General features: G+C 44.7%; 1 protein-coding gene across 4 annotated transcripts; it reads right to left on the reverse strand.

Moving 5' to 3' along the window:
* Positions 1 to 33,530: 33,530 nt before the first annotated feature.
* On the reverse strand, positions 33,531 to 79,893 carry PDGFRA (platelet derived growth factor receptor alpha). Of its 4 annotated transcripts, none has more exons than XM_026016512.2 (23): positions 79,243 to 79,893; positions 69,647 to 69,707; positions 67,705 to 68,022; positions 64,256 to 64,516; positions 62,922 to 63,052; positions 61,339 to 61,510; positions 61,057 to 61,246; positions 57,659 to 57,774; positions 56,580 to 56,706; positions 55,338 to 55,531; positions 54,552 to 54,646; positions 54,205 to 54,337; positions 51,935 to 52,039; positions 51,333 to 51,443; positions 50,917 to 51,070; positions 49,856 to 50,022; positions 47,436 to 47,551; positions 46,815 to 46,937; positions 45,299 to 45,410; positions 43,869 to 43,968; positions 43,648 to 43,753; positions 42,116 to 42,357; positions 33,531 to 36,639 (listed from the first exon to the last, which is right to left on the reverse strand). In XM_026016512.2, exons 2-23 carry the CDS (start codon positions 69,693 to 69,695, stop codon positions 36,492 to 36,494), a joined length of 3,270 nt encoding a protein of 1,089 aa, XP_025872297.2. In that variant the 5' UTR covers positions 69,696 to 69,707; positions 79,243 to 79,893; the 3' UTR covers positions 33,531 to 36,491. The 4 variants fall into 4 exon arrangements, with proteins under 4 accessions (XP_025872297.2, XP_025872298.2, XP_025872296.2 ...); XM_026016513.2 differs by lacking the exon at positions 79,243 to 79,893 and adding an exon at positions 77,939 to 78,276; XM_026016511.2 differs by lacking the exon at positions 79,243 to 79,893 and adding an exon at positions 76,230 to 76,623.
* Positions 79,894 to 144,179: the final 64,286 nt, after the last annotated feature.

The raw sequence follows: 144,179 nt of genomic DNA on the forward strand, positions 1-144,179 counted from the left end.
TTCAGACCCTGGGAAGCGTTCTCAGGCGTCTGGGAGACAGAACCAGTAGTGTGAGGCTTTCCCGGGCACTTGGTTCGCATCAAGCAGATGCCCACAAACCTTTCATTCATAAAGCACCCGAGCCCGGGCTTGGGTGGCAGAGCAGACTGGAAATAACCAGGTCTTTCATGCACTTACGCACTGAAGAGAATTTTTTTCCCCTCTGGGAAGGCTGCTCTTGACTTTGCCGGAATAAATAGATTTTTTTTTAATGTGGCTATCGATTTAGAAAATACATGGATAACCAGTTTTCATCAACGGATATCAAAATGGGCTTCCCTGTCTCTATAATCTAGAAATAACACTACTCTTGAGGCATCTGGGCACAGGAACCAGAAGGCCAGATTTTCTCAGATGGGCATCTTCATTTCACTCTATCCCATGGGCACTCTATCCCATTAGACTCCCCCCCCCCCCTCTCCATTTCAAACATCCTGTCAGGCTCTGTATCAGGCTATGTGTCCTGGTTTGGAGTTTTGAAAATAATGATCACTAGCTAGAGAGAGAGGAGAAAGTAGGACATTCTTTTCTTCTCAAACTTAAAAGGAAATTATTTATTACAAAAACAACATCATAGCAAGCAACATGACCAGAAATTGTACTGAAAGAAAAATTCACCCCTGAACCAAGCATACCAAGAAGTCAAAACGTTTTCTTTTTCCGTTGTGCCCTTTGCCACTCCTAATTTGTGAAATATTTCTGATCATAGCATTAAAAAAAAAAAAAAAAAACAGCAATGCCAAGGTTGTGTGAGCTCCCAGACCTGCCCTCTCCCACCCTCCAGCCCCACGCAGTACCAGATCTAAGGAAGCAGATCCTTGAGACCACCTTCTCCTCACCACCCCCTCCGAGCCCACCTGCAGATGGGGGCAAATGAAACCCCAAACTCTCAATCCATCAGTGTTTCAAAACATCACCTACTGCGGGATCCACGCTGGTGGAGAAGCAAAGAGGTTGGGGAGGTGGGGTGTAGGGAAGAAATAGAAGGCCTGGTCCTAGCTCTCCAGGGCGTTGCCATGGCAGCCGGAAGGGGGCTGTAGAGGGGTGTAGGGGGGAGGGGGAGGGCACGGTTACAGTGAGAGGCCTGGGGCCCAACTGGGGTCCTCGCCCCGGTTCGTGTGTGCAGGATGCAGCTGGCTTCTTTGTCGCTTGTGAATGAAGACCCTGATTGTAGTTTCTGGGGCAAGTTTCCCAAAAGTGTGTCATGAGAAAGAGGCAACATGTTAATGGGCTAAGCAGAAAAAAACAACTCCACCAGCCAGATGAGTTGGGATGCGAGGGTTGAAGAAAAACAAACAGGTTCGTTTCTGTGGGGACCTCAGAGCAGGAGCAGGGGGCCCTGCGAACATAGCAAGGATGCTGAGGCTCCCTGTGTTTCCCAAGCATCGCAGGAATACCCGGGAGGAAGGGGTGTTGAAGGAACACACCTGGGAAAATGGGGCTCCAGAATATCCACTCTCAGGCCTGCTGGTGGACCCTACGCCAGATGATTCTGGATTTGCCCAAAGCCTCCCCCTCTCTCCCCTTCCTCTGCAGATCTGGAAACTGTAGATCTGAGGGGTTCCCCAGGGGCCCAGAGGGGAGTGAAACAGAAAAGGATCCCACAGGAGATGCCACAGACCAGCACGGACTCTGCTCCCTGCATGGTCTGCCAGGCAGGGACTGAGTCACAACCACTACTGTAACCAAGACCAATGGCAGCCTCCAACTGGAAGGTTCCACCACCCAGTTCCACTGCCACCTTCCTGCAGTGCTAGAGAAATCCCAGCCTCCCCCCCTCCCACCAACCCATCCCCACCCATTTCCTTTTCTTTCCCAATCCTTTCTTCGCAATGTTTATGGGAGTCTGGCACATGGGGTCACAGAGGCCCCATAGTTCAAACTTCTGGAATGACTTAGCTTGTCCCAAGGTCTTCCTGTTCCCTCCAAGTTTCCTCCTGCAATTTCCCAGATCACTCCATTCTTCCACCGTCTAATCCAATGGTTCCCAACCTTGGCTGCACATTCAAAGTTTAAAAAAAAAAAAAAAATGTCCCGTTGGCCAGGGCTCACCCCAAACCAATGAAATCAGAATTCTAGGGATGAGACTCAGGCACCAGTTAATTTTAACACCTTTCAGACAATTCCACTTGGCAACCAACATCAAGAGCCAAAGATGGAATCTTCTCCTTTAGGAAGCCTGATACCTCAGGAAGTGTGTCCCTTTTTATGTAGAACCCAAACCATCTTTTATTTTGAGCCCAAAGTGCACTCTCTAGGGTACCCAGATCCTAATTTACTCCCTCTGCCTCTCCAATTATGACCAAAGAATTTTCTGAAACAGTAATGTGCCCTGCTCTGGGGATCAAGCTTCACTTTGATTTCTCTAAGCATCACCACAATCCAGTCTCTACATGAGGGAGCATGATAACAGATTCCAGTGCCTGTTTCCAAAAGGCTAACCACTGGCAATCTTTGGGTCTCAATGATTTTTGCCAATTCCTAAGTTCTACTACGAACCCCAATTTCACCATCCTGGTGCCATTTATTCTCATTCCTGCTAGGAGTTGACACCCTCTGACACTCCTCTCTCACCATTTCTCTTATCTGAGAAGCCTAAGTGCAGAACATGAGCTCCTCTGCAAGATGTTCGTCTGTGTTTAGAAGGTTGCCCCCAGAATTTTGGGAAATAAATGGAAAATGCCACCTTAGCTAAAATGAAAAGTAATAGAATCAATAAAAAAAAAAATACATGAAGTCGGCTTTCTGATCTCTTCTAAATAACCTACTTTAAACGGTGCTTTTGTAAGGACGGTACAATTGAGAATAAACTCAGCTAAAAGAACAGATGATTGAAGTGTAACTTTAGATCTGGGGTGGATTTAATGCAAAAATGCAAAAACAAAAACAGCATCCTTTAAAGGAGGAGGACAGCACAATTCAGGATAGGGAAAAAAATTAACATTTCAATTTAGATTCCATTTAACTTATATAAATAAAGAAAACCCTTCATTTAACATACAAATTGATAGGCCTTGGGGTGCCTGGGTGGTACAATCTGTTGAGTGTCCTACCATTGATTTTGTCTCAGCTCATGATCTCAGGGTCATAAGATTGAGCCCCGAGTCAGGCTCTACACTCAGCACCCAGTCTGCTTGAGATTTTCTCTCCTTCAACCTCTGTCCCTCCCATCCCACTCTAAAATAAATAAATAAGTATTTTTTTTTAAACATTGATAGTAGTATTGTGATAATAGAAAGAAAGAAAGAAGAAAGAAGAAAGAAAGAAAGAAAGAAAGAAAGAAAGAAAGAAAGAAAGAAAAAGAAAGAAATGGTTTTAAATAAATAAGTGCTCAAAAGTTTTAATCATAAGGATGCAAAATAAGAAAAATTTGGATACTGCTCTTCTAAGCAAATTATAAAATCTCAGTGTACATAGAAATCCACTGTTCAACTTGGAACAACAAAAAGGTGGTGAAGATAGCAAAAGTCAGTCAGTGTTTACCCAGCACTACTGAGAAACAGGGTACCTGGGCCAGGAGAATGTTCATCAGACACATACCAAAGTGTCCAGTCATTATGGCTTAAATGTCAATTCTTTCAAGTTATCCAGTTCTTTATGCCTTCAGTGTACTTACAACCTTCTGATGGTAATTCGACTTCTCACGCTGACTCCCCTACAGGGACATTGTGTATACACCGGCCAATTCCTCACGCCAGGTCTGTTTGGAGACACTGAAAATTCACAAATGGGCTTCTTGGCTTATCAGGCAGTTTGGCAGTGGGTTAGAGTTTCTAGTAAGTGGGGTAAATGTGAGTCAGGTCTCTTGAGGTCTCTTGATCATCTCTGAATGGATGTAAGACCTTGGTCCTCTCTGAGACTCTGTCCTGGATGCCGTCTTGACATACCCACTACAAGGTCCTCTCTAAGCCACTGGCCCTTTTTTTGGCATCACTTTAACACATAGAGTCTGAATCCTGGATAGAACAGAATTTCTTAGTCTACCTATGTTTTCAGGAAAGGGAAGTAGGCCTCCTTGTCAGGCCCCTAGTAGTCTACTACAAACACTACAGGACACACAAAATGAAATATAGTTAGAAACCAACCCAATGTCCATCATCTGACAAGTGTATAAAAAGACATGGCATGCCCATATAATGGAATATTACTTGGTTTTAAGAAAAAATAAGGGGATCCCTGGGTGGCTCCGTGGTTTAGTGCCTGCCTTTGACCCACGGCATGATCCTGGAGTCCCGGGATGGAGTCCCGGGATGGAGTCCCACATCCGGCTCCCTGCATGAAGCCTGCTTCTCCCTCTGCCTGTGTCTCTGCCTCTCTCTTTCTCTCTCTGTGTCTCTCGTGAATAAATAAATAAAATCTTAAAAAAAAAAAGAAAGTTCTGGTACATGCTACAACATGGATGACCCTTTAAAAGGTGATAAATGAAAAAGGCAGTCACAAAAGGCCACGTATTACATGATTCCATAAATATAGATGCTCAGAATAGGGAAATTTATAGTGCCAAAAAGCAGATTAGTGGTTGCCAGGGCTGAGGGAGAATGGTTCTGGTGGGGAGGGCAGATGAAAGCTAAGGTTATATGGGGCTTCTTTTTAGGATGACAAAAATGCTCAAAAATGGACTGTGGTAATCACTGCACCTATCTGTGAGTAGACTAACAACCACTGAATCATACACTGTAAATGGCTGAATTTTATGGTATGTAAGCTCTACCTCAATAAAGCTCTTTTTAAAAATGAAGATAAGGAGTGATCAAGACTTCCTGTGGGGCTTCTCATCAGGATTTATTTCCATGGGTCACTGTTTTACTTCCCATAATTACTCTCTAAGTGCGAAGAAGAAAATACAAAGGCTCATGAGACTCAGAGTTCTCATAGAGGTCCAGGGAGGTCATCTTCTGAAGCTGACAATCTACACATCAATTCATGATAAAAAAAAAAAAAAAAGGAGTTGTGAGCAGTACTATCTTGATCCCCACCACATACCTCTCTGTAGTTTTAATAACCTCCAATATGACAAACCTTTCACAATCAGAAGAACCTCAGAAAATTCCAGCAAGGATGATAATATGAATGTCTAAAATATCTACCAAATCTGTATAGGAAAATTTAGATTCATAGAATTTCAGACCTGGAGTATCTCACAGAATTTAGAGATTGAATTCTATCATTGTATAGGCACAGGATGTTTGATAAGCTTCCTTCCCACAGGATCTGAGGTCAAAATTTCTTCTGCCTCTCAACCCCAAACCTACCTACAGAGTGTCCATTGATCACCATCTCCCGGGGTCCTTTGTCTTACTCTCTTCTCTCCTTTTCTCCCAATTCCTCCTTCTAGATCAAGAAGTTCGAAATTGCCTTTCTGTATAGTAAGAAATTGAACTTGTCATATCCTACATTCTTCTCTAACTCTAGTTTATAAGAAAAAAATCTATGCTTGGTCTTCAAGTTCTGGTACTGAATATTTAAAGAAAAGCTTTTGGAATTTGGAAAAATAGGTTCTTTTTTCTCTTAAGTACCTGGCTTTTACAATCAATATATGGCTTTCCCAACCAGCCAGTATTGCTGAAATGGGCATCAAGAGTCTATTTGGGGGATGCTTGGGTGGCTCAGCAGTTGAGCATCTGCCTTTGACTCAGGGCATGATCGCAATCTGGGGATCGAGTTCCATATCGGGCTCTCTGGAGCAGCCTGCTTCTCCCTCTGTCTATGTATCTGCCTCTCTCTCTCTGTGTCTCTCATGAATAAATAAATAAAATCTTTAAAATAAAAAAAAACATCTATTTGAGGCATCAATAGCTCAACTTTGACTCTTTATTTCTTTTTGCACTCCAAAATATAAAAATCCTGATTCTCCCTGAGGATGTGCCTCTGGTTGGATATTTGGAAATAACGTCCAGAAAAAAAAAAAGCATAGTGCCATTTATATATCTATAAACTAGCTGACAACTAAAGCTTTCTATTCAAACATCCTATAGTTCTATGACTTGAACACAACCAACTGTGGGTTGACAATAGAGCACACCACTACCAATCTTTCATTCTTCCCATAAACTCCTGAGTAACACCTCCTCCACTCTCTCCCTCCCTTTTCCTTTTTCCCCACATGGTTGGGCAGTGGTCTTCTAAAATCCTCGCCCAATAGTTGTCAATAGTGGAAAAGAATGGCCACAGGACCTATGAGTTCTGCATCACAGCTTAGAACAAGCCTATGAATTTTTTGAAATCTTGAAAATTTGTTTTTATCTTAAAGATTCATGTGTATGTTCCATTGTCCTCCAAAATCAATGAATGTTTCTTTCAAATATTTCAAATAAGTTGTAAATGACCTATCAAAAGTACTTAACTTGATTTTCCAATCTCTGAATAAAACTGCCCCTCCAAGAATCTGTTGGTTCTGTGACTACTAAGAGATTCTAACACATTGTTGAGTACCCCCTGATAATGGGCACACATTTCAAAAATATAGGTAAGTAACTTGCCAATACTAAATCTGTGGTGGTATTTCAGGCCCCAATGACCATATCAAGGAGCACTGACCATATCAAGGAGTTGAGACGATATTTGTGAAACAAATTACCTTCGAAGAGAAAAGAAAGAACCAGCCACTTTGAGCAGGATTGAAGATCTATTCAGAAAATCATGTGTAAAAACTGTTTTGTTCATTGTTCAGAAAAACCACCAGATCTCCAGCATTTGCTGTAGTCATATATAACATCTACCACTCTGGAGCATATAACAAGGATAATATTTGAGGAATGGTGAACCACCAGATTCATCCTTGGCTGTCTTTGATTCCAGATTGTTTTCAAATATCCATAGAAAAAGCCATTTCCTGTCTAAAGGTTTGGGATCATTGGTCCTTTCCACATACAGTAGGCTACAGGGCTGGCTGCTGTAGGGGAGGAAAGCCTGCCTCTTCCAATCAGAAGAACCATAGAGGAGGAAAAGGGATAAAATGGTTGAGAAGGAAGGAAGACACAAGGGTGCTTCTCCTTCCTATCTTGGGGCCCTAACCCTAAGAGGAACATTGTCTTGGTTTTCCATCCAATGTAACAAATTAGCACAAATCTAGTGGCTTACAACAACACAAATTTATTCCCCCACATTTTCCATGGGCCAGAAGTCTAGCATATCTTAGCCAGGTCATCAACACAGGATCCGTCAGGGCAAAACTCAAGGTTGGCTGTATTTCCACTGGGAGGGTCAACTGAAGAAAGATCTGCTTCCAAGCTAATTCCAGTTGTTAGCAGAATTCCCATTCTCGTAACTGTATGACCGGGTCCATGTCTTGCTATCTATCACCCAGGGGTGGCCCTCAGCTCCTTGCCAGGTGTCCTCCTCCATAGGCCGTCTCACACTTCCAATGCCTCTGACTCCTTGTCTCTGACCTCCAGACCTGATTCAAGGGTTCATGTGATTGGGTCTGGCCCAAGAGAGGGGCTCCCTCTCTTAAGATCAACTAATCTGCAAAATCCTTTCATAGCAGCATCTAGACTAGTGTTTACGGAATACTAGGCTGTGCTGTGGGCACAGCAAGAACTGGGAATCTGGGGACATCTTAGCATTCTGCTTACCACAGGCAGTCACAAACACCCAGATATGAATGAGACAGAAAACATCGAGGCTAATGTACCCTTTCCCTCACATCCTGGGGGTGGGTTTTAAGCCTCTGGAAAGAGCCTACAGCTGATGCTGCCATTCCTAATATGACAAGGGCAATGATGGACATCATGGTAGAGGTAGATAATCAAATGAGCCCGAGATAGCACTTCTGGTTCCCCCAAGTCCTCCCCGTGGTATGCAGATGACTCAGAATTCTAAAGAGACAAGCCTAAAGAGACATTCTGCAAGGCCACTGAGGGGTGGTGATGTGTCCTGATGGCACAGCTAAGAGGATGAAGTAGGAGATCAAAGGCCTCTAACAAGAGACAGAGACTCCAGCAGTGGGCCCCAGAGCAAGATCCCAACCAAACAGTCCAAACCTGCCCAGTCCTCCTTGTTCATTCTCCAAGGCTACCCCCAAGATGGGCATACAGGATCCAGGGAATTTCACAGGGATCCAAAGACCTGGACTCCCCTTCACTGCTGCAAGTCAGGTGAACCACAACTTTCCCAGTTACACCAGTGCCTTCTTGGAGAAGAGAGGGGAACAGGGGAAATTGAAAAGCCTAAGCAATGGTCCCAAAGGGACTTGGGGGGGGGGGTGATTCATGGGCATAGAATTTTGCATTTTAAAACTGAGGAAGTCCTGTTGAATGAAGGTGTCAGCACCCTAGTCTGAAGAGGTGATGGTTTCAATAATTAAATTGAGCTAAGATTTTAAACTAAGCTGCACCAAATTGAGACACACACCACACCACACACACACACACACACACACACACACACACACACTACCTACCTCAGTAAGATGGAATCAGTATAAAGGAATAATAAGCTATGTTTTCTTTGCTCACCTAATTTGCAGTGCTGTAAATTTCTAGTTCTGCTTTACCATTTTCCTAAGCATTTTCACCCATATTCTCTCCCCTCATCCTCACACAGCCCTGTAACCTAGACAGAAAGAGACCTACAGGGAACACGTGAAAGGTAAGACCAGGAGACTTGCCTAAAAGCACAAGAGAGGGAGTACCTTGCAGGCCAGCAATAAAGCCAGATTTTCTGATTCCCAGTTTTCAGTATATGACGAATCTTTGGAATCTAAGAATTTGCCATCTCTGCTTTGTGTCGGTGATTTGCTTAATCTCATTAATAAATTAAAATCCTGAATATTCATCCATGTCAATTACTATTCATTGAGTGTCTACTGGCTGCATGGCTGTGTTCAAGACCACAGGAGGACGCGGTCACAGCTGAGCAACAGCCCCTGGCAGCGGGCCTCACCTGCCTTCCCTTTGTGGATGACAATAGTGAAGCCAGAACAAAGAGCAGGTCCAGTCAGAACACTATCTCTGTATGATGCTTCCCCCTTGTGGCCAACTTACTGCTTTGGACAGGAAGTAATGAATTCTCCAAAGGTCTCCTTGCTAGGGATTACTCACCTACTCAGGTAAGAAGCTTGGGTCTCAATCTGAGGGTCTGGAGGGGATCCCCACAGCCTCCCTGCCTACAACTTTTACATAAAATCCTTACCTTGTGGGTAAGAGAAGTGGAGGTTTGCTAACAATAGACCTGAGGGTCCAAAGATTTAGGCACATGAATGGAGTCTCCAAATTTCAGCCAGGAACTTCATGGTCGCTCACGGGCTGACTCAAGACACAACAGTGTTTGCCTGTCAGCAAAGATTCAAAACCTCTTGAGGATGTCAGTAAGTTGTAAGCAATGGCTGATGTCAGAGGATGGCCAGGGGAGGAGAGTTGATGGGTAGTTAACCACCCCATAAAATCTCCGTCAGATACCCCCAAGCCCTCCTCGGTCTCCTTATTCTTTCATTGGGCATATAGTCCTTCAATGTTATATGCGTTTGAATAAAAGCACCTTTTCGAAATTTCTATTTTTATTTCTTTATTTAAAAAGGACCCAGGGCCCCCTTCCAGCTTCCTTGCCATCTCTAAGCCCCTCTGGTTCACCATCCTGGGGCCATCACAGGCTGCAAGAATATAAAGGCCACAACCTCACTTATCCATGGTGCCCAATTCAGGACCCTACCGGATGGTGAACAGGGGACATGTTTAGCTTAGTATATGGAGCCTCATGCTACACAGTTTGCAACAAGAGCAGAACCAGTCTAAGATGACAGAGTCTGAGGGTAGGAAAGTGGGCAGGAAAATGGTGGAGGGAGCAGCCCAGCAATCGGCAGCAAATTCCTGTATTAGTTTTTTCAAATCAGAAACTCTAAGAAGACAGCATTAAGGTAACCAAGGGGTTAAAAGAGGTTTCAACTGAACTCATTTCACACTGGGATTGTATCTGTTGGTCCAGTGTAAGGCTAGGGTGCCGATGCAGAGGACGAGTAGAGTTGAGATGGCAAAAACGTTCCTATTTATGTCCTCTCCCACCCCCGCACTGCTAATGAGGACAGGGATCCCAACAAAGGCTTTTGAGTTAATGAGTAAATGAATGAAGGATTGTGTCATCGAATAAATAGGTGCTAAGAGCTGTGCCAGAGATACAGAAAGGAACAAGACAGAGGAGAGATCTGCCTTCGAGGAACTTACAGCTGAGCAAGTGATTAGAAAGTGGATAAATTTGAAGGACAGGTACAGTGAGCTTTGGGAGTCAACAGCAATCTGGCATGGTTTAGGGATGTGTGAATCCGATACCTCGAAGAATGCATGGAAATGCACTAAACAACGAGGTAGGCCTCCAGGGAAAGAGCATTCCAGGCTGGTGGGAACTGAGTATGCCAAGGTCTGAGAAGGGGAAGAACCTAGCTCATTAGCAAGACCATCGTGAGAACCAGAGCAAAGGAGAGCGTGATACAAAATGATGTGGGCAGGAGCCAGATCACTCAGTGGCTTTTAGTCCTTGTTATGGAGTTGGACTTCTCCCTAAGGGCAAGAAGAAAGCATTGATTGGTAAGAAGCTGTGGAGTGACATAATGGGGATTGTGTTTTTTACAAAAAAAAATCATCTGTCTGGCTGCTGGGTGGGGAGCATGGATTGGCGGAAGGGAAGAGTTGGCAAGGCTAGACTAGATAAGAGGCGGCCATGGCTGAGCAGATGAGAGGTGATATGGGGCTGACCATGGTGGTGATCCTACAGGTAGAGTAGTGGGAAGATTCGCTAGTGACTCAGAAAGCAGAACTTGGCGAGGGTAAGGAGCCAGGAGAAGATGTCCAGGGGGACTTCCAGCTCTGGGGCTTGAGCAGCTGGTGCAAGGACTTTAGAAGAGGAGCAGGTCTCTGGGCTCTTTGGGGCACTTCTTGAATTTGAGAATCTTATGTGTCCTCCATGAAGAGCTAACAAGTCAGTAATTGGCTATGTGAGTCTGGAGCCCAAGAGTTCTCAGCGGAAATAGAGAACATATCGATGGTAAATAGAGGCACATGAGTTCAAGGTAAGAGAGGCCAAGCGACTCCACCTAACAGCCACGGGATGGATAGGCATTCGGTGAGTGTATTAAGACAGTGTGGCAATTCTCTATGTGGCGATTCCTCTTGCGTTTTATTTTCTAATCTCTGTCTACTTCTGGGCATCAGGGAATTGAATTCTCATATGTAGTAGAGGCAGCTAGTTCCCTGCTCCACGTCGGTTCTCCCTTTGGCCTTAATAACAAACTCCAGCATTGTCAAAAGGCTCCGTGTGCCCAACTAGAAAACTGTATTTCCCAGTATTTTTTGCAGTAGGGATGGCTAATGGGATACAAATGGAAGCTGCTGAATGAGACTTCTTTAAAAGCCCTCCAAAGGGGGCTGACTCAGCAAGAAGGCAATGTGTCCTTTTGCTCTTCTACCTTCCTTTATTTTCTCCCCGGAACGTGGGCCTGATGGCTGGGGCTCCAGCGGCCATCTTAGACCATGAGGTAATCTTGAAGATAGAAGCCACACACATAAAGGGTGGAGAGATGGACAGAAAAAATAGTTCCTGGGTCTCTGATGACTATGGAGCTACCACGCCAGCCTAGGTGATTTCCAGGCTTCTTTGATATGAAATTAAAAAAATGAACCTCTATATTGTATAAGCTACGGATACTCAGATTTTGTGGTTTATGCAGTCAAATGTAATCTAACTGGTAGATCATGCATGTGATAATCAGACAAGACAGTGAATTCAAGACCGGGTAGGAATGCACCGGAAAGAATAAAGCAGGTTAGGCTGGTGCATGAAGGAACAAAATGATCTTTCGTATGTCATCAGGGAAATTTTCCACATTTCTTGCAACGTCTTGAACTGGCAGTGCAAGAGCCAAAGTAGATCATCGCAAATACCTCCCCTTGGGAGTCTATTAGCAATTGAGCATCTTGGAATCACACGGGAATGTTAATTCTGCATACTGAAAAGAAATACAAAAATAGTACTCATTGTGATTAAGATCTAACAACTATAATTGAATAATTGCGAAGTTTAGAATATTTCAGGCAATTTAGAAAGTGCAATGTCTCAGCTGCACAGGATGCACACTCATTCTGTATGAAGTACCCTCACAAAATTTCTGGAAAAGAATTGTTTTAAATATATATTTAAAGCTCATGCTATTTTCAGTTCTCTTTGGTTTTTCAAGTCTTCTAGAATTCTGTCCCCAGGTTCCCTGGCCAAAGGAGTGAGTGAGGGCTGAAATCCAGCTTGAATTTAAATCCTAAAGACTGCCCTGGGATCAGGCCGGGTCAGCCTAGAAGCAATGGCACTTTTTCCCATTTGTTCACCCATAAGAGGCTTCCTTTAGAAATCGACACAAAGATGTTTGATGCACTAATTGGTTCCCTGGTGGATACATGGGCCACCTTATTCCTTCCCTCTGAACGCTGCATTGATTTAGATGGCATTCAAGAAGTTGAGGAACAGGAAAGCATCTTAGCAGTCCCTCTAAATAGCAGAGAAGACAGATGAAGCACTTGGATGGATTGAAATAAAGAAAACTGGTATTACAAGCAGATAAATATGGGTAATCCAGACAGAGTCATATCCGCTAAATAAATATAATCCTAAATGGAAAAAAAAAATATCTCACTTCCTACCAAGACTAAGGAAATGAGGATGTGGCCAAAAGGGGAAATTTAGGTTTCTTTAGAGCTTCCATTGCTCTCTAGCAACCCCTTGTGGTACTTGAAACAATCTACAGTTCAGCGCCTGTGTTCCAGGCCCCTTGCCCAACTCTTGACCTTGAAGGCCTTAGGATCCTTGTCCTAGGCACAGGAATCTTATAGACCTTGCAAGAAAAACTTAACAGTAACCAAAATAAAACTAGAAGTGAGTCTATTTCCTACAGACCAGTGAAACTCAATTCTGTAAGAGAACCAGTTCTGTTAAGAATCTCTCTCCTCATCTTCATCTCTAGCTCTCCAGCTCTTTTGCTCTATCTCTTCATTCTCCAAACATTTAAGAAGCTCCTACTGTGTACCAACCCTATGACTGTGGCTTACGTAAATAGATGCACACAACAATATCATCCTTTTGTAGGGCAGAGAGCTAGCAGATAGGCAAGGGTCAAACCATGAAAGACTCTATTCTGCTGAGAAATTTGAAGGAGACAGGGAGGCATGCAGTTTGTCAGCAAGGATGTGATGTCCTCAAATCCGTCATTTACCAATGCTCATTCTGGAAACAAGGTGAAGCTGGGTTGGACGTGGGTATAGGGGAGAATGATGGATTAGGAGAAAGCAAAGCCAAGAGAGTCTGACCCAAGGAAACGATAGTAGACAAAAAAGAGAAGAGGACACACTGAAGAGATACTTAGGAGTAGAAATGAAGAACTTAGCAGATGGCTTAGCTTTTAACTAAAGCAAACAAGCACTGGTGGCACCAGTACCTGATGTTACAAACATAGGAGGTTTGGAGAAGAGAAGGGGGTGTAGAAATTGCAAGAGGGAGATTTTTTTTTTTACATTTGTTTTTATTTAAGTTTGATTTGCCAACACATAGCTTAACACCCAGTGCTCATCCCATCAAGGGCCCTCCTCAGTGCACGTCACCCAGTTACCCCATTCCCTTGCCCACCTCCCCTTCTGCAACACTTTGTTTCCCATAGTTAGGAGTCTCTCATGATTGGTCTACCTCTCTAATTTTTCCCACTCAGCCCCCCAAGAGGGAGAATTTGATGAGGACTTTAAATTGTTTACATGGAAAGAGCTTTGCATCTGGTGTCAGGCTCCTTCTAGGTTGTAACTATATGTTCTAAGACTGTATTCATCTATTTGACATCCATTAATCACAAACTAATGGCCAAAGTCATCTATATTTTCCCTGCAATCCAAATTTCACAAAAATCACATTACAAACCCTCCAACCAGTCCCAAGTCCATACCTCAGTCCTTTATCCAACTCACACACACCATGTGAATTCCCCCCATTGTAAAGCAACCCAAACAACCAGAGACAACCCCTAAGCCCCAAAGCCTGTGGGAATTATTCAAATTAGTGAGTCCTATGACATCTATCCTGCCCTGCCTTGCCTTTCTGGCAGAAATCCCAATAAGGCTACACCTATTCTACTTGTATTTTCTCCTTTTTATCCGCCTCCTGACTGACTCTGGTACTTCCCACGTGGCCTTGCATAGCGTGTGTCCCCTCCTCTTGGGAAATGGAAGAAATAAGAATCTTCTTTCAATGGCATTGACTTCTCCATGTTATCACTCAGCCCCCTTCTTATTTATAAATGAAAGGGAAAAAAATAATCACACCTCTTCCTTTGTAAGTCTAGACATGCTACTTTCTTTGAACTTTCTTTTGCTTATCTAAAATATAGGAATAACAATAATGAGTTAGTTCGTATGATTGTCAGGAGACTTACTTCAAATATGTGATAACAGTCTTTGCACTTTATGAACATGTTCGTTATTATAATTAGCCCTCAAAAAACTGATCTGCTAGTGCCTTTTCCCAGAAAAATCAGCTTCTCACTATCTTTCCTGACAATATAGTCAACAAATCATATTCATGAAACTTCATCCCTGTCCAGGTGAAATATCTTATCAGAACCAGGTAAATTCAAGCAACAGGTACAGAACTATGAGGAGTCGAATTGTTTGGACTTACCTGATGCAGTATTTCATGCAAAACTCTGCATTTAAAAAGGGAAAATCAAGGGCAGCCCGGGTGGCTCAGTGGTTTAGCGCCCCTTTCAGCCCAGGGCGTGATCCTGGAGACCCGCATAGGGATCCCTGCATGGAGCCTGTTTCTCCCTCTGCCTGTGTCTCTACCTCTCTCTCTCTCTCTCTCTCTCTCTCTCTCTCTCTCTCGTGAATAAATAAATAAAATATTTTTTAAAAAGGTGGGGGGAGGGAAATCAGGGGCACCTGGGTGGCTCAGTCAGTTAAGCATCTGCCTTCTGCCTAGGTAATGATCCCAGGGTCCTGGGATTGAGCCCCACCCACATTGGTCTCCCTGCTTAGTAAGGAGCCTGCTTCTCCCTCCTTCTGCCCCTCCCCTTGCTTATTCTCTCTCTCTCTCTCTCTCTCTCAAATAAATAAATAAAATCTTTTAAAACGGGAGGAAATCAGTAAAAAGTGCTCCCCTAATATGGTCATTAAGCCTTCATTAAACCCAATTGCTAGTTTATAAATACTTCCCATCAGATTCTTAATTATTGTTGTTCTAAACTCAGTAAATGGAATAAATGATGTTTCAGGGAGAAAGGGATGACAATATATAGGGGGAATGGGAGTAAATAGAAAGAAAATGGTCTTTTCCATAAGCAAAATGGCATTATTGTTATTCCAAGAAATATCAAATGTTCCACAGAGAGCCCTCCATAGCTTCAAGATGCTAACAGAGAAGGGCTTGTCCAAGACTAGTCAGGGTATCACAATCAAGATGGCGACTCTATTCAAGGGAACACAGCATGAGGAAATTCTAGATTTCCCAGAGCATTTAATGCTAATTCCACTTGGTTCAGAATAAGAACAGATCATAGCAGGACCAATGACCAGGGTGAGATAAGTGAGATGCCAAGGGTGCAAAGTTTAAGGAGGCACTTGAGATTTCTGACTGTGAGTGCCCCCCATCCCCACCCTACAGTACAGCTACAAGGATAAAGAATTTCCTTTCTAGCATCTAATTAACATAGAGAAGTTCTATCAAGTGGCTAGCCCTCAGCTGTAGCATAATCATAATGCAGACTATTGTGTGCTATACTCCACACTGAAGCATGCCTCTATGGATAGACTGGGTTCTTTGCCAAGTAGCTTCCATCAAAATCTAACGAGAGTCCTGAATTTGAAGAGGAATTGAGACTAAACAATGTTTGCTTATTCATACCAGAAGTGGAACAAATTCTCAATCTTAGTGAGGTAAATGTCAATGTTTCTGAGAAATTCACCTCAACTTCTACAAATACAAATGTGTGCTTCTTATGAAAGTAGCCACCACCCAACCCCACCCACATACTTAATTCCAATAGTGTCAGGATTTTGCCTCAGTTTTTTTTTTTCCTTTTGCTCCACTCCAAGCTTGAACAGATTGCCAGCATTTTTTTTTAATTTAACCCATGCATATATGGTCAATTAATTTACAACAAAGGCAGCAAGAATATACAATGGGAAAAGGACAATCTCTTCAATACATGGTGCTGGGAAAACTGGACAGATATGCAAAAGAATAAAACTGAACCACTAGCTTACACCTTACACAAAAATTAACTCAAAATGGATTTAAAACTTGAATACAAGACCTAAAACTAGAAAACTAGAGAAAACATAGGCAGTAAGCCCTTTGACTTAGGTCTTAGTGATTTTTTTTAATCTGACTTGAAAGGCAAGGGAAAAAAAACAAAAATAAATGAGACTACAAACTAAAAAGTTTCTGCACATGAACAGAAACCATCAACAAAATGAAAAAGAAATCTACTGAATGGGCGAAGTCATTTACAAATCATATATCTGGTAAAGAGTTTATATACAAAATATACAAAGAACTCATACAACTCAATAACAACAACAAAATCTGATTTAAAAATAAATAGAGTATCTGTATAGACATCTAAGAAGACATCCAGATGGCCAACAAGCACACGAAAAGATGCTCAATATCAGTAATCATCAAGAACACAAAAATCAATATCACTATGAGATCTCCTTCATACCTGTTAGAATACTATTACCAACAAACAAATAAGAAATAACAAATGTTGGTAAAGATAAAAAGGAAACTCTCTATGCACCATTGGTGGAAATGTGAAGGCGCAGCCAGCATGGAAAACAGTATGGAGGTTCCATAAAAAATTAAAAATAGAAATACCACATGATACAACAATTCCATTTCTGGGTATCTATCCAAAGAAAACAAAACACTAACTCAAAAGGATATATGCACCCTTAGGTTCATTATAGCATTATTTATGATAGCTGAGATAAGAAACACCTAAGTATCCATTGATGGATGAATAGATTAAGATGTGGTATATATATATATATATATACACACACACACGACATTTTATATATATATAAAATATGTTCTAAACTCAGTAAATGGAAAATATATTATATATATATATATATATATATATATATACACACACACGCACACACATTCAGCCATAAAATGAATGAAATCTTGCTGTTTGTGACAGCATGGATGGACCTTGAAGGTATTATGCTAAGTGAAATAAGTGAGACAGACAAAGACAAATGCCACATGATTTCAAAATTAACAAACTCTGATTCACAGATCCAGAGAATAGATTGGTGGTTACCAGAAGGAAGGGGAGTTGGGAGGGAGTAAAATGAGCAAAGGGGATACAACTGAAATGAGCAAAGAAATATAAACCTTCAGTTCTAAAATAAGTAAGTTATGTGAATGTGATGTATAGCACGGGGGATGTAGTCAGTAATATTGCAGTAACTTTGTATGGAGATGGATAGAAACTAGATTTATTGAGGTGATCATTTTATAATGAATACAAAGACTGAGTCACTGTTGTACATCTGAAACTAATATAACATTGTCAATTATATTTCAATTATTTAAAAAATTGGGGGTTTCAGTCAAAATAAGGAATGTAATTCTTCCTATAAGTCTAAATGGGATGTTGTGATGGTTAAATGAGGGCATTCGACAGAAGGTTTGATTTTTTTGGGGATTTAAGAGATGCTCTATTTAAACACTTTTCAGTACTTTGCAAATGTGTCCTACTAAAAACCTCCCGTGCAATCACTATCATGATTATTTTTCCTTTTTTCACTGGAGAAAAGCACAATCACTATGTAACAGGCATTTTAGATTGGTTCATGGGCAGGAGCTTTGGGATTGACATTGAATTTGACCTCCAGAATCACTAGAGACTAAAGTATTGCTTTCTCAATTATTCTGCTGCCCTGAAGCCTCCTTTAACTCCTCCCTCTGTGGATAGCTGATTCATTCAATCCTGCAATAAATATTTACTAGGCACTTACTCTGAACCAGGCACTGTTTAGGTACCAAGGATATGTTAGTAAAGAAAACAGATATAAAGCCTATAATCATGTAGCTTACATTCTAGTGGAGAAAATAACCATGAACACATCAATGAGTTAGACAGTACATTAACAGTAAGTTAGATGCTCACAAGTGGAGGAAAAAAGAAAAAATAGAGCAGGGTAAGTGGAAAAGGAAGTGCTGGAAGTAAGGACTAGTGTGGGGTAAGGTGGTGTATGGGACCAATGTCAATATTTAATAGGAGGTCAGGTCTGGCCTCATTGGAAAAGTGAAATTCAGCAGACACATGAAGGAAAGGAGGGAATTATCCAAGTTGGCTGGGGAAGAGGATTCCAATTTAAAGACTATATATACCATGAGTGTGTACTTGTGTTCCAGCAACAGCAATGGGGCCAGTGAGGTTGGAAAGGAGTGAACAAAGGGGAGAAGAGAAGTTGGAAAGCTGACAGAGGCCAGACCTTGAAGGGCCTTGACACCTAATTTCAACACTTTACATTCTACTCTGAGTAAAATAGAGAACCATTGCAGGGTATTCAGCCAAGGGAGGTAATGGTGATCTGACTTCATTTAAAAAGGATCCCTCTGGCTGTGATATCAAAAATAGTCTACTGTGGGAAGGAAGAGAGCAAAGCAAGGTAGACCTAAGATTAATCCAAGCAAAAGGTGATGGTGACTTGGTCCATGGTGATAGCAATAGAGGTAGTGAGAAGTGGCCAGTTTCTGAATACATTTGGATAAGCTTAAGGTAGAACCAAAGTCTTCACAGATTAATTGCAGAGTGCAATAGAAAAGAAAGAGAATTGTCAAGAATGACTCCATGATTTGGAGCAAAAGCAATTGGAAGATTAGAGTTGCCATCAACTGAGATGAGGGAGATTAAAGATAGGTCAAGCTTGAGGGAAGAAGTGAGAGTCAAGTTTTGAAGTTAAGAGGTCAACTATTTGACATCCAAAGGAAGATGCTGAGGACATAGTTGGACACCTGAATCTGTAGCTCAGGAGAGAGGACTGGGTTGGAAATATGGATTTAGAAATTGCCAGCACATGGATGGTATTTGAAGCCATGAGCTTGAATCAGACCAGAAAAAAATGGTGTTCAGAATTTGCCTGGGGCACTCCAATATAAATAGAGGCTCAGAGAAGAGAAGGATCAGCAAAGAGACAGATTAAAATCAACCAGTAGTGCAGGATTGAAACCAAGAGAGGTCGATGTCTTGGAAACCCAGTTAAGAAAGTTATGTTAAAGATTGGAATTACAAACATCCTCATACAACGTTTTAAATTGTCACAAGTTGTATCACTTATGAATGCATTTATTGCAAATGATGGAAAGCATGAAAATAGTCATTTAAATATGTGATTTTTTAATGCAAAAAAAGAATGTAGAATTAGATAGGTCAGAGCTAATGCACCTGTGCAAGAATGTCATCAGGAAGCCTGTCGCAGTCTCCTAGACTGCCATCTTTCAGATGTGATTTTTAATGTCATGGTCAAAAGATGGCTGCAACTCTAGGAAGTGTCTTCAAGTTGCAGAAAGGAAATAAATGGGAAGGACAATGTGAGAAAGACAAAACCTTTTTTTCATCTTTGCCTTTTTAATGCAATCAAAAGTGTTCCCAAGAAATCATACCCACATCTTATTGGCCAGAATCATATCACATGGCCAAATTCTAGCTGCAAGAGAATTTGGGTATTTTGCTTTCCAACATTTGTATTTTTAAAAAGCAGTAAAAACATACAGAAGGACGTTGAGTGAGCCCATGTATAGTATCTGCTGCAAAGAGTAAGAAATCATGCAGAGATAAAGATCTTATGGATGTAGAAGTAGATGAAAAGTTGGGAGTTTCCAAGGCAGTATCTCTCTGATAAATGAATGTTTCCTGATGAGCCATATCTAAGAGATATAACCAGACACTGATCTATTGCTTCCATTTGCATCTCATATTGCCTTTGTTCTGTTCACTACCTAAGAATTTCACACGATAGGGGGAGGGGCAGGATGGCGGAGGAGTAGGGTCTCCAGGTCACCTGTCCTCAACAAATTACCTAGAAAACCATCCAATCATCCTGAAAATCTACGAATTCGGCCTGAGATTTAAAGAGAGACCAGCTGGAACGCTACAGTGAGAAGAGTTCGCGCTTCTATCAAGGTAGGAAGACGGGGAAAAAGACATAAAGACACAAAAGGCCTCCAAGGGGGAGGGGCCCGCGAGGAGCCAGGCTGAGGCCGGGGCGAGTGTCCCCAGGACAGGAGAGCCCCGTCCCGGAGGAGCAGGAGCTGCACCGACCTTCCCCGAGGAAAGGCCTCCCGGGGAATTGGAGCAGGATCCCCAGAAAGGCGGGGATGCCCTCGGGCTCCCTGGGTCAGTAACAGAGGAACTGCGCCCCGGGAGAGTGCCCCGAGCTCCCTAAGGGCTGCAGCGCTCGGCGGGACCCGGAGCAGCTCGGAGGGGCTCGGGGGCGGCTCCGCGGAGGGGGCTGCGCGGCTCCGGGAACAGCTCAGCGGCGGCGGCTCGGGCGGAGGAAGAAGCTCCGCGGAGGGGGTGGGGCGGCTCCGGGAACAGCTCGGAGGGGCTCGGGCGGCGGCTCCGCGGAGGGGGCTGCGGGGCGGGAGCGCAAATCCAACAGCGCAGGCCCCGGAGCACAGGGCGCCGGGACACAGCCCAGGATCCGGCCTCCCCCGGGACAGGCAGAGGCCGGGAGGGCCCAGGACAGCGAGGACGCTCCTGCCCCGAGCTGAGCAGATCAGCGGCCCCGCCCGGGAGCCCCCAGGCCCTGCAGACGGAGAGCCCCGGAGCTACTGCGGGAGCTGACTCCAGGGTCCCAGAGCTGCCCCCGCCACTGTGGCTTCCTCCCGGGGCCTCACGGGGTGAACAACCCCCACTGAGCCCTGCACCAGGCAGGGGCAGAGCAGCTCCCCCAAGTGTTAACACCTGAGAATCAGCACAGCAGGCCCCTCCCCCAGAAGACCAGCGAGACGGACCAGTTCCAGGGGAAGTCAAGGGACTTAAAGTATACAGAATCGGAAGATACTCCCCCGTGGTTTTTTTGTTTTTTTTTTTTTTTTTTGTTTTTTTGTTTTTGTTTTTGTTTTGTTTTGTGCTTTTTTTTTTCTTTCTTTCTTCTTGATTTCTGATTGCTTCCCCCACCCAAGCCCCCCCTTTTTTTTCTTTTTTCTCCTTTCTTTTTCTTTCTCTTTTTCTTCTCTTTTTCCCCTTTTTTTTTCTTCTTTCTCTTTTTTCTTTTTCTCTTTTCTTTCCTTCTCTCTCTTTTTCTCCGTTTCCCAATACAACTTGTTTTTGGCCACTCTGCACTGAGCAAAATGACTAGAAGGAAAACCTCACCTCAAAAAAAAGAATCAGGAACAGCCCTCTCTCCCACAGAGTTACAAAATCTGGATTACAATTCAATGTCAGAAAGCCAATTCAGAAGCACTATTATACAGCTACTGGTGGCTCTAGAAAAAACCATAAAGGACTCAAGAGACTTCATGACTGCAGAATTTAGATCCAATCAGGCAGAAATTAAAAACCAATTAAATGAGATGCAATCCAAGCTAGAAGTCCTAACGACGAGGCTTGACGAGGTGGAAGAACGAGTGAGTGACATAGAAGACAAGTTGATGGCAAAGAGGGAAACTGAGGAAAAAAGAGACAGGCAATTAAAAGACCATAAGGATAGATTAAGGGAAATAAACAACAGCCTGAGGAAGAAAAACCTACATTTAATTGGGGTTCCCGAGGGCGCGGAAAGGGACAGAGGGCCAGAATATGTATTTGAACAAATCCTAGCTGAAAACTTTCCGAATCTGGGAAGGGAAACAGGCATTCAGATCCAGGAAATAGAGAGATCCCCCCCTAAAATCAACAAAAACCGTTCAACACCTCGACATTTAATAGTGAAGCTTGCAAATTCCAAAGATAAGGAGAAGATCCTTAAAGCAGCAAGAGAAAAAAAGTCCCTGACTTTTATGGGGAGGAATATTAGGGTAACAGCAGACCTCTCCACAGAGACCTGACAGGCCAGAAAGGGCTGGCAGGATATATTCAGGGTCCTAAATGAAAAGAACATGCAACCAAGAATACTTTATCCAGCAAGGCTCTCATTCAAAATGGAAGGAGAGATAAAGAGCTTCCAAGACAGGCAGGAACTGAAAGAATATGTAACCTCCAAACCAGCTCTGCAAGAAATTTTAAGGGGGACTCTTAAAATTCCCCTTTAAGAAGAAATTCAGTGGAACAATCCACAAAAACAAGGACTGAATAGATATGATGACACTAAACTCATATCTCTCAATAGTAACTCTGAACGTGAACAGGCTTAATGACCCCATCAAAAGGCGCAGGGTTTCAGACTGGATAAAAAAGCAGGACCCATCTATTTGCTGTCTACAAGAGACTCATTTTATTTTATTTTATTTTTTTTAATTTATTTATTTTTTTTTTAATTTATGATAGTCATAGAGAGAGAGAGAGGCAGAGACACAGGCGGAGGGAGAAGCAGGCTCCATGTACCGGGAGCCTGATGTGGGATTCGATCCGGGTCTCCAGGATCGCGCCCTGGGCCAAAGGCAGGCGCCAAACCGCTGCGCCACCCAGGGATCCCAAGAGACTCATTTTAGACAGAAGGACACCTACAACCTGAAAATAAAAGGTTGGAGAACCATTTACCATTCAAATGGTCCTCAAAAGAAAGCAGGGGTTGCCATCCTTATATCAGATAAATTAAAATTTACCCCGAAGACTATAGTGAGAGATGAAGAGGGACACTATCTCATACTCAAAGGATCTATCCAACAAGAGGACTTAACAATCCTCAATATATATGCCCCGAATGTGGGAGCTGCCAAATATTTAAACCAATTAATAACCAAACTGAAGAAATACTTTGATAATAATACACTTATACTTGGTGACTTCAATCTAGCTCTCTCTATACTAGATAGTCTTCTAAGCACAACATATCCAAAGAAACGAGAGCTTTAATGATACACTGGACCAGATGGATCTCACAGATATCTACAGAACTTTACATCCAAACTCAACTGAATACACATTCTTCTCAAGTGCACATGGAACTTTCTCCAGAATAGACCACATACTGGGTCACAAATTGGGTCTGAACCGATACCAAAAGATCGGGATAGTCCCCTGTATATTCTCAGACCATAATGCCTTGAAATTAGAACTTAATCACAACAAGAAGTTTGGAAGGACCACAAACACGTGGAGGTTAAGGACCATCCTGCTAAAAGATGAAAAGGTCAACCAGGAAATTAAGGAAGAATTAAAAAGATTCATGGAAACTAATGAGAATGAAGATACAACCGTTCAAAATCTTTGGGATGCAGCAAAAGCAGTCCTGAGGGGGAAATACATTGCAATACAAGCATCCATTCAAAAACTGGAAAGAACTCAAATTCAAAAGCTCACCTTACGCATAAAGGAACTAGAGAAAAAGCAACAAATAGACCCCACCCCCAGCAGAAGAAGACAGTTAATTAAAATTCGAGCAGAACTAAATGATATCGAGACCAAAAGAACTGTGGAACAGATCAACAGAACCAGGAGTTGGTTCTTTGAAAGAATTAATAAGATAGATAAACCATCAGCCAACCTTATTAAAAGAAGAGAGAGAAGACTCAAATTAATAAAATCATGAATGAGAAAGGAGAGATCACTACCAACACCAAGGAAATACAAACGATTTTAAAAACATATTATGAACAGCTGTATGCCAATAAATTAGGCAATCTAGAAGAAATGGACGCATTCCTGGAAAGCCACAAACTACCAAAACTGGAGCAGGAAGAAATAGAAAACCTGAACAGGCCAATAACCAGGGAGGAAATTGAAGCAGTCATCAAAAACCTCCCAAGACACAAGAGTCCAGGGCCAGATGGCTTCCCAGGGGAATTCTATCAAACGTTTAAAGAAGAAATCATACCTATTCTACTAAAGCTGTTTGGAAAGATAGAAAGAGATGGAGTACTTCCAAATTCATTCTATGAGGCCAGCATCACCTTAATTCCAAAACCAGACAAAGACCCCACCAAAAAGGAGAATTACAGACCAATATCCCTGATGAACATGGATGCAAAAATTCTCAACAAGATACTAGCCAATAGGATCCAACAACACATTAAGAAAATTATTCACCATGACCAAGTAGGATTTATCCCTGGGACACAAGGCTGGTTCAACACTCGTAAAACCATCAATGTGATTCACCATATCAGCAAGAGAAAAACCAAGAACCATATGATACTCTCATTAGATGCAGAGAAAGCATTTGACAAAATACAGCATCCATTCCTGATCAAAACTCTTCAGAGTGTTGGGATAGAGGGAACTTTCCTCGACATCTTAAAAGCCATTTACAAAAAGCCCACAGCAAATATCATTTTCAATGGGGAAGCACTGGGAGCCTTTCCCCTAAGATCAGGAACAAGACAGGGATATCCACTCTCACCACTGCTGTTCAACATAGTTCTGGAAGTCCTCGCCTCAGCAATCAGACAACAAAAAGACATTAAAGACATTCAAATTGGCAAAGAAGAAGTCAAACTCTCCCTCTTCGCCGATGACATGATACTCTACATAGAAAACCCAAAAGCCTCCACCCCAAGATTGCTAGAACTCATACAGCAATTTGGTAGCGTGGCAGGATACAAAATCAATGCCCAGAAATCAATGGCATTTCTATACACTAAAAATGAGAGTGAAGAAAGAGAAATTAAGGAGTCAATCCCATTTACAATTGCACCCAAAAGCATAAGATACCTAGGAATAAACCTAACCAAAGAGGTAAAAGATCTATACCCTAAAAACTATAGAACACTTCTGAAAGAAATTGAGGAAGACACAAAGAGATGGAAAAATATTCCATGCTCATGGATTGGCAGAATTAATATTGTAAAAATGTCAATGTTACCCAGGGCAATTTATACGTTTAATGCAATCCCTATCAAAATACCATGGACTTTCTTCAGAGAGCTAGAACAAATTATTTTAAGATTTGTGTGGAATCAGAAAAGACCCCGAATAGCCAGGGGAATTTTAAAAAATAAAACCATATCTGGGGGCATCACAATGCCAGATTTCAGGTTGTACTACAAAGCTGTGGTCATTAAGACAGTGTGGTACTGGCACAAAAACAGACACATAGATCAATGGAACAGAATAGAGAACCCAGAAGTGGACCCTGAAATGTATGGTCATCTAATATTTGATAAAGGAGGAAAGACTATCCATTGGAAGAAAGACAGTCTCTTCAATAAATGGTGCTGGGAAAATTGGACATCCACATGCAGAAGAATGAAACTGGACCACTCTCTTTCACCATACACAAAGATAAACTCAAATGGATGAGAGATCTAAATGTGAGACAAGAGTCCATCAAAATCATAGAAGAGAACACAGGCAACACCCTTTTTGAGCTTGGCCACAGTAACTTCTTGCAAGATACATCCACAAAGGCAAAAGAAACAAAAGCAAAAATGAACTATTGGGACTTCATCAAGATAAGAAGCTTTTGCACAGCAAAGGATACAGTCAACAAAACTAAAAGACAACCTACAGAATGGGAGAAGATATTTGCAAATGACATATCAGATAAAGGGCTAGTTTCCAAAATCTATAAAGAACTTATTAAACTCAACACCAAAGAAACAAACAATCCAATCATGAAATGGGCAAAGGACATGAAGAGAAATCTCACAGAGGAAGACATGGACATGGCCAACATGCACATGAGAAAATGCTCTGCATCACTTGCCATCAGGGAAATACAAATCAAAACCACAATGAGATCCCACCTCACACCAGTGAGAATGGGGAAAATTAACAAGGCAGGAAACAACAAATGTTGGAGAGGATGCGGAGAAAGGGGAACCCTCTTACACTGTTGGTGGGTATGTGAACTGGTGCAGCCACTCTGGAAAACTGTGTGGAGGTTCCTCAAAGAGTTAAAAATAGACCTGCCCTATGACCCAGCAATTGCACTGTTGGGGATTTACCCCAAAGATTCAGATGCAATGAAACGTCGGGACACCTGCACCCAATGTTTCTATCAGCCATGGCCACAATAGCCAAACTGTGGAAGGAGCCTCGGTGTCCATCAAAAGATGAATGGATAAAGAAGATGTGGTTTATGTATACAATGGAATATTACTCAGCAATTAGAAACGACAAATACCCACCATATGCTTCAACGTGGATGGAACTGGAGGGTATTATGCTGAGTGAAATAAGTCAATCGGAGAAGGACAAACAGTGTATGTTCTCATTCATTTGGGGAATATAAATAATAGTGAAAGGGAATATAAAGGAAGGGAAAAGAAATGTTGGGAAATATCAGGAAGGGAGACAGAACATAAAGACTCCTAACTCGGGGAAACGAACTAGGGGTGGTGGAAGGGGAGGAGGGCGGGTGTTGGAGGGGAATGGGTGACGGGCACTGAGGTGGACACTTGATGGGATGAGCACTGGGTGTTTTTCTGTATGTTGGTAAATTGAACACCAATAAAAATTAATAAAAAAAAAAAGAATTTCACACGATAGTATTTTTTTTTCACTCTGTTAGACCAATACTATTCTCATTTGAAATAGTATCAGCTAAAAGGATGACTTCAAGACCCAAAACCAACTTTCAGCCTTAACATCACTTTTGGTTTATGGGAATGACTGGCTCTGTCCCTGCTCTTCAAAGATGTTCTATCTATGGACCATGGTTATTAAATATTCATGAGCTCACTTTATCAGGGAAATGTCAATTCATGAATCCTAGTTTATTGTCATTTTGGTTTAGAACACTCTTACCTTCCCTCTGTCTGGAAAAAACGTCTTTCAAAGGCCAGCTTATACACTTCTCTGCAACATCTCCTTCATTGAGTAAAGGCTTTTTTCTCTGCACCCTGATAACATTTTGAATTATATATCATACTGCACTTAACCAAAATTTGTAGGATACACCTAAAATAACTCTTAGAAAGAAGTTTATAGCATTAAATCCATATATTAGGAAGTATTAAGATCTCACATGAATTATCTAAGCTTATATCTTAAAAACTAGAAAGAACAAATTTAACCTAAAGTAAACAGAAGGAAAGAAGTAATAAGGAGCAGAAATCAATAAAATAGAAATAGGACATATGATAGAGAATAGATAAACAATGAAACAAAGCTGATATTTTGAGATTATTCCTAAAATTTATAAATATAAATATCCTCAAAAGAAAAAAAAGACACAAATTATCAATATCATGAATGAACAAGGAGACAGCACTACGGATCTTATAATTTTAAAGAATAATAAGGAATGTTATCAACAACTTCATGCTAATAAAGTAAAAAACTTTCTACTAATACGTTCATAATTGATATGGACAAATTCCTTCAAAAACACAAACTACCCAACTTACTCAAAAAGAATTAGATAGCGTGAAGAGATGAGAAAATTGAATCCATAATTTGTAAACTTCCAACAAAGAAACTTCCAGGCCCAGGTGGCTTCAACAGTGAATTATATCAAACATTTAAGGGAAAAATAATACCAATTCTACACAAACTCTTCCAGAATATAGAAGAGGAGAAAACATGTCCAACCCATTATATAAGGCCATTTATTATGTTTATACAAACCAGGGCAAAGGCATGACTAGAAGAGAAAACAGACCCCAGCCACTAAGCATCTGAGGAGGAAAAATTTTGATAAAGATACCTTAGGATACTGTAAACAACAAGGACATTAGATTAATAACTTTACTGTGCTGGCTAAGAATCTTGTGGAGTAAAATAAAGTTGGTAATCAATAAAGCTGCTCCAAAAAGAAAAACACATCCTTAACAAAGTATTAGCACATTGAATCCAGCAATATATAGAAAGGATAATAAATCATAACTAAGGGTATTTTAACCCAGGAATGCAAGAATGCTTAGCTTTAGAAATTGGTCAAAATAACTCACCACACTAACGAATGAAGAAAGAAAAACTATATATGATCATCTCAATAGATGCAGAAAAAAGCCTTCCTAATCAACCATTTCCATTCATCTTTATAGTAGAATTCCTAGCCAGTGCAATAAAACAAGTATAACAAATAAAAGGCATTCAAATTGGGAAGGAAGAAGTAAAATTTTCTTTACTTACAGATAACATTATTTTCTATGTTAAATGAAATCTTTAGGAACCTACAGAGCTGCAGAATGTAAGGTCAATCACATTTCTAACACTAGCTAGAAATAGAAATAGAAAAAAAATGCTGTTTATGGCATCAAAGAAAGAAATATTTTTTAAAAATAGCAAAATGTAGATAAATACATAAAACTATAAAATGTTTTTGAGATATTATTATTAACAAAGACGACCTAACTAACTAGAGAGGTATATCATGTTCACAGGTTGGAAGACTCAATATTGCTAAGATGTCAAGAGCGTAAGTCCTTAATACAACAAATTTCAAGCATCCACTGTAACAGTTTTGTAACATCCCATTAGTCAAAGAGAGTTACATGGTCAAGTCTAACATCAATGAAGTGAGAATATCTACTCCTCCTATGAAGATGAGGGGGAAGGACACAGTTCTGAAGCCACTGAACATTAGTGATATCAGTATCCCTAGGACTTAACGTAATAGATGAGAAATGGTTGTTGAATAATGACTAAATAAACGCCCTTTTAGAAGAGTGTGCCAAAATATCACTTTATGCTTCAATTTGAAAGGATTTGTTTCCCATATCATACTAGAGTGTTACGACCTTACCCTCACCATGGACAACTCTTAGACCCTACCACCACTAGAGCCTCACTCTGGTTGCAAAAAGGGTTATGATAGGAGCTGAATGGCTGCACCAAAACACATCGTTCTTGCAAGAAGCAGGGAAATTGCTATTTGTTTCCTGTTTTCTTTAGAGTTGAGGTGTAGTGGTTGGGTTGAACATGCATAAGAATAGAAAGTAACCGTAATTAATTACTATCCCATACTTTCCCCGACATACCTATTCTGCAGAGTTCATTCTTTCTGTTGCTTTGGATGAAATGTAGAATCAACCCATTGGCATTATCTTGTCATGCTTGATAACGAAATGTTCTCTACGACCTCCAGCATAGTAACTATAAACTCTGAACTTCATGTGAAGTTTTAATTTCTATTTCCCCATCTTGGACCTACTGAAGAAGGCAAAGGAAAGGCTACAGAGGCAAAAAAGATGAATATGGCCAGTTTTTTCTCTATTTTCCCCAACTAGAGCTTTTTAACTTCTTTGCACAGTCCAGTCCCTTCAAAGTTAAGGGGGGGGTATCATTTGGGGGAAGAAGTGAGAAGATAGAGTCTTACTTGGCTGGTACTGTGCTGAGTTAGTGTCAAGAACTATGAAAGGTCTGAGATTTTACCCTACTTGCAAGCTTACGAGTTAGCCTACCAGTTTCTTGGATGCTGCCAGAAAACACAAGAGACTTCTGGGTCAGAAACAAAGGACTTTACTACTCACAATCCAGGAAACAGCATGAACTTGATATTTACATCAGCTCTCCCTGCATCCCGAGCCCTATGGGGGTAATGCAAAGTGGCCTGGGTGGGTGCTCTAGAGGCAGTGGCTTTGGGTCACAGCTCAAGAATCCTAAGCTTGGGAAACACCAGTGTTTTATAATGGGCTGCAAGCACACTTGAACAACATTTGTCCCAGAAGGGGACATCTTCTTTATTACACCCTCCATCAAACAAATCTTTCTGCTCTCGAGAGACACTACTTCTATCTTCCATGATAGGAGATATCTTGTCTATTCGTATTAATTCCCGAATCCCAGGGCTTAAAAGAGTGCCTAACTCAATAACATCTAAGAATAGGGGAATAACATTTGGGGAGGATGGACGTGAAGGTGGCCACAAAGCGTCTGGAATCAAGGTTGGCAAGGGGCTACAGGAAGCAAGTCCACCAGGTCTGGCTACCCCAACCCTACCATCCCATTCTCACATGTTCTGACAATACCTTGTGTCCTCTGGTTGCAGGAAGGCTTCAGTTTTATCAGAAGTTTCCATTAAGCTATACTCCATATCGTACAGAATATACACAATATGCTCCTCCACTTTTTGTTACTCCCAAGGAGTGACTGTGGCCTTCCACTCATCACAGTTTTCTGCTCCACGCTGCTCTGCTCTGTGATGTAATGTCCCCCTCAGGTAATTAGCCATTTGGAATCAACCCTGCCAGCTGCCTCGCTGAGGCTTAAATATTCTAGAGATCAACTAAACAAAGGAGAGGCTGTTCTCTGATAAATATTTGTTGAAGAGATTAATTAAAAAATTACTTTCTGTAGCCAAATCATTACATCACGTCCTCGTGCATTTTCGGCACTTAGGAAACCAACCCCAACCCTTGTAGGGAAAGAGAAAGGGTGTCTAACAATCTCAGGCTAACGAAGGAAGCATCCACTATGGAATTGTCTTCCTGTACACCAGATATTAACCGCAACCCTGTGGAATACCAAGCTCAACAAAGTGAAGAATACAATGGAATACTCGAGTGAGAGGAGGAAAAGGTTTTCTTCATTTCAAAGAGTTAACTTAATTCCTAATCAAGTCGAAAACTTTGACCAACCCAACAATCTGCAGCTTGAGCACCCCACAGAAAATACTAGCTCCAATTCTGTTTGGAGCAGTCAGCATGAAATGTAATGAAATTCAAAATAGACAGGATACACATGCTCCAGAGGGAAGTCATTAATACCCATGAATAATGATAAAGCAAAATACCATCTGCCAGGATAATGTGGCAAATCTTTTTAAAATTCCAATTAGCCTTTAAACCAGAAACAGGGAGCAAATATGCTCCCCCTGCCACGTGAAGCCGTGTGTCCTTGATATCTCCATTGCTTTATATGTAGACTAAAATGTGGGTGATGGAAACATTACCCATGTAAGAAGAGATTTGGGAGGATGCATTCATTATTCTTTAGGACAGGTGTTATTTATGTAGCTGGGTGGAACAGAACCTATAATCTGCTAATTAAGGCCACATATGTATTTTCACATATATTTAATTGTAGGGGTGAAAAATTTGTGTCTGTGACAAGCACAGTATATTAATTTTGCTATAACAACGTGGTTGGATTTAATCCTTATATGTATTTGGAGTCAGAGATAATGAAGCATTTCTATCGCTACTATCCTGGGGGAAACTGCCTTGTTGATGACGGATTCAGATATTCTAAGTCATTTTCCTGAGCTGCATTTTATGAAGCATATAACTATTAGAACCATAAATTCCATTATTAGAGCTGTTATAGTATAGCCTAAAAAGAAATTGTTCTTATTATGAACGTGTGAAATACTTCTACAGGCCAACTAGTCCATCACTTGTCTTTGGAAATCTCTCCAGAAGCAAAGCAAAACCTGCTACTGAACACGGACATTTCTCGATCTCTCTTGCTTTCCCACGGTCTGGTGTGATGCAAACGGCACTGGAATCCGTATATTTACAATTTCCAACCCTGGTGCTCTCATTACCCAGCTGTATGATTTTTTAGAAGTCACTTGGTTTCCTCATCTAGAAAATGCCTTCCCTGCCTCAAAGTGCTATCTGAAGAATCAAAAGAAGTAAACGTGAAAAGGATCTTTGAGTTTTAAAAGGCTCCATTAGTAAAAGTCATTTTTATCGCCAGGAGGAGATAAAGGAGGCCACGTTGTCTGTATCCTACTAAGAGGTAGAATTATACATTAAAAAGGAGAACAGAAAAATCGCTCTGCAGGCTTAGCGCCTTGCGTGGATGCTAGATCAAGCAGCTATTGCTTAATCAGTAGGATTATTGTTCCCCATGTTCCATCGCCTTCCTGGGGCTGGAAGAGAAGCAGAGCCAATATCCAGCCTGCAGTCAGCATCTTCCAACTTACTCCAAGGAAGTATGCTTTGATCCACAGGCTAATCGAATATGGATAATAAGGAGTTATGTTGGAATAGGGAATTGCTATATTCTAATTAATTTCCATATCAATTTCCATTATCCATGGAAAGTTGAACTGTGTCATTTTGGTTTTTTAAATCCTCAAGACATTTGATTCGACATGCCTCAGAACACAAAAACCAAACATCCTCCCAGCACTTCCCATGTCACGGCGAGCAATGAGAGGCAGAGGGAACCCTAGAAAACTAGGGTTCATAAAATCATCTACAAAGCAGGCGATTCAAAAATTTACTGGGATGATTGTACGGAAAGACTTGGGCTTACCATCGCCTTATTTCTGTGCACACTTTTTGGCCTCACAATTTTATTTCTAGGATTCTATCCTGATGAAACACTACTGTGTGTGCACACGGATTATGTGCAAGGAGGTTCATGCAGTCATTCCAGTGGCAAAGCATGGGAAACTATAAATGCACCTAGAGGAACATGATTGCATTAAATCTGGTACCCTCCATAAGGTGAAGCTATACAGCTCATTAAGAAATGCGGGAGATCTGTCTATAGGTACTTCTCACAGAGATCTCTCAAATACAGCATTAAAAGAGAAAAGCAACATAGACTCTGAGAATGAGGTGTCAGTATAGGTTCATCAATTGTAACAAAGTGCCACTCTAGGAGATGCTTATAATGGAGTTGGTTGGGAGAGGGGGGTGTTCATGTGTGGGGGCAGGGAGCAGAGAAGAAACCTCCGTACCCTCCATCCAATTTTGCTGTAACTGAAACTACTCTAGGACATTAAAGTCTATTTCTAAAAAAGGAAAAAAGGGTAGGTACTTTACAAAGCATTATGGAGGCACCTGGGTGGCTCAATGGGTTAAGCATCTGACTCTTGATGTTGGCTCAGGTCATGATCTCAGGGCTATGGGATCGGGCTCAGCATACAGCAGACAGTCTGCTGGAGATTCTCTCTCCCTCTTGCCCCCCTCCCACACCACTCATGCATGCATGCTCTCTCTCATGCTCTCTTCCTAAAATAAAAAATAATAATAATAAAATCTTAATTTAAAAAAGTGAACCCCATTTAGGTAAAATATGAAGCAAAAACAGAGATGATCCAACATCCAACATGTTTACCCATTTAGCTAAAATATGAAGCAAAAACAGAGATGTATAAATATGTATAGAAGCAGAGGCACAGAAAAGGAACTGTAAGATAGTCCTCCCTCTGGGAATCAGCACAGAGACAAGGGAAGAAGAGAGAGTGAAAAAAAGACTGGAATCTTTTATATTATGCACATCTACAGTGTTTGAATGTTGTAGACAGTAAATGCTTCCCATGCAATACAATGCTACTAAAACAAACAGTAGGATCGAAGATGAGCCACACGCCAGTCATCTTTAAGCCAAATACTGTGCCTGAAAACTTAACTAGCTCAAATAATGTTTAAATCTTAAAATTCCTATCAGTTTCATCAAAACCATGATCAAGAGTCCTACTGAAATGTTGCTAAGAAAGCAAATTGAATCGAATGGCTTTAGTGTATGTGATTCAGCTAAAAACAAAAGTGCTGGAACCTTGGCATAACTTTAAATTATATATATCATTTATTGAAATATAAAGATCTTCATTTACACGTTTTAAAACAAAAACACGAACGGGGCATTTTGTAATACATTTTTTTTTTTTTTATCAGTAGACCCTACCTATTGAGTTACTTCTCACACATTCACCACACCACCGTTTTGGAAACACTTAACGTATTTTTCTCTTTATTTTTCTAAAATATAAATTTTGGACATTCAAAAGTGCAACAGTTAATGTGCCTGTGGGGAATATCACAGTCAAAAAAGTATAAACAAAGGCAGTGATACAGCTTGTCATAAATGTTTTGGCAGTATTCTCCAAGTCTATATAGAAATACATATATACATATTGATGTATAACATCATTTTATCTCACGTCCCTCTTCACAAAAATAGGACCATTTGTACAGATTGGCAGACCACATTTTAAGGACATCATTGACCGTTTAAAAAAAGTCACAAATTGTGTTTCTCAGGCCAGCTTTGATTGTCTTCATAAAAACAGAAAGCAGGAAGGATTGGCAAATTTTCATCTGGGGACTTTGCAGGAGGCCAAAAAGGAAACAAATCTGTGATACACTGAAAGCACTGTTTAAAAAAAAAAATGTAGTCACACACAAACTCAGGTGGTTGTATTCATTAGGACTGGGACCTGCTTGTGTGAGAATTTTCATCCAGCTTCATGATGTCACGCAAAACTCAAAGGAACATCAAAAATGCAAAGCACCGACATAAGAAGTCTTATACAAGAGACAGTGAGCGACAAACAGAATGCTTGAGCTGTGATTCTAGAAACACAAATGTATTTCAAGTCTAATTGGCTCTACAGAACCTAGTCAGATTTTCTTTTTTTAATTGGCCAATCTGGCTCAGTCTTCACACTTAGTATGAAAAAGGGGGATAAGAAAGTTGGGGCTTGCATTGAGATGGCACCAGTAGGTAGTCAAGTACCTTGTTACTGCTGCTACATCCTCCAACGCATCACCTGCCAGGAGCACGTACAGTGATTGCAGTAATCACAGCCCATGTTTCTTTCATTCGGTGTCAGCAATTAAGCGGTACTGCAAAGAATGCCAATGATCCCACACCAATCAGTTTGACGGTTTGGATGAATGTGACAATCCGTCCTGCCATCTCACCCCAAAATTTCAGCAAAACTTTCAAATCTTTTTTTCACCCAAATATCGACCTGGTTATACAGAGACATGGGACACTGAATTGCCTCATTTTCGTACATGCCATGGGTGGGAGTGGGGTGGGGGGCAAGTTCAGTAGCCCCATGCAGTGGGAAGAGGTGTCTTTATTTTGGAAGCTCTGCCAAACCAAGATTTAGCTTTTGCAGCCTCAGCTAAGGCTGGAAAGTTAAATTAAGGGCAACAATTGCTAGGTATAGGGCATTAAATGTCACTGACCCAAAGCCAAAGATTTAAATAGTAGGCTTCCTGCATGGTTGACTTCTAGCCCAGTTCCAAATTTCCAATTATCTGTTTCCCATGGCAACTTCCTGTAACCTAAGCTGGTGTTCCCCAAACGTGGCTAATCACAACAGCCAAGGAGTTTATAAAAATACAGGTTCCTGCTCCTGGCCAGACTCAGTAATTCAGAAGCTCTAGGATGGGGATCTAGAATTTGGTGATCCTGGCTACGATTACATTTGGGAACCAAGGATCCAGGCTAACGCAGACGCAGCCTTCAGTAAACAATGCCTGTATGTTCTCACAGTTGCAAACTATTTCTCTGTGGGGTAGGAGATGAAAGAAAGGGGGAGATGTTCAAGGCATCCTTTGGACTCTTCTAGGGGTCATAAAATTTCAAAAATATAAATGTTCATCACCAGGCATGAAAATGACCTCTGCAAATTCAGTCTTTTTGCTGCTGATTATTTTTTCCACTGGGTAATAACACGAGAAGTCACATTAGGCATAGGCTTACGCCTTTACACTGAGAATATTTAGGATTTAGGGGTTTTGTTTCCTTCAAATCCCATCACTTCAGAGGGCAGTTAATTGTTTTTAGTACAACGGATTAGTGAACCTAGTCAGTACACAGTTAAAAACACTGACTTCCTGGAAGACACTACCTTTACTTTGTTCTCTATGTTCGACTAAATTTAATCCACTAAAGCTATTACCATATTTTATAGAGAAACATCGGTTATTTGATATAAATGTCAAAAACTGTCAAACTTGTCGCCTACTTAGTAAGAATTTTTTTTTTTTAATTGTGCTTTCTCTGTAGGGAAAACGTGTTACACATTATACATTTAGCATTACTGATAACAGTAGTATTATACACGTAGATTACAATATGAAAATGAGTTGGTGGGCTTCTAAAGGACCCAAATCTAGTAAACAAGGTTGGTTAATTATTATTCTTTTTCTCCTTAACACTAAAAAAAAAAAAAAAAAAGGAAAATGCTATAGTACCAGTACCTTTTAAGGTTCAAAAGTGGTTTTGCATGTACTTCATAGAGGAGTTCAGCAGCAGCTGATACCAGGTTTCAAGCAGGAAGTACATGGATGGGTTGAGTGGTCTCTTTAGAAGTCCAGAGAAGACAGTTAATACAAATCTAAACACATCCTCAGTTAGAGTTATTTACATAATTACAATGGAGTTTTCTCACAATAGAAGTCGTGTATGTTGGAATCTCACCAATGCCCTTGAAACACAAAGTTCACCTTCTGTGTGGCCTATCACCTCCTTGTCCATCTGTCTCCAAACTTCACACGCTGCTGAGATGCTACGGAAGCATTGCAAGAGGCAACACTGAAAAAGTTCATTTCGAAACATGCCATCCATCCACAGTTCGCAGGCTCCCTGAGGCCCTTGGCTGGGAACTTCTCTCTACACCTCACCCAAGTCCTCCTCCCAAACTTTGCATTGCAATAAAGTGGTTTTCTTAAAGGGATCCAAGGTGGCTCCAGGAGTGGAAGGTACCTCCCCCCCTCGCATCTGGCAGTCACAGGAAGCTGTCCTCTACCAGGTCTGAGGAGTCTATGCCAATGTCATCCATCATGTCGATGTCCTCGATGGTTTCGTCCTCTCTCTTGATGAAGGTAGAGCTGCTGGAACCTGTCTCGATAGCGCTTTCTTCTGAGGTCTGCGAGCTGGAGGAGGGAGAGGATAGGAAAGGGTAAGGCCACGTACAGACCAACGAGACTGTGGTTGGGTAGCAAGGGTGGCCCCCACCCACCCACCCACCCACCCAAAGGCGAAGGAGCTCTTCCTGAGAGACCCTTTGGCATTCAACCTAAAGCCACCCATCTGGCAAGACTGTGCCTCCAAGCCAGGCAGCTACTCATCAGGTGTCATGTCACAGTAGACCCCGTGCAAACTCAAGATCCACAGGTCATCTCCACACCTTGGTCTCCCTTCTCTTCTCTCAAATCTTCCAGCAGAGTTGCTAACAAGCTGGACAATTTCTACTGTCCCCACTTGGTCCTAGTGGAAAAGAGAGTAACCAGTGCCTGATGGGGAGACAATGGGGGAAGGAAGAGCACAGAGGGCTGAAATGAGCTGTGACTACAACTGGGCAGTCACCTGCTGTCCCTGAAACCCCTGAGTGTCCAAACAGTGTTCTCAGGATCTGAGCCCACTCCCCGGGAATGCCGTCCTCACCCTCCTCTTTACATACAACCCCCCCCAACTCCCCCAGCCTCGCTCCTAAACACCCGGTGAAGGCTCTTACCCACTAGAGCAGAGGCTGAAAGGAACAACGTTCTAGAGTCGGAAAGCCTGGGGTCTGGAATCATCCACCACTGAGCAGCTGTGGGAGTCACACAAGTCACTTAACCCCCACTGAACTTGTTCCCTGCCCTACAGAATTGGGATGACAATAGTATGTGACAATATTCCCATTTGTCAGGCTGATCAAATACGGTAATAACGTATTTGAAAAAAAAGCACTAAGCACAGTGCCTAGAACATACTAAGTGCCCAATAAATATTAGTCATTATCATTATTATTAGTCAACTACTTGACTAGGGTCCGGATAGCAGACAATAATAGGAAGTAGGTACTAATGTTCTTACATGTGATCATGCCATTATGATTATATAGGAGAGTATCCTTATCGTTTTCTTATTAAAGATTTTAGTTACTTATTTGACAGAGCGCGTGCGAGGGAGGGGGGTGCCAAAAAAGAAGGAGAAGCAGACTCCCTGCTGACCAGAGAGCCCGATGTGGGGCTGGATCCCAGGACCCTGAGGATCATGACCAGACCCAAAGGTAGACACTCAGCCGACTGAGCCACCCAGGCGCCCAGAGTATCCTTATTCTTAGGAGATGTTTGCTGGAGTTTCAAAAACATTTTTTAAAGACTTATTTATTTATTTGACAATAAGAGAGAGAGAGAGAGAGAGAGAACACATGAGCAGAGGGAGGGGCTGAGGGACAAGGAGAAGCAGACTCCCCACTGAGCAGGGAGCCCGATGTGGGGCTCGATCCCAGAACGCTGGGATCACGACCCAAGCTGAAGGCAGACGTTCAACTGACTGAGCCACTGAGGTGCCCAATGAGTTTCAAATGTTTTAGCAAGAAAAAAAAAGTATGAGTGTGTATGTGTGTGGTACATACACACTCCTACACGTTACACGTTATTAAATACGTAGTGTGTGCTACGTACATACATAAAATAGGCATAACCAGACATTACACGGTCAGGTAAACCAAATGTGGCAAAATGTTAGCAACTACTAAATCTAAATGGTAGATGGAGTAGTCTCTCCATTTTCTGGACACTTAAAATTTCTCACAAAGATTTTTAGAAAAATAATTTTCCCTAGTCTCTAGCCTGTAAGGATTCCCTGTCCGTCTTCCCGTCTCTGAACGGTCTTATCCTCATCCTGCCTTGGACTGCAAGATGTCTGCATCTATCTCTTTGCTCCCAGCAGGGTATCTGCTGACAGGCAGGACAGTCTGTCCTCACCACGAGGCTGCTGACCTAACAGGTAACCCACCCTCCGGCTGGCCAGCCAGAGAAGGAGGCTCACATGCATGCCCAACAGGGGGCTGTCAACCCTGCCAGCTGTTTTCCTCCCGGAGGGCCAGCCAGGGGACTGAGTCCGACAGGTAGATGCCCATGGGAAACTGTCTGCTGCCATCCTCCGGCCTGGAGAGCTCTTAGAACCTGTAGGGTTACCACACTGGGGTTTCCTTTCCCAACCCCACAGACTGGGCCCTTCCCTGTGACCCAGCTTTTGTCTCCCTTCCTGCTTTGTACTCCACCCTGCCCCCCGACTTACACCCTGGTCCTGGAATCTCACTGCGAACCGCAGTCCACTGGACTGGTCTTGAGAACCATGTGGTCCTGACAAGCCCTCTCCCTGGGAGGCCAGACATACCATACCTGGTTCCTCGGGCCCTGGCCAGTAGCTGGAGGCCTGATTCGACCCTTGGGTATGGGCCCCAAGCCAGCTAGGACCTGCATTTAGGAGACTTCTTTGACCACTGTGATTTGGACGAATGGCTGAGTCCTACGAGGCAGTTACCCCTTGCACTGACCCTCCTGGGCCTGGCATGCTCCTCTCTCCCAGTCTCCCTCACAGAGAGAAGGCCGGGGTGTGGGCATGGGGGAAGCTAACTTCACAGAGAGCACCAGATCATCCTTGCTGCTTGCTAGGCTTCATGGTGGTCCTGGAGCTGATGACTAGGCTTACCTGTGATTCCCAAACTACCATGGCCATCTTGTGGCCCAGGGCCTGGCTTCCAATAGTTACTGACCTAGCACCCCCAAACCGTCTATAGTAAGCAAGGCCAGGTCTTTCTCATGCCCACTCCCCTCCCAAGGCCAAGCCTCCTGAGCCCAAGGAGAGGATTCCATGGGACCACTACCCCTTCCTAGACCCAGAGCATCCCAACTCTGGGATCCACCCACCTCCATGATGGACTAAACTGTATCCCACCCCACCCCCTAAAATTCACATGTTGAAGCCCTAATCCCTATTGTGATTATATTTGAAGACAGGGCCTTTTAGGAGGTAAATAAAGTTAAGTGAGGTCGTTAAAGTGGGGCTCTTACCCAATCGGACTGGTGTTCTTGTGAAAGGAAGAGACATCTGTGATGCACACACAGAAAAAGACCATGTGAGGACACATTAAGAAGATGGCCATCTGCAAGCCAAGGAAAGAGGCCTCAGGAAAAAAAAATCAAGCCTGCCGACACCTTGATCTTGGACTTCCAGCCTCCAGAACTGCGAGCAAATAGATTTCTACTATTTAAACCCCCAAAATCTTTGATACTGTGTAACAGCAGCCCAAGCTGATCAAGACACTCACCACGTTGAGCCCACCTGTCAGGGCCACAGTCTCACCTGACCTGGGATAGTCATTTGGGACATACTTTGTACAATTTGAAGATCAAACATTATCACCCTTGCAGAAGTTTTAATTATCTAATACAACAACTATCTATCAGCTAGAATGGTTCTCTCCATGTAACAGATGTCAAATTCTGCAGCGCAGCTTTGTGTACCCCAAAAAAAGTTCTGGGCACCTTTCTTATGTTGTTCATCAATACAACTTTCTAACTTAACTTAGAAGCAAAACCTTTCTATAACTGCTCTATTATTCAGAGCCCCCACATACAAAATAACCAAACTGGATGGCAGATCTGGGGTGGAGAGCGACCACATATACCCAAAGCTCAGAGAAACATTTCGCCAAAAGAATATAAACATATTTTTGAAATCGTCCTGAGCAAAAGTTAAGTCAGGGCACTCTGCCCAACCTCCAATTCTCACCACACATTCCAAACACACGCAAAAAGAAAACCCCCCACAATAATACTTTTTAAATTCATACCAGTTCATACCTGGTTCATACCAACAGCAAAGGGATGTCACAATCACAAGGCTCCAAATTGATAATGCCATGTGCTTTTGCCTAAATAACTATATGTAGCTAACCAAATGACTGAGGAAGAAGGGACCAGAGTATCCTGAACGAAGAAGGGAAAAAAAGAGAGAGGAAGACTCCTATGCATCTTGGACCTGGAACCAAGGACCACTATGATCACTTTCCCCTGCCTCTGTTCAAGGCCTACGCAAAGACGGTGGGGGCCTGGGACACCCCTTTCACGAGGAGACTGTGGGAGCTCATGGCTCTGGTCCTAGCTGGATGTTAGCATCACCTTGGTAATAAATTAATGGATCCAGGCAATGGTCGCCAATGACTGTTAATGTCACAGAGGCAGTCAACTGGACAGTGTGTAATTTCCGATGGACACACACAGCACCATCTTTGAAGCACACTTGCCAAAAATCTAACCTGAGCCACAGCAAGCCTCTAGCCTCCCAGCTTACAGCCAATACAGGAGACAAAGCACGTGGTAAGACACACGACACGGTGCAATCAACAAGATTCTGAACATGGGAACATTACGGGCAAATGCACAAATACATGCAAGGTTTCTTCACAAATACATGCAAGGGGGTACGAAGGTGCAGGACAAATGTATAGGGACACAGCAATTAAATGCCATGTGTGACTCCTACTGGGTCTCAATTAGAACAAAACAAATGCAAAACCATATTTATGAAATAGGGAAATCAGAACACTGAATATCTGATGCTCCTAATGATTTATTGTCAACTGGTGGGGGAAGATAACAGTATTGTAGTTATTTTTAATAACCTAATAACTCCAGTTACTTTTTTAAATAGAGGCTTTATCTTTTAGAGGCACGTTAATGGAGTATTTATGGATGAAATGATACGATGTCTAGGATTTGCTTCAAAATAATCCAAGGAGAGTAGTAGCCGAGTAAGTATGCTATTCACGCAGTCTGGCCCTGAGCTCCTAAATGCTCAAGTTGGGTGACAAATTAATTGACAGTTCACTATTCAACCTGAACCAGACATGTGTGAAACCTTCCATTATACAGAGATAAAAAGAAGGAACAAATCAGCAGAAGGCGCCTGGGATCCATTCCCAGAGATCCTAACTTGTTGGTCTGGATGAAGTTTGTAGACCAGCTCTCAAGTCTCCCCAGGTGATCTGAACTTGGGGTTCAGAGCTATTGGTGCAGCATGGAAAAGCCCAGTTTAGCCTCTCTCTCGGCCTTCTCCTCGGTTCCAGGACTCATGTAGAAAACAACGACAGAGGCTTAGGGGTATCTCAATATTCAGGGCTGCTGTGGCGGTTTGATCAAACTCCCTGAGGACTCAGGTCAAAGACCCTCTATCAGGGAAGCACGTCCCTGACTACTCTACAGCACCCCACCCCCACAGCCCCAAGGGCCCGCATTAGGATCCTCTGGGAAACAGACCCCTCAGGACCTCTGCAACTGGCCGCCCTGCGCAGATGCACCTGGGGACCGGCCTTGGGGCCTCTGCGACTGGCCGCCCTGCACAGATGCACCTGGGGACCGGCCTTGGGGCCTCTGCGACTGGCCGCCCTGCACAGATGCACCTGGGGACCGGCCTTGGGGCCTCTGCGACTGGCCTCCCTGCACAGATGCACCTGGGGACCGGCCTCGGGGCCTCTGCCACTGGCTGCCCTGCACAGATGCAGTGGGGGGACCGGCCTCGGGGCCTCAGCACCAGGGTGCTGGGAAGTGGGGGGCAGCTCAGCGGGCAGCCCACCTGTGTCTGTTCCTCTTGCCCAGGTCTTCCTCCTCGGGCACCGGGTCGATGTCGGGCAGGGGGATGATGTAGCCGCTGTCGGCGCTCAGCCTCTGCTCATCCAGGCTGCCCTCCCAGTCCTTCAGCTTGTCCTCCTCATTTTTGTAGGTGACGCCGATGTAGGCGTTGTCCGAGTCCACGCGCATACGCGCCACGGCGGGGTGGTCGCTCTTCAGGAAGTCCAGGTGAATCTTCTCGTAACTCTGCAGACATGCACATCACATGGTCACCCGAACTGCGAAAGGGACACTCAGAACGGACAACCATTTAACCACCTGTGTCTCCACACAGCCTCCCAGATAAAGGGGCTTAGACAACTGAAGGAGGCTCAGAGGTCAACTGTCCCCAGAGGCCTCTGACCGAGGAAAGGGCCACCGATGCCATCCTGCCAATGAGCTCTCTCATTCACTTAAGATTCAGTGAGCCCCTTCTCTGAGTCAGTAGCTAGGACTGTGCCCCCCAACCCCCTCACACACACACACCCACTCGCTTCTCTGGGACTAGCATGGACCCTTCTGGTCCCCATTCAATAGTCTCTCCAGGGCTTGGACGGATCCCAATAAGAGGTGACAAGGACTTCCACTGGGAGCACCATCCCTGAAACCTTCCTGATCCCTAAATCTTGGGGAAATCTAACTCAAAACTTAGAGACCTTTGATCTAAAAAGACCCCATTTTCAACAGCCTGGAGGTCCAGGCTCCAGCCACCAACACAACTTACTTAACCCAGAGTGTCTGACTGACCTGCCATAATTTCCTTCTGCTTCCTCATTGCCTCACTTACAGGAGCTATAATGGGCAGTGAAATAACCAATAGACAAAAGTATTTAACTCCCAGTTCAGCACGCAACCTTCTCTTTGAGAAGAAGGAGAAGCAATAAATACGACGACTCTACAGAGTGACTAATCTGAACCTCAGAAATTGGGTTTATTATACAACTATGTCTGGGGTTCCTGCACAGCATCTCAGCAGAAAGTTGTTTCACTCATTAACATATCCTGCTTGGTTCCATGAAATTACATTTGTTCCTTTGAACAATGCTTCCTATTCCACAAAAAAAAAAAAAAAAAAACCAGCTGGAGCCACAGATAACAGCTGAGGTTGTTCCTTCCAGTCAGCTGGTAAAAGCCAATTTCACATGGATTTAAGTGCATTCAAATTAGCGATTTAATGGCTGTGGATGCCCTGAGACTTTTAACCGCACAGTAGCTTCAGATACTCAAACATCTGGAGAATAAAGTGCTTACAGGTGTTGCACACTTGAGATGAAAGGGGAGCCCTGCAGAAAGGGGAGGGTTTTCATACATCACTGCTACCAGGGGCCTGGGGAGCGCTCCATGAAGCCCTGGCCCCTGGATCACTCTTTCTCCTCCTCTGAAAATGTTCCTTCAAAACAGTGTTGAAGGACGCTGCTCACTTGCATAACTACCAGCTGTTGACTCCTCCCCCTTTGCCCATTCCTCTCCACCCATCTTTGAGGGGCCCGGACAAACCTTCTTATATTGTCCAGGCAGCAGATTCTCCACGATCTCACTCAGGTGGTAAAAGGAGGGTCTCTTCTCCGGCTCACTGTGCCAGCACTTCACCATGATCTCATAGCTGCAGGGGCACAGAAATCAGAGTGGGCACAGGGAGGAGTATCAAGCACCCTCCACCCAAGCCAGGGACCCGCTGGGCATGAACACAAGGCCCATGAGGTGGGGAGGGGACTCACACTTCACTGGTGGCATGGTCAGGCTTGGCCATCCGGTATCCACTCTTGATCTTATTGTAGAAAGTAGAATCCACCATCATGCCAGGGTAGGGTGTGCCGCCTGAAAACCAGAGAAAACCACCAGGATTAACAAGCCTGTGGTACACTGAGGAAACGCTCAGGGTGAACCTACAGAAAACATTTGGGGATCCCCACCTGAAGTTCTGGTTCTTTCTAGAAAATTAAGTGTTATCTCCTTGACTTCACAGGATTCCCCTAAGTCTTCAATGTAACTAAGGCTTAATGTTGGTCAAGTCCTGACACCCTAGGCTAAACTTCTACATCTTTAGGAAAAAGCACAGAAGTGGTTTTTTTCAATGTTTCTATTGGATCCGCATACACAAAGCAAAATGGAAGAGCAGGAGAAATTCTGAACCATTGAAGGCAAAAAAGAAAAATCATTTTCACCCAAAGTGTTCAAATAACTAGAGCAAAAGTCCAAGTTGGGGCTTGAAATATCTAGATAATGCTCTGCCTTAAAAAAAAAAAAAAAAAAAAAAAAAAAAGATCTATTTATTTGGGAGAGAGAGAGTGTACACACACACAACGAGAGGGAGAAGCCAATTCCCCGCTGATCAGAGAGCCTGATGCGGGGATCGATCCCAGGACCCTGGGACCATGACCTGAGCTGAAGGCAGACGCTTAAACCAACTGAGCCACCCAGGCACCCTGATAATTCTCTGCTTTTAATAGACTGCGAGACTCAGTCAAGTCTCACACTGGGATGATCCACAGTGACGTCCAAGCAGGAGAGAGAACTAGAATTGAAAAAGGAGGGGAGGCAGGGAAGAAAGCCTTTCCTACCACATTAAGGCAACAGAATTCACGAAACATTTCGATTTCTATGGCCAAGGCCAAATCAAGCTTAGGTTCCTCTCTAAAGCCTTCCAAAACCACAGGACCCCTTTCTCCTTTCTCGCCCACTTTTAAATCAGCACCCCACAGTTCACTGCTACATGGAGGTGGTCCCCCACCAGCCGAACTATCTGAGGTCAGGGTCATGAATGGCTCCTGCCTCAGGGCCCTCACATGGCACACAGGGGTACCTGTGCCCTTCGGGCCCTGGTGACTGGGTATAACTGGATGACCAGAAGGTTCCTCTCCTCCTAAGCAATGGCCAGGAGGGCCAGCCATGTCCTGTCTCTCGCCATTCTACTTTTCACCTGAGCATCGATCCCCACGAAGCAAGGGGGAGGCAGCTCTCCACTGGGGAACCCTACTTAACCCAAAGCCCCAGATGAAAAAGCAGCAAGTGGTTTCAATCAGCTGCAGCACACCCGACTCACAGCACGGATCTTAACATCATTTATACCCCGGAGCTTCGAGAACAGTGTTTTCCTTCCAGTATTGTTCCAGAACAACCCACATGAGCAGAGATGTCAGGCCCATACCAAGGGAAAAGATCTCCCAGAGCAGAATGCCGTAGGACCAGACGTCACTCAGCGTGGTGTAGAGGTTGTCGAAGATGCTCTCGGGAGCCATCCACTTCACGGGGAGAAAGGTCTGCATGGAAAGAGGGAGGACATGAATCCCGGCATACCCACGGCTGAGCTACAGCCGCAGAAATAGTGGGGGTTCTCTTTGGACCAATAATAACTTGCACTAAGAACCCTGCCCACGCTTGACGGGATGAGCCCTGGGTGTTATTCTATATGTTGGCAAATTGAACACCAATAAAAAAATAAATTAAAAAAAAAAAAGAACCCTGCCCACGAAATCTTGGTGTTTTTGGTTTGGTGCTACCCTCTCCGCACTCAGAAGAGTGCCTGGCACCTAATGGGTGCTCAATCAATGCCTGATGAATGAGATGGGCGACGTTGCCTCTTATGTCCTCACAAGGACTAACATCCGAAAATATTTAATCCTGAGTGTTTTACCCAGAAAGCGAGAGCCCTGCATGGGCCTATTTGCAGGTGTTCCCAGGAACAAGATTAAAAGCACACCCAGGGATCCGAGAACCAACTACATTTTTGAACTTTAAGAAATAGTCATTTCATAATTTTGCAGCCTCTTTCGCGAGGCTGGTGCCAGCCGCGGTGGAAACCCTATGTGAGGCCAACACGTGACCACATGCGCATCCTTCGGGCCTCTGGGAGGGCTGGCGAGATCACAGTCATCGGCTGCCTGAGCAGGTGACAGTGTGTCTCCTCCAAAGTCCGCTGATCTGTTCGAGGTGCCTAAAGCTACAGGCCGCGGCCGCACAGCACACGAAACCCAGGGAGGCTGGACACAGACCAGTGGCCTTCTGGGGGTGGATGCAGCAACCCTGAGAGGCGTCACGGCCAGTGTAGTGGGGTGATTTGGAATCGTACCTACAGGTGGCAAATGTATTTGGAGTTACCGCATCCGCTCAGGGGTAGAAGGGGTGGGGAGCAGAGCTCGCGTGTTAATTTAGAATGAATATCTCCAGGAATATCTCCAAGATTTATTCATGCAAATTCTCTCGATGCGTTAGGGCTCAGAGATGCCATTTGCAAAGTTGATAAAAGTTAGAGATGCTCTCTTTGGAAATGAAGGCGCACACACGGGCACATACGATTAAGAGCTAACGCTTGCCGAGTGCTTGTAGGTTCCAGGCCCTGTTCTAAGCACTTCACGTTAAAGTCACTGAGTCACCCATGGCCATCCAGGAGATTATCAGTGCCTGCTGCTGATAGGGAAACTGAGGTACAGAATGGTCAAGCCACTTGCCCCAAATCTCCACACTCGTAAGGGCTGGAGCCAGTACTCAGCCAGGCGGTCTGGCCCTCGAGCCTGTGCTTTTCCTACTGGCTCCCTGGAGCCCATTCATGAATTTCACGGACTCCACATTAAAAATATGGACACTGAATGGTCAGAAGCAACACCTAGTTTGAGAGATTCAGTGAGGAAAGGTGGGCTTGTCAGGTGAGGGGAGAGGGCACCTACACTGCCTTTAGACACATAGTTTGAATCGTGCATGATGTCTCTGGCCAGGCCGAAGTCACAGATCTTCACGATTTTCCCTTGTGCCAGGAGGACGTTTCGAGCAGCCAGGTCCCGGTGGACACACTGCATGGAAAGGGAAGAAACAACAGAGTCTGTCCATCTGCCGCTAGATCAACGTCAGCCCAGCAGGGTTGGCCACTTCATCATGGTGCTGGGAGCTGCGGGGCCCACTTAGGGAGGCAGTCCTGGGACCTCTGTGAGCTCACCTCCTCCAGGCTCTCCTCCCAACCCAGAGGGAGAACCCAAGAAATATGAAAACTTATGGCCATTCATGCACCAATTTTGTAGACCTGACATCATTATTAATAATAGCTTAAGAGTGTAAACAACTTGAATGTTCATCCACTAAAACAGGTAAATAAAAACATAGCATATCTTAAAAAAAAAAAAAAAAAAGGCTCTAGAGCAGACACTTGATGACCACAGCCTCCCTACTACACTCCGGGGAAAAGGAAGAGAGAAGCAACCATGGCTACTGGCCTCTTGGAGACCTTGCACGCCCCCGTCACTCGGGCCTGGGGCCTGCGTCTACAGAGAACTCTGTTCCATGAACACACTTACATTTTTCGAAGCCAAAAACTCCATTCCTCGCGCGACTTGATAGGTGAAGCTCAACAAATCCAACAAAGTAAGGCCTTCTGAGTTATCATCCGAAAGGAGGTTTTTGACTTCGGAGTCTGCAGGAAAGGAATTAAGTGTGTTGGCCCTGGAGGATGGTGTGAAACATGCCCCACCGGGCCACTTGTCAGGTTGCACAGGCTCGTCCAAAGAACTGGTCTAAGATGATGTTCCAATGGTGATTCCAGACCTCACGGGTGGGTGCGCCAGCCATGCAGACGTGCTACCATTAAAAACAAATCTATCCGCGGAAATACATATCTGGCTTATACACATATACATCCACAAGCACCAGTCTAGTGGGCTCTCACACATGTTTTGTTGTTTGCCTCCCAAATTTCTTTTTTCAGCCCTAGTTAGCAAAGGGCTCCTCGGCCACCTCCCTAACACACACACACACACACATACACACAATCTTCCATGATGAATATACATGAGGTTCTCTTTGAAAAAGTAGCTTCTAGGAATTCCTTTTTCTTTTTTCTTTTTTTTTTTTCTTTTTATAGCCACCTTCATGGTGTTTGGCTCATTTCCTGAATAAAATCAGGCCCCAGTCAGCTAGAGGTAGCCATCTTAAAGGTCAGTGCCAATGACTTTGCATTTAGTTCCTTTTGTAACTTGTCCACTTTCCCTAGTTAGTCCCGCCTGGAAAGGTCCCAGGGTTTTCGAGGAAGGAGGTAATCTAGGCCAGCACTTCTCATTTCTTTTTAAAAATTTTCAGGCAAGTGAAGAGTAGCTGCAGCCATTCACATTTTTCCAGCCAGCTAGGAGAAGGCCAGAAAGCAGTGGTCTGCCTGCCAACAGGGCCCAGGCTGAGCATGAATCAGGTTCCCCTGACATCTGGAGCCAGGTCCAGCCTGGGAAGCGATGTAAACTATTTTTAACAATGCGGGAGGGGAGAGGAAGCACTGGTTCCGACAGCTCTCATTGGCTACTCTTTTAAAAGGGCTTGGAAGTTTACCCATTTGGCAATGAGAAGTGAATGGAACTTGGAAGTGCAGCAATGGAAAATATTCTTGTGTCCCGAGCTTTGCAAAACAAGCACATTCTTTTTTAACAGATTGTACCTTTCACTTAAGAACCTCGCAAGCATTCTGAGCATATCAGTGATTTCTAAAATAATTTCCGTGGCAGCCCAACACTCTTTTTGCATTGACTAATGGGAGGGCTCAGGCCCAATAACACAAAACCACAAGACGCGTCAACGTCAGACCCAGGCCCAATAACACAAAAACCACAAGACACGTCAATGTCAGACCCCTTCCTCGCTCGAGTCTGGGATCAGACGAGAACCTGGAAGGGCCACCCCCACCCCCTCAGAAGAGGGGTGGTCCATCTGCTATGGGCATCAGCTAGGCTCCCTGAAGTTTATAAATCAATGCAACCCTGCCACATGTTCATCTGTTTTGAAAAACCAGACAGACCTTCCTCCAAACATTCAATAGAAACACCCAACACTCTTGTCAGAAAAATAGAACCTCAAATTGTCTACTTCCCAGTTTCTATCACGAAGTAGATATTAACAAAGCTAAAAGCAAGGGCTACTGAACTCATAGATACCAAAGACTTACATAATTAAAATCTTAAGAATAGTATCAGAAACCAACATAAGGCAGCCATCTTTTTATTTTGCCAATAAGGGCACTGAGGGGGGAAAAAAATCAATGATCACCACACTTCCATTGAAAAAAAAAAAAAAAAAGACATGTTAACACCGAAAAAGGAAGATAATTATATCAGGGTAAACAATCCTTTAAAAGGATTACATTGAAAATATGAAAATACACTGCATTATTAGGTCTTTATTCTTTTTCCTCTTTTCAATTCACAGGCCACAAACTTCTGAAAACATGTCACAGACCCAGTTGTGCAGACATGAATTCAGGGACCACGGCCTGGCAGTCCTGCTCAGCATGCCCGTCCTGCTCAGCATGCCCGCTCACCTTCCTCTGAGTGTATTTTTTTTTAAAGGAGGCTCCATGCCAAGAATGGAGCCCAACATGGGGCTTAAACTCAGGACCCTGAGATCGAGACCTGGGCTGAGATCAAGAGTCAGATGCTTAACTGATGGAGCTACCCAGGCGCCCCTTCCTCTGAGTATTTTAGATATAGGTTCCCACCACTGTCTGAAAGTAGAGCATTCCTATAAAACCCTTTGTAAGCCAAAATGATGTAAAGCAAGGAAAGCAATTACTATTGGGGAAAAAAAATCCTTCTGGGACTTCTTTCATGAGTGAAAACCAGTACTTATGTAGGTGTTTCCTAAAAGCAGAGTGGCATAAACCAAACTTCCAGGTAGCAGGGGAAATCTGTATCATATTAAACCCCTGGAAGATGCAAAGAGTGGACACTGACGTTTTTACCTAACATAGATTTCTTCTTGTACGAGGCTGGACGATCATACAGCGATCTCTGGATGTCCGAGTACTTAGAAACCTCTTTCCTTTCCAGCATGGGGACATACTGTGTGGTGTCAGCTTGCTTCATGTCCATGTAGTCACCGTTGTTTTCAAAAGATAAAATAACGTAACTGTAAAAAACAGAAGAAGAAACCCGATTCAGGGCGCCCCTCTGGAGTGGCCATTTCACATTCAGTAGACGACGACCGGGTGCCCACAGTGTCCAAGGCGGTGCGGTAGGTATGGTGGCAGCAGGGGGTGAGCAAAGGCACAACCAAGGGGTGCCTTTCACGTGGGGTAGTCGAGCTGAGATGAGCATTAACCAATAATCACAGAAATACAGGGCTCATCTCAACTCAGGTGGGCCTTCCTTATTCTTGCTCTGCTTTTCAATTCACAGGCCACAAACCTGGGCCACAGGACCACACGGCTTGGGCAGACATTTCCTGCTACTCAATAAACTTAGGGCCAGTTTGGCAGTGTCCATCGAGTAATTCAATATAAAGTGGACTTGTACTTTCTGATCCTACAGAACTTTATATCCACGCAGACCTTCACAGCCACATATAGGTTCCTGCCGTTGGGACTATCACCGCTGGCCTGATTTATAGGCCCAGGCTCAGCAAAGACCAGAATCTCAAACTTGGAGATCCTCAGACAGTTTCTCACAAGATAGCAGCACTGGGGCATCCCTGGCCAGAGCCGCATTTTGCAGGTCTTAAGTGGACCACGTTTTAACAGCAAAATGGCCCCCAGGATGATTCCAACTCTTGCTTCTACTCCAACCTCTCAGCAAGCGCCGCACACCGCCCCCCCCCTCCCCCGCCATGATATCTGATCCAAAACACCTGCAGACAGGTATGAACTGGTGGTGTCAGGGGATGACGGGCAGGGTGGCTAGATGCTAAATCTTGCTGCCTACTGGCCCTGGATCTGCAGACATGGGTTCCACCAGGACATGGGTGCTCTCCACTGGTGAGGCTTGTAAGCCAATGATTCGCAGCAACGTGTCCCCCTGCACCCACCTCCGTGTGCTGTCATCAGCAGGGTTCAATCCAAAAATGTCCAACTCTTTCTTTGGCTTCTCCGGGTGGCGGCTCAGGAAGCTATCCCTATTCTTATGCAAATAGTTGACCAAATCCCCATAGAAGCAGTACTCGGTGATGATGTAAATGGGGCCTGTGGGAACCAAAACCAGTGAAGAAATGGGTATGAGAATCAAGAACAGAAAAGCCATGAAATGCTATGTTTGCACCGGCAGGAGATGTTGCTCAAAAACAAGGAGCTTCCATCAATTCAGCAGCATCCGGGCAACTCCGTTCAAGGGACTTATATTTGCTGGCATGTTTGGAGGTTGAGAGTAAGAATTTTAAAGAGCGTGGACAGTCCTCACAACGATAGGTCTTCTATAAAAATCCTCACTCCCAGTCAGGAAGCCTACCTGACTTGGTACAGGCTCCCAGCAAGTTCACAATGTTTAAATGCGGCCCCAGGTGAGTCATTATCTTCAGTTCCGACATGAGAGCTTGTTTTTCACTGGATCTGGCTGTGGCTGTTGAAGAAATAAATCACGCATCAGTTCAAGTGATTTCTTTCCCAGAAAAAGCCAATAACATGGCTCACCCTCTGAATGGGTATCATTTTATTTACCAAGAGTCCAAAAGCGAAACACACAGTGACTTGGTCTAGGCTCTAATAACGAACGCCTAGTCTTCAGGGTAAAAAGAAGTTGCCAAAAAATGACAACTCTTCGTGTTCCAACATACAGGCCGCAAAAAAGAATCGAAATAATCCAACTGAGAGAAGAGTCTAAATCCACCTAAAACCTAGAATCGAAAGAACCAAGATGTGGTCCTCAACTTGGCATTTACTGGCCGTGTGATTTTGAGCAATTCACTCTACTAACCTCTGTTTTCTTTCTTTTTTTTTTAATAATAAATTTTTTTTTATTGGTGTTCAATTTGCCAACATACAGAATAACACCCAGTGCTCATAACCTCTGTTTTCAAAAAAAATCCCGGGGACGGGGGTTGGGGCACTTACGTTTCAGCATCTTCACGGCGACTTTCATGACCGGCTGGGAGCGGCTTAATCCATAGGCAGTTCCTTCAACCACTTTCCCAAATGCACCAGATCCCAGGATCCGACCTGTGAGCGATCAGAGCCATTAACACAGGCAGACAGTGGTGTCCCCTCGGTTTTATTGACCACAGCCAGCACTGGCGGGGACACAGCGGGGCTGTTCTCCCAGAATGGAGTAAGCCTAATAACTCCTCCAAGTCATCATGTCAAGAACCAGAACTGAGCCCACAGGGAAGGAAATTAGGACAATTGCTTTTGTCAAATATCATTTGCAAGTGGGAAGGAAAACCCTGGCAGGGGTAAGGAGGGTGCATCCCTCCCTGGTGTGAGCTGTCTCCCAGCTCAAGCGCCAGGCCGCACTGCAGGCTCCCAGGCACTTGCTTCCTGTGGTTCTCACCCCAAACCCCCTGCTTCTCTGCCCTTCAGTTCTCCACATGCAAGCAGAGGCATCTTTTGCATCAAGAAGTCCTTATCCACTGGAAATGCTGTGGTATTGGAGACATCCCGGATTCCAAGGAGTGATGAAGGGAGCCCCGGGCCGGTGTCCTTGCTGCACGCTTGTCGGAAGGACCAGCAACACCAAAGGCTAACTGCGCCCTGGGGAGCACACGCTTTGCTCCCAGCTGGAAGCCACAGAAGGAAGTGGAAGCTGTTGACCCCACTTCAGATAGTTCACAATGTCAAAGGGATGTTTCCCAGCTTATCAGTCTCACCAGGCCGAGGCAAGCCGGGGAACGACTCAGCTCCTAAGGGGCTAGCGGCCAGCACTGCCTCGGAGTGCATGTGTGCACTGCGGGAAGCTCTACCTGCGAAGGTGCTGCTGCCCTAGCAGCTCGGCACACAGGAGCCCAGAGACACACAAATGCTGCTTAGCCCATTAGGGATTCGCCCCCCCACATCTTCCCACTTTAGGTTCCTCATCCCTTTTTATAAAATCAGGGGTGGTGGTAAGGGTGGGACTGGTGAGGGGGGTGAGAGATACAAGTAGTTGAAATTGGAAGTAGCTAGGACATCTTGCCAGTTTATGTAACTCTTTAAGACCTAACCTTGGAATGAGACAAGTGGATAATTAAACTGGCATCCTCCAAAGGACACACCGTTGGCATATGCCCAGTGACACAACCCCTAGCTCTTTCGTTTGTCTTTTTAAAAAAATTTTTTTTAATTTAAATTCAATTTAGTTAACATATAGCGTATTATTAGCTTCAGAGGTACAGTTCAAGGATTCATCAGTTGCATACAACACCCCAGACTCATTACATCACGCACCCTGCTTAATGCCCATCACCCAGTTACCCCCTGCCCCAGCCACCTCTCCTCCAGTGACCCTCAGTTTGTTTCCTAGAGTTAAAAGTCTCTTACGGTTTGCCTCCCTCTCTATGTTCGCCTTATTTTATTTTCCCTACGTTCATCTGTTTGGGGTCTTTGTCCTGTTTTCATTCATTCAGAATGTGATTTTTAAAAAAATTCCTTGGACTCATGTACTGAGTCTCCACCCAAGATTGAAATATTTTAAAAGTTTGTGATAAGTTGGCCGGATATTATTTTTACATGTCTTGCTTTGAAAAGTACCTGTATTTTTATATTCTAAGTATACGTATTTTAAGAAGCATCTAATACATCCTCAGAATGCACTGGATTAAAATACCATTTGTGGCTGTCGTCATTCCGTTCCTTTTGAGTCACAGAAATTCATCTCATCAATTTGTGTCACTCCCAAAGCAAAGCCATTTCAATGAGTATCTTTGGCAGGACCTACTCACATTCTCTTCTCTTACAAAATTTTCCTTAATCTTAATGGAAAGGTTATGGAACGAGATTTTTTTTTTTAAAGATTTTATTTATTTATTTATTTATTTATTTATTTATTTATTTATTTATTTGAGAGAGAGCACGAGGGGGAGAGGGGCAGTGGGACAAGTAGGTTGAGGGTGGAGCCTGACGCGGGGCTCGATCCCAGGACCCCAAGATCATGACCTGAGTCGAAATCAGACGTTTAACCGACTGAGCCGCCCAAGCACCCCTGAAACGAGATTTTTTTTAAAAAACCACTGCAGTGATGCAATTAACTCCGTTTCAAGACAGAAAAATATTTCTGAAAGCCAATTTCTATTGCCTAGCTCTTAACCAAACACAAGCTCAGATCCCTTATTCCTGCACAAGGTTATAAAAAGTAAAGTTATGTACAAATCAAAGGGGAGTCTTGGGAGATCACCCCAGTAGGCGCTTACCAAGCACAAGTCCATCTCTTGGAAACTCCCATCTTGAGTCATAAGGCAGCTGCATCGGGTCCACGTAAATATATTCATGTCCATCAGGGCTGATGGATTCAATGACCCTCCAACGAATTTCATACCTCGGTTTCTATAAATGACCAGGACAGGTAACTGGTGAATTATCAAAGCCCAGATGCACCAAAGCTTGACCGCAGCAAAGTGACCAGACAGTCGCATCGACACATTCATTCAGCACAGAATTACTGAGCGCCTTCTCTCTGCCCAAGCACTGAACTGGGTTGCTTGCTCTTCTTCTTCTTATTGGCCTCGAAGATTTTTAGTTCTTTGAGGAAAAGACCTACCTGTTTCCAAATGACAACCAGGACGATAAGTGAGATGATCACAATCACCAATAGCACCAGGACTGCAGCTGCCACCGTGAGTTCAGAACGCAGCGCTGAGGGAGAAAGAGGCCTGATGAGGAATTTGCTCAGACATGCAGGAGGCCCAGAAGGCCACGTAGTTGTGTCTGGGCCGGAGATCTCTCACTGCTGGTGGAAAAGCAGCAAGGCTGCCTGGCTTGTTTTAAAGATGGGCAATTCTACCTCTCAATCATCTACATACGCGAAACTACGCCAGCTCTTTCCTTAGAAGAGAAAGGGACAAAACTCAATCAGGGGAATGCAATACTGGCCCTAAAGGTGCTGCAACATTAACCTTCTAGACAGAACGTGGACTGGAATGTAAAGATTGATAAAGGAGGTTGAGAGCCACAGGGGTTCAGTTTATTTTGAAAGGTTGCATTTTGTTTATATTACTTTGGGCTTCATTAATTTTTTTTAAAGAAGCCAACCTGTCTCGACAGTTGTAAAGAGCAACAAGGCCGAAGATCCTCCTTCCCCATCATCCATCCCCACTCTCACACTAAAGAGACTGAGTAGCTATCCTGTTAGACAAGCAAAATGCCTAGGATGCCTGTGCAAGGTGCAGCTCGGGGTCAGAATCTGAAAGAAAGGGCTCCCACGTGGATGCCCCGAGAAGGCCCTTCAAGAGCATTCAGAGCCAAGTTTCTGCCTCTGGGATCCCATCTGGGATTCAAGGTTCTGCCTGAAGGAGGAAGGCTTGGCCTATGGCTAGGAGCAACTCACTGGGAGCCACCAGCTTCAGCTCTCGGCTCTCGGCCCCAAGGAGATTCTTGGCCAGACATCGAACGGCGATGGTCTCCTCCACTCTGGTGAAGGTCACCCGGCCCTCCACAGTATTCCTGTCTCGGGGGTGAACCTCCGTGATAATGTTTGAGATATTGTTGGCCAAAATCGCCCAGGAGGTTTCATTATTACATCTGGAGAGAAAGAGGACAGAAATATAGAGCCAGTTATCGGGATAACGGAGGTGAGCGAAGCAGTGGGAATCATCTATGGTGGCAAGCAGTTCTGACCTTGCCTACATCTTGGGGGTGCTACAGGTTGACTTTCTATGCATATTAACATTGAAACCTGCTTGTACACACTCCATAGAGCATAACCTGTATGTAGATAATTCAAAGTTAATGGTTTATGAAGCAGGCAAGGTAGAAATAATTCAATCAAATATAACTGCCAATGCCAAGCCTTGAACCCATGAGCAAACTGAACAGATCCGCTTCAAGAATGTTTAACTATCCCAAGCTCCCACCCCTTGGAAAAGCCTGGCTCCCTCCTTTTCTCCCCACCTGCACTGTCTGTCGAGAGCCCCTAGGGTGTCACTAAGGTTGGAGTGATCCCCTGGCTGAGTTACGAGACCTAGACTCCAGCTCCCGTCAAGATCTAGGTCTGGTCCTTCAGCCCCAAGAAAGGGAAGGTCTAGGACTCTCAGCCTCCAGGAGAAACAACTGAGGCTTCTGAACACAGGGGTGGAAGCATGAGCGTGTCACTCAAGTGCCCACCAGAGAAGGTTGAAAAATGGGGGGTAAAGGAGGACTGGTGAGTTAACTCCCTCCTAACAGCAGGTAGGCAAGTGAGACAAGGGGTCACGTGGGCAATATTGTCATTTATGTTCACATACCAGTCTCGCTACCAAATAAAGCTCACTGCATAAGAAATATAAGGTCAAGTGGGCCAGGGTAGTGAAAATCCTCTTATAGCTGTAGTCCTTTGAATCTTGCAAGAGCCATGGACCTTCTCCTTGCAACTCTTCATGACCACACAAGTGCTCATGCACACATACCATGCACGCATGCACAGCAGGCCCATGTTTAGAACCCTCGCCCGTAGTTTATGAGACTTTGGCCCCATAAGAATCACAAATACAAAAGAAGGGCCAGCAAAAGAAAGAAAATGCACTTGAAGTTCTTTGTACCAAGGAAGAAACATTCTGACCACGAATGAAAAAGAAAACTCTCGTTTCCGTACTTCTTAATATCCTTGCAAATCATCCACTCGATATCAGGAAGAGGTGTCCCTTCAGCGATGCATCTCACGGTCTGTCCCCCAGTAGAGCCGTGGTGGTCATCGACCAAGTCCAGAATAGACGAGGGAACTGTCAGAGGTGAAAGAAATCAGAACTGAAGGGTCTGTGTCCCAGAACTCCTGTGAACTACAAGCTCAGAACGTGTCCACGTAGCATTCGGACCTTCCGAGCAAGTAATCTCCCCAGGAGGGGTCGAGAGCAATTATGTGCATAATAATAATGCTCCAGTTTGGGCAGACCCACTTGGTTAAGAGCATTTTCACAGTTTCAGTGTTTAGGGATTTGTATCCTGTGGTGTTCTAAATCTGGAGCGAGAAAAGCAAAAAGCCCCTGTGGTTATTTGGCTTGAAAGGCAAGGAGGCTCTTAAAATTGTATTGCAGCTTGGGGTTCAACTAATGGATTCAGCTAGAGTATAATCTAAAGCAGCATTTACCAAAGTGCATCTGCGGAATGCGACTAGGTTTTAAAGATTTTTTTTTAAATCCATGATCAAATAAGTTAGAAATATGCTAATACTTGTATCACACAGATTTACTGTGAGGGTCAAATGGGTCCACCTAACACAGTCCCGGGAGCATGGTGGGTACCCAGGGAACAGGTGCTGGACCTGAATGCAGACAGACTGGGGCACTCGTTCCTGGTAAGGGTAAGGGCTGCTGCCCAAAGCCTATGAGGGAAGCTAAGGAAAAAAGGCCAAAACTCTCTGGAACAACCTAAGGTCATCTGGACCAAAAAACCATCACTTTACTCTTCCAAGAACTGGAGGTGCCAGACTGAGAAGCAGGTGGTGTTGTAACCTAGGAATTCCCCAGACTGCTTCAGAGCAACCTGGAACTTCCCAGAATGATGTGAATTTATTAACAAAGTTCTCCCTGATGCGTGACATCGACACCCACTGCTTCTCCCCATAAAGTGTTGGTTTTCTCTCCAAGCCCTGGGAGAAAAGTGCCAGGCTCTCCTTGGGGGACACTCCTTCACTTCATCACCGAGCTGACATTACCTTTATACTCCCTTACACACCTTGAGTTAAGAGTTCGAAAGTATAGCTCTTGACGTCATCCTCATTTTGAACGACGATAGTGTAATGGCCACTGTCCTCCTCCTTAGCACGGATCAGCTTTAATTTGCTTCGATACCTGAAAAGAACAGGGCTTTGTTTCAGCAAGTCATAGCCCAAGGGATGCCAATCGTTCAAGCTGTTACTGTGTTCACTTTAAATTTTGTTTTTTTTTAATTGTTTTTGTAAAAAGTAGAAACACCTTTTTCTTGTCCATACCATCACTTTTCTGAGATTTTCAATGCACTTTCTACATGTTGAAGGTCTGACTTGTAAACATTTAATTCTTTTTTTTTTTAAGAATTTATTTATTCATGAGAGACACAGGCAGAGGGAGAAGCAGGCTCCTCACAGGGAGCCCGACGTGGGACTCGATCCCAGGACCCAGGATCATGCCCTGAGCCGAAAGCAGAGGCTCAACCGCTGAGCCCCCCCACCAGGCGTCCCTAAATACTTAATTCTTAAACAGAAGACCAGACATCTCAAGACGAGACAGCTTATGTGGCCAGAACAGCAATCAGTCCTAGTAAGGACTGACTTCTGAATGAAAGTAGACACATCTCACCAACTTTCCTTTAAAAAAAAAAAAAAAAACAACTTGGTTTTTCCCTTTTTAAAAATACTTGTTTCCCCTAAATATAAATATGCACCATTTAGGTGGTTCAGCCAAAGGATGGGACACCATTGTTAGAAAGAATGAAGACACAGTCTACAAACTGACACGGAGAAGTCGCCAGGATGTTAACATTCCTACTTGTTGGTACTTGCTTAAAGAAATTCTGGAAGGTTTCAGAAGAATCTAATGAAACTAATAAAAGTATTTCCCTCCACCTGAGGAGGCAAGGAGATTGGGGTAAACGGTGGCAGGAATCGAGCGAGGCTTCTTACAACACACCCTCTTGATGCTTAAATATTTATAAAGCATAAGATTCCATCACCTATTAAAAATAAATAAATTAGGGCACCTGGGTGGCTCGGTCGGTTAAGCGTCTGCCCTCAGCTCAGGTCATGATCTCAGGGTCCTGGGATCAAGTCCTGCATCAGCTCCCTACTCAGGGGGAAGTCTGCTTCTCCCTCTCCCTCTCCTCCCTGCTCATGATCTCTCTCTTGCTCTTTCTCTCTCTCAGTCTCAAATAAATAAGACCTTTTTTAAAAAAAATAAAATAAATTAGAAAAATCTATTTCTTCATACTTTATTAAATCTCCCCTAAAGATTTCTTCCATGGATTATACATGGCATTTGGCTCTGGGTGTTTGTGTGGGTCCACCAATAAGGTATTTGCCCATTTGATTGCCCTTCTTTATAAAAAAAAAAAAATCATCATAGCGCGGAAAAGCAATGGGATGGAAGGGAAGAGCTTGGGCGTGACTGCATTTCTCCACGCCTCAGCTTTCTTATATCTCGCGTGGGATAACCAAATGCAATAGCACAGTGTCCTTTTCAGAATTAACTAAATGAAATTATAAGTGTGAAAGCATTTTGGGTTTTTTGGGGGTTTTTTATGTTGTTTATTTATTTATTTATTTTTTACTTACAAATTTATTTTTTTATTGGTGTTCAATTTGCCAACATATAGAATAACACCCAGTGCTCATCCCATCAAGTGGCCCCCTCAGTGCCCGTCACCCAGTCACCCCCACCCCGCCCCCCACCTCCCCTTCCACCACCCCTAGTTCATTTCCCAGAGTTAGGAGTCTTCATGTTCTGTCTCCCTTTCTGATATTTCCTACTCATTTTTTCTCCTTTCCCCTTTATTCCCTTTCACTAATTTTTATATTCCCCAAATGAATGAGACCATATATTTGTCCTTCTCCGGTTGACTTCTGTGAAAGCATTTTGAAGGCTCAAAAGTACCCTGAAAATGTAGAGTCTTCTAGCCCAACATGCCAGGTACCGGCCTGTGTAATGAGAGGGCAGGGGGCTGCTTTCTCCTCTGCTGCACCACACTGGACGTGCTTCAGGCCCGGGCTTTCTTAGCCAGTCCCCACAGACACCCTCGGCTACTGGTCACCAAACGACCCTCTGCCATTCATTGTCTACACTTGCTCAGCCAAGAAAACTGGCAGATCCAGTAGTTCTAAGCTTCAAGAAGCCACATCCACTTGTCCGTCATATTCATCCTTATGTTCCCTGTCCCACAATGGCAACTAGAAGAATCTGTGCTAGAGGAACTCGTGAATCACCTGCCCAGGCAGCTCTCCAGAACCTCTCAGCTGGCGAGCTTCATCTTGTCATTACTGTTGATTATGGCTTGCGTACGGGGCTCACACAAGCATCCGAAGTGTTAGCTGGGCCAGGATTACCCCATTCCTCTCTGGCCTCACAGCCTAACTGTAAGTTTGGCACTGCCCACCTCTTTGCACACCTTCATCTCGTGTCTTCAGAAAAGCCTTCCAGATTCAGAACCCGACGCCTTTTATACTGCTCTTCTACAGAGACTATAAAATTCCATTTTCTCAGATACTACTTCAACTACACACAGGACTTAGTTCAGAAAGAAGCAAGCAAATCCCAAGGTTAAGTGAGCTGATGAGAGAGGCTCTGTCCCTCTTTCCTGAAAGCGAGAAGGAGAGGACTGACACGTGTCTCTCTGGGACGGTTTCTGATGAGGCGCAGGCCCGGAGAACTTAGCCGCTCAAGATGCACCCTCTGCTCTGGGATTCTAATCAGAGCTTAAAACTGCAAGAGACCTCGAAATATTATCTGGTCCAATTCCTTACCTTCGAAGGACATATGGTATTATTAACCCCACATTACAGATGAGGAGACTGAGGCCGAGGTGACTTACATCAAACCTAGTTAAGAGATGAGAGCTGCAGATGGTCTCATGAGAGGAAGGGGAACCAGACTATTCATTGTGCATTTTCTCCAAACCACATCCATCTAACCAGATGCTACTCTTCTTTCCTGTGGACGCCTCACGGGGGCAAATGTGTTGTGAATTAAACCGATGAGGTTGTGTTTCACGTAGGCTTATGCGATAATCGCCTTGGAACTGGGGTCACCATACATGTGTACTTGCCATACAGATAGTGGATGTCATGGCCTCTATTCAGTCCAAGTGGGTCCAATTTTACTTTCTTTCCTCCACCCCTTCCTGGATGCAGGAAACTGTCTCTCACTGGGAACAGAGCTCTTTAGTTCTTTCTTCTTATTCTATCGTGAAATAGTTATCAACATGGTATTACATGGCAACGTTACCATTAAAGGTACCTGACTTCAAGTATCCCCTGTGTCAGATTGCTCATTTTCTAGATTGATTCTTGGCCTGTGCTGTAAGACATGCATAAACCTCAGTCCACCTAGAGAGACCCAGTAAAAAGGAAAGGCACACTTGAGAAGGGTGTCTTTTTTTTTTACCTTATTTCCTGAGTCCTTTCTATGTCAGTGGTGATCTCCGTGAGATTTTCAATCAGAGTCAGGTTGTCCTTCAGCCAGGATATCCTGGGAGGTGGGTAGGCCTGCACGTCCACCACAAAATGCTTGACTTCGTGTAGGTCAACAGCTTCCAACTGGCTGAAGTTGGGTTTGATTTCAATGAACCCTTTCTCTGTACGGGGAAGAGTTTCCATTAAGTAATGATGGCCACACAGTGGATCCCGAGCAGCAGGGACGACTGACATTTTAGAAAGCAGAATGTACCATGGACAGAAATGGTGACTTTCTTCATCTCTTTGACCTCCTTGGTGGCCTGGCGGGCAGCACATTCATAATCTCCACTATCTTTCACCGTGGCCTCGGGGACCGTCAGAGTGTACACCAATTTGATGGACGGGACCTTTATTTCCTCCAACATGGTGATGCCTTTGCCTTTCTACAGCAGAAGGGGAGGAAAACCAACTTGAAAAAGCTAGCTCCTAAAAGCAAAAGCTCACATAAACTGTGGACTGTGGGTGGGGATGAGGTGCCAATATATGTTCCTAGATTGTAATGTCCCCAGCCCCACCCCAGGGGCTGTTGATAATGCATGCACAGGGCAGAGGCTAATGGGAAATCTCTGTACTGGCCACTCAATTTCTCTACGAACCTAAAAGTGCTCTAAAAAAAAAAAAAAATCTGGGGGAAGCGGTTTAGAGCCACCTTCAGCCCAGGGAGTGATCCTGGAGACCCAGGATCAAGTCCCACATCAGGCTCCCTGTGTGGAGCCTGCTTCTCCCTCTGCCTGTGTCTCTGCCTCTCTCTCTGTGTCTCTCATGAATAAATAAATAAAATCTTTAAAATAAATTTTTTAAAAATCTAATTTTAAAAAAATTTTAAGCTAACTCCTTAGAAAATCATGTTTTAAAAGGATATTCGATGACATAATAAGGTGTTTGTGCTATACTGCCAAAGGAAAAAGGATGTGACAAAGTACTATTTAAAAGTATGATACCTATTAATGGTCACATTTATTTTGTATACAAAGTGTTGAAAGGATTTATCTTCCTGGAATATTAACGGTGATGTCCTAGGAAGTGACTTTTCCTCTGTTTCTTTAAATTTGATAACATTAGGACAATAAACCTGCATTATTTTTGTCATCTGATGGAAACTTTGTTTTATAAAACAATACTTCGATTATATATTTTGGGGGCCAAATAGCATATACTGTGGTTTGGGGGGAAAATGTCTATCTCCAATAAATGAGAAGAAATGCTTATGTTTTAAGGCTTAAGGGCAATCAAATATGAACAATAAGACCAAACTGCCTCATATTTCAGGGAAGATGTGCACACGTCGGACTATGAATGTCTCTTCAATGCATGAGGTCTATAAGGTGCATATATAAGAACCTTTCTATTTCTTTCCGACTTCTGAAAAAGAAGGTTCAGTGTTCAAGCTTTAGACATTCTTTTTTAAAAAAATTTTTTTAAGATTTTATTTATTCATAGGAGACAGAGAGAGAGGCAGAGACACAAGCAGAGGGAGAAGCAGGCTCCATGCAGAGAGCCCAGTGCAGGACTCGATCCCAGGGCTCCAGGATCACACCATGGACTGAAGGTGGCGCTAAACCGCTGAGCCACCCGAGCTGCCCAAGCTTTAGACATTCTGAAGGTCCTGGTCCAGCTAGCCTCTCAACCTCTCCCATTGCCCAAAGAGCCATAAAGTCATCTAGGCAAATGGGCTCACTGCAGAGACGGGGAGCTGAGCTCTGGAGCAGCTCGGTGTCACGCCCTGTCAGTGACAGATCTTTTGAGCCCTGCTGTGCTCCGCTCCATGCCACCAGGAGCCTTGAAGGTACCTACCACCTCTCCAGGGTAGGTCCATTGAAGGTCCACCACCTCGTTGTTAAAGACGGCGCAGGTGACCACAATCGTCTCCCCTGACTTATACACAGTTTTAAGAGCTTCCATTTCTAGATCAAGTTCTGACGTTGCTATTTGAAAGAAGAAAAACACAAGGGCCTCAATATCTGTAGTATAGTTAGAACCTTATAGGGTTTGGGTTTGCTTTCTTTTTTAAAACCCTAAAAAATAATTTTTTTAAGTTTTTTGTTTCTTTTGTTTTGATGGGAGGGGCAGACGGAGAAAGAGAAAAATCTTAAGCCCTGATACAGGGCTCAATCTCACAACCCTGAGGTCACGGCCTGAGCCCAAGAGTGAGATGTTTCACCAACTGAGCCACCACGCTGCCCCATAGAAAAATAATCTTCAAACCACTGTGATCAAGACAAAATTTGTAAAGTCTCAGGAACTGTGATTTTGTGTTGGCATACATAATTTAGCACATAGTTCTAAAATAGCACACACACACACACACACACAAATATCTACACACAAAACGGCAACAATGGGGAAACTAACTTCCCGTTCAACAGAACACCACATTCCTGAGCATGTGGGTTAATGATGGCTCGCCTCCTGTAATCACCTTTATGGATGGATTTACTCATTTAATTAACCAAACTTTACTGAGCAGCACTGCTCTGGGCACTCTGCTGCTACCCTCCTATTTCTTGCCTTCTCTCTCCCACCTGCTACCCAGCTATTCTCAGCGCTTTTCTAGAACCGAGCACAGCGCTGGCACAAAAGAAGCCCTTACCAAGCGTTCAGTGGCATTCTGCGGCTGCCTACCTGCCCGTGAGTGTTTAGTAAGTCTGCTGACCCAAACATGTATTATACTTTCCCATTCACGTTAGCCACTCACATCAAAGGAAGGACTATAACAAGCTGTTCTCAAAATCAAAATAACTTTTCTTAAGTTACTAAAGTTAATTGAGGCATCCAACCCCCAGAGGTGTGTGTTTGTCTTCAGGGCCTCTGTGCTCAGGAATGTGGGTACAACAGTAAGAGGCTTATATGCAAGAAACGAATTCCTTACAGTATTTCGAAGTCCACTGATGAAATACGAAATCTTACAGGGGTAAAGAAGCATTTGCCTTTAGTAATGCTAAGCGTAGTGTTTTTAAAGCCACAGAGGGCAGCCTAACATTGTATGGTAAAGGTGAGGTCTTAAATCCTCAAATATTCAGAGTCTCCCTATCACCAGGGGCGAGGATTTAAAAAAAAAAAATTCTATGTACATCTAATTCTTTTGCCTTTAAGTCTTACTTAAAGAAGAAGAGAGAAAGCAAAAGTACCTTTTAAAGCATAAACATTAAATGGGATGGTCTGGAACTTCTTGCCCCTGACGGTGGCTTCACAGATATACGGCCCAACGCTGAAGGTCCCATTAAAGCCCTGTCTGCTGTCATAGGACGCATGTACCACCCCGTCACTGCTGAGTAAGGTGACCGGAGTCTCGGGATCAGTTGTGCGACAAGGTATGATGGCAGAGTCATCATCCTCCACGATGACTAAATAATCTGTCATTCCTAGAGGTACGAAGGCGACATCCGGGTCTGTGGTTTAGAAAAGAAAGAAAAACACATTATGCATTGATTTCACCTTTACACATATATTCAGAAAAAGTATCACACGGGCATTAATCATATTAGGCATGAATGATACCCTCACATATATCCAGAATTGTCACCACGCTGACATTAATCTTCGTAAGCACTAGAAGGCTATTTTAAGGTATGAACACCACCAAAATGCCTGTACCCTAGTAAAAAAAAAAAAAAAAAAAAAAAAAAAAAAGACCAGTGATGAATATAAGTATCAGCCAGAGACTGATATCAAAATTTAAGCACTACTAAAAAACATGATCAATAATCAAATCTTTTCAAAACAAGAAAAAATATTCATAATTTCAAAAATTCCTATTGCCTAGAGTCCATATTACTGAAAAGTAGTACAGAAACCTATTAAAAAATAATCTGTCAAGTAATAAATAGAATTACAAAGTTCCATAGCCTGAGAATTTTGTTTCCAAAAGAAAGCCAGCTATGGAAGCTACCACAGTAAGGAGTATTGAGAGTCTCAAGCCGGGGTCCCTGGGTGGCTCAGCGGTTTAGCGCCTGCCTTCGGCCCAGGGCATGATCCTGGAGTCCCGGGATCGAGTCCCACGTCGGGCTCCCGGTGCATGGAGCCTGCTTCTCCCTCTGCCTGTGTCTCTGCCTCTCTCTCCCTCTCTCTGTGTATCTCATGAATAAATAAATGAAATCTTTCAAAAAAAAAAAAAAAAAGAGAGAGAGTCTGAAGCAGTTCCCAAAGGGCCCCTTACTCTCCATGGCTACAAATAAAAAGATCTCTGACAGCAGTGCAGAGCCTATTCCGGTGATGCTTGTGCTGGGAAAAGGGGAGGGACAAGAATTTTTGACAGTCTCAAGACAATCAAAACACCAGACCTCATATACCTTTAACAAGCCCATATTCCTACCGTTCTCTTCAAAGCAGGAGGCATTTATGTATGAACAAAGCTGGAGTGACACCCTAAATGCCTCCCCTTTAAAAAAAAAATCTTGTATTGTTAGGAAGGAGGGTTCAGATAGATAAGAATGTCATGAGAGAATGAAGAGGGTCTAGATCCCCGGGGCACCCACAGTTACAGAGGACAAGAAGAGTGGCTGATTTACAAATATTTACAAGGAAAAGGCAGAAAGATAGGAAGACATGCTTCAGAGACCCCCTCACCTCGCCGCTGCCAAAACAGGATGGCAAGCGTTATCGGGAGCTCTGTGCTTGTTTGTGTTAACCCAAGTACTCTAGCTATAGCCCTTTTCCATTTATGCACGAAGATTGCCATTACTTGAATTTGTGTTCAGAGTTCCAAATCCTTGGACTCTGTTGGTAAAGATTTGGGCAAACAAAGCTACGAATTCACTTCAGGCTAAAATATACAGTTTGATATCCGTAACCCATCGGCCAGGGCTTCCTTTAACATGCAAGTCGTCCCTACCATTAAGCACTATCTCTGCAATGTTTAAGTAACTTCATGGCCCTTCGTTAAGCCACGGTCCTCGGTAGAAACCAATGTACACAGATATAGATAAATACAGATATACATGGATACACAAAGAGATGATATGGATTTATTTTATTTTGTGTTTTTTTAAGATTTTATCTATTTATTCATAAAGGCACAGAGAGAGAGAGAGGGGCAGAGACCCAGGCAGAGGGAGAAGCAGGCTCCTCGCAGGGAGCCCGACGTGGGACTCGATCCCGGGTCTCCAGGATCACGCCCCGGGCCACAGGCGGTGCTAAACCACTGTGCCACTGGGGCTGCCCAGAGATGATATGGATTTAGATACAGAGAGAGAGACAGGGATGCCTGGGTGGCTCAGCGGTTGAGCACCTGCCTTCGGCCCAGGGCGTGATCCTGGGGCACGGGACTGAGTCCCACATCAGGCTCCCTGCATGGAGCCTGCTTCTCCCTCTGCCTGTGTCTCTGCCTCTCTCTCTGTGTGTGTGTCTCTCATGAATAAATAAATAAAATCTAAAAAAAAAAATAGAGACAGATATAGACAAAGATACAGATTCAGATATGGATACAGGTACAGATGTAGACTTAGATCGTTGCAAGGAGTGCACAGGGAATGCTCGGTGGGTGCTACACCAAATGAACCCCAAGCTGGTGGCTAAGCCTAGTGGACTACCTGAGCTGCCAGGAGAAAGCACCACACCGTCCTCCCCTCTAGGGGCAGGCTCTGAAATCCATCACCCCCCAAGGCCACACCCTCCAGAGGTGCCACCAGCCAAGGACTGTGTGACACTGGGGCTCCTTAGGCAGCAGGACTCCCAGACCTCCTTGACACAGAGCTCTAGGTCTCATCTACTCCACCTTCTATCCCTCCCTCCTCCATTCAAGGTCACACTGACAATCCAGGCAGCCAGTGCTCCAGGTTCCGCTGGATCCCCGCCCACGTCCTCTCACAGGCTTGCCCCCGCAATCAAACCTTGGTGTGCTTCATCCTATCTTACTCCTATCTTGGCATCTGCTTCTCACACAGTATGGAACTTGCCCCCAAATTTTAATTAAAAAGAAAAAAGCCCCCTAATTAATCAAGAATACATATTTCATGCCATCTGAAGAAGAGTACGGTTATTTGGGAACCTATTAAGATAAACTATAAGCAGCTCCCAGATAGGACCTACCTAATTAATTTTTCGGGTCCCCAACACTTAGCATAGTGCCTGATACAAATAAGCAAACAGCAAATACTCGTCAAACTTGGCTGAACTGAACAGAAATTAGTACATTCCAGAGCTTCTGCACAATGCCAATAAAACGTGCCATGATAAAAATGATTTCTAAGGGGCACCCGGGGGGCTCAGTAGTTGAGCATCTGCCTTCGGCCCAGGGGTCCCAGGATCGAGTCCCATGTTGGGTTCCCTGCGTGGAGCCTGCTTCTCCCTCTGCCTGTGTCCCTGCCTCTGTGTGTGTGTGTGTGTGTGTGTGTGTGTGTGTGTCTCATGAGTAAATAAATAAAATCTTTAAAAAAAATAACATGGCTCCAAAACGTTACCAATACATAGGTCTTGCTAACGGGATCCCAGACGACCTCGATTTACTGTTGGGCCCTCTCTTATATTTCTCACATTTTCTCCAATACACGCGTCTTATTTTTACATTCCTCCAAATGGTAACAGAGTCGACGGGAGAGGGGGGGACAATCAGCTTGGGCCAGGGACCCCCCCAGCTCACCTGGCACATAGATGTAGATGTGCCTGCCTTCGATCTCGTTTTCGTCTGTCTGAGTGTGGTTGTAATAGCAAGTGTACAGCCCCGTGTGCGCCGCCGACGCATTGACCACTTCCAGCACGGTCACAAAAAGGCCACTGTTGTTCTCCTCATTTCTGATCTCCACATTGGGGTTCTCTTCTTCAGACGTGGGGTAATGCCAACTCACTTCACTCTCCCCAAAGCATCTCAGAGAAAAGGATGAATTCAGCTGCACAACCTTTTCATTTTCATTTGGAAGGATCGAGGGTAATGAAAGCTGGCAGAGGATTAGGCTGGGCCCTGGAAAAAGAAACACGCTCTGAATAGGGTGCAGCCAGAAAGGACAGTCTCACCCAGCGAGCCGAGAGAGGCAGCAGCAGCAGCTTACGTGAACAATGACCGTTTTTGCGCAAAAATCCGTTGGCCTGGATGCCCGTGAAAGGCCCCCCATTGTAACAGGGGCTGCATCTGCTGAGAGCAGCAAATGTTCCAAAGGCCTCAAAAGCCCCCCCACCCCCAAGCCCCGAGAGTCACCCCTCCCAACACTCAGATGGAGAGAAGACGCCTGATTCCATCCAATTCTATGTTTCAGACTCTCATGTGTGACCATCAAATATCCCAAGAGGGCACAGACGCGAGCGCATGTGGGTTCTTTATTGCCCACATTCCCTGCCGATGCCTCCCGCGGTAAGAGATGGGATGTGAACGGGGGCGGGGAGACTGAACGAAGCACAGAGCAGACTGGTGCCCAAGAATCGCGTCTTTTCCATTTCTTGCAACACCGCGGCATGCCTTGTCTCTACTGGCTTCCCAGAAACCAAAGCAGGATGATAATGGATTTTAATTTAATTTAATTTCTTTATTTATTTTTAAGTAGGCTCCCTACCCAGCGTGGGGCTTGAACTCATGACCCTGAGATTAAGAGTCGCGTACTCTACCGCCTGGGCTGGCCGAGCGCCCCTGGATTTTAATTTTAAAAGTAAGGATGCCTTAAAGCCCCAGAGTGAAGCCTCCAGGATCATCTTAGAAACTAAAATTTCAGTCCAGCTTTCCCTGCCTGTAAAAGCAACAAAAGAGATATATTATAACTTAATTTTTAATCCGGGGTCTCTAATCTCCTTTGGAGCCCAACGTGGGAATCCCAGCCCACTTTACCATGCACCTGCTACGACTCCTGCAGCTGAAGGCCAAAGTCCTAAGTGCGTCTGGTCACTAAGCTCCTGCAGGCGGGACAGACTTGGTGGACTTTGGAACTACCAAACCACTGCCCTTGCTGACATGCCCATAAAAGTAAGCCCTAACAGACCTAAGTCAGCTCCTCAAACCAGAAAACCACGGCGTTCTTGGGGAGCATCTGTGACATATAAACATCTGGATGAAAACTCAAAAATACCAATAAATATTTCCACAAATGGTCCAAGTAGTATCCTCCTGGTAGAAAAACACTAGTAAGATTACCCAAGAGTCAAATATTCTATCAACTAGATTCCAAGGGAAAAGGGTCTAGGGTTTTCCAGCAACTTAAGCATCTTCCACTTAAGACAGCTATGATTTCCGGGACATGGATTTTTCCACCGTTTATTTCCTTCGAACACTCTCCAATGTCTCTGGAAATCCATGTCCCGGGAAAAAGAAAAGAGCGATGGGCAAACTTTGGCTATTATTCCTACCACGTTTCAGTGTCAGGATCACACATACACTAAAAATGCCACTGGTGAGCATTCTTCTTCGAGTCGGAATCAGTGCCAAAGGGCAAAGGGAACAGAAGGTTTGTGGTCATTCTAGATAACTTCTCAGTTTTCCGACTTCCTCTCACTCCTTTAGACTGTGTTTGCAGAGTACAGGGAACACACACCGGAGCACAGAACTGAGAAGGCAAGGCTTCCCCCAGAAGAGTGAACTCAGAGGGTATTGGGATCCATACCTGCGAGGAGACAGCCTAAGATCAGGAGTGCCAGAAGGGAAGTCCCCATAGTTCCGGAAAACTGAAAAAATCAAAAGTCAAACAGAAGCGATGTTAGCCAATAAAACAACAGGTGAGCCTCATTCTTCTCGTGCTTCGCGATACAGAAAATGTTAACAGCATCATTTCAGTCAAAAACACCTCGGTTGAAGATTTAGGGTTCAAGCTATAAGATACCTCAAAAAAGGAATCCCGGAGCCCAATGGGACCCCAAGATCCTGACCAGAGCCACGTGAGGCTGAAACCCTCTTGGATTGCATGCAGCTTTCCGATTCCAAAAAGTCTGGCTTTCATGGTCTCAGGAGGCATCCAAGAGTACAGGAGAACCGTTACCTTTTAAACTATTTGAAATTAAGAACGTGAAAAACAAGCATGTGTCTTTACTTATTCAACTGGAGCTGTTTTCACCCCAAAACAGGTTGTCATTTGCTTTGTGTTTCGCTACATAGAGAGCACACCAAGTTCACATCCTCCACGACCTTTGGCGAAGATGCTTGGGCTACAACAAACAGCTTCATTTTTTTTTTTTTTCACCATCTCTTGATTTTATTTAGTGACCTTAAGCCATTCTGATCTGGAGTTTCTGAGAGTCCCACCAAGCACTGTCACTTAGTGCAAGTCACTCTTGCAAATGCACGGCAGGCCGGGCCTGGGCCCGCTGCACCCATGGCCGCGCTGGGCAGGGTCTGGGGAGCCCAGGGCGCGGCTGTGGACGGAGGAGCAGAGAAAAAAGCAGGGGGAGGACACGGGGAGGAAAGTGGGCCTGCAGGTCCATCGTTCCGGGGCCACCCAGGGGGGCCAGTAGAGACGTGGAGTCTTCCACCCCACTCTCCTGCCACAAAATCTGAAGATGGGCAGAGAGTTGGCGAGAGAGACCAAAACCCAAACCGAGTGTCCTGAGACACAAACGGTGCATACAGGCGGACCCAGGAAGCCTCCAGGGCGAAGCCACGGAACAGTCTGTTCTGGTCAATCCTCTGAAAAGGCCCCTTTAGTCAACGCGATCTCACTGAAGTCAATGAAAGACCCGCGCACCGGCTTGCAGGTGTGGACGCTGCTAAGGACCCCGGTTTTATTGGCATGCAGGGGTGCAAGCTTTAGGATACCCCATAAAAAAGTCACCTAAGCCTCGGCCCCAGGATGCCCTGGGTCCCCGACTTACTCAAAACCCTCACGCATGCAACTGAAGAAATCCGTGGATTTCATTGGTTTCACCACTAGCTTTGGAAACTAAGATGTGCGTTCGTGAGTCCTGAGCACATTGGCCTAAAACACACCAAGAAAACGCAACAAAAAAGTGTGTGTGTGCCCGTGTTCCGCCCCTGGTGGTGCATTTTTGCTTTAAGGTGGCAAGTTGGCCCATATGCACGAATCAGATTCCTGCTTCCTTGAATTCTAGTAGGAAAAAGGAGGAGGAAGAAAGAGCGGAAGGCACAATGCGGGCCCCAGGGAGGTAACTCTGGTAATTCTGTTTTCTCCAAGGCAGGGATGAGAAACCAGTGTGAACTAACAGGCCAAAGTTTTCCCCGTGGATCCCGCGTCTGTTCCCCAACACCCCGAGACATAGCTGATCTCGGGCAGCGACAGCCGAGGCTCAGAGATGTTTAGCAAGTCACCCCAAGTCACACAGCAGGCGAGGAAGCCAGAATTCTGACACGAAGTCTGTGTGATGCAAAAGCCATGCTCCCTCCAGTTCACCATATGGTCCCCCTCAAGGGGAGGTCAGGGCCTCAGCCTTGCGTGCCCCCCTCCCCCGCCCTGCACTATTTCCTAATGCAAATGGGGCCCCCGCTGCCCTTCTCCGCTCACCACCGGGAGAGAGGAGTACAATGGCAGTGCTGTGAACCCAAATGCAATTTGCACAATGCTGGCTCGCCAGGGCTTCTGAGGCTCCTGGCATGTGCCCCCGGGGCGGGGAGAGAGTGTGGGGTGAGGGGGGGCGGGTTGCAGGGTTTCCTCACTGCTGTGGCGACGGGCACAGCGGGCCCCAGGCCTGATTTACCACAATTAGCAGTAACGGCCTGTGTGTTTGTACATATAAATATCAGCCTCCCACTGATAATCCACTTAGCCAACTTCAAAGGAGCCCTCCAGAGCCAGCTTGATGTCTTGGGTTTTTATCACATTTATATCCTGTATTTCTTCAGCGGGGCTTGCCAACGATGCATCTTTAAAGCATTCCCGAGCTTTAAGAGAAGGGCTCGGCTGCTTTTACAGGGCAGGCTCTGAGGAGCGCTCTGCCCTGGGCCAGCCCCGCCAGATTTCCTTCTGTGCGCGCAGATACGGGGGACCTGCTGCCAGGGAGGATTATTTACTGACACACAAAGTGGGCAACGAAAACAGGGCCTCAGAGCCAGCGATAATGATGCGGAGACTGCGAATCAGCATGTGTTTGCCTGAGATGTCCAACTCCCTTCTCTGATAAGGGGAGTTCCCTGGCTGGAAACCGAGGCGCGCTGGTGAGGTCTCCTGTCCCTACTCGGACATGTACTCGGGACAATGTACTCGGGAGTCATCGCACAGCGTTGGCCCTACAGGGAAACAACAGGGGAGGAGGGAAGCCCCCCTGCCCGTTGGCCACGTCGTGGGGATCTCGAGGAGCCCCGGCTTTTCTGGGGGAGCTTCTCTGCTCGGGGGTCATAAACGCTCACCCTTACTCGGTAGCCCCCATCCCAAAAGTCAGATGTGCAAACCGAAGGGGCTGAGGTTACAGGTTCAGGGCCATCCTGCACGTCATGAGCCCGCAAGAGCGAATCACTCTGCAAGGAGAGCAACAGACGTCATCCAAATCGGTTTTCTTTTTTTACTAAATCATGATTGTGTCCTCTCGTGCCAGTGACAAGCTGGGTTTCAGCCTGTCCCCAAGACCACAACGCAAAAAACGCGGCAACAGAGTTAGAGAAACAATCAGGGGGCAGCCCCGGTGGCTCAGCGGTTTAGCACCGCCTTCGGCCCAGGGTGTGATCCTGGGGACCCTGGATCGAGTCCCAGGTCGGTTTCCCTGCATGGACCCTGCTTCTCTCCCTCTGCCTGTGTCTCTGCATCTCTCTCTCTTTCTTTCTGTGTCTATCATGAATAAATAAATAAAATCTTAAAAAAAAAACAATCAGGAAAAAGATATCTGCCACATTCACTCCCAGGCAAGTGACCTGTGGCCCCCTCCCTGGCATTTTCTTGGCTTTTTCATCCCTTCTCTCCAAAGTATGATGGAAATCGCTTTGGACGAGGCTCATGCCCTATGGGGCGCTTAGTCCATCTCTCTGAACCTCCAGTTCTTCTTCTAGAAAGGAGGACTAACAACGCCTGACTCCCTGGCTCGCCTCACCGCATTGTTACAAAGACTGCGTTACAGCTGAGTCCAAAGTGCTTTGGAAACCGCAGCCACTGGTTTTCAGATGGACTCTTTCCCTGCAGACTCTAAGATGTTTTATGACGGTTTTATTTACTTGAGAGAGAAAGAGAAAGAGCTGGGGGGGGGGGGGGGAGAGCAGAGGGAGAAGGAGAGAGAATCCCAAGCAGACCCTGTGCTCATCACGGAGCCTGCTGCGGGGCTCAATCTCCCAACCCCGAGATCATGATCTGAGCCGAAATCAAGAGTCCCAGGGTCAACCCACTGAGCCACCCAGGCGCCCCCTGAGACGTTTCCGATGACAGGGATGTCAGAGTAACTTCTTCAACTACTTCTTACCGAGAAAGTCAAGGCCCAGCCGGGGAGGCCTTCCGACCTGCCCCTCGTCACCTGCATGTTGGAGAGGGAGGTCTCGACTCAGGTTCAACGAAGGCCTGACGAATGACCAAGGTCCTGTTGACGTGTACCAATGTTTACCGTCACGCACAACAGAAAAAGAAGTCTGTTTGCAGCCAGTGTTCTTAATGGGTTGCCACCCCCGGCCCCGCACCCCGAAGTGAAGAGCCATGAAGGGCAACTTCATACCCAAAGACAACATGGCAAGGAAGCTAGAGAGGAAACGGAGCTTGGGCACTTTCTGCAGAAGTGAGAGCACCTGGCCTTCTCCGAAGGCCGAAGGCCGGGGAGCCAGCTTCTCGACTGCCAACTGCACGCGGAGCCGCTGGAGGTTGGATTTCACCCCGCCCTGGCCTGATTAGAGGCCACGGGAGACTCTCTCACAGTCCCCAAAGCCACCGACAACTCCAAGATTCAGATTTCCGAGGTTCGGTTAAATGTCAGCTCGAAGTTAATTCTAACTGTGAAAATTACATACCCTGCTTTCTCCCTGTGACAAAACGTTCCACTCAGTCTCCTAACTTAACCCGCCTGCAGTCCCAACGCCGGCCGACACGGGTGGCGACTTCCCGGAGGGTGTGTTTCCCAGGATCTGCCCCCCACCACAGGCTGCTGTGTTGTTTTGATCTCTCCCTGAGCTCCATCAGACATTCCAGGGATGGGTGGTGGCTGGAGTTTTGGTTTTTTTTTTTTTTACATGGAAGCATTTTATGGGACAATCCGAGCTCGTAAACCTTTCTGCTCTTCCTGCATCAGACATTTAGCCACGGAAGACTAAAATGACACTGCCTTTCGGATTGTCACCAAACTGGTGTGACTCCTAAGAAGACAACCCTGGGCGTGCACTTGAACTCTAGGTCACCAGGCCAGCTCCCCAGCTGCAGAGCGTGGACTCACAAAGCCATATCCGCAGGTGTCCGCCCCGGGTTCTCCGCAGACGGGCCCTGACTGGGGCGGTAGGTCTGCGCTTCCCTCCTTACAGGGTTGCAAAGAACGAGCTCGGCCGCACAACCCGACACAAAGGTCCACAAAATAAATGCGATCGGCCCAACGATCCTGGCAGCTTTAGCGTAAAAGGGGAACCTGCCATCACCCTCCACTTGGTCCTGCCGGGCAGAAAAGGCACCTCCTCGCGCCACGACACGCTTTTTAGAATCTCCGCGAAGCCCGGTCCCGCGGAGGGTCGTTGCAGTTCCCCGGCGCGGCCAGCAGGTGCCAGTGTTGGTCCAAGGACGTGCGTCCCGGGGTCCGCGGAGACGCGGATGCTGCTCTCAGACCTTCTGCGCTAAAATGTCCCAAATCTTAGCTTCCAATCTCTTCCTCCCTTGGATCGTACTTCCAGGCTTCGGGGTGACCTCAGTTCGGACCCCACGGAGTGGAAGCCACAGGGCGACGACGCTGTTGCCCCAAACGCTTAACCGTCCTGGGGACCCCGGAGAACTCGGCGGGGAGCAGCTAGCAGGTCCCTGGCGGCGAGCGGGTCCGCCTGGGGGCCCCGAGGGCGGCGCGCGCACCCCGGGGGAGCCCCGGGAGGAGGTCGGAGGGTCGGCCCCGGGTTCGTTTCCCGCGCGGCCTCCCCGCCCCGGGGACGGCGCCCACCTGCAGGAGGGAAGCCACCTGGGGCCGCGCGGGGGGGCGACCTGGGGCCCGACCTGTTCGCAGGCCACTGTCGCCCCCGCGTCCCCCCGCCGCCGGACCGCTGGCTGGTTGGAAACGACTGTGCCCGTTGCTCGAGAGCGCAGGCCCGTACCGCAGGCAGCCCAGGGGCGAGCCACCCGCAAAGGCGCCCGAGGCCCTACCCCTCCGCTCGTCCCCCGCTCGGGCACCGCGACGCCCCCAGTCCATCCCCGCAGCCCCCAGCGCCTCCCGAGCCACCCACCCGCGCCGCACGCGTCTCCCCGAGGCCCCCCGCGCCCCACGCAGCCCCCAGCCCCGCGCAGAGCCCGCGGCGCGCGCCCCGAAGGCCGCCAGAGGGCGCGGCAGCCCCGCGGCTCTTACCGGCTCGCGCGCTCGGCCCCGGGTCCCCGACAGCGCAGCGGGGCCCGCAGCTCCACCACCTTGGCGGGGGCCGGTCCGCGCGGCCCCGCCTCCTGCCCCGCCGCCCCCCCCCCCCCCCCCCGGCCGCGAACCCGCGCCGGCCCCTTCCCGCCCCGCTCGGCGTCTCCGGGCTCGGCGGCCACGGCCGCCCGCTCGCGCAGTCTGGCGTCCCTAACTAGGGCCGCCCTCCCGGCCTGGGCTGCGGCGGCCCCGGCGCCCCGGGCACGGCGCTCCGCGTTTGCATTGTTTTCGGCGGAGACCCGGGCGGGGGCCGGGCCGGGCGAGGGACGCGGGCCCGGGGGTTTAGGGTTACAGGCGCGCGCCAGCGCCTCCTACGGGCGCGCGAGCCGCACGGCGGCGGGGGAAGGCCCGGGGCGCGCAGGCTGCGACCCCCCACCCCCGCGGCCGGGGGCTCCCGGCTGCGCCCCGCCGTCCAGCGCACCCTCGCGCCCTCGCCTCCGCGTCTCGGGGCACGGGAGGGCTGCCGCTGGGGGCAGGGAGCGCCCCAAACCCGAGGTCCCCTTGAGCCACCCCAACCTCTTTTCCCAGCCGACTCCGGGTTCCCTCTTCAGGTTAAAACAAAAGGAAACGCCGCAGAGCCGCTTCGGCCAGCGGCGTGGACCGGCAAAGCCCGGGCCAGAGCGCAGGGGCGACCAGCCACTTGGCCGCAGCCCGCGAACCGCGGGGGCCCCCCCGCCCCCCGACGGCTGGTGCTGCGCGGGGGCCCCGCGGGCCACACTCCAGGGACGCGGAGAGCCGCACCTTTCGGTCCCCGAGCAGGCTTTGGCTTCCCCCCCAGAACTGCCGCTCGTCCATCCGCAACGTGCAACCCGGTCGCAGCTCCCGCAGGCCAGAGGGCGTCCCTCCCTGCGGGGTGTGCAGGAAGGCGCTGGCCACCACGTCCGCAGGACGCGTCCAGGCTGCGCGCCGCCCACGGCCGGTCCCCAGGAGGCACAGAACGGGCCCGCCTCGGCGCCAGACGCGTTTGCAGCTGGAAAGCCCGGCCCGATGCTCCTCCCCCTGCACCCCTCCCCAGTCCGCGTCCCGGGAAGAAAGCAGCCCTGCGGCCGGGAGCCGGGGTTCTGCTTTGGGTCCCTCTCGGCCCCCCTAAGGGCTGGTGCGAGGGCCGAGGGTCGCCCACCCTCTCCTTCCCGGAGCCTCCCCCCCTACGCCCACCCCGACCTCCTCCTTCTGCCTCCCGACCCCACCCCCCTCCCCGCTGTGGGACTCACTCGAGCTACGCTTGGGTCGAACCAAAAACCAGACTGTGTGGGAGCCTCGGAGCAGGGACAGCGCGGGGTGTCAAGGCGAGAAAGGACGGGCCCTCGCCTGTCGCCTGTCGGGGAGCGAGGCAGGCGGGACAGTGGAAGGAGGAAAACCAAGAGAGTGGAAGGAGGAAAGGAAAGCTGGGCAGGGATGCGAAGCAGAGGCGCCAGGGTCCGAGTGGGAGCGGGTCAGACGCGAGTAAAGGGGTGGGGGTGTTAGAACCAGAGCCCCCAGCGGTGCGGGCGAGGTGCGCCCCCGGCAGTGCCTGTCCCTCCCTCCGGCAGCCCGGACGCGCGCCGCGCTCGGGGGTGTGGGTCCCGGGAGCCGTGCGCCTGGCTGTCGCGCCCGTGTGCCCCGGACGTCCCCGGCCCTAAAAAAGCTGCCTTAGTTCTGCTCGGGAGCAACTGTGGCGAGACGAGTCGCTCCAAAACGTTGAGCAATTCGGCTGCGGAGCCAAAAAGCCATTTCCCACAGGGCGCAGCCCGGGGCTTTTCCAGGCAGCTGGGCCGGGCTCGGGGCAGTCCGGACCCGCTAAAGGCCATCCAGGCTCCCGCTCGGCGCGGGTCGGCCTCACCTCACCCTGGGAGGTGGAGGGAGGACCGGCCCTCCCAGGCGCCCGCTCTGCAAGCCCGAGGTCTCAGCAGGGTTAGGGAAGCAGGGAGAGGGACCGGCGCTCCGGCCGCTGGAAGGGCGCGCGGCCAACCACAGCCAGCCAGCGCCTCTCCCGCTCGGAGGGCTTGGCCAGGACGCTGCAGCTCCCGCACACCTGGCCGGGCGGCCCGGCCCCCGCCCCCGGCCTCCGGCCCCTAGGGCGGCCGTCCTCGGGTCCCTCTGGCTCCCAGCCGGCTGCGCCCCTCTCCGACCAGAACTGCTGAGAGCCAAGTGGACGCCGCCAGTCCCCCCACCCCGGCGCTGCCGGGGGACAAGTTAATCTCACAAGCAAAAGCCGATTTCCACGGGGATGGTCGGAGAAGGAGGGAGGGGCGCGAGGAGGGGACCCCCCAAGCCGCCCAGGAGGCCGGCGCAGAGAGCGGGGCAGACCCGGGCACTGCGGCCCCAGCAGCGCAGGGCGAGCGCGGGCGGAGAGTGCCACGCATCCCCGCGAGGAAAGGGACACGCGAGCGGGGGGGGGGGGTGGTGCGGACCTGAGCTCAGGTGCCCGGCGGGAGGTGGGGAGCACGGTTCGCCTACCATCTTCCTCTTACCTAGGGACCCAGTTTCTCCGTTCCGAGGCGTCCCTAACTTCCCCCAAGAGAAGTTCTACACTTTTCTGGCGATCTTCCTTCTTTCCTTCCTGTGGCCGGGACCGGGCAGCAGAGGAGTCCCGGACTTTGCAAAGGGGAGGGGGGGGGTGTAAGAAAAAAAAAAGCAAAAAACCAAAACGATTCCACCGAGGAAAGGGGGCGCGCGCGGAGACGAGTGGAGGTGGGGACCCCAGCGCACAATGAGGGCCCCTCGGAGCGCGGTTCGGAATTCCTCAAATCCCACTCTCTGGAATGCGAGGCGACGACGACTCCTTCACTCGGGGCCAAATGTGTTTGTCATTACTCCAGACCGCCCGCCGCCCGCCCGCGCCCCCGCACAGGGGCGCACGACCCCCGCGCGCTGCGGGACCGGCGCCCGCTCGCGCTCCCGCCGCGCGGATCCCGCACGCACACCGCGGGGGTGTCCCCCCACCCACGCCCACCCCACCCCTCGCCCACGCCCGCGCCCCCTCCGCGCGTCTCGCAGCCGCCGCCGCGGTGCTGTGTCTGGCCCCGGCTCGCACCCGGCGCTGCGCCGTCCAGTAATTACGCGCCCTCGGCCGGCGCCAAGCGCCCCCGGCTGGCACCCCAGGTCCGGCCCGGCTCCAGCCGAGCCCTTCACGCCTCCCCTCCTCGCAGCCCGGCGCGCGCCCCACTCGGCGCCCCGCTCCCCCCACCCCCACCCCCACCCCCACCCCCACCCCAGGGCCCCCGCCGCGCTCCACCCCGCCGGCTGCAGCGGGTCCCGCCAAACCGCGGGCGAGGAATGAAAATACTCATTAAAAACCTGTCGCCTTCCAGGACCTACTGCCAAGAAGAGGGCAAACACCTCTGCCCCCACTCCCAGCACTACTTGGTGCCCGTCCCGGTATACACGAATACCACCCCCCCAGCCCCAAAAAGAAACCTCAAAAATGTAAGCCTAAAACAATTTCTTCGGGAGGCTATGGACTTGTTAGAAAAACACTGCTTTTAAAAATAGGCCTGGAAAATGTGTGCTTTTTCTTTTCTTTTCTTTTCTTTTTTTTTTTTTTTATCCCTAGACTTTCTAACTCTATGGTTATCTTTCCTCCAAGTGAAGTTTATTCAAAATAAATGACTCTCTGGACACACAGCTGGAATTCCACTCCTTTTTTTTTTTTTTCCTCATCGCCCAAAGTTTGAGTGAAGTTCCTTCACTTCCAGCCCAAAGGGGCCTGATCAAGGACTTCTCTTAGAAACAACAACAACAAAAAAAAATCATTATTTTTTTTCTCCTTTCTTACCTTCTCCTCCTATGTCAATTCGTAATGAAAATCCTACATAGGGAGCAAAAAGTGTCCACGGCTTCCAGTCCTCTCTCCTGTAGTCCCCTTCTGTGTTTTCCTCTCTCTCTAGCTCCAACTGTAATGCGCTCAAAAACCGCGTTTTGTAATTGATTCAATGTTATAGTCCATCCTTCTAAAACTAATCATTTGCTCTAAGTAAATAGCTGTCAGGAAATGAAGCGCCCCCCTCCTTGGCCTCTTCAAAATAAAAGTTTCTCCCGAGGTCCGTGCGCTCTGAGCCTCCACGCATCCAGATTGCGCCTTCGCTCTTCGCTCTTACGCAATCAGGGGGTCCGGCCCCAACCCCCAGACTTCGACAACAACTGGGGGGGCGGGGAGAGGCAGACCAGATGGGGTGGGGGTGGTGGAAGGGGGGAGGTGTTGATGCTCTGCCGGGAAAGAGGTCCGTGAAAATACCAACTGCCCATCACTTCCAGAACGAGTCGGCCTCCCGACTTAGGGGATCGTCTCCTACGCTGCCCTATTGCTTTGCGTTCCCTTGGAAAGAAGCAGAACTCGCCAACTTGCAGTTCATGCCCGGGAGGACTGTACATCTGGAATCGAGAAACGTCCCTCCCGTAGAAACTGCTAGTTAGTTAGGGGCCGTCCGGAGAGGTCCCCGGGCGGTTGCGTCTTTACGACTTGGGGGTCCTCTAAGGGAAAGTGCCGGGTAGCCGCTAACTCTTTCAATGGGATCAGGCAAACTGTTGGGTCCAGTAGGAAGATGATGGCCTTTGTTTTCGGTTTTGTTTTGTGTTGCTTTGTAAGCGGGTTTGAAAGAAGGTGCAAAGCCTCGAGGGTCTGCGTAGGTTTGGAACGTTCCCCGACAGAACGACCTTTACTCCCTCCTCGGAGCCACTTACCTTGTCGCGTCTTTGTTTGGGGGGGATGGGGTGGGGTGGGGGGACCTGGGCGAGGTTGCCCTGGCTTCTGTCCTGCACACGAAATAAGGCTCAGGGTTGGGCGTTGGGAGGAATCGTCTGCGGCCAACCTGGCCACCTCGGCGTCCCGGAGAAGGTTCGCCTCCGCGCGCATCCCCCCCGCCCCCCGCCACGGAGCACGCAGCTTACCGACGCCCTAGGGCTTGAGCTGAACCCCAAATCCTCTGCCCCCCCCCGCCCCACGGCGCGAGGCGAGACACGGTACCGGGAGGGCGCGATTCCGCTCGCGGAGGAAAGGGGGCGCTGACGCTCCAGGAACCGGGCTAGGAGGCCGAGTGGGGCGTGCGAGGGCCGGAGGGGGAGGGGAGCGCCTTCTCCAGTGGGGTGGAAGGGGTCATTTTTGATCCCCACCCCCACTCCACCTCCGCACTCTCGGAACGGCCGGGGCGTCCAGGTTGAGCCTGGAACGTCGGACAGCCGTCAGCTCCTCCCGCATCAGGAGGGGGGACAAGGAGCAGCCGGCAGGGGAGGGTCACACAGAAAAGTGTGGGGTCCTGTGCCGCCCCGGGATGGGCTCCTGGGGTGTCAGGCTCGGGAAGACGCCCGGGGCTGTGCTAGGGGCCCCATCCCCATCCCCACCCCACCCCACCCCCCACCCCCCAGCTCTGCTGCGCGCCCGCCTCTCGTGCATCTTCAGTCCGGGTGACTGCACTGCTCACTATTACTTCCACATGTTCCTTCAGGAAATCATTGAAGGCAAATATATGAACAGCCTCTTGTTCGGAATGCTAACAGGATACCGTAATGCTTGTAGATAATGAACCGGCCCGCGCGACACCTCCCTCTCCCCCCACCAAAAAAAAAAAAAAAAAAAAAAATTCAGCGTGCGGAATAATAGGAAAAGGCGGGGGCTGGCTTGCATGCTATTAAAAAAGACAAGCTGAGATCTGAGTTTTTATATCAAATACCCCAAAGACGAGGAGGCAAGGTAGAAAGCCTACCCAGGAAGGCCTGCTTTGCTCTGCGAAACTGCCAGCCCAGTCGCGCCGGGGTCTCCTGAACACTGGGCTCCCCGCCCACAAATGGTAACTTCACAGTTCATTTCAGAGATGCTTAAAGGGGCCTGAAAAGCAGGCTGGGCGGGGGGGGGGGGGGGGGGGCTGGAGGAGGGGGGTGTCTTCGGGTCGTAACTCCTCTCCACTTGGAAGCATGGAGAATGGATGAGCAAGCGAGCACCCAGTTGTCCTTCTGGTAGTAATTACCTGCCTAATTTGAATGATGCCTTTGTTATGATCATTAACAAACATTTGCTAAAGGTTTCCATGTGTGACATTCCAGAAGGTTTAAAGGACTGGGATGCTGACTCCCGGGATAGCGCACCGGTGGGGGGTGGCGCAGGGAAGCAAATGGTTGGGGGGCGGGGGGCGGGGGGCGGGGGACGATTTCGCCGAGTCTGGGCCGAGCAAAGACGGAGCGAGGTCAACATCTGCCTCCCCTGCAAAAGCAAAATAAACCCAGTGGTCGGGAGCCACCTGGGGGCTGGAGGCCCTGGAAAGAAGAGGTTCGTGCCTCGACACCCGTCCTGCCCCGGCAGCCACCACCCACCCGCGCCTCCCACGGCTCATAGGCGGGTTTGAATCCTGCCGTCCGCCCTCCGCCGCGGGTCCGAGCCCCTTCGGGAGAGGACGGGTCTGCGGCGCGGCGGGCCCGGGCGGGGGACGGGGGTGGTGGGGGGCAGCCGCGCTCTTCCCTTGTTGTTCTAAGATCTTTCCAGATTGCTCCCTGCGCGCCCGGGGTCCTGGGTGGTCCTGGATCGCCAGGGGCTGGAAGCGCCGCTGGCCAAGGGGACTGCGAGGTCCTTTCTTCACCCCCCCACCCCCACCCCCCTGCACCCCCACCCCCGGGTCCGGCCCCTGGCACCGCGGGGGACCAGGCCACCCGTGCGCGCCCTGGAGTGACTTTCACCGACGTGGAGCTCCCAGCCCGCACCCCGCCTCGTATCTTAACCTCTTGCGTTTCTCCCTTGAGCAATCCTCACGGGGTTAAAAAGGAGGATTTTTTTTTTCCTCCCCAGACCGCGAGTCTTGGGGGCTGCGACCCTCGGGGCGGGAGACCTAACTCCGGAGTTCGGGGCTGCGCCCAGAGGTCTGGGGACAGCCGCAGGGGGCACGGCGGTTCTGGCGTGGTGGCCGCCTCGTCTAGGCCCGCGGGCGACAGAAAAGTGGATGCAAGGGCATCAAAGCCCTGAAGCTGAGCCAGCCATCAAAGAGCGGGCCCCGCAAGCCTTGCACACCCAAGCCAAAACGGCCCCCCAAAACAACAAAACCTCCGCCCCTCCTGCACCCCGGCCTGCTCCAGGGCTCGCCCCGGCGGCCCCCGCTGCTCCGCACCCTGGACCCCAGCTCGGGCCGCACACCTTTGGCTCTCGCGGGGGGCGGGGGGGGGCGTTCCCCGCTGAACTGGGGGTTTTTGTTTCCTCTCTCTACTCCCCTGCTCTACAGCTCCACCCCCAATTCTGCTTTCCTTGGAGAATTCAGAAGGTCCTTTTGCTTTAGAAGACTTAGGGTTGCAGCGGTTACCAAAGCCCTTCGTTGTGCACGCAGTGAAACAAACTTGTGATATTTTTGCCCCCCCCCCCAAGATGAAGTTGATGGGGTGGGGGCCCATCTCTAGCTTCACAATTTGAAAATGCAAACCGTTTGGCGGTTGGCGAAAGAAAGCGGCTCTAACTACCCCGTCCCCCCCCCCCCCCCCCGCCCCCTCTTCCGTACTTGCCTGCGCCTGGAAGAGCCACCTCCCTGGGCCTCGCAAAGGGACCTTCCTAGGGAAGGCTCGGAGGAGGCGTGTGGATGTGGCGCCCAGATGTGGGGTCCCCGCGGAGAGGGCAGGGGAGCGGGGCGGACTCCGCCCTTGCCTCGGGTCTGCCCAGCCCAGGCTCACAAACTTGCTCTGAGCCTCTGTGCACGTTCAGGATGCAGAGGCCCAAGTCCTGGCAGCGCAGGAGGAAGGGTTCTCCAAAGGGGTCCGGACTGGCTAAGTGTGTGACTTGGGGTGACGGTTCTCTGTCCAGGACTCAGCTCACACCTCCTCTTCCTTGGCGGCTGCTGGCTATCTAAGGGGGCAGCGTCTCTTCTGGGTTCCTTGGGTCTTTCTTTCCCGGGACTTGTGTCCAGGGAGAGGTAGGCAGCGGTTCCCTGTGGCTGGAGACCGAGCTGCAAGGTCTCCTAGGGTCCCTAGCCACGCAGCCTGCTTACAGACCTCCCAGAGGACCAGAGACTGGGAACTCTGTTTTGGGGCCCCACCCAGCCCAGGTGGGCCCACAATCCTCAGAATTGGGAAAAAAATGTGGTAGGACTGCACTCCCTCTGGGTCTGGATTTTCAGGATCCTGTTTGAGAGAGCCGAACTTTCTCCATCTCCCAGGATTTGGGGCCTCTTACACCCCCTTGCCTTCTCTTAAGGATTTAGCTTTGGGTTACTTTTAATTTGAAAACCTACGTGAGGGGAGGGAGAGGGAATGAAGAGATTGGGAGGTCTGCTCTTTATTAGGGGCCTGAGCAGCCAGCTTTCCAACACACAGCTGTGGCTTGGGAGGGCTGGCTGCGTGTAGGTCAGCCTGACTGAAGAAAGGGCCTTGTCCTGTGGAAGTCCCAGGAGTACAGCAAGGCTCTGTGATGTTTAATAAAAAAAAAAAAAAAATCCAGCCGAGGCGTTGTGAAGTGGAAAGCCACTGGGACCTGTGTTCCACAACTGCATTAAGCATAGCACATAAATTTGAATAGGGGCCCCATTATTTAATCGGGGTGTTATTTAATCCCCCAAGGCAACCCTGTAGGTTGTGAGCAAAGTCAGAGGGGTTAAGAAATTGCATAGAGCAGTGCCTCCATCTGCCTCACTGTGTCCTGGAGCCAGGTACAGCTTGATCTGGTCAAGACAGGTCATGTTTCTGAGCTTCTGTTTCCTCACCTACATGAATGCCTGTGATGTCTGCATCCCCCCCGGATGTGATGTCTGCATCCCCCGATCGTTGTGCCAATCAGGTGAGATGAGGTATGTGAAGCCCAGGAAAGAGCTAAATAAATGGTATCCTTTTCTCACTTCTTCAGGCTTTTCCAAAGACATTGTCACTGTCACTTTCATCTCCAGTTCCCTTGGACGGGCCTCAAGTGCTGGGGGAAAGCCAGTCTAGCTTTCTCTTTCATATTCTCAAGTAAGGATGGGAGCAGCAGTGTCTGGATTCTGAGTGATTACTCCCCAAAGTCTCAGGCCCTTCTAAAAAAAAGAAAAGAAAAGAAAAGAAAGAAAGAAAAGAAAATGAGCCCAAGGCAAGAGGGCAGGAGGAAGAGCCAGGAAGGGTAAAGAAAGGAATTGAAAATGAGAAGACCTGCCTGGCCTCGCCACACAAAAGCCAGGAAGAAGGAAGGCTGAGGAGGCCTCAGCATGTGGAGTTTGAGGTAGGGATCAGTTAGGGAACCCCTTGGTTGTCTTATGGGGCTGTGCACCACACGCCCTGACTTTGAGAGGATGCACCTGGTAGAGCAAGGTGTCCCCAGGCCTGCACCTCAGGCATGGCTACCCTCCCCCACCAGACTTCCCCTCTTTTGCCATTTTTTAATTCATCAAAAACTCATGGTGTGTGCCAATCAGAGTTTCTTCTCAACATTGGAGAGTGATTCATTGAGTCAAGAAACATTCATTAAGCATCTGCCTCGTGTCTGGGTCTATGGGCATTAGTGATACGGCAGTGAGCGGAATGGATATAGTCCTTGCCTTTGGGGAAGTTGCTAGAAGATTCTTGTCTGGCCACCCAAGTTTCCCCCATTGTAGCCTCACTGCAGAGCATTGAGAGCGCACCCACTGGGGCAACACTCATTGCTTTGTGAGACTCTTAAGAAGAAGATGGCTAGGAAGGCACACCGGGCATAGTCTTGAATCGTGGGCCACAGGACCTTCCCAAACTTTCCAGAATGTGTGCAACTGGGATCTCCAGCCTGGGTTGGGAGGCGCTCCAGTTCAATACAAGGCATCCTTACTGAACCTGATGCCCAAGACTCTGTGCCAAGTGGTGAGGATACAGCCCTGCCTGCATAGAGTTTACAGACGGGTTAAACAATCAATCAGTTAAACATACAGTTGCACTACATAGTGCTATACTCAAATTTTAGAGGGGTCAGTGATGTGGATCACATAGGAGGAGCCTAACCCAACTTGGGAATCGCAGGGGACTTCTTAGAGGAGAAGGGGCATCTTTTTGAACCTAAGAGAGATAACAGTCTCAATGGCGTGGAATCTCCTGTGCAAGGGCCTGGAGGTATGAGAGAGAGAGACCACAAGGTCATCAGAAGTGAAAAAAAAGTTTGGAATGGCTGGAACATGGAAAGAGCCAGATGGGGGGGAGCAAGAGGGAGGCCAGATCATGGGGCCTTCCAGGCTGTGCTGAGTCTGGACTTCATTGTAGGGAAGCTCCACAATTGGTTCAAGGAAGGACAAGACTGGAGCAGAGTTGGATTTTAGGCCAGATCCTAGAGAAAGGTGCCAGGAGGCAGGGTGGTCCCCCCCTTGGTTTCAACTGGCTGAGGTGGAGGCCTCCAGGGCCCCCCCCCCCAGGGCTCACAGCAGGGGGGGGGTTGGGAGAAAGTGCATCTGAAAGGAGAAAGTAGAGTGCACACCCTTCCCCTTCCCGACTGAATGGAAGCCCCTGGGGAGAATGGAGTCCCAGGTTTAGGCCCTCGCTGGTGCTGGTGCTCAGGTGGGGGACACAAGGAACACAAAGTTGGGGAGGAAAATGATGAGTCCGGTCTTAAAATGATATGTTGGAAAACGCTTCCAAAGGCAAGAGTCAAACGAGGAGAAAATCCAGGACAGAATTGTGGGTAAGTCCGGCATTCTGCGCCACCACCACCCCCACCCTCACCACCACCCCCACCCCCTGCCCCGGGGGGACAGAGAAGAGGCTGAGAAGGAAGAGCCAGGGATCTTTATCTCCTGAATATTCAGGTGGCATCTCTGAATCCATACAATGGGTTGTATGGGAGTTGATTGTGAAGCGCGGCCCACACTTACCATCTAAGCTCAGCATTATAAGTTGTGGCCAGACATTTCGGGTAGTTTTGAATTCAAGTGGTGATACACATTCTTTATGAGAACTTTAATTATTACCAGATTACTGTTTCTGTCATTCACACTCTTAAATACACATTTGTATCCGCGTTTGGAATCAAATCACCCAAAGACCCAAGTGGGGTTGAAGCCAGATTCTTGTCCTAAGGATACTCACGCGCTAGTACTAGCTCTCTACCCCTCACTCCTGGCCCCTCACCATGCACCCATGCACTGGAAAGATTGAGGCAGGGCTTACTTTCAGGGACAAAAAAAAAGTAAGATTTCAGTGACAAAGATTACATATTGTCCCCTAGTAATCATTCTCCCTTCCTTCTCCCCGTAATTAAGCCTCTGATTTTTTTTTTTTTTTTCTTCCTGGGACACAACTTTTCTTTCTTGTAGCTAGATCTGGTCATAAAGAAAAAGCTCTGGTCAATGGGATATCGGCAGAAGTCGTGGGTGCAGCTGCCAACAAATGTCCTTAATAGTAAAGTGCACACCCTTCTTGACCTGGTCTTTTGGCCAGATGGAAAGCAGACCTATGACTGGCGCTTCAGCAACCATCTTAGACTGTGAGGCAACCTTGAAAATGGAAACCATGCACGATGGTGGAATACATGGAAGGCCCCCTGACCTGCCAAGCTCCAAACACCCTGAAAGACTAAAGACTACCTACTGTCTTGTTGAAAATGTTGGAAAAAACGAAATCATTAGTCATTCTCATGAAGTCTCTTATTTTGAATTTTTTTGTTCTTGGCAGCCCAGCTTGGTGCTAACAAAATCAGAACGTATTTGTCCATTCTAACTTCAAACACAATCACCTTTGCCCCAAAATGAAAACTGTCTCGGGATAGAAGAGCAGAAACACATCACAGCTGCATGACATCCCCATCAAGCCCACCAAGGCTTGGATGTCTCCCTGCTGCCCTGCTCACATGGACAGTATTCCTGGGCCCCTGGGTGGCTCAGCCGGTTAAGCATCTGCCTTTGGCTCAGGTCATGATCTCAGGGTTCTGGGATTGAGTCCTACATGGGGCTCCTTGCTCAGCAGGGAGTCTGCTTCTCCCCCTACCCCTCGCCTGCCCTTTCCCTCTGCTCATGTGCTCTCTCGCTCTCTCTCTTTCAAAAATAAATAAAATCTTTAAAAAAGGGGGAGGATCTGAGCACAAATGTGTGTGTGTGTGTGTGTGTGTGTGCACGCTACAATGTTCAATTCAGGCATGGTGCTTATTCAACTTTATTTGTCTTTGCATAGTCAGTAATGAAAAGGAGACTCTCAAAGAGACAGGGTATGAATTAGCTCCCTTTCCCCCATCCTTTCTCCTGGTCTCCTATTTTCATTCTTCATTACATTCTTGCTCTTACCCTTCAGGATAGTCTCACAGTCTGCACACTTCTGGCCCTCTCTCTTTGCTGCCTCCAGGTCCTCAACATATTTCCATTTCTGTTTGATTTTTAGGACTCTGCAGATACGCTTTCAGAAAGCTGAACTTTATGCCCACATTTCCAGATAATAAAAGCTTCCTGAAGGTAAACCTGCAGGGAGGTTAGGGCAACTCCCACCTGGCCCTCAGCAGAGAGAGGCCGGCCCATTGAAGGAGGTCTCTCCTCCCCCTGCCTTCCATCTGCAGCTGCAGATGTGGCATCTGGGGGCTGACCTCAACCCCCCAACTCAGCTATCACTGAGTCTTGCAGCATAAATTCTTTCCGCTCAGAATTCGAGTGAAGGGGGGTCCTCATTGACCTAAACTAAGGAGCAAAATCAGCCCCCCCTTAGCTTTTACCTCTCTGGATTCTGTTGGTCAGTTGACAAGTGTTTATCTGACACCCCCTGTGCCAGGCATTGTGCTAGACTCGGGGATGCTGTCGTAGAGGAACAAACAAGACCTCTGCACTACGGGGCTCAGCTTCGGGGGCTAGGAGAAGACCAAAGGAAAGCAAACCCAGGCCCTGGTTAACTGGCACACGTGACAAGTGCTCCTCCATCATCCAGTGATGCGGGAGGCTATCACAGGAAGCCAGAGCTGCTCCAAATCCTCAAGGAATAGTCCTCCGAGGAGGTGATATTTAAAGCTGTGAGCAATTCTGAGGAAAGTAGCTATATTCTGCTACATTTTAAAGAGATTTTATTTATTTGACAGAAAGAGAGAGAGAGAGAGCACAAGCAGAGGGAGTGGGAGAAGCAGACTCCCTGCTGTGCAGGGAGCCCAATGTGGGGCTCGATCCCAGGACCCTGGGAACATGACCTGAGCCGAAGGCAGACGCCTAACTGACTGAGTCACCCACAAGGCCCCATTCGGCCTTTATATTTTAAGCCATTCAAAAAGTTAGGTCCCGCAAGAAGTATGGGTTTGGGGCAGTTGCAAAGATAGCAAAGCGCACCCTCCTGTTTCTGGAAATGACAGTTTCTAGTGCCCCCCAAGGAACTGTAACGTTCTGATATGGAACCACAGCATGATCGAACACGCTCATCTAAGGGATTGTCCTTGTTTGAAGGAGACACTACTTGGGTTCCCTTGAGATTGCCTATCATAAAATTTGAATATAACCAAGACAACACCAGATCTGGTCCTTGGGGTGGAGCAGTCTCAGGGAGATAAGAGGAAGGCGTGCAGTCATCCAGCTCCCCGAGCTAATGTTTCACAGGCTGACAATGACAGAACGATTGCCTTTGATTAAAGCACATTTTCAGTTATCCACTGGGCCCAGAAAGCCGATTAAGAGTTTGCACTACAAAATAAAGAACTCAGGGCCCTTCAAGGATTCCACAAGATATCCCAAGTTCCTCATTGTGTGTGAATGTGGTTAATTATTGTGTTGCTCCCCAAGTGTATTTATGAAATGACTTCACTGCCTGGGAGATGTCTAAATAAATGGTTAACTCGGATTAAAGAAAGAATAAAACCCGCTGAGCTGTCCTGGAGTTCTCCCTGTGCCGGGCTGTGACTTTGAACCACTAGAGGACGCAAGAGGCCAGCTCAGGATCTAAGTCCACTCAGCAAGTCAACATTTGTGTGTAAAAAGAAGCCGAGTGTTCCCAACTGTTCTTGGAGAGGAACCAAGTCAGGGTCTCTCCCTTTCCTAAGACTCCCGTTGCACCCCTAGAAACGGGTTCAGTTCCAGTGCAGCCCTGGGTAGGCTTGAGCTTCGCCTTGAATGTCTGACCCTGCCTGGAAACATCCTCACAGCACTCAGGTTTGTGTGTCAGGGCAAGGGGGAGGGGAGGAGGGCGCATGATGCAATTAAAACTAAACCCTAAGGAGATACAGCCAGTTGCCAACCCCCCACCAGACGTCAGGCTCTGTGCTGGGTCATGTCCACACGAAAAGTCTGGTGATAGGTGAGAACGTAGAGGCAGAAACATAAAGCCCTGAAAGCACAGGATCAGGGCGCTTTACTCAACCTCACAGGTTGGGGAACACTTTGTGGGGGCAGTGTCTGAGCTAAGACCTGAGCACAATGAGTAGACTGCCCACAGTAGAAAGGGGAGAGATGGGTTCCTTGCAGAGGGAAGGGTTTAAGCAAAGGCGTAGAGGCCAGAATGGAGACAGAGGAGGCCGTGCTGTCCACCAGCATCAGGGGCGATAGCCCTCACCTCTGTGGGCTACTCTAGAGAAGTTTTCAAGGCCCCCAGGCAGGGACTTCACAGAGATCACTCAGGACCTGAACTGAAGTTCAACTCACATCAAAATGCCTAGAATTGGGGATTCCCTGGATGGCTCAGCGGTTTAGCACCTGCTTTTGACCCCGGGTGTGATCCTGGAGACCCAGGATGGAGTCCCACATCGGGCTCCCTGCATGGAGCCTGCTTCTCCCTCTGCCTGTGTCTCTGCCCCCCCCACCCTGTGTCTCTCATGAATAAACAAATAAAATCTCTAAAAAAAAAAAATGCCTAGAATTGGCTCCCATAGCAAATAACAGAGCATCCTAACGTTTAGTCTGCATCGATCATTGGAATTCTCAAACATTACAACATAAATTTTACCTGTTGGCAAGGAATAGCACGGCACACTTGGCATTCATTACCATAAAACCAGTATTTTGACAGCCGGGCCTGCACTGTGGAGCTACCAGATTGAATTTTCTCAGATTCTCCTATGGAATTCCCCCTCCAAAACGGGCAGGCATCATGGAAAATATTTCTTATCAAATGGTTTTCTATGGCAGCCCTGTGAACAACCTGATATTATTACTGTTGGTTAGCCGTGTTATTCCACTGGGGAACAGTAACGCCGATTGAGCCAGAGCGATTTATCCAACTACAACACGCGTGCTTTTATGGTCAGGTCGTGTTACGCCAGATGCAGATAACACTCGACTGACACAGCTTACATCTTTCAGAAGAATTTTGATAACTGAGATCCAACACTTCTTTCCATTTTAGTCGGATTCAGGCAAGATTATGATGACTTCCAGTCTCTGCATTTAATTCTCTACTGCAATCCCATCTTCTGCTAAATAAGGGTGCGATTGCATGGTTTTATTTGTAAAAACACACAAAGGCCTACTTTAAGACACGTTTCAGTATAACTTGTGATAATCAGAGACATACCAGACTGTCAGCCATGCAAAAGGTGAAGAATAACTTATATATAAATTCTGTCCAAGATCCGTGTGAGCCATCTGAATTTTCCAGTGACGGAATCTGGAGTCCCCATGACAACTCTGGCACATGCAACTGCTGTTGCTGTAGGTCTCAAACAGGGTAAGCACCGGCAATTCATGTGGTGTAACCTAATACCTAGCCTACTGAACTACTTTATTATTGCAGGTAAAAATTTCACATTGTATGTTTATTCTCCACACTTAAAAAATGATTTGTCTGAGGCGCCTGGGTGGCTCAGCCTGTTAAGCGTCTGCCTTCAGCTCGGGTCATAATCTCAGGGTCCTGGAATAGAGCCCAGGACATCTGGCTCCCTGCTCAGCTGGGAGTCTGCTTCTCCCTCTGCCTCTGCCCCTGCCCCAACCCCTGCTCGTGCATGTGTGAGTGTGCACGCTCTCGCTCTCTCTCGCTCTCAAATAAATAAGAAAGACAATCTTAAAAAAATAATAATAATTTGTCTATGACTGTGGAGTTGAATCTTTAAGTTTTGTGCTGGCATTGAAATGAGACTGAATGTATTTCCAAATAAAAGACGATCTAAAACTGCAGACTCACACTTCAGATAGTGGTTATCTATCTGTCTTATCTGCCCGAATGTTGTCTGCTTTCCCTCAAGGCACCAATAAAATCTGAGAAAGTGGAATTGGCTGTTCAAGAGTTCCCCGCTACCACCCCACCTGGTCGACTGGGGAGGAGCTGGTCTGCTGGGTGCAGCTTAATACTTGGTCTTTGAGCGCAGACTTGCCATGACACTTGGTTCATATGCACGGCCCTCTCCCTGACCATCGTAAGAATCATTCTAAAGCTGTGACAGAGAGCTCATCCTCATGCCACTGTCACTTCCTACCATCCAGAGGACAAAGGCCAGTCATGTCTACATATGACCTGAAGGACACACGATAAACATTGCAATTATTCGGATACTTTTGAATCCAGACCGACCCCTGGAAGTACAGGTCACTCCATTAATTTCAGTTTTTCTCTTCCATTTTCCACGAGCTCATACCCCTATGCCATTCTACACCTTCCAAGAGTGTTTCTGGATGTGCAAGCTCATCCGGTGTCCCTCACAGCCATGAGCGTAAGGGCAGCGATGAAGACTCTGGATAGGACTGATACTGACTTGGACAAGCCATCATTCTTGGGGTGGGGGGACTGGGTGCCCTCCTGGCCCTCCCCCTACCATCATGCTCTTTGCAATTAGGATAATGGGGTTAGAGTTGCGGATCAAGGAACTCAGAAGTAAAATGTGTGTTTTTCCTCCTGTAATCTGAGTGGGGTAGGTTTTCACGTTTCCTATGCCTTTTTTCCTAGGACTATGGTTCACGCTGTATAAATGCCACAAAATTCAAAAGGCACGTTAAATATGTGCAAGGCTGGGTGCTAGGTGGCCAGGAAGAGACACTGTAGAAATGACAAGAAATAGCTATTTCCCAGAAGTTTAAAATCTATTTGTTAAGAAGCAAACATTAGCATATGAACAGATGCAGCCAACCAGTCACTCAGCGCCTGGGAATGGCCCTTGGACCCAGTGGGAACAATGGGGATTTTTGTAGGAAGCAAGATTTAGGCTGTGACCAGGTCAGGATTCAACTGATCCATCTCAAGCCACTGCTCTAAACCAGATCTTGTCCTGTATTCTTTGACTTGTTGACATCACAGTCCCGAGGGTCCCTCACGCGTGGGCATTACCCTTGACTAGCCCTCTCCTTCCCCATCTGAATCTGTTCGATCCCTAAGACCTTCATTTTTTTTAAGATTTTATTTATTTATGAGAGAGAGAGAGAGAGAGAGAGAAGCAGAGACACAGGCAGAGGGAGAAGCAAGCTCCATGCAGGAGCCTGATGTGGGACTCGATCCCCCCGGTCTCCAGGATCACGCCCTGAGTGGAAGGCAGATGCTCAACCACTGAGCCCCCCAGGCGTCCCTCCCTAAGACCTTCAGATTGATCTTCCAATCTTCTTGGCCTCACCTCTTCCTTTCCTCCCTTCTTGCCTCCAGCACCCAATTCAAGTCCTCAGCATCTCTCCTCCAGACTGATCACAGCCCCCCAATTGCTAACCCCAACTCCAAAAAGATCAAGTTCCAGAACCCTTGGCACAGCCTGTAAGCCCACCATAAAGGGTCCTGGCTGCCTCCCCAGCCTCGCTCTGATGTGACACCTCTGCCTGCGTCCAGCAGCTTCAGCATTACAGGCTCTCAGTGCCCCATTGTTTGGGTCAGACCCTAGACAACTCAGAACGCACTCCTACTTTCCTCCTCTCTTCGCATTCTCTGGTTCGTATTTGGCTTCCTTTCCTTTTATTCCTAGAAAAAGTCTTTAATGGCAGCTATCTATGACCTAAGGGGAGGAGATGGGAACTTTCTACTTTCTGGTGAAAAAAAGAATAGGATATCTTTGTTGCCTTCCTGGTGGCAGAGGTTGCCTTGTAAGATCCAGAGCTAAGAGAGTGGGGAGCAGTTGGAGACAGACAGTAAAATCTTAGGAAGGAATGTTTTCATTCTGAATAAGAATGTCCCCTCTTTTTCTGTCCACAGACTCTATCTCAGGTCTGGCAAGGCTGTAGGTGTTCTGAGTCATTTTGACCTTCTCCACTTCCCCTGAGATCAACCTTGTACCAATGGAGCTGCTAGGAAGCCTTGATTTACAAACTATGGATTCGCCCCCCGCCCCATCTTTTCCATCTCAGGTAATGATGCCACCATCTTCTCAGTTCCCAAGCCCCACATCTAGTGTCTCCTTTGTTCTTCCTTCTCCCTTACCCCCCATATTCAGGCCATTAACAAGTTTCATTGATTTTACCTCCCAGGAAAATTTAAAATCTATCCATTCCTCTCCCTCTCCTCTGTGCCAATCCCCCTGGTGCCAAGAGGTTCCTCTCACCGGGAGTCACCTTCCAGTTGCTTCTTTACATCTACTCTTGCCAACTGTCAATCATTCTCCACACAACACTCGGGGTACTCGTTCTAAAGTATAGACATATTTTTTATGTAAGTCAAATAGATATTGTTGAAATATAACATATATACAAAAAGAACACAAACTATAGTGTATAATTCAGTGATTTTATGTACAATGAACACACTCATGACCAGTATCCCAGACATCTTCTCATGCCATTTCTACAAGAGCCTCTTCCAAGGTTACCCAGTGTCCTAATTTCCAACATTGGTATTTGCCTGCTTTAAAGTTTTATCATTGAATCATAGATTCAATATGAATCATAGATAAATAGCATCACACAGGGTGTACTCTTCTGTGTCTGACTCCTTCCAGTCAGCATTTTGTTCATGAAATTCATCCACGTGTTGCCTGTAATTGCAGTTTGTTTATTCTAATTTCTGGGAAGTAGTCCATTGTATGAATTCACAATTTATTTAACCATTCTATTGTGGTTGGATACGTGAATAGTTTCCAGCTTTTAGCGATCAAGAATAATACTGCTATAAACATCCTGATGCCTGTCTTTGGGTGAGCCTGTGAATGCACTTCTGTTGGCAATATACCTAGGAGTGGAGTTGCTGGGTCATGCAATGTGCACGCTTTAGTACATACTGCCAATTTCCCAAGTAATTGTACCAATTTATGCTCTCATTAACAATGTGTGAATGTTCCATTTGCTTTGTATCTTTGCCAACTCTTTGTCTATTTACTTATTTTAAATATTTTATTTATTTGAGAGAGAACACAAGAGGGCGGGAAGGGCAGAGGGAGAGGGAGAAGCAGACTCCCTACTGAGCAGGGACCCCCAACGTGGGGATCCATCCCAGGACCCGAGGATCATGACCTTAGCCCAAGGCAGATGATTAACTGACTAAGCCACCCAGGCACCCTATCTTTTTAATTTTAGTCATTGTCACGGACAGTGTGCTTTCATAAATCTGATCAATGTTCTTCCCACTTAATGACCTTCAATGGCTTATAGATGAATTTAAAACAAAATCCAGACTCTTAAAGGTCGCCCTGCCTAGCCCTCCAATGTCACCCTTTATCACTCTCTTCCTCTTTCTACACTGGTCGGAAAATCTGTCAAGCTCTTTCCCACCTCTGGACCTGCACACACCTCTTCCTTAGCCTGGAAAAGTTCCTTCTGTCCCACCCTCTCTCCCACCCTTCCTATCTCTTAACAACTTAACAGATGCTAAGTATGTCCTGAGGAGAACCCTAATCACTCCCTCCTGTACTTCCCTTCACGGAACTAATCCCACAGCATTTTATCACAGTTTGTGGTTACATATTTCTCTTTCTTTCTTTTTTTCTTCTTCTGTTTGTTTCTCTACCTAAGTACCTGGAAAACACTTGGCCAGAAGTGGACAGAGAAGCTAAGGGATGAAGCAGCAGCTTAGACAAGAAGCCCAGAGCTTGTCTATGAGCAAGGACTCTCTGGGGAAAAAAGCAGAATCAGAGTTAATCCAAAAAGGTTTTCTGAAGGAAGAAATGTTGTAGTTTCTGGGGGAAGGTCTGGGTATTCCAGGAAAAGAATTTTTTTTGAAGATTTTATTTATTTGTTAGAGAGAGAGAGAGAAAGAGAGAGAGCATAAGCACAGAGAGAGAAGGAGAAGCAGACTCCCTGCTGAGCAGAGAGCCCAATGGGGGGTTGGTTCCCAGGACCCTGAGACCATGACCTGAGTCGGAGGCAGACACCCAACTGACTGAGCCATCCAGGTACCCCTAGGAAATGAATTTTTTAATAATCAAGTCACCTTCCATATCCCCAGGAAGCACTCTAATGTCCTCCAAGAAGATTGCCCTTTTCTGAGGCCCTAAATTATTCCTAGGGGGTGATGTAGGCATTGGGGTCAGCTGGCTCGGATCCTAAAGCCTCTGATTTTAGAGTGAGAAAGAATATGCTTCAAATAGTCCACCATTTCAATAACAATTTGGACGGAACTTGATAATGTGAAAAGTAATGTTTCTGGCAAGAATTTTAAGAATGCATTAATTATTAGAAGTTGGTAATTTTGTGCATTTCTTAAATATGTTCAGCCCCCCCTTGTGCTAACCTGATTTTCCTCTGTTGTCTATTCCATCAAATAGCACCCACTTGACAACTGCTGCTGTATCTTTCCTACTGGCCTAGAGAGTTTCTGTGTGTGAGTAGGATAGAAAAATACAGATGAGAACAAGAGTAGGATTTATGGTCGATTTCATCTAAAATGCCCTATTAACTTCCAGATAATTGGAAGGCATTGGTCCTCCGTGACATATGCATTTAAAAGGTTTACTTTGGCTCCAGTAATCCTACTGATTTAGCCACAAGACTCTGTCCAGTAACGAGCTTTGTGGTCAACGTAACTTCATGCCCTACAAATGTGCGTCTCTGTGGGGGCACGTGGTATGCAAAATCAAATGTCATTTTGTTGTGTAAAATATCTAACTTCAGGAAAAGAGGAGTGGGGTGTAGATCACAGCAGTAAAACCCTGGAGGGTCTCCTAGGTGCTCAGGATACAGAGATTTCCAGCGTGTACATTTAATGGGGGCCATTGCAGTCAAATGTACTACGTGGGGTACAGCAGGAGACTGTAGTTGATGTAGGAGCCCAGTGGAGGAATTGACTCCAGAATTGCAGGGTGTGGTGGGGACTGTCAGAGACTCTAGGACGATATTCTCTCTTGCTTGACATTCCCTTCCCCTGTGTTTCAAAATTCAACTCAAAGCCGGTCCTCAGAGACACCTACCTTCCCAATCTCTTGGCTGGAATGTTCCTATAGGGGTTTTCTTACCCCTTTCTGAAGATTACACTTGTGTGCCTGCTATGTGCACACCTTTAGCAGGGGCAATCTAAGAGAGGAGTCAGGAGTGTGGACTGGGGTCAGACAGCCCAGACTGGAATCTTGTCAGGTGCTTGCTGTCTGTGACATCTTACTCAACTGATGTCATCTGTGTGAAGATTGTAAGAGTTCCTAGGTACCGCCAGGCAGGTAGTAAGTGCTCAGTTAGGGTTCTGTTATTATCCTATGAACATTTTGCCTCTTTCATCTCATTTTAAATTCCTTAGAAGCAGGTACCTATGATATTCATCTCTGTGTCCTACCCACAGGCCCCAACTTTTCTCCGCTCTATCAGGAGTCTAAAATGGTCCCTTGTGCATTTCAAGTGCCAAAAATAACATTTGCTCTGGTTGATCAAGGTCTACCAGGTACCACGTGGATCAAATTTGAGCTCCTCTTGGAGATCATTCTTAAAATGCATACAACACATCACTGACATCAAATGCTTACTTACGTATATGGTGTTGCCAGATAACGACATCTGATACTTACTGAGCACATACTACATGCCAGGCACTTGACTGAGCATGCTACACAAGGTGTGTCGCTTACATCACACTTAAACCTAGAAGGCACTTTTGTAGTCTTACAGGAGGCCTGAAAAATTGCCATCCCCCCTTTTTCCTGGCACCGAAAACAAAATAGCGTCAATAAAATTAAAATTTCTATTATCTAAATACAACACACTTAGATTATATACTATTTCAAAGCCATTTCTTTCTGCAAACTTGCTATAATTACAGTGGCATTGTACTTCTCTATGTTATAATTCTAAAATTACCATGTGCATGGAGGGGAGATTCCTTTGTACCTTCATAATAGGAGATTTTTCCACCACTCTCGAGAGTACACATACACAAATGCACAGTCAGCTACGTTGTTAGAATATATTGTACAGGTCAAACCATAATTAAAATAATTATTATTTACATAGCACCGTAAATGTATCCACTCATTGAGTCATAATCACAGTGGTTCGAGACAGAAAACAGCAATTATATAATCTAGTCAACCCCAGTAAATGTATGTCAGCCAAGATCCCAGCAGAGATCGGAGAATTAACTTCAAGCAAAAATAACAAGCACATGGAGTCACCCTCTGTTCTCAGGTTTCCATTCTCTTCACTATATTGTGTTTTTCATTTCTCCATTCATTTGCTCACACACTAATTCATTCATTCATTCAACAAATGTAGTTACTACGTTGTTTACCATGAGCCAGCCAGGCCCTTTGCTGGGAGCAAATATCTAGAGGAATAAGCAAAGGTCTTTGCCTCCAAGGGGTTTTCAGCTCCTGAAAGAAAAACAAAAAACAAAAACAAAGATGAGTATGCTCAGTGTCTGCCCTTTTGAGATTTACAAGCAAATGGGAGTCCCTAGCATATATGCAAATAACTCCAGTAGAAGTTACCGTGTGAAATGATAATTACTGGCAATAATGGAATTCTTACTACATGTGAGACACTAATGCTAGATCCTTCACACATGTTATTTTATTTGCCCTCCCCCCAGCAGATTATTAGGTAGGGATTCTTATTTTTTTATTACATTAGTTTCAGATGTGCATCATAGTGATGCAACGTTTTTATACATTATGAAATGATCCCCGCAAGAAGTCTAGTTACTATCTGTCCTTATTGCAATATCATTGATGATATCCCCTTTGCTGTATGTTACATCCTTGTGACTTTATTTTAAAAGTGGAAATTTATACCTCTTAATACCGTTCCCTGTTTCCTCTGCTCCCCCAAAATAGCCCCCACCTCAACCAACAGTTTGTTTCCTGAATCTATGAATCTGTTTCATGTGTTTGTTTGCTTTGTTCTTTAAACTCCACATGTAAATGAAATCATATGGTATTTGTCCTTCCCTGTCTGACTTATTTCTCTTAGCGTAATACCCTCTAGTTCCATCCATATTGTTGCAAATGGCAAGATTTCATTCTTTTTGACTGGTGAGTAATATTCCATTGTATATGTATTGTATCTTCTTTACCCATTCATTAGTCGATAGACTGGTTGCTTCTGTACCTTGGCTATTGTAATAAAGTCGCAATGAACATAAGGCTTTATATAGCTCTTCAAATCAGTGTTTTCATTCTCTTCCAGTAAACACTGAGTAGAATTGCCAGTCAGAAATTATCATTATTATTTATTTCACTATTGCTGAAGATGAGGCCTGGAGAGATGAAGTCTCAAACAGCTTCCACCTTCCCCAGCTCCTTGCCTCTTACCATTTAATGGTGCACGAGGCGTGTATCGGGGCGTGTATTTGTTTCTTGCTGAGCCTTGAAGTGACTCACCAAAGGCTCAACAATACACAGGGTGCAAACCCAAACAGCATCTGGCTGGAGAGGGGGGGCTCCAGAATCTACTCCTGGACATGTCTCCTATCTCAGCTATTGCTCTGAGCCATGTCCCCACTGCAATTCTTTCCCCTACTCAGCAGCCCTGCCTAGAATGATCCCAGAGCTTGGTATCAGTGTGATTCAGGAAGCTGCAATCACCAAAACACATTCTTCCCCCCAACTATTTTCTTCTCCCCTCTGCCCCACCCTCCTCCCATATCTCACTTTGAGTGCTTACTTTAAGACAATTACATTGTGTCTGATAAACTGTCTTCTGAGGGCCAAAGTGTCTCCCACTCCCCAAAGTGCAAAGTGGTTTTCTGAAGCCTCTCTCCTTAGACTGGAAACACACACACAGCTCAATCTCTCCCTGGGCGTCTGCTCCAAGGTACTTAGTGACAGTGGGCATATTTCAACATTGGAATGGCTCCTAATTATGAGGCTTCCTCCTCTCTCTTCTTTGGTACCACCTCTCTTTGCTGAGGAGGCGGTGGGTGGAAGACTGCTCAACTGTGTCTTGAGCCGGACCGTTCTTGGCAATCTCCACACTGGTGGAGCTTGCCCATGGCACTTCTTGCCAAGGCTGTTTGGCTTCCTTATTCTCTGGGGATGAGAAGAAAGGACAGTGATGGTTGGACAGTGGACAAGCTCTCTGTCCATCACCTTCATACTCACAGATGGAATCGCAGGAGGTAATAGAGGAGGAGAACATGAGGTGGCAAGAGACTCATAGATCCTTGCTTCAACCATTCTCATACCCCTTACTTGAGCCTAGACCTCGCTCTTAAACCTTATTCGCTGATTTCCAGTTCCAAAGGTAAGGGCAGTCAAGGTGACATCATACTAATTCTTCTTGGGTAGCCCGGTAATTGTTTCTGACGCTTACCCATGATGGTGAAAGGGCTCTGATGGCTGTCAGCAAATATGAAATAGAATGTGGATGACTGAGTAGCACTTATTTGCTGTTGGTCTTTATGTAACCACTGATTAACTGGTAGGAAAATTGTGGAATGATGCTTCTGCCCTCATTTAAATTCTCCCCCGGCAGGAGACCTACTATTACAACCCCTGCTATGAGTAGCCAGCATGCACTCGTTCTCACTACTCGGTTCCACAATAGTGGAGCAGTTATGAATATTTCAAGCTTGAAATATTGAAACAGGGCATTAACTTGGTGTCCTTCAGCAGATCTTGACCCAGATGAGTTAACCCTCCTGTACAAACTCTTGCAGAATGGAAAACAGCAAGCAGAAGTGTTTCTATGCTGCCCTGTTGCAAACAATAAGTCTCTGATGTAGAATATAATGAAGATGAATCACAAAACAGTTCATCACTATCCTTTCCCACCACCTTCTCTCTTTCAAGTTATGTGACCTCCTGATCTTTGGCTCACCAGAGCATCGGTTGATACAGAAAACCTGGAGAAGTAGACAGGGCACATAGGATTAGCTTCTTGTAACGGATAGGAAACTGAGGCTTGGGGAATTTAAATGATTTGCCCCTGTCACACGGTCTGGGACAGTATCATGGCTAACACTGATCTCCAATTCCCCAAGATGCACTCCTGGCTACCTTTCTGACGCTTGACCTCTGAACTCTGGGATCCAAAGGTGAGCTCCTCCCTACCTGTATGTTAATGGTTTACTCCAGGACTTTGCCCTCTAATGGGCCATCAGAGATATGGCAAATATCAAACACCACCACTTTCACAGTGAATCAAATGTAAATGAAGTGCAAATTGGCCACCAAAAGTCCTAAAACAACAAGCAAGCACACACACACACAGACGATAACTGTTGAACTCGATTTTATTGAAAGTTGGACTTGAATTTGTTTTCTTGCTGAGCATTTTCCCAGCATTTAATCAATCCAAAAGTATTTATTAATCACCTAACATGCAGTGAAGAATAAAAATGTATCCCCCTAACTTAAAGGAGTTTGAGTTTAATTGGGGGTAGACAACACTAGAGGAAGCAATTACTTAGTAATGTCAATAGCTCTAGAGTGTTGACTGTGATAGTACGTAATGGGAAAACCAAGCTCAGGACACAGAGAAACAACTCAGTGGCCCCACACGGGCCAATCTGGGCTGGCCCCAAGTGAGCATTCCAATGGAAAGAGGTCAGGCCTCTGTTATTGCTTGCAGAATTTGTGCAGGCTATCCTAATGGATTGAACTGTCCTTAAAGGAGTTGATTCGTCTCCTTATTCCCACATTTCCTACATTAGCAGAGTTGTCAAGAGTGTGGCCTCTACAGCTGGACTTTGTGTGTTCAAATCCTGACTCTACCACTTATTTAGTCCTCTGACCTTGGACAAATTACTTAAGCTTTCTATAGCCATTTTCCTCATCTGTAAAACAAGTGCCTGTTTCATAGGGGTCTTATGAGGAATAAATGAATTACTACGCGTCAAGGGTCTAGAAAAATGCCTGACGTACACCGAATGTTTCATACATATTAACTGTGATTACAGTGATTTGCTTTCCGTCAAGGTTTACTCGATCCAATAGGGCATAAAAGACACAAGAGCAGACTTTTATTGGCTAAACTTTTGTGAGCGTATTCAGTCAGCAGTCTTTACTGAGCACCTAGTATGCACCAGGGGGATCCAATGGTGGACAAGATATACAAAGGTGCAGAAACGAGGTGAAGCAGAAGATAGGGTTTCCCTCTATGATGAAAACTGATCACTTGAGCCATATCACTATTGTTGTTTTTTAAATAGGCAACCTTTCAGGACAGTTTTAGGTTTACAGAGAAATCGAGAGATAATACAAAATTCCCATACACCCACCCACACATACCCACAGTTTCCCCTCTCACTAACATCGTACATCGTATGGTACATTTGTTACAATTGACGAACCAAAATTGATATGTAATTATTAATAGGGATCATAGTTAATATTAGCATTGACTCTTTGTGTTGTACAACCTGGTATGTGTCCATAAAAGCACAGCCGTGTACCCGCCGTCATAGTATCATACAGAACAGTCGCACCACCCTAAAAAATCCTCTGTTCTTCACCTATTCATCCCTCCCCCACCACATACATCCTCTGGCAACCGGCGATCTTTTTACTAAGTCTATACCTTTGCTTTTTCCAGAATATTAGAGAGTTGAAATCATAAAATATGTAGCCTGGAAACTATGTGGCCACTTTCACTTAGAAATACACATTTCCTACTCCTCCATGGCTTTTCATAAGTTGGTAGCTCATTTCCATTGTGCCATGCGCTACAGTTTATTCACCTGTTCGCCTATCAAACGACATCGTGGTTGTGTCCAGCTTGGGGGCCATGACGAATAAAGGTGCTATAAACATTCACACGCAGATTTTTGCAAGGACATAGTTTTCGTTTGGGTAAATCCCTAGGAGCATGATTGCTGGATTGTATGGCGAGGCTGTTCAGCTTTGTAAGAAGCTGCCAAACAGTCTTCCTAAAGGTCTGTACAATTTTGCATTCCCACCAGCCATGAATGGGGGTTCCTATCATTCTACAACCTGGGTAGCATTTGGAGTTGTCAGTGTTACAGATTTTCATCTTTCTAAGAAGAATATAGTAGCACCTCATTGTGGGTTTCATTTGCAATTCTCCGATGGCATCTATGGGCAACAACTTTTTATATGCTTATTCCATCTGCTTATCTTCTTTGGTGTCTATCTGTTCAGATCTTTTGCCCATTTGTTAACTGGATTGTTTCCGTTTTTTATTGCTAAGTTTTAAGATTTCTTGTATCTCTTGGATACAAGTCCTTTATCAAATTCATGTTGCACAAAGCGTTTCTCCCAGTCTGAGACTTGTCATTTCATTCTTTTAAGAGTCATATTATTTTGAATGCAAATTAATACTCCTTACTCCCCTAGGGCTGTATTCCACTGTGCCATTGCGCTAAGTACTGGTGCTGTCTTCCTCATAAACAATGTTGGCTACAAATACAGAAGGATCTCACTAGACATTTTCTGTTGGTCATCAGAAATTAGAAAAAATAGGATCAAATGCCATTAGAAAATGTACATTTAAGTGGAGTTTCATTAGGAAAAATTCTGTCCCGAATAAATGTTTGGAAATAAATACTGGGCTTTCTCCCCTGGACTTTCACACCCATCAAGTTTCCTTGCTTTAGAATAAGCCTCTGTATTTAATAAGCTCCACTGGGAGCATGTCCGCAAAAGGGTATTAAATCCTTGATGGGCTGTAAATCTTATTTCTTGGCCACACTAGCAGAAACCCAGCCCAGCAACCCCCCTCACCCCATCCCTAAAGAACTTTACAATGTCAGTTAGTCATTCACATCAGTGACTTCATCCATTACCTACGCACAGCCCGTCTGCCTGGCTGAAACATTGCAATCATTCTGTATCAGAAATAACTCCACTCGACATCTTGGGGAGGGGAGGAATAGGAAAAATTATAGGGAGGACCTAGGCATGGACATGAACCAGCTGAAAGTTTTCCAGGAACATTTGAAACATTCTTTTTACACTTGTGACAAGTGACATGGGTTTTCTTAATGAGCACGTACAGCCAAAAATCCCAGTTCACACATTGGAAGGAAAACAGTCTCTTAGAACAAGCAGCACTGCACTGAGGAACCGGTTGAGAGACGATTCCAGACCCAGAATGCTCTGAGTTGGCTTCTGAACACCCCGTTCTCAGACCACCGGGGAGTGTGTCCAGGCCTCATCCTGGCCTCCAGAAAATTCTCAGGGCCACATCTCAAGGTGGCATGTCAGCCACAGAGAGCGACACCATTAGCCTGAAGGAAAATGCAATGTGAAGGCTTCTAGTGGAGGAAATATAAAGAATAATATTTTCCACATGGCTTCACTAAAGAGTTCATTAAAGAAAGAAAAGGAAAAAAAAAAAAAACACTTGAAACTATTATGGAAAATTCCAAGTTAAATGTAGGGTTTTTCTTCTTTTTTTTTTTTTTAAGCTGGTAAATATTTTGCTGGAAAAATCACGCTTAGAGAAATGGTCTTTGAGGCTCCTGGAGAGAGGGCATTTACCCGGCACATCTTCAGATCAAAACGATTGCTCTAAAAACATGTACCTTGAAGAAAAAACCCAGTTCTCTCTATGCTGAGGATGCCCACTGCCTAGGGAGGGCCTGCGCCACCGACCTCTCCAGCTCCACAGAAACCTGGATCCAGCCCTGGCCGTGTGGGCTGGTAGAGAGAACTGTGCAGTACCTGGTTTTTGTTTTGTTCGGTTTCTCACATCTGGTCCTTCTCTTTCCTCTTCCACGGTGGTTCTGTTTACAGGATCCCAAAAACGACAGGGACCGTGGACGCTCCACACAGATGACAGAAGGCAGAGCTTCCAGGGAGATGGCCTGTCTGCAGACCTCAGAGCCCAAGGTGGGGTTTTCAGAGTGGCCACCAGCACTCGCTGAATGACTCAGCTCAGGAACCAAAGACCCAATGGAAACTGCCTTGTCTAGGGCAGTTCAGTCAGTTAAGCAACCCATTCTTGATTTCAGCTCAGGTTATGATCTCAGGGCCATGAGATCGAGCCCTGTGCCAGGCTACATGCTCAGCAGGAGTTTGCTTGAGTTTCTCTCTCACCCCCCATGCATGCTCTCTCTCTCTCAAAATAAAAACCTCTCAAAATAAAATAAAAACCTTAAAAAAAAAAAAAAAAAAAGAGTGGCCTACAGTACTCCTCAGACTGAGGGCCAGGAATGGCTGCTGCTTCACCCAACCGTTCTGGTCAAGAGGGAAGAGCGCAGAAATTGAGACAACACATTTAGAAACTTTGATAGCAACTTTACATGGTTACCTACAGTCTGTTGAATTTAATAATAAAAATTAGATGCCTCATCTCTTCTATGTGTTTGATTTTTTAATTTCATTTTTCTAGATGTTCATCTTTATTATATTTACAAAGATGTTAGCCTGTGATGGATTGGAAATTTAAGGAGAAAAACTTCATCACACACGGTTTGAAACACAAATCATGAAGGATACCGTAGAGAACGTTCATATATCCATTAATCACCCAAGCTTTGTCAAATCTAAATATTTCACCTATTTGTATTTACCTTTTTTTTTTCAAGATAAAACGCATTTGCTTTTCCTTTTTCCTTTTCTTTTCTTTCTCTCCCCTCCCCCTCCTCTCTCTCCCCTCTCCTCCCTTGCTTGCTCTTTCCCTTCCTTGCCCTCCCCTTCTCTTCCTTTGCCTCCCCTTCCTAGCCCCTCTCCCTTCCTCTTTCCTTTTAGACAGGTAGAGCGTAGTAGGCCTCCATGATGGGAGGAGAGGAAGTCACGGTGGCCCAGGATGGAGAAGCAAAGCTTGAGCTCAATAGATGCATGGGACCCCCATGTGAAAGAAAGGATATGGAATGTCAGAGCCCAGAAGGACTGAGGAGGGTGTCTACACAGAGGGGCAGCCCCTGGCATGGGGAGTCAGAGCCCAGACAGGAGAGGAAGGTTGGCCCATGGGGTAAGGATGATGGAAGAGACAGAAGACTAGCTATATTTCAGGGACTTGATCAAATCAATATAATAAGGATAATAGGAGCCAGGTTCCTTTTTTTTTTTTTTTTTAGTTTTATTTATTTATTCATGAGAGACACAGAGAGAAAGAGGCAGAGACATAGGCAGAGGGAGAAGCAGGCTTTCTGAAGCGGAACTTGATTCCCAGGCCCTGGGATTACGATTGGAGCCAAAAGCAGATGCTCAACCACTGCACCACCCAGGAATCCCAGGAGCCAGGTTTCTATGGAAAGGGAGAAAACTGGGATAAATTCTGTGATGTTGGACTGGAATTATATGTGTTGTGAAAACATAAATCTTTCCATATATAGAGATCAACAAAACAACAGATGTGAATGTATGTGTATAATTTACATCTGTCCATGGGGGGCAGTGACACTCCATTCACACTGAGCATACCTAGCACTCAGAGCTTGACTTCTAAATCCTGTTCTCCACCCAGAGGAATAGGGGCTCCTTGGAGAACTGGTCGATTCTAGAGCTAAGCCTAAGAAAGTACAAGATGAGCCTGGAACATAGAACTTGGGCCAGAAACCAAGAAAGTGTTCAGATGGTGATGAGGACCTGTCAAGGGACACAGAAGTGAGATGGAATGGGCTCCTGATGGCCAAAAATGACATGACTTCAACATAAAATTAAATAATAGTAGTAGTAGTAAATTATATCCTGTTTAATAAAATAGGAATCATGAGACCATAGAGCTATAAACAAATGGATACATTGTGAGTTTGAAGAGGAATGGGATCGTTACTTACATAGTTACCACCTATGAAGGAGAAGAGAGTACCTTTACAGTAGAGAAGCCCAGGAGACGCCACTGTAATCACATGATCAAAACAAACATTATTTATTTTTAAGATTTTATTTATTTATTTGAGAGAGAGAGAGAGAGAGAGAGCAGGGAGCCCCACCCGGGGCTCGATCCCAGGACCCTGGGATCATGACTTGAGCTGAAGGCAGACGCTCAACAGACTGAGCCACCCAGGCGTCCCTAAAAATGAACAAATCGAAATTGTTGCCAACTGACAAACCATGGGAACACAGTATCGCTTTGTGAAGGTCCTGCTGAGGATCTACAACATGAATCCAATCACAGGGAAATATCCGAAAAACCTAAATTGAAAGGCGTCTACCAAAGAACTGACTTGTAATCTTCAAAAGCAACAAGGCCATGAAAGTCCATGAAAGACTGAGGGACCATCCCATAAGACAGTAAAGACATGACCACTGGGGCACCTGGGCAGCCCAGTCGGTTAAGCATCAGACTCTTGATTTTTCCTCGGGTCATGATCTCAGGGTCCTGGGATCAAGACCCCAGTCAGACTATGCTCAGCATAGTGTCTTCTTGGGACTCTCTCTCCCACTGCCCACCCCCCCCCCCAGCCCCAGTTGTGCTCTCTCTCTCTTTCTCTCTAAAATAAATACATAAAATCTTAAAAAAAAGAAGAAGAAGAAAAAGAAAAGAAGAAAGAAAGAAAGAAAGAAAGAAGAAAGAAAGAAAGAAAGAAAGAAAGAAAGAAAGAAAGAAAGAAAAGAAAAAAGACACATGACCACTAAATACAGCACTTGGTTCTGAATCAAATCATTTTGATATAAGTGGCAAAACTTGAATGGGATCTGAAGATGAGCCAGTAGCAATATCAATTCTAATTTCATCATTTTGATGATTATAATTTGGTTATGTAGGAAAATGTTCTTGTTTCAGACAAAACACACTGAAGTGTTTTGATGGGCCTTATATCAACAACCACTTATTCTTAAATGATTCAAATAAAAAAGTTTGTATTGTGGTTTCTTTCTTCTTTTTTCTTTTTTTTTTTTTTTTTTTTTGGTGTGTGTGCAAAAGGTGGTTTTATTAAAACTGGGTGACAGGAAGAGCTGCCCATATCATAATTTCAATTTCATTTTTTTTTTTTGGTAACATTCTGATGGTGTTGAAATAATAATGATTGCAGATTCTTCTGGGTGCCTGGGGGGCTCAGTCAGTTAAGAGTCTACCTTGGGGGATCCCTGGATGGCTCAGTGGTTTAGCGCCTGCCTTTGGCCCAGGGCATGATCCTGCAGTCCCAGGATCGAGTCCCACATCAGGCTCCCAGCATGGAGCCTGCTTCTCCCTCCTCCTGTGTCTCTGCCTCTCTCTCTCTCTATGTCTATCATAAATAAATAAATCTTTAAAAAAAAAAAAAAAGAGTCTACCTTGGGCTCAGGTCATGATCCCGGGGTCCTGGGATGGAGCCCTCGTAGGCCTTCCTGCTCAGTGGGGAGTCAGCTTCTCCCTCTGCTGGTCTCCCCCCTTCATGCTCTCCCTCTCCCTCCCTCCTTCTCTTTCTCTCAAATAAATTAATTAAATCTTTTTTTGAAATTGTAGATTCTTCCCCTTTCCTGTTTCCTTTGTCTCCTCTCCCTCTGCAATTTGCTATTTTCATTCACTTGTATGTTTTTACCCTTTTAAAATCTGGTTCCTACTCATAGACAAGATATAGCCTCATTTTGCAAGTTTTAAAACCAGACAACCTCGGATCCTCAAAAACCATAGTAGTGCGGAGTTTGCTTTTGTTTTCAGTTTTGGTTCTTTTGACTCAAAATTATAGTTTTGAGGTTTGTCCATTTTGATACCGGCGGCTCAAGGTCATTTATTTTAACCGCTGACTAGTTTTCCATAGCATGACCATATTACAACGTATGCATCTAGTCTCCTATTGGTGGAGGGTTCAGTTGTTTTCATTTCCTCACAACCTCAAACGATGCTGCAATACACATCACTTGTTCCCTTGAGCTCATGTGCAAAAATTTCACTGAGGTTGTGTACAAAGTAGAATTACTGGGTGGAAGGGTAGGATTAGCTTTAGCCAAATTGCTCTCCAAAATAGTCATACTTATTGGCCCGCTCCCCAGCCTTTTATGAGCAGTCTCGCTGGTCAACAACACATGGTATTGTCATACACGTAATTTCTATTAATCTTCTGGGCATTCAATGGCATCTTGTAATTTGCATTTCCCTCATTATGAATGATGCTGAACATCTCATCATGTTTATTGACCATTCAGCTTTCCTTTTCTGTATTTTCTGCTCATTTTCCCCTTGGCTTGTCTGTCTTTTCCTTTTTGATTAGGAAGAGGTTTTATATAATCCCAGATACTGATCCCTTTTTGTTGTGTGCATTGGAAATCTCTTCTCCCAGCCTGTGGTCCGCCTTGCCATTTCGTTGGTGACAACTTTTGTTCTTTAGAAGCTTTCCCATTTTCGTATAATTAAATGTAATTCAATTAGAGTTTTGTAATAACATAATTAAATGTAATTTTGTTGCATTTTGTAATCCTCTTTGCCTCTATGATTCCACTAAACTATAAATTCTCCGGGATCAGGAATTGTGTTTGTCTTATCCTCTTCTTGTTCCCAGAGCTTAGATCAGTGTCTGGCACCCAGTAGATTTTCAATAAATATTTCTTAAGTAAATGGAAAAATAAATTAATGTATGAATGACTTGTGCATTTTGTGTCTTAATAAATCCTTCCAGCCTTGGGCTTATAAAAATATTTTCGTATATTCTCTCCTAAAGGTTTCAGAGCTTTGTTTTTGGTTTTAATCTACCCAGAACTGACATTCGAATAGGGTGTCACACAAGGATATACTTCTGTTTTCCCACCCTTCAGATAACCAATTATCCCAGCATTATTCATTGAAAAGTTCCTGACCCTGGTTTTCCATTATACATATTTTCACATGTCAGGCATATCAGAATAGTCACTTATTAAGTGATGATTTTTTCTCAATTCATGGCACTTGGGGAAGGTTGCAGGTTGCCAACATGTGATAGATATTGGGGTTAATCACACAAATTCTTGGTCTTCTAAGCACAAGGTAAGACTTCACTTTCCTGCCATCCTTAAAGAGTTAGGTGTGCCCTATGTGACTTCGTTTGGCCAATGAAATGTGAACAGAGATAACACGCTACCCTTCCAAACAGATGGATTTAAGAGACACAACCCCTGAGACCTTGAATTGTGTTAAGACAGAGCCTTTGGGGCACCTGGGCGGCTCAGTCAGATAAGCATCTGACTCCTGATTTCAGCCCAGGACATGATCTTGGGGACTTGACATGAAATCCTGGTTAAGATTCTCTCTCTCCCTCTCCCTCTGGCCCTGCACACCACTTGTGCTCTCTCTCTCTCTCTCTCTCTTTCTCTCTCTCTCAAAAAAAAAAAATTGGAGCCTTCATTGCCTGACTCAGGGGATGACTGACTCATAATGGACATTGTGCTTACGTGCTTGATTATGTTGTGTTATAATACATTATGTGATGCTTGCTTATGTGAAGCCACTGGGACTACTTGTTACCCCAGCAAGACGTGGCCTGCCTTAATTGGTGCTTCTTTAAAACCAACTCAACTTTGCCAAAACAATTGGCAATAATTTTACTACCAAAAAATCTGTAGAACAGACTCTAGAGATCCAAAGCACATGGTTCAATATAAATTTAGTAAAGTGCTCCCTATTTTCCACTTAGCGTGTGGTCTTTTTTTTTTTTTTAACGATCTTATTTATTCATTCATTCATGAGAGACACAGAGAGAGGCAGAGACACAGGCAGAGGGAGAAGCAGGTTCCATGCAGGGAGGCCCCATGTAGGACTCAATTCCAGGACCCCAGAATCATGCCCTGAGCCAAAGGCAGATGCTCAACCACTGAGCCACCCAGGTGTCCCCACTTAGCTTGTGATCTTAAATAAGAAAAATAAGAAAAAATCAAAATCTGCCTTGTCCAATACAGTAGCCACTAGTCACATGACTATTAAGCATTTGAGATGTGGCTAATGTGAATTGAGATGTTCTGAAAATACAGGAGTTTTAGAAGATTCAGTTTGGAAAAAAGAATGTGAAATAACTGAATACTTTTTATGTTCATTACACACAGAAATAATACTTTGTGTAATTTCCAATAGCACCTCCAAAAAGAAATACTTAGGTATAAATGTAATAAAATATGTGCAAGATCCTTACACAGAAAATTTCAAAATACTGATGAAATAAATCAAAGAAGACCTAAATAAACAAAGAGGGATACCATGTAAGTGAGGGGGGAGATTCAATATTGTAAATATGCCATCTATGGGGGGGGGGGATGTCATCTAAAAAGAAAGCCTTAAGGGATCCCTGGGTGGCGCAGCGGTTTGGCGCCTGCCTTTGGCCCAGGGCGCGATCCTGGAGACCCCGGATCGAATCCCACGTCAGGCTCCCGGTGCATGGAGCCTGCTTCTTCCTCCGCCTGTGTCTCTGCCTCTCTCTCTCTCTGTGACTATCATAAATAAATAAAAAAATTAAAAAAAAAAAAAAGAAAGCCTTAAGAAGAAAATATTAAGTCAGAAGGACGGTTAAATGATATAAAATCAATATGTAAAAAAATTGACTGTATTTCTATGTACTGGCAGTAAACCAGTGCAAAACTTAAAAAATCACGTTTTGTCTATATTGGGTTAAATAAAATATATTATTAAAATTAACCTTGCATGACTCTTACATGACTCTTACACATTTTAGTGTAGCTACCAGAAAATTAATAATTACATTTGTGGTGTGAATTGTATTTCTATTAGGCAACAGTGATTTAGAATGGGAGTCAGGTGTCTATGGCTGGTGGACCAGATTTGACTTGCCACTTGTTTTTATAAATAAAGTTTTATTAGCACACGGCTATGCTCACTCACCTACTGTCTACGGCTGTTCCGTGCTGCCATCCAGAGCTGAGCTGATGCAACAGAGACTGTGCAAACTGGAAGATGAAATATTCACTACCTGGCTCTGTGGAGCAAAAGTTGGCTGAACTCTCACCTAAACTATAAGATGTGGTGGGGCCCCTGGGTGGCTCAGTCCATTGGGCATCTGCCTTTGGCTCAAGTCATGATGTCAGGGTCCTGGGATGGAGCCCCACATTGGGCTCCCTGCTCTGTGGGGAGTCTGCTTCTCCCTCTGACCCTCTCCCAGCTCATGCTCTCTCTCTCTCCCTCTCTCTTAAATAATCTTTAAAAAAATTTAAAAACTGTAACACATGGGAATGTATTCTCAGAGTAATGTTCTAATCTAAGCATTCCTCTTGGGCTCTCTCTACACAATGGCCCCCCTGCCCCTCAATTTAATTGACTAGATATGTATTGAGAGCTGCATGTGGTGCGGTCATAACGTTTGCTGATTTCATTATCCACAATATCTTCCCAAATTCTTGGCCTCTCATGTTCTTGATCTCCTCATTCCTGATGATTTTTCTCTCCCCTACCCCGGTCACTCCCAAGGTGGTCTGCAGATTTTCTCATCCCATGATCTTGTATTACCCCTCCCTTCCCTGGTCTCAGTCCACCATCCCACCTCCAGCCACCGTTTCTGTATTTCCAGTTGCCAAAAAGAGAACCACAGGCCCAAGATGGAGCTGCTTAGGCCAAATTGCCATACTGAGGCTTACTAGCTAACATACTTGCGGACCTAATTGTAGTTTCAACCTCTCCCAGAAGTGGACTGTAGTCTTGACAGATCCAGCGGGAACTTTCTGATTGGCGTCAATGAGGTAATCTGTCACATGGGCACCCCTCCACAGAGGAAGATGAAGTCATCTGCACGATAAGAACCCCTGGCCCTCCCCTAGGGAAAGGGATTTTGCCTAAAATAATCCTTTCTCAGGACACCTGGGTGGCTCAGAGGTTGGGCCTCTGCCTTCCGCTCCGAGCATGATCTCGGGTGCAGGGATCAAGTCCTATATCGGGCTCCCTTTGGGGAGTCTGCTTCTCCTTCTGTCTATGTCTCTGCCTCTCAAGAATAAATAAATAAAATATTTTTTAAAAAATAAAATAATCCGTTCTCTTCTTCTGCTAATAATGTCCTTGAGCCACCCTCCTTCCTGGAAAAACCCTCCATTTTGTGCTGCACCTTGGGCACATCTCTCCCCTGGCTAGGGGTGATGCTACCTAATTGTAAACCACTTAATTAAGCCAATTAGATCTTCCACTTCACTCAGTTGAATTTTGTTTTTCAACACAGCTCATCCCTTCCCGTATTCATACCCTTTAGGTGGCTCAGGCCAAAAACTTTAGAATTGTCCTTGACTCCATTCAGTATGGCAAAGGAGAAGAAGTGTGTAAAGAAAGACAAAATCCTTGAAGTGGGGTAACACAAATGCACAGAAAGGTAATTATAGGACTTGGTAAGGTGGGTTCATCAGTGGCTTTGAGGAGAGCAATGTGTTGGGGCACCTGGGTGGCTCAGTCGGTTAAGTCTGATTTGGGCTCAGGTCATGATCCAGGGTCCTGGGATGGAGCCCTTAGACCAGGCTCCCTCTTTGCCCTCCCTACCTAACCCCACTTCTTTGCATACATGTGCGCACGCTCTCTCTCTCTCTCTTTCTCATAAATAAAAATAAAAACCTTGAAAGAGAAAAGAGCAATGTTTTTAGAAAATACTGTCAAAATCTTGATTGGAGCACATGGAGGAAGCAATGGCACTATTTTTCCTGGAATTTGCTGGAACCGGAACAGTCAAAAAGCATTTATTAAGCAAATGATGTAATGTAATCAGTTTGTGGAGCCATTCTGGAAAGGCTTGAGACTTGAGCCTTAAAAGCCAGACTAGTAAGTCTGTGCCCTGATTTTGAAGGTCTTTTAGAGTTTTGCATTAGGAAAATTATCCGGGCAGAAGCAGGCACCAGATCTTCATGGGTTGAGGAGTCAGTTAAGAGGCTATTGAAATAGTCCAGATATAAGTTACTGAGGTACTGAGATGGGGACAGGGGGCCAGCAGTGACATGGGGAATCAAAAGGAGAGAAGGGACACTTAAGAAATGCACCTCAGATGGAATTAATCAGATCTGGAACCGCCTAGATGTGGATGAAGAGAGAGAAGGAGTCAAAGACAGGAGCATTTGAACCTGGATCCCTGGGAATCCTAGAAACTAGACGAGATACTTTATCTTAGAGTCAGTATGAGGGGAAGATGGTGGCTTTGGTCTTAAATATTTTGAGTTAATAGCGCTGGAAGATAGACAGGAATAAGGTCATGGAACTTGAAAGGGTCCTTGGAGCTGCAGTTGAGTGAGCAGCACAAAAAGGCACAGTGGAAGCTAAGAGACAAGGAAGTCATGACAATAACTTCCTTTCACTGGGGGTTTACTTTCTGCCAAGAACTACCTTAAATGCTCTAAATATTTCTTTCTCAGCTCTTGGGGTACACTGCAAGTAGGTATTACCAACTCTATTTCATAGACCAGAAAGATGAGATAGAGCAGGACTGAGTAAGCTGTCATGTTCACGAAGTTCCCAAATAAGGGACTGGAACTTGAACCCAGACCTGTCTAACCTCACTTCATGGTCTGAGGCTGGGGTTCGGTAGTAGCAGGAGGAGTCAAGGAAGGCAACGGAGATGGAGCTGTTAGGAGAAGAAAATCATAAAACCATGGGCTGCAGAGGGCAATGAAAGAAAAAAAAATTTAAGGGATTTCAAGAAGGAAACCTTCACCCAATGCTGCAGGACTAAAAAAAAGACCACTAGGGTTACCTGCTTGTGTAGGTGTCGGTGGATGCAGGAGGAGAAAGGCAGATTCCTAAGACGAACCCTGACCATAGCCCAGGGGAATGGGTGAGGGTGGTGCTGTGGTCCCCATCTGTCCTGGTTCATCTGGGGTGCTCCAAGGTCTAGCATTGAAAATCCTGTCTTCCAGAAGCCCCCGCTGATCATGGTAGCATTGGATGGTGGTATAGAGATCATTTTTCCTCCCAAGTTTTTTTTTTTTTATTGTAACCAAATAAAAATAAAATTTATCATCTCAACCATTTTGTTGATTGAAGTGTAGTTGATTTTTAATCATCTCAACCATGTTAACATGTACAGTTCAGGGGTATTAAGTATGGTCACAAGGTCAACCAGCACCACCATTCGTCTTTATGACCCTTTTCATCTTGTATGACTGAAACTCTGCGTCCATTAAACCAGAATTTCCTATTCCTTCCTCCCTAACGTAGATCACTTTTAAGAAATTGGCAAAAAAAATAGCAGAAGGATAAAGTGGGTGCTTAAAGGCATAGCAAGGTCAAGGAAAAGGTTTTGAACTTTTTTTCAAGATCAAGAAAGTGTAAGCCTGTTCATAAGTGAGGAGAGAGGCTGAAAAATGCATTCAAGAGTAGAAGTAATTTTTGGAGCAGAATCCCAGAGCAAGTGACACTATATCCTCCCAAAAAGCAGAAAGCCATGTCCCACACTTGTCACAGCCCTCCCAGCGCTGGGTGGCGCTGCCTAATTCTGGGGTTCCAGCAGGCAATGAGTTTCTAGATCCCAGCCTCTGGACATGCCTTCAGTTCTTCAGTAGAAAAGAGTTTTGGATGAAAGTCAGACATTTCGGGCCTTGAATCCCAGTTCTGCACTGCTTTCGTGGCCATGGACGCACTACCTCCCCCGCACACCCTGAGTCTCAGTCTTCCCCTCTGTGAAATGCAAGAATTTCACCTCACTCAGGGTGGTGGTTATAAGGGTAGAGCACCGGCAGCTCATAAATTTCCGAGAGCTTCCTGCTTTCATTATTTCTCCTATCTTATGCTTAGTAATTTTCTCACTGGGCCTCTGGAGTTTTTGAACACCTCTTCACTCCATACATCTCTGTCCTGGGCACCATCGGGGTGGGGTGGGATCATGTCAACTCATTGAGTGGTCTGCTATTCTTCTTCTTTTTTTTTTTTTTTTTTAGATTTTATTTATATATTTGAGAGAGAGAGAGAGGGCATGCATGCAGGGGTGAGGGGTAGAAAGAGAGGGAGAGAGAGAGAATCCTCAAGCCCACTCCCCACTGAGACTGATGCAGGTCTTGAGCTCATGACTTGAGCTGAAATCAAGTCCAACACTCAATCCACCGAACCACCTGGCTTGCTACTCATTTATTGCTGGGTTTAAGGACCCGCCTATGTGCTCTCTTTTCACCACCAGTAGGGCCCTAATGATGTGCCTTTGGGTCCAGGCAGGAAAAAAGTGAGATTCATAAAGGTTTCAGTAGAGCCTCGGCCAGATTCCAATGGGCACATGAGGGTAGCAAATAGACGGAAAACCAGATAAAAGTGGGGGGCACAGCACCCGGCACATGATAGGTATCAAGACTGCTGCTATGAGTTGAACTAAGTCTATGCCTAAGCTGGATTAGTCGTTTTGAAAAATCTTTTCATCTTTGAAGTGTCTCTAGTCATCTTCCCCAGGGTGGACCTCCCCAGGCTGCAGCACAGCCTTTCCCATCAGACTGCCTTCCAGGATATCCTCCCTCATGACCCGTAGGGAGATGGGCAGGGCTTATCTACAGAAATAGAACTTAAATGATTTTGAAACAAAAGTATTTGAAAATCAAATCCGTACTGATAACCATTATTTGTTTAGAGATAAGAGAAGTCCTCTCATTTCCTGGAAAAAAGACTTTTTTTTCCCTTAAAAAGTTTGTTAAAACCCTTTGTGAGGGAAAATACTTCCTGAGGGAAGTTAGAAAAATTACCTACGGGGGCACCTGGGTGGCTCAGCAGTTGAGCATCTGCCTTGAGCTCAGGTCACCATCCCCGAGTCCCGGGATCGAGTCCCATGTCAGGCTCCCTGCATGGAGCCTGCTTCTCCCTCTGCCTGTGTCTCTGCCTCTCTCTCTGTGTCTCATGAATACATAAATAAAATCTTTTTTAAAAAAAAGAAAAATTATGTACGGTATCAAAAATCCAACTCTTCATTGTTGCATGATCTGAGATCGGTATTGTCATTGCCATGCCTTATCAGAATTCAAATTCATAATTGAACGCGTGGCAGTACACCACTGGGGCTGAATCTACTGGCTTGGGAGTCAGAAAACAAGGCTGCTAACCCTAGCTCCCCTTAGCTGTGTGACGGTGGGCAAGTTACTTAACCTCTCTGAGCCTCCTTGGCCTCCATGGCAGAGAGGAAATAAAAAATAATAGTACCTAGCACATAAGACTACTGTGAAGGTTAAGGTGATATATGCAGGGCACTCAACGTAGGGCTATGAAGAGTGTCAGTTATTATCAATTAAGACCACAAAACACCTAAAATTATGTTTGGTGTAATTAGGGCCTTAAATGTAGTCATAATATGCTAATTGTTAAAAATGACTATCGAAAAAGTAAGGCTCTGATAACTAATGGCCACGGGGAGTGACTTGATTGAGTGCAACAGGAGAATGAAGTCTATGGATCTCCTGTGCTCTCCTATCTTCTCCATCTGCATAGCTCTCAGATTGGAGCTTCTGGAACACTGCGTCTGGAGCTAGAAAGAGTTAATAAAGATTTCCGAGAATCTCAGTTTATGGCCTATGAAAAGTTTAGGTGCTGGGAGGTTCTGACTCATTTATCCCAAATACAAAGGCTGAACTAACAAGCAGCCCACATTTTCTTTTGCTAAGTAGCATAAATTTTATTTTTAAGCACATTAAACTAAAATTTGGACTGCTTTTAAAAGGACCCTATCGAAAGAAATTGCATGTAATGACAATTAGTCAACGCTTATAATTCAAATTTTTTACTTGCAACATTGTCGCTAGCAATTGCCTCCTATTTACACCACCTATCTACCTTATTGTGTGAGCAATTCTCTCTGCTGCTACAAATAGGCACAAAAATAGAAAGATGTTTGAGAAGTTGGAGTTTTTTACTTCTTTGCTTTCCCCGACTAGATTGCCTTATAAGAGACTTATTTAAATAATGGGTTTTAAATATTCTTTTAAAAAGGGCATCTGTATACACTTCTTTTTTTAAAATTAAATATCTATCTATCTATCTATCTATCTATTTAGAGAAAGAGAGAGAAACAGTGAGCACTGGAGCATGAGGAGGGGAAGAGAGAGAGGAAGCGGGAGAGAATCTTAAGCAGACTCCCCACTGAGCATAGAGCCCAAGAGGGTCAGTCTCATGACCCTGAGTTCATGACCTGAGCCAAAATCAAGAGTCAGTTGAGCCACCCAGACACCCCTTGTATACAGTTCCTTATTTTATGAGCTGGGGAATATATCTTTAAGAAATCTATTTTATGTGAAACGCCTGTCTTCCTTTTAAACTTATTTCTAGTTCTTTCTGTTTATGTGAACATGAATTTTTTTCCTTAAAAAAAGGAATGAATGAAAAAAAAAAAAGGAATGATGTGGGTTTCTTTTTAGGTAAGCACGCAAAAGAAGGTGCTTTTGGATTTCATTTTTTTTCCTGCAAAATATTTTTTTTTTCCTCAATAGAAAATTAAAGGGTAGGAGCAAAATTTACAAAACAGATGTAGTCCCCACCTTCAAGGATCTTAAGGTCCAAGAGTGTAGACAGACATTGAACAGGTCACCATACATGTAATAAGCATCAGAGGAGAAAGGTGCAAAGGGACTTGAGATGGGGAGAGATTTGATGACAATCTGGAGACATTGGGGAAGGATATTTGGGCTGGGACCCTTGCGTTTGGCCAGCAGAAAGTAGGATGAGAATATCACTGGTACAGAAAACAACCTAAGAGTGGCCTAAGAACAAAGAAGAGCAGGGTGAGCAGAGTGACCCCAAGATAAGCTGGTGAGGTAGGCAAGGGCTGGCTCCTTAGGGCCTCATGGGTCATGGTAAGAATTTGGACTTTATTCTCAAGGCATTGGGAAGTCATTGAGAGGTTGCCTGCAAGAGAGCCGTATGATCCTATTTCTTTCTTTTTTTTTTTTTTTAATGGTTGTGCTTTATCCTAGAACCACCACAAGTGGCTGTGGGATATAATCCAATCAGAGCCTATCCCCGGAATTTGGAGTAAGGTTATTCCCACCCAAATCATATGACTAGAGGAAAGAAATCTTGAAGTAAGGACAGAAGGGAGAGTAGCAGTGGTTGCCAGGATGGTAACCAGTAAATGATCATCACAAACGTAGCAAATAGAGACACCTGGGGGCTCAGTGGTTGAGTGTCTGACTTTGGCTCAGGGTGTGATCCCAGAGTCCCGGGATCGAGTCCCACATCAGGCTCCCTGCATGGAGCCTGCTTCTCCCTCTGCCTGTGTCTCTGCCTCTCTCTCTGTGTGTCTCTCATGAATAATAAAATCTTTTTTTAAAAAAAATGTAGCAAATAACCTTTGATCACTTTATTTTTTGAAATCCGTTGTCAATAGCTGACACGTCAATCTGCCGATGGAGGTCGTATAACCCAATCAAAGCAGTTAGAGTGAAACTCTTCTAACTAAGGTTAATTAGCTAGGAAATAAGTAGAACTAATTTACAAATTAATTAATTGAACTTTAAAAAAACATACAGCATGTGTAACCCATTGTTGACACAAGAATTCATTTGTAGGGGGAGTGGGTTTCATTAAAGAGATTCACCTTATTTGTAGTTATATTCAAAAATATGCTGAAATTATTCAAGAGAGATTATCTGATTCAGTCATTTAACCATTTTTTCACATCCAATTTGTCTTCCCTATATCATTTATTCAAAATTTCCAACCTGTATATTGAAATCTGCCTGTAAATCCCTGCATCTTTACAACCCTGCAGCTGTACCTACCTGCCTATTGTTCAAGGGGATAAAAAGATAGCAGCCAGAAGTTAAAATTCTTTAGCAACTGGTATCATCCCCTGTCAATCACTGGGCATCAAAAAATTAAAACCCTCTTGCTGTAGGCAAAAGGCTAAGGGCCTATGAGACAGGCAACTCTGCTGGTTCTCTCACATGTTGTGGAGTCGGTGGGCTGCAAACTACTCTCGGAAGGCCTTTGCAGGGAAAACTGGGCTCTCCTCCACAGGGTCTCTCATCCCCCAGCAGGCTCCCCTTTCCATGGTGTGACAGGACTCCACGAGAGAGAATGAATATGTGCACATCCTTGGGAGGTCAAGTTTGGAACCAGCATGCTGTCCCTTCCCCTGCATTCTGTGGTTCAAAGCAAGTCAAGAGCTCAGCCCTGATTCAAAGGATGGAGGGAAAAACCCACCTCTTCGCACAAGTTGCTGCAATACCACATTGCAAGGGATGGCGTTGCAGGACTTCATTAACTAGAGCCACTAACGCAATCGGTTTATCAAGGCTGCAGGGACTAGAGGCCCCACTCAGATTGTGGAGTATCTAAAATGTGGCAACGGGCAAAGAGACCCCTTGGACAGTGGTGGCAGCAGTGGCCACGGCCATTCCGGCTTGTGTCTACCTCCAACAATGCAAACCACGCACCTGCTTTGCAGAGTTCTATCTTTACAACATTGCAAGTAAGCAATGAAATCTGAAAAGAGGCCGAGCCTTTTAGAAGCATACTTTTCAAAACCACATTCTTATCAATATTTTTCTAAACAGTTTGGCAAATTGAATATTGCATTTTTATGGAAACTGCCATACTTGTTTATAATTTGGTGCAGAGATTACATCTTTTTAAAGAAAGGAACAGGTGCATGCTTACCTTCTTCTTATTGTAAGTGGCTCCAGATGGTGACTATTCATGTCAGAAACTTCTTAAGAAACATCTGCTCACAATATTTATGTTTGACTTTATTATATTTTCCAAAAATTACATTTTAAATACAGTTTCCTTTAAATTAAAAAAAAACATTCATTTGTCCTATTCATAAGAAAAGTCTTTGCATTACTTTAGTCTCACTTTGCGCATAAGTGCTGCATTATTGTATCACAAACGAAGCTAGATTTAAATGGTAACTTCGTGATAGGGAAAGTGAGAGGACTACACGGAGTCTTTTTTGATAGTGTTCTAATATTGTCATGCACCAATTAATTATTTCTCAATTAAGAGAATCGAATTGGCGTTAGTTTTTCAACTGCTATATGTCTGAGTTTTGCAAACCAGTTTAAATATTCTCGAGGGAAAAAGCAGGTTGTGCTAGAGAATATTGATAGTGAGGCTGATCATTCCTCTAGTTGTATGAAAAGCTTTTATGACAAAATGCATTCTCCCCAAACAAAGTACATAATGATTATAAATGCGGCAAAATTGCACACTATGAAAAGCCAAAATGCAATGAGGGAGGGAAAAAAAGAAACCCTTTTCAACACTTAAACAATAATGTACTAAAACTCTGCGTACTCATTGTAGGGAGCAGCTTTCCTAAGGATTTGTAAGAGTTCTAACTTGTAATATTGATGAAGATAACCAAGAAGTGGTGGATATAGTACTTAGTCCAATCCATCCTGAGAACGAGACAATCCTGGGCTGGTCCAGGTTTCTAGCCCATACTTGGTGTACCTGCTGGTCCTCTCTGGCTGCCCACCCCCTGTGCTTATTCTGAATCAAGAGGTTCGTGTTATGAGATAATGTCAGTATTGGTCCTCTTCGCCTGCTCAGCATTCATCCACTCTTCTTGGGGGGACGTAGTGCCTCCCTTCTCTTTGGAAATATTGCTCCTTCTCCCCCACTCTTGGTCGTGCCTCTCAGGTGAAGGGGATTGACCACATTCTCAGCTCCTTGGGTTGACCTGTAACTGAGATCTGCTTATCAGAGCAGAGCATCCCTGCGCCCCTGCACCACCGATCCCCTCTGTGACTTTGTTCAGAGATGGCCACCCCACTCAATCAGACCAACTCCGCTAACATCACAACTTTTGCTAGAGGGACCAGGCAATGGGTACACTGAATACAAGCTGTCAAGATTAGGCTGGTTGTTCTGTTGGATTTCACCTTTCCAACAAAGGCGTACCTGATGGCAAGGTCAGCACGGGGGGCGGGGAGGGGGGGGGACATCCAGCCAACAGACGGGCCTGACTCCAGTGATACCATTTCAGACTTGAAACCCAGCTACCCCCGTTGAACTATTCAACGTTAAAAGCCAATGGAGTTCTTTATTCTGCTAAGGGCAGTTTTAGAGTGGCCTGATCTCTGCAACTAAAAGGACCCAAACAAAGGGGAAGAGAAGCTGCATACTTCAAACCAAACAGCACATTTCTGGATGCCCATCCAAATCTCACAAGGATAGAGAAGTGCCTTTGTATCACTATATTCCACATCCTGTACTCATTATTTTCTAGAAGTTTGGTACACATATATTGATATGATTTCACAGCAAAGCAGAAGGAAAGGCAGCCATTCGCTGTCCATGTGGCACACCGGAAAGTCCAGGTAGTTGGTTAATATGGTCAAGATGCCAGATTGAAAGCAGACGAACTAATGGCCAGGAACCCCCTGCAGCATCTTTACCTGTCAGCCAATAACTCTGCCCTCGTCAGACAGAAGGATTTCCCTCCACTGAGCAGGATGGGCACTCTCCTATGACCCAGACTGGCTGTTAACTGCTCCTTTTTTGTGAGGACACACAAAGCCAATATTTTTTTTTTTTCAGAAAGGAATTATTAGATGGCCAACCAGAACCAGAAGGGAGAAAGTCGTGTATGTCAATTGTGGCTTCACGTTCTCTCTTTTGGAGTGTGTGTCTTGTGAGCTTGTTATAAAGAACAAAAAGGAAAAGGAAATAAGGCAAAAGAATCATGGTGTTGAATACCACAAGTGGAAAAGCTTCGTGATCATTTTTTTCTACCTCTCCTTCCTGCTGGTTGAAGAGCTGAGGCTGGGGCAGTGAGGGGTGTGCCCAAGGGTTCACAGGGTCAGGACTCAAGGGAACTCAGTTGACTGTTGTTGCTGCTACACTGTGCTCTTCCCATGTTTCTCAGACACAAACCACCAGTAAAGCGATTCTAAAAGTATCCAGTCTGATCCAGTATCAGAAGTGGGTTAAAGGGTTAAAAAAAAAAAAAAACTGTCAACATAGGACAAACTGAGCTTTTATTTTTCCTTTGTTTCCCTGCAAGAGAAGTTCTCCATAGCCTCATTTGTTCCTCCAGTAAATGTCAGGTCACTTGACCTCTCAGTGTCCATTTTTTTCCTTGCAAAATAGAGCCTCTTGCTCTCAATGTATACCCTCCCTCTCTACCTCATGGGGCCAACAGTGAATGATTAGAGCTCTCATAAGAGAGTACAAAATATTATTAAGTGTTTTTATCCGCAGGAAAATAGGACCATTTTTATTTACTGGGAATTGCATGGTCTCAGGTGACAAGCATTTTAGGAATTAAAAACATCTACTGCAAAGAAGCTGTCTCATTTTAAAGAGGTCGAGATTAGTGAGTCATTGCCACTTTCAACCCCGATGAGAATTTTCTAACTCAATTTCTGCTTCAGTAGGTTACATAAGCTTAATAACCAAAACAAATTTGAAACATGAAAATATTTCACTGGCAAAGAGCTTCCAAAAGAAAGCGTATTTATCTTTCGTAGAGACTTAAAATGTCAAGACATTTGAGGAATATTGCCCACTATCTTTTTTCCAGTGCAAAGTAGAAATTCTTTTCTTTCTCTTCTATTTTTATTCAACAATATTACATTTGTGAGTATCCTCCATCTAACTCAGGATTCCATTTGCTGAAGCTGCCGTGTATTTTGGGGGTAGGGGAGCAGTATTGCGCACATTTAAAAGCACACATCTGAAAATGAGGATGACAATTTGGAGGGGAAAAAATAGCAGCGCTTGACTTCAAAATACATTAACAAGGAGAGGGAAAATATCTCTTGTCAAGTAAAGAGATTATGAATTCGAGGAAGACAAGAAAGAAGAGGAATTGGGAGATAATGGAAAAGAGGAGAGACCAAAAAGAACCAGGCAGAAAGGGTGAATAGAAAAAGCAACTCAATATCATCCATCTCTCCAATAAATAGACACTGAGAACCTTCTGGAGCCAGACTGCCCAGATAAAAACTCTTCACCATTCCAGAAGTGTAACCTGGGGCGAGACATCAGTAAAAATGAGATAATAATAGTACCTACCTCTAGAAAGCTGTGAGAACTAAATGTAAAGCGCTTGTAACACTGTCTGGCATGGAGCACATTGCTAAATAAGTGTTTGTTCAATGTAGGAAAGAGTGAATGAGTAAATGAATAGATAATGTGGGGAGGAGCTTCCAAAAGTAAAATAAATCCAAAATACACAAAGAACTCTTAAAACTCAGCAATAGGACTTAAAAAAAAGAGCAGCCCGTGTGGCTCAGTGGTTTAGCGCCACCTTCAGCCCTGGGCCTGATCCTGGAGACCCGGGATCGAGTCCCATGTCCAGCTCCCTGCATGGAGCCTGCTTCTCCCTCTGCCTGTGTCTTTGCCTCTCTCTCTCTCTCTCTCTCTCTATCTATCTATCTATCTATCTCTCATGAATAAATAAATAAAATCTTTAAAAAACAAACAAACAAACTTGTTCATTACATTGAGAGCCCTCCTTACTGTCCATCACCCAATTACCCTGCCTCCCCCACCCTTCTGCCCTCCAGTGACCCTCAGTTTGTTTCCTATAGTTAAGAGTCTCTTATGGTTTGTTTCCCTCTGATTTTGTGTTTTTATTTTTTCCTCTCTTCCCCTATAATCCTGTTTTGTTTTTTAAATTCCACATACGAGTGAGATCATATGATAATTGCCTTTCTCTGGTTGACTTATTTTGCTTAGCATAATACCCTCTAGTTCCATCCACCTTGTTGCAAATGGCAAGCTTTCATTTTTGACAGCTGAGTAGTATCCCATTGTATATATACACCCCATCTGCTTTAACCATTCCTCTGTTGATAGACATCTGGGCTCTTTCCATAGTTTGGCTATTGTGGACATTACAGTTATAAACACTGGGGTGTGGGTGCCCCTTTAAGTCACTACGTCTGTATCTGGGTAAATACCCAGTAGTGCAATTGCTGGGTCATAGAGTAGCTTTATTTTCAACTTTTTGAGGAATTTCCGTACTGTTCTCCAGAGTGGCTGTACCAGCTTTCATTTCTACCAACAGTATATGAAGGTTCCCCTTTCTTCACATCCTCACAAACATCTGTTGTTTCCTGACTTGTTGATTTTCACCATTCTGACTGATGTGAGGTGGTATCTCATTGTGGTTTTGATTTATATTTCCCTGATGGCAAGTGATATGGAGCATTTTTTCATGTGCTTTTTGGCCATGTATATGTCTTCTTTGGTGAAATTTCTGTTCATGTTTTCTGTCCATTTCTTGACTGGATTATTTGTTCTTTTGATGTTGAGTTTGATAAGTTCTTGATCGATTTTGGATACTAGCCCTTTGTCTGATAAGACATTTGCAAATATCTTCTCCTATTCTGTTGGTTAAGATCTAAGACAATATTTAAAAATGACTCTGAATTAATGGGAATTTGGTTGGATAGGATGGAAAGGGAAGTAACTGATCAGGAGAGCTATGGCATTCAAGTGTTCCAGAGTTCTTCCAGAAACTGCACTGAAGTCTTACTAGGTCTTACTGCTCTACTGTTGCCCTCTCTAATCCATCTTCTTGTGGGCAATCACATCACATTTAAAATGTCGATCAGACCATGTCACCTCAGTGAGTTCCCACTTGGGGAAAAAGTCCAAACTATGTAACATGGCATATGAGGTCCTGAGCAAAAGGCTGCAAACTGGTGAGTCCCAAGCCATAATGAGTTCATAGACAGGCTTAACTTGTTCAGTTCTTTAAAAATCCTTTTGAAGTTAGTGCCCAAATTTTGAAAATTGGGAAATTTTATTAAAAAATTTTGAGTTTATGTCTTCTCCTGAAACTCTGCAACATAGTTATTATTTTTAATTCTCGTGTTATAGATAAGGAAATGGAGACATGGAACTTGCTTGAGGACATGTCTAGTAAGAGGAAGAATTGATACTTGAATCTGGCAATCCGGTAGCCCCGTCTGTATTCTGAATACCACATCAAAGCATTCCCTTTAGTTGGGATTTGTGCTCTCCAGTTCCCCTCTCTACCTGTGCCCCGGGGCCCAGGATCCTTGCACGCTGCTCTGTCTCCTCTGAAACACTCTGCCCTCAACCATAATGGTGATCAACTCCTTCTCCACCTTCTAAGCAAGCTCAGAGGATCCTTTTTCATGTTTCTCTGCGGCCAACACCTGTACTTCCTTCATAGAACTTATCACAGCTTCTAAGTTATTCTTATTGGTGACTAATTTACCTGGTCCTCCACCAGATTAGCAACTCTCTTAAGGTTAAACACCATTTGTGTGACTTATTCTGAGCCCCTCAAATAAAGACTCCACAAGTGATTACTGAATGAATGAAAGAACAAATGAATTAAATGAAGAAATGAATGGCCTCGCATTTAATTGAACTTACAAGTGAGGAATATCAGTAGATACAGCATTAATAACTGGGATGACATCCCAGTAGGGGTAGATTTTCCCAGAGAGGTGGGGAAAGATTTTTTCTTCTTTCATCCACAAAATCAACTATTTTGAACAGGCTTTTAGGTATGAGCCTCACATGAGAAGAGAAGAGAAGAGAAGAGAAGAGAAGAGAAGAGAAGAGAAGAGAAGAGAAGAGAGCTCTTTATCAGTTTTCCACCCCCATTAAAATGACATCATCTCAAATTGTTATCATGCCCTCTTTTGTGAACTGCCACCTGAGTGCCGTCACCTGCTCTCCAAACCACCCCTCCCCCATCAATCATCCAAGCTTCTGGGATGTAATCCATGTACACTTACACTTCCCTGCCCCCTGGAGCACTGGAGCACTAGGAGGGGGTGATGACACATATCCATCATAAAGTGGAATTGTAGGTGATGATCATCATTCCAACTCCTTTGGCTCAGACTACTTTTCTTAACAATTAGTAGTTTAAAATATACACATGGATACTGCAGGCAAATGTATGAAAAGGCTTCTCTAGGGAGAGAGAAAACTCAGTGGTGAAAATCATGAGATACCACCCACAGGAACATCTGTCCTTTTCAGTGGGTCATGTGTCAATGCAGAAATGTCAAGAAGCATACAACCTCTTCAGTTCCCTTTGGTAAATTTAGCCTTGCCCATGGCTCTTCTAAAGACATTCTCATGGGGCACCTGGATGGCTCAGTTGGTTAAGCATCTGTCTTTGGCTCAGGTCATGATCTGGGGGTCCTGGGATCGTGCCCCTCGTTGGGTTCCCTGCTCAATGAGGAGTTTGCTACTCCCCCTCCCATTGCTGGTTTGCTCTCTCAAATGAATAAAATCTTAAAAAAAAAAAGAGACTTTCATGTTGAATTATAATGATTTACTTTTATGCTATACCTCCATTAAAAAAGTGAGCATCTTAAAAGCAAGGAGCAGGTCACAAGCCAGTTTGAGACCCTAGAACCCGGCCAAAAATGTAGATACTCAGTCACTATAAAATGGATAAGTAAATGATGCAGTCTTTGCTTTCCAACAGGCACAATCTTTGGGGAACTATGGCATCAGAAAGTGAACCAAAAAATCCCAAGACGTGTATTTGGTATGAAAAGTGAGATTTATAATAATTGCTGAAGAAATCCCAGAAGGAGAGATGTTAGTGTGTACTGGAATGCACAGGAAGGTATCAAGAAGAAGATGGCAACATACAGAGGAAAAGAAGGGCTCTCCTGGAATAGAGAATGGCATAGCTACAACGCTGGGACAGGAAAACACAACATGCCTAATGGAGTTAATTGATTAATTAAGGATATGAAGAGGTAGAAATATTAAGGGCCTAAGTTCAGTCAGTGGCACTAAAAATGGATGAAAGTAAAAATATCTTGTATTTCCAAAGCCTGCATCACCGGGGGAATGGAGGATTCGTTCAGAAGGAGGAATGAGTTGTAGCACAGCTGAGTGAACATGCCTGCAACAGTTGGAAATACGATGCTCAGTACAGAGGTAGCTACGAGAGATGTTAGAATAGGAATTTGTACATCCATGTTCACAGCAGCAATATTCACAATTGCCAAAATGTAGAAACAAACCAAATTTCTGTCAGCAGGTAAACAGAAGGTAGTCTACACATACAACGTGTATTTGGCCTTCTAAAAGAGTGAAATTCTGATCCATGCTCCAATATGGATGAACCTTGAAGACATCATGCAAAGTGAAATAAACCAGGCACAAAGGGACAAATACTGGATGATTCCACTTATATGTGGTGCCTACGCTAGTCAAATCTGTAGAGACTAGAAGTAGAATAGTGGTTTCCAGGGGCCACGAGAGGGGTGGGGTGGAGAATTATTGTTTAATGAGTAAAAAGTTTCAGTTTGGGGAGATGAAAAAGTTCTGGAGACGATTGATGGTGGTGGCTGCACAACAATGTGAATGTACTTAGTGCCTCTGAACTACATGCTTAAGAATGGTTAACATGGCAAATTCTATGTCGTGTGGATTTTGCCAAACACAAAGAAAGTGATGCTAAATCTGCAAATCTTATAACAGGAGATCATTGATCCTATATAAGATCATTAATCATTGATCTAATAAAAGAAATCATTGACCCCCATGGGAGATGCAAAAGCTTTGAGGAAGAGACTGAAGAACAATAAAAAGACAGAATCTTGGGAAATGCCTGCATTGAGGGGCAGGAGAGGAAGAGGAGTTTAGTCAAATCTTCCAAGACCTGACATTCCTATCATTCAAACTTCTAGCCCTTCAAGTTGAAAGAGAAAAATCTGAGTCTTGTTGATTATTCCTGAAATATTCAGGGAGGCATTGAAATGCAAAGCTACTGGGGGGTGGAAAAGGATGGTGTGATTTTAATCTACTTTCCAAGTTGTTATACTGGCAACTCTATGAATATGTTTTGAACAAATAATAGTAGCTGCTTGCCAAGAAATGAGTTCTTAATGCTCATTGGCTTCTAGCCAGTTTTTCTTTCAGAGCTTGGAGAGAGAAATAAATACATCATAAAATACATTCATCTCAGTTAGTTGCAGAATTGTGGTTCTGGGCTTGTGGGATGTAGGAAAGGATGTGGATTTGTCTGTATGTGAAGAGGAATATAAGACAAGGAGTGATTTTTAGGTTTTAATTACAAAATATAGCACTCCAGCATGCATAATCGTTTTTATTTAGGGTCACTCTGTCTGGAGAAACAGAAATATTAAAATGGTTTGCAGGAAGAGATATTGACTGTCCTTTCTTTGTCATTCCAACCAGGTAAGCAGCTGAAACAAATAGGTCTCTATAAATAGCAAAAAGACTTTGGCATGAAAAGATTAAAAAGAATTCAGTTTGAAATGTGACAAATTTTCCCAGGAATATATATACCCATAGTCTTATTCTCTGGCAGATCTCATGCCCACAGAAGTCAGTGGTAGAGTTTCTCAGGAAGCACAGGACAAAATTGGTATATGGGTATGGGATAAAAAAAAAAAAAACTGGTATATTTGAGGTGTTTTAAATTTGCCTATCTCCTTACTTACCTGGAATTACCACTAATGTACCTGTCTGCATAGTAGAAAATCAACATTTGAACATAACTGCCCCCTTCCCAAAGCTAATCCTCTGTACCACATGCAACTGAATAGGGAGTTTCTCTATCTCTTAACTTTGCAAAATCCTTGATGACAAGGCCTTATAATAAATGAGCAACCAAATTTAAACATTTTTAAACCTCCAAGCATTAAAACAATTTCTTTTCATTTCACAAAGTCCTCTTTGCTGAAGAAAAGTTAAATATTTTGGGGTCTTCTCTTTCTTGCCTACTATGAAGAAGTTGGATTACACTGGACACTGAGAAGTGGTGGTCCATGGACTGAATTAAACAAACATGCATTTGGGGGGGGGGGGCTAAAGTATATTTTAAAAGAATGTTGAATTATTTGCCAACTTGAAATATTGGGAAATTTTACAGAAAGTTCTCAATTTTAGGGTCCTTTTAGGAAATAATGAAAAAGAAGAAGGTCTGATGTGCTGGACTTAAACCATCGCATGGTGACATTAGGATAGAGTTGACCTGTGGCTCCCCCTGCCTTCCAGATCACAATGGCTGGGTGATTTCATGTGTTTAAATTACCTGCTTGACCCCTGGCACAAGAAACTGATGAGTCTACTGGAAAGCTTAGAGATATCATTGTTTCATGGTGCTTAGGTTTCAAAGCTCTGCTGGAGGGAAGAACCTGATCATGCCCAAGACATATGATAGCAGAAGTGAACTGAACTGAAACTAACTAACATGCAACCCCAAATTCTGAGTTGACTGAAGAGAGCTGCCCCTCAACCTGGCTTGCTGCAAGAGGAAAGGGCATAGCCTTATCTGGGAGTGAGTACTACTTATAAATGAACACATACAAACTGTCTAAAGCAAAAACGACAAGCTGGTGAAAAGGTGGGCAAATATGACTTATAATCCAGAGGGAAAAAATAAGGAAAGCAGACACAGATAGCGCAACTGTTTGAATTAGCAGACAAGAATTTTTAAATAACTATTACAAATATGCTAAAGAATTAGATAAAAGATGAACAAAATGAACAAAGAGATGGGGAATTCCAGCAGAGAAATGGAAATTCTAAATAGAGGACTCTAAAAAAGTATAATATCTAAAATGAACTATGCATCAGATGAGATAAGAGCAGACATATATCATAGGAAAAAGAACTAGTGAACTCCAAGACAGGTCAATAGAAATTATCCAAACTGAAGAATGAATTAAACTGTGAGACAGAAAAATAGAACAAAGAGAGACCAGACACCTATAGGAGAATATTAAGTAATCTAGCAGATAGGTAGCTGGAATCTAGGAATTGGGGAGAGGTAGAGACAAATAGAAATATTTGAAGAGGTAATGATGAAGAATTTTCCAAAGTTCTTGAAAGAAACCAACCCATATATACAAGAATTGTAGTAAACACTGAGTCAGATAAATAAAAAGAGAACTGTACCTAGACACATCTTAAAAGCAGCCAGATTAGGAGAAAAGGGACAATGATACTCAGGAGAACAAAAATAAAAATGTTGGTTGACTTACTATCAGAGAAAAAGAGGAAGCCAGAAAACAAGAGAATGTCATCTGAAAAAAAAAGAGCAGTCAAGCTCAAATTCTATACCCTGTGAAAATATCCTTTAAAAAACAAATGCAAAATCAAAACAGAAACAGAAAGAAGCTTTCCCTTAAACACTGCACTATGAAGACATACTAAAATTTTTTGAGCTGAAAGATGACTCCAGAAGGAGTCCACAAAGGTCATTGGAAAGAACACAGATGTGAACAAAAATAAAATACTCATCTTAAAATTTTTTCTTTGGAAGACTATTGACTGTGGAAAGTAAATATAATGGCAGTGTACTATAGTAGGTAAGAAAAAATATATGACAGCAACAGCACAAGGTCAGAAGGGTAATAAATGGAACAACTCCACTATAGTAAGTTCTTAGATTGCTTATGAAATGGTACAATAATGATTAGTTAAGAATGCATGTTGCAAACTTAAGACCAGTAACCGCTAAAAATAATGCCAAGAGATATCACTAGAAAGCCAGTAGGGGAAATAAAATGGAATACTAAGTTATACTTCTATAATCAATCAAACAAACAATAAAGGCAGGGAAGGAAGAACAAAGAAACAAAGAACAAATGAAATTTTTAAAAATTGACATCCTTTGAATCAACCATATCAGTTGTTAATTTAATACAAATGACCTAACACTCTAATAGAAATTGTCAGATGAGATTTTAACAAAAACAAGAAAACAAGACTCAAAGATATGCTGTATGTAAGAAGCACACTTCAAATTTAAGGACACAGACTGAAAGTAAAAGAGAATGAAAAAATTTACTATGAAAACACTAATAATAAGTCATAATTAAGTGTAAAAAGGATAGTATATACCAGGTAATGCAGAAATATGAGTAGATAAGTATAAAGATGCAGAGGGTCAATTATAGAAACCTTCTTAGAGGTGAGGAGATGAGTCTAGTTTTAAGAGATGAGGTATGTGTGTATCGATTGGGTTAATTTTGGTTGGAACAACAGAAAAATCTAAATCAAACCGGTTTAAATGACAAATAGATTTTCTCAGCTCATTTAACTGAAAATGCCCTGGGAACATTTCAGGCTAATTTTGATCAGGGTTCCAATCTCCTCTTTCCCAGATTTTCACAACCCTGGTCTCTTCCACATTAGCTTCATTCTCTGATTGATGTCCCTCATAGAAGCAAAGTAATTGCAATAAGAGGTCTTCTCTCCCAATTCTAGTATCAAACCATCTTGCCTCACAGATTGGTGCAATTCTCACCAATCCCTGAGGCTAGGGATTTTTTTTTCTTTTTTAAGATTTTATTTATTTACTCATGAGAGATACAGAGAGAAAGAGAGAGAGAGAGAGAGAGAGAGAGAGGCAGAGACACAGGCAGAGGGAGAAGCAGGCTCCACGCAGGGAACCCAACGTGGGACTCAATCCCGGGTCTCCAGGATCAGGCCGTGGGCTGAAGGTGGCACCAAACCACTGAGCCACCTGAGATTTTTTTTTCTTAATTGAAGTATAATTGACGTGACGTTATATTAGTTTCAGGTGTACAATATAAGGATTTGATATGTGTATATATTGTAAAATGATCACTGCAATAAGTCTAGTTCACACCTATCACCATACACAGTTACCAAATTTATTTTTCTTGTGATGAGAACTTTTAAGATCTACTCTCTCAGCAACTTTCAAATATGCAATAGAGTATTATCAGCTATAGTCATCATGCTGTACATTACACCCTCAAGTTTGTATTTATCTTATCATTGGAAGTTTGTGCCCTTTGATCTTCTTCACCCATTTTGTTCAGCCCATACCCCTTGCCTCTGGCAACCACCAGTCTTTTTTTTATCTTTGAGTTTGTGGTTTTTTTAGTGTTTCTGTTTTTGTATGTTTATTTTAGATTCTACATATAAATGAGATCACTTGGTATTTGCCTTTCTCTGCCTGACTTATTTCATTTAGCATAATGACCTCAAAGTCTATCCCTGTTGTCTCAAATGGCTGGGTGTCCTTCTTTTTTTCTGGCTGAATAATATTCCGTGGTCTATACATATACATAAAAAATGTGGTCATTTTTTCCTCGTTCATCCATCAATGGACCCTTAGGTTTCTTCTGTATCTTGGCTATTGTAAATAATGCTGCAATGAACACAGGGGTGCAGATACCTCTTCTGCTTAATGTTTTCACTTTATTCAGGTAAATACCCAGGAGTGGAATTGCTGCATCATAGGGTGGTTCTATTTTTAATTTTTTGAAGATCCTCCAAACTGTTTTCCATAGTGGTTGCACCAATATGCATTCCCACTATTAGTGCACAAGTGTTCACTTTTCTCCACATCCTCGCCAACACTTGTTATTTCCTGTCTTTTGGTGATAGTCATTCTAACTGTTGTTAAGTGACATCTCACTATGGTTTTGAATTGCATTTCCCTGATGATTAGTGAGGTTGAGCATCTTTTCTTTTTTTTTAAGATTTTTATTTATCTATTTATTCATTCAAGACACAGAGAGGGAGAGAGAGAGAGAGAGAAAGGCAGAAACACAGGCAGAGGGAGAAGCAGGCTCCATGCACAAGCCCGATGTGGGACGCGATCCCAGGTCTCCAGGATCAGGCCCTGGGCTGAAGGCGGCGCTAAACCACTGAGCCACCCAGGCTGCCCTGAGCATCTTTTCAATGTATCTGTTGGGACAATTCATTCTTGTTAATCATCTGTGTGTCTTCTTTGAAAAAAAATGTCTGACTCAGAACCTCTGTCCATTTATTAATTGGGTTGTTTGGGGTTTTTTAGTATTGAATTGTAGGAGTTCTACATAAATTTTGGATTTTAACACTTTATCAGGTATATGATTTGCAATTATTTTCTCCTATTCAGTAGGTTGCCTTTTCATTCTATTAATGATTTCCTTTGCTGTGCAGAAGCTTTTTACTTTGATGTAGTCCCACTTGTTTATTTTTGCTTGTGTTGTCTTTGTTTTTGATGTCAAATCCAAAACATCATTGCCCCAGTATCAGGGAACTTATCACCTGTTCTCTTCCAGGAGTTTCAGGTCTTACATTCAAGTCTTTAATCCATTTTGGGATAGGTTTTTTTTTTATGTTGTTGTTGTGTTTTTTAAAAGTATGTATGTATGTGGGATGCCTGGGTGGCTCAGTGGTTGGGTATCTGCCTTTGGCTCAGGGCATAATCCTGGAGTCCTGGGATCGAGTCCCGCATCAGGCTCTCTCCGTGGAGCCTGTTTCTCTCTCTGCCTGTGTCTCTCATGAATAAATAAATAAAGTCATTTTAAAAAAAAAGTATGTATGTATGTATGTATGTATGTATTTTGGAAAGAAGGTGAGAGTGAGCCAGAGAGAGAGGGAGAGAATCTCAAGCAGACTCTCCACTGACCATGATCCTGATGTGGTGCTCAATCTCCCAACCCTGAGATCATAACCTGAGCCAAAATTAAAAGTGGAATGCTTAATGAACTGAGCCCCTCAAATGCCCTGAATCCATTTTGAGTTGGTGGTATAAGATAGTGGTCCAGTTACATTCTTTTCCATGTGGCTCTCCAGGTTTCCCAACACCATTTAATTGAAAAGAATGTCCTTTCCCCAGTGTATATTCTTGGCTCCCTTGTCATAAATTCATTGACCACATATGTGTGCATTTATTTCTGGGCTCTTCATCCTGTTCCGTTGGTTGGTTTTTCTGCCAATTATATATATATATACACACACACACACACACAAACACACACACACACACAATTATATATATAACTAAGCTATATTGGTTACTGTAGCTTTGTGAAATAATTTAAAATCAAGGAGTGTGGTGCCTCTAGCTTCGTTCTTTTTTCTCAATATGCTTTGGCTATTCAGAATCTTTTGTGATTCCATACAAATTTTAGGCCTGTTTATCCTATTTCAGGAGTGCCATTGGAACGTAGGAAATTTCAACAGACTGATTGGCTTAGGCCTTGGTTACTATCCATCCTGAGCCAATAACTGGGAAAAGAGGAATAAAATGGCATTTATAAAGGAGAATTAGTTTTCCCACTCCTGATATTGCTTTGATTGATTCCAGCCTCTCCAGCATCTCTTGGCTCCTGGGGAGATGGGACCAACTCATCTGATTGGAATTTTGTAAAGCCTAGATGAGACTGCTCTATGCAGCTCTGCCCTTTCTTTTGGGAATAGACTTCCTCTCAGACAACAGAAGTTCCCTTCTATTTACTCTATGTAGCAGGACATGCCCAAGTCCATAGTGATCTGTGACTAAGTGTCCAATCTGTATAATTTGGAGTTGATTATTAGTAAGTCCACTTGGTTGACAGACTTGAGTTGTATGCTGCACTACCTTGACCTCTGTGACAGTAAAAGTGCTCTTTGGGATCTTCATATTTACTCTTTGTTTTATTTTTCCAGTTGTTTAGCACCTAGGCAGGGCAAAAGATTACATTTACTAGAAGTCTCCTTGAAGTCTCCAAAGAAATATTGATTGATTTATGCCAATTGAAGCCTTCCCTTAGAGCAAGAGGTAGGGTCCATACTAATCAAAGCCCCTGACTACTCCAAGGAGGAAGAGTAGATTCCCTGAAGAAAAATCTAGGTGCTGTCAGAATGAGAGAAGAGCCGAAACAGATACTGAGAAGCCATTCATGGGATGCTTATTAATATGGTCTGATTTATAATCGCTCTGTTTGCTTACATCAGTTGCTCAGGAAACATGCTCATAGACTTAACGTCTCCTATGGTCAGAATGTTTCTGCTCCGTATATCCCTAAATTCATATGTTGAAATCTTAACTCCCAAGATGATGGTGTTGGGAGGTGGGGTCTTTGGGAGATGATTAGCTCATGAGAGCAGAGCTCTCATAAATGGGGTTAGTGCTTATAAAAGAGCCCTCAGAGGATCCCTTGGCCCTTCGTTCAGCTGAGGATACAAGAAGTCTGCAACCCAGAAGGGCCCCTGCCTGAGTATGCTGGTACTCTAATCTTAGACTTCCAACCTCCAGTGTGAGAAAAAAATTCTATTGTCCATAGCTGTTCTCCACACAGCCAGACTGATCCTTCAAACACTTCAGTAGTTCCCCCATTTTATTCAGAGTAAACAGTAGCCTTCAAAGCCCCACACTGCTGTGATCTTGCCTTTTCTACCCTTCCCAGCACTTGCTCTCCTGGAGCTGCCCTGGTGTCTTTGCTGCTGTTCAAACATTCCAGGCAAAATCCTGCCTCAGGGGCCTTTGCACAGACTCTACCTTCTACCTGGAATGCTATCCTCTCAGATAACCATCTAATCACTCTTCACTTCCTTTGGTCTAACTCAAATGACAACATCCCAGTGATTTGTTGCCGGATTACCTCAGCCTTGGGAACAGCAGGGAAGGCCTCTATGGCTAAGTTAGTGGTCAGTGGAGAAGTCTACCTGCCATATGGATTTCTTTGAGCCTTCCCAAAGCATCGGAGTCAGACAGGGAGAACGGTGCTGGGCAACACAGTCATGTAGTGAAAAAGAGCTATAGCAGTAAAGCTGCTCAATGCTTCCAACTGAAGCCTGGGCCTTTCCTTATTTGCAAATAGGGCAAAAATCCTCACCCAAACTGGATTTTTAGAAGACCCTAACAAGAGGGTGAAAATATAACCAATATTCGATTTAGAATACACAGAGACAGTAAAAATTCACACACCTGGGTGTTATAAAGCAATTCATATCCACCCCACTATATTTGAAGGAAAGCTTCTCCCCAATACACTCGTGAGTATAAATAGACAAAAGAAGGAGCAAATTATCATGTTGTACACTTTAAATATACACAATTTTATTTGTCAATTATACCTCAATAAAGCTGAAAAAAATAATTTTTTTAATTTTAAAAGAGCATTCAGAATAGCACACTTGTAATTATGTAAAGTAATGTAATATTTTCAATTTACTGAAGCCATATCCATGGAGACAGCAATGTTATTATAATCATACATATATCTGTTGATTAACACAATGAAATAGCTCAGCTCCCTCAAAAGCTTTGCTTCACTCTTTATTATGACAAAAATCACAACTCAAATTAAATCTTCATGTCGCTGATAAAAACCTCAACTATTTTGGAAATTTCTTTTTTTTTTTAAGATGCCCTTTTAGCCAAGAAAATGGGCAAAAATCCTATATTCACAAATGGTTTCATATTAGCAACCATTTGTTTACACTATAAATAGGTAGCAAGCTGAACATTTTTGACAACTTAATTGCAGCTTGACAGCTACGAAGGCAAGGCAACAGGCTACCGTGCTAGATCAGTAAAACTGACTCACGTACATTGTATGAGCTGTTTGATCTCGGAGTGATCACAAAAGACAAATCTGCGAAGAGAGGAATTCATAAAAGAGAATAAAGCTTTGCAAAAAGGAACTGTCTTTGGATCTTCAGAAGTGACTAAAATATTTTAATAGAGTTCTTTTAGTGCCTCTTTCTACTTGCCTATGAAATATTGACAGGTCTTCCTGACTGGGAAAAATCAAAACTCATTAAACTCACTGTGTCTTACATGATTGAATAAAGAGAGGTAGAAAGACAGACTCATTATTACGAAAAAGAAACAATAGAAAGTATGGAAATTGGAGTTCCAAACATCAATCTTAATTTGTGCATTCCTGAGCAATTTTCTAACTTAGGCATCAGCTCCCCAATTCTCTTGTCATGAGCATCCTCTTCTGAAAATTCCCAAGGGCGTCCAGACTTACCACTCAATACCTTCCAGTGCATATGTGCCTCAAAGGTTGAACAATTGTCTGTTGTCCTCCTCTGCCATTTCCATTTATTTCAGATTCCTCCCCATCCCCCAAGATAACACGTGCTGACTGGTTCTGAGACCACATCCAAATGCCACCAAACTGACTTTGGAAAGATTGTATAAGTAGAGAAGTCATCCAAGGGCCCATCTGAAGACAGCCTTCCCTCTTTATGGTTTGTCAGTTAAGGAAGTGTTATGATGAGAGAAAAATGGATGAGGGGAGATTGACAACTTGTGTGTGACTAAAACAGAAGTATTTTTTAAGATCTGACACTATTTAGAGGCACCTGGGTGGATTAGTCGGCTAAGCATCTGACTTGGGCTTGGGTCATGATCTTGGTTGGGGTCCTGGGATCCAGTGCCGATTCCAGCCCCAGGTTGAGCCTGCATTGGGCTCCATGGTCAGCAAGGAGTCTGCTTGCCCATCTGTCCCTCCCTCCTTTTGTGCTACCTCTCTCTCTCAAATAAATAAATAATACTAAAAAACAACAAAACAAAACAAAAAACCCTGACACTGTTGAAAGCCAAATAATACAATAGGACTTCCACGAGGCAGAAGGTAAATCCTGATGTCCCTCCCCTGCACCATAAGCATGTGATTCTTTGGCTTAACAGCCTTAACTCCTTCAACCACATCTCTGATGACAAAGTCTCAACATCTGTCACCATTCTGGCCATAATCTTGTTTGTTGCATAAAGCAGATAATGTATTTTTAAAAATATATTTATTTATTTATTTATTTATTTATTTATTTATTTATTCATGAGACACGCAGAGAAAAAGAGAGAGAGAGGCAGAGACACAGGCAGAGGGAGAAGCAGGACCCATGCCGGGAGCCCGACGTGGGACTCGATCCTGGGTCTCCAGGATCACGCCCTGGGCTGAAGGCAGCGCTAAACCACTGAGCCACTGGGGCTGCCCTAAAGTAGATAATGTAAAAATTTTATCTTTTATTTTCAATCCTCCACAGCTGTTGGGATTTGGTTAAACTTGCCTCAAAGTGCGGTATTTGCACAGCATTTTGTAGCCTGTAAAGCACTATGCATAAGTTATCTCATTTAATCTTTACAACCCTCAACTTTATGGATAAAAGAAACTGCTGATCAGAGAGGTTAAACAATTGCCCAAGGGTATGCGGCTCCTAGGAAAAAAAGCGAGAGCTAAAACCCAGGTGAAGCTTTATCTTCTAGTTCAGTACTCTTTTCATTCCACAAATTCTACCTGAAAGAGTGGAAAACTTTTGAAGTTCTTGATAAAATTGAAAGGAAGGCTTATTGTTTAAATATACCCTCTGAAATTGTGCAGCTTTATGAGAGGTCTGAAAAAATATGATTTCTTTTGCCTTGCTTAAAAGGAATACAAAGAAAAAACATTATATTTCTTCATTTAAAGTTCAAGATCTATTAGAGAACAAGATGGCCTGTAAATTTAGAACCTATTGATTTTACATAGATATGTAAAGTTACATAGATCACAATTTACATAGATCACTGTATTCTGAATTTCAGAATGATTTATGGTTTTTTTTGCACAATTTCTTACAGGTTTGTAAATCTCTCAGTAAACTGAAAGTACATACTCTCTGCCCATCAAATAGGTTTTTTGAGAAATGTTATTGAACTGTTGGACTTCATGAGTTTGAAAGCTTGGAAATTCTTTGGAAACTTTTTCTATGTGTCTGAGTAACAATTAGGTTTTTGCACAAACATATATACATATATATGTATATAATTTATATATACATATATATTTATTTATATAATTAAATTTATATAACTATATAAATTAACTATATAATTAAATCTCTTCCTTTTTAATATTGAAACTTCTTGATTAACTTTCCTTTCTTATGGATTGCTAGAACGTATAGAAAATCATTAATTAAAATAATTACAATGGGCAGGTTTTTTATTCCTAGCTTTAATGGGGATATTGTGAATGTTTCACAACTCAGGAAGATATTTACCATTAGCATTCAACAAATATCCCTTATCATGTTTAAAATAATTTCTTTCTGGGGGCGCCAAGGTGGCTCAGTCAGTTAAATGTCCAACTCTTGATCTCAGTTCAGGTCTTAATCTCAGGGTCAGGAGTTCAGAATCCATGCTGGGCTCCATGCTGGGCATGGAGCCTACTTAAAATAATAATAATAACAATAAAAACAACAGTTTCTCTTGAAGCATTTGGGTAGCTCCAGTTAGTTAAGTGGCTGCCTTTGGCCAAGTCCTGATCCCAGGGTCCTGGGATTGAGCCCCACATTGAGCCCTGGATTGGGCTCCCTGCTCCTTGGGTCCCTCCCCTCTGCTCATGTGTACTCTGTCTCAAATAAATAAGTGAAATCTTTCAAAATAATAATAATTTCTTTCTGTTTCTAGCATACTAAGAATTTTTATCAGAAATGGAAGTTTGGAATGGAATTTTTGCTAAGGCATGGCTACCTTTAAGACCACACCTGATTCTGTGTGTTTGAGCTTTTGAGGAAGAGATTTACCAACTACAACTTCATAAGGAAAGTCTAGGAAATAAAAGCAGTTGAAAAGAAATTATTTGGTGTTATAAAGCTTTCAACACGAAAGGAAGTGTTTTTTAAAAACACAAACATTGAGGTGCCTGGGTGGCTTAGTCGGTTAAATGTCTGCCTTTGGCTTGGGTCATGATCCCAGGGTTCTGGATGAGGTCCACATCCCACACTGGGCTCCCTGACCAGTGGGGAGTCTGTTTCTCCCTCTCCCTCTGCCTTTCTACTAGCTTGTATGCTGTCTCTCTCTCAAATAAGAAAATAAAAATTTCAGGGATCCCTGGGTGGCTCAGCAGTTTGGCACCTGCCCTCAGCCCAGGGCGTGATCCTGGAGTCCCAGGATCAAGTCCCACATTGGGCTCCTTGCATGGAGCCCGCTTCTCCCTCTGCCTGTGTGTGTCCCTACCTGTCTCTCTCTCTGTGTCTCTGTCTCTCATGAATAAATGAATAAAGTCTTAAAAAAAAAAAAAAGAAAAGAAAATCTTCAAAAAACAAAAAACTGCAAACATTTTGTATATATCTGTGTCTTGGATGTTTCTATATATTACTATAGGGGAAATAATAAATTCAAAAATAATTATAAAAATAATTCAGACACTGATCAAGATTCTTTCTAAATGCACACTAGTTCTTACTCTATTTGAGAACTAATCCAAGAACTTTTCTTTTTGTTGTTCCCAACAAGTAATAAGATTTTTAAATTTTTGTGATTATTTTTATTCTTTCTGATTATGTTCTTAGTTCTGTACAGTTTGGGGAGCAATTTTACATTTATGAATTAGCATTTCTAAAACTCCATTGCAGTATACTTAATTTCAATATTTGGGTGACTATTTCCCCATATTTTTTAAAATAATGCTTTATGTAAAGCTATGTTTTTAGACTCTTCACTTTTTACATTTACTAATACAGTCCTCATCTCTTCAGAAAGCCTGTCCACATTGGCTCTGGGCATAATAAATCCATGAGTAGTTTTTTGAGGCTTACTCCTAGTTAATTCCATGGATATAGGTTGGCATTATTAGTAAGTAGCCCTGTATAAGTTTATTTCAAACATGACTCAAACCATTCTAAGTAGCCCTGTATAAGTTTATTTCAAACATGACTCAAACATTAGCTGGTAATGTGATACCAGCTAATGATCACAAACTAATCATGTGGAAAAAATTGCTTCCTAGACTAAAAACTGCCTTATACCAGGAAGTTATCCCTCAGCAATATAAGCTGCTGGTGATTACGGTTACATAAAGAGAGGATGGATCCATTACTGTTTTTGGAAGGAGAAGGAGAAACAAACACCAAGACTGCATGTCTTGGTTGTCTTCCCCAGAAGAAATTCCAGTTTGTCCTTCTCATAATATACTCAGAATATAAAACAACACTTCAAATTCAGTCCATTTCTGTCTTCAATCATTATTCTTTCATTAATGAACTTTTTAGTTCCCACAGTCCTTGATATTTCACTGGCATTACTTTTCCTTTTTTAAAAAAATTTTTAGAAGGAGAGAGAGAGGTAGGGTGAGGGGCAAAGGGGGAGAGAGAGAGAGAGACAGAATCTTAAGCCAACTCCATGCCCAGAAGGGAGCCTGACAAGGGACTCCATCTCACAACCCTGAGATCATGACTGGAGCCGAAACCAAGAATTGGATGGCTAAGTGACTGAGCCATCCAAGCACCCCAAGCATTACTTTTTATTATTCCATTTTATATTGTCTTATTTAGCTTATTAATTGTATCTCCTTTTGTTTCTTTTGTTTTGGCTTGGTTTGGTTAGTGCATTTGGGTCTACACTATGCATACTTATTAGCATAGTCTCCCTTCAAGAAATATTATACCACCTGCAATATAAATATAGTATTATACCACCTATAGCATAAGGACTTCATCTACTGTATAAGAACCTCACAATCATATTGTTTGTTCAGTGGAAGCTTTCATTCCAGCTTCTCTGCTATTGTTGCATGTACTTTACTTTTATATATGGTTGATCATTAGTTGCAGATTCCATAATTGTGGATTCAACTAGCTACTAAAATGTATTTGTAACCCACACAATCAATACTTATGGCATTTTCCCACTCATTTGTGGACATACACAGAGGAAGGAAAAATTAAAGTCATCCAAGATCCCACTCAAGGCAGAATAAGGCAATACTCAGCCTTATTTGTTTCATCTATTATATTGTAAATAAGTGTCTCATTTGAACTATTAGTGCCACTTTGTCATATTTTGTACTTGGTGGTGATTTTGCTGTTTAACATGGCCCCCAACAAGACTTGTATGCTGAAAACTATAAAGCCACTGAAAGAAATTAATGACACAAATCAATGGAGAGACATACCATGTTCATGGATTGGAAGACTTAATATTGTTAAGATGTCAATACTGCCCAAAACCATCTACATGTTCAATGTAATCCCTATCAAAATCCCAATGGCATTTTTTGCAAAAATAGAAAATCCATCCTAAAATTCATATGAAATCTCAAGGGATCCCAAATAGCCAAAAAAAAATATTGAAAAAGAAGAAAGTCGGTAGTCTCATACTTCCTCATTTCAAAACTTAACTACAAAGCTATGGTAATCAAAATAGTGGTACTAGCAGAAAGGCAGACATACAGACTAATAGAATAGAACAGATGCCCCAGAGATAAATGTCAAATGATTTTCTTTTTTTTTTTTTAAGTTCTTTTATTTTTTTGAGTATTCTCCACACCCAACTTGGGGCTCAAACCCATAACCCAGAGATTAAGAGTCACATGTTCTACTGACTGAGCCACCAGAAGCTCCTCAAATGATTTTCAACAAGACTGCCAAGAGCATTCAGTGGGGAAAGGACAATATCTTCAACTGAATATCCAGTTTGGAAAAATGGATATCCACATACAAAAGAATAGAATCGGACACTCACTTTACGTCATAAACAAACATTAAATGAATTAAAGAGCTAAATATAGGGGCACCTGAGTGGCTTAGTCAGTTAAACATCTGCCTTCAGCTCAGATCATGATCCCAGGGTTCTGGGACCGAGCCCCATGTCAGGCTCCTTACTCTACAGGGAGTCTGCTTCTTCCTCTTCCTCTGCCTGCCACTCTCCCTGCTTGTACTTTTTCTGTCAAATAAATAAATAAAATCTTTTAAAAATAATTAAAAAGATGTAAATATAAGACTTAAAAATATGTAACTCCTAGAAGAAATCATAGGGAAAATCTTTATGACATTGGATTCAATAACAATTTCTTGGATATGACACAAAAAGCATAAGCAATGAAAGACAAAAATTGACAAATGGGAACAGAATAAATTTAACATTTTTTGTGCATCAAAGAACAGAACTGACAGAGTAAAAGGCAACCTACAAAATAGGAGAAAATACTTGCAAATCATATATCTCATAAGAGACACAATTCAGAATATATTCAGAATTCCTACAGCTAAACAACGAAAAAATCACATAATCCAATTTAAAAATGAGCAAAGGGCTTGAGTAGATATTTCTCCCAAGAAGATATACAAACAGCCAACATGCATGTATAAAGATGTTCAACATTCCTAATAATTTGAGAAATGCAAATCAAAATCGCGATGAAACATTACTTTGTACCATTAGGATAGCTACTACAAAAAACAAACAAATCACAGAAAATAACAATATTGGCAGGAATATGGAAAGTTGGAATCTTTCTGTGCTGTTGGTGGGATTGTAAAATAATGGTACAGCCATCATGGAAAACAATATGGTGATTCCTCAAAAAAAATTAAAAATAGAACTACCATATGACCCAGCAATCCTACTTCTAGATATATATCAAAAAGAAATTAAAGCAGGATCTCAAAGAGACATTTGCACATCCATATGCATAGCAGCACTATTCACAATAGCCAAGAGGTAGAAGCTACCCAAATGTCCATCGACGGATGAATTGATAACAAAATGTGGTATATAAGCACAATGGAATACCATGCAACCTTTCACATGTTACAGCATGGATGAATCTTGAAAACATCATGCTAGATGAAATCAGGCAGTGGTCTAAACAAAAGATTCACAGCAGCTTTACTCTCAGTTTTGAAGGGACGGAAAAACCATTTTATTGATATGAAAATCTAACGGAAACAGAAAAGAAGCAAAGAGAAATCTGTGCATAGATGAGGACAATAATAAGCTGTAAAGGAGAATAAGACAAAGTGACATCAAATCAGGTACTCACAATAAGCAATCTCATAAGCTGGGGAAGCCGGGTGGAGACAGCCAGGCTGGAGTCCCGACTGAGAGACCGGGTCAGAGCGTCCTCCCCTCAGGTGACTTGCAAGTCACCAGTCCCATAAGGGCCATATTTATGGGGCAAATGACAGGATCTGAAGTTAAACATTTGTTTGCCTACGTGCATTTTGGAGCAAGCTGCATTCCTATGTTATCATATCTTTACATCTTCAAGGAGCCTAGGCTAGATGTGCTTGTCTCCCCTCCCAGATTCCATTCTGGGGGGCCAGCCCAGCCTGGAGCCGGAGGGGATGCAAGGCAAGATTTACAGCTCTTGGTGTCTAGACTAGATGGACCAATTCTGACCTGCAGGCCAGCTAATGTCAACTGATCATGTTTCTGAGATCACCTATGCAGCACAAGTCTCACAAACAACATTCTTTGGCCTGTCTGTGTACATCCAGG

The sequence above is a fragment of the Vulpes vulpes genome, chromosome 2, assembly GCF_048418805.1.
Source record: "Vulpes vulpes isolate BD-2025 chromosome 2, VulVul3, whole genome shotgun sequence".
In the NCBI taxonomy this organism is placed as follows: Eukaryota; Metazoa; Chordata; class Mammalia; order Carnivora; family Canidae; genus Vulpes; species Vulpes vulpes.

What these genes read in the sequence shown, in the direction of transcription:
- PDGFRA (XM_026016511.2), bottom strand. Translation starts at nt 76,283, where the DNA reads ATGGACGAGCGGCAGTTCTGGGGGGGAAGCCAAAGCCTGCTCGGGGAC. An exon ending in CGCCGTGAAGATGCTGAAAC is followed by an intron (nt 51,444 to 51,934) that starts GTAAGTGCCCCA and finishes TTTCTTCAACAG; the next exon opens with CCACAGCCAGATCCAGTGAA. An exon ending in ACTATGTGTCTAAAGGCAGT is followed by an intron (nt 45,411 to 46,814) that starts GTAGGTGCCCTC and finishes CTTTCCATGCAG; the next exon opens with ACCTTTCTCCCCGTGAAGTG.